Genomic DNA, 121,896 nt, shown 5'->3' with positions numbered 1-121,896 from the left:
ACTGACCTAGTTTTTGACCGCACATGACCCAGTTTCGAACTTGACCTAGATATCATTAAGATGAACATTCTGACCAATTTTCATACAGATCCCATGAAAAATGTGACCTCTAGAGAGGTCACAAGCAAAAGTTTACGCACGGACGACGGATGCTGCGTGATCACAAAAGCTCACACTGTCACTTTGTGACATGTGAGCTAAAAACGACGTCATACTCAAAACTGGATCATTTGGGAAGAGGTGAGCGATTCAGGACCATCATGGTCCTCTTGTTTTTCTTTTTTTGTCTAATTCAATCTAATAGAGACAAAAGCCAATTCTAGAGATTGTTAGAACTGGACATCCTAGACATGCCAAGTTCAGTACATTAAATTGTAAAAGTGAGGGAAAAAATCCTAGTCTAGTAGGAGCTAGTCTGGGACAAATACAAAGTGTGTTTTTCCTTCCGTTGAGAATTAGCCATTCTAGTTACCAAAGTTTTAGGATTAATACAAATGAGTTTTAACAAAAAAAACAATACATCTTGAGTTCACAGTTTTATTTCCTGTAAATATAACATAATTGCAAAAATTTCTTGTTCCAAATCACTATCACAGACAAATTACACACATGCCCTATAACAAATGATCTAACTGTCTTAAAGCAATAAATAAAATATTTGGAGATGTGTTAAAGGAGATATGATGGGACTCCTTTCCCCGAAATCCATATTTATTGCTGCCTAGTTACAATCTAATGGACTTCTGACATTGACTGCATGTTCTGTGCCATACTAAAAAGATACATAACCAAACTTAGACACGTTATGTAATGTAAGGCCCAGAAAGTACATTTTTATAGCAATAGCAGTATGTAACAAAATTCTAGATGGGTTTCTTTACACTGGTTGTAAAGCTATTTGGAAATTTTCTGACAATAGATTTTAATCCTTTTGAAATTCTCCTTGAATTTGTGTTCCACAAGGGGAACAACATCAGTAACTTTGCATTTCAGTAAGACAGATGGTTTTTGGTGGCTGCTAGCTGCCACCAGTGTCAAAAAGAATACTCCGTTTGAAAATCTTGTCAGTTCTTAAGACCATCCTTACAACACAACCAAAAATAGTTCCAAGCTTTCTAGGTAAACAATTATCTACACAGCGTGCATAATTTGAAAAGCTACAATATATTTTTTAATGTAAATTCGTCAGCTAAAATCAATACAAACTGATGTAAACGTTTTAATTAAAACGACAACGTGTATGAATACAAATATGCAAATTTATGGTCACGTGAATAAACAAAGACCTCATGTCACCTGAACTATAGCGATGATATTGATTAGCTATTGCATAGTACTGCCCCAGAGGTCACGTAGCTTATAACGTTGAAAAAGGTAGCTATGTATATAGAAACCTAGCCTGGAAATCCAGACTGACCATTCAAAAATGTTTCCTAACTGCAGTGTCACATGTATAACTTCCGAAATTTAAGGCTTTATTTGATAAAGAACAATGACTTCTGATAGCAATAATCGGCGGCTAAAAATAGAAACGGAATATTAATAGAAAAGTTTCCAAACATTTCCGGTCCATAGACAATACCAGTTTGTACTGCTGATAGCTTTTCCAGCAAGTTGTAATACTTTTCAAATATGTCAGAACCAACTTAAATTTCGTCATAGCTATCAAATTGTAAGATATTATATTAATGCAACCCTAGTGATCTAAGAATGTTACTGAATTTTCGACTGCATTGTCTCGTTTTCGTTTCAAGCACGCAAAAAATATGACCGCATGTTGATTAGGCTATTTATAGAAAATCGATAACATGGTTCATACAGACCTTCCCAAAAAAAATTCAAGTAGTTTTCAAGGAGTTTTCAAGTAGTTTTCCTCCATTTTCACGGACTAAAATGGGTGCAATGTCACTGTTGCTGAGACATGAAATAACCAATTTAAATCCAATGATATCTTTTGTCAAGTAAGTGTTCAGTGATTTTGGCACAGTTTTCACAGTAGGTGGGGGTGGGCGCGGTATTGTCAAGTCGTTATTATTTATATCCTGCGTTGACTCTCTTACATGCTTAGGAGCGAAAGAAGCATATATTGTTTCAGTCGAACTTCTCATGGCAGAGCTGTTTTTATGTTTTTCGCTTTTTGGAAATTATGTGATTTTAATGCACTTTCTCCCATAGCAGCGATGTCGATTATCTTGTCACAAAAAACACAAAGGCATTTTTGTTTTTCGCCTTTGAATTTCCCAATGTTTATAATTGTCATCAGTAAGCCACTTTTGCGAAAAGACATAATTGTACTTTTTAGAACTCGTGTTTTTCTTCCTTCAACTCATCGCAGATAAATTACACAGTGTAAAAATTACTTGAAACAGCATAAAACCCGTAAAGTACAGTACCGTACCGTACTATCGCCGACTCCGTGGCAGGCCCTAATGGCGGTAACGGTTGTTTTTTTCATCGTTTTTTAGTTTATTTTGGTCCGTTTATAATGTGTGTCCGTTTTCACTTTGCACCCGACGAATTTAAGGACTATTTGCCATCTTTTGCAAGTTTTTTCCTAAATTCAAGTAGTTTTCAAGTAGTTTCTGACAGTTACAAAATTCAAGTAGTTTTCAAGGAGTAGGCATCAAATTCAAGGACTTTTCATGGCCTGTGCGAACCATGGATAATCAGCAGTGATATGGATTTCCTCAGGCGTTGATACTGCCAATTAACACTAATTAGCGCAAATTTAGTGAGATGATTTATGAACAGAACAGTACTTTATTGATATAACTTGAACATGTACAGTTCATCGTTATATCAAGAACAAAATATACTAAAACATGCTTACAATACGAGAGTGAACAAAAATGAAAGGACATTCAGTTGAAATTCATTCGATATTGTTTGCAATGTGACCTGCCGTGAGAATCAAAGACATGTATGTTTTCTAAATAATATTCCCTCACGGATAATCTTCCTTCAGCAAATGTACAATATAAGATACTATATGTATGCATAGATACACATGTATTTGGTATAATTTCGTCTGACAAAACACGAATTATCAACGTGGAAACCCACAGGTCGCCCAAGCTGAGAAGTGTTTCAAGCTCGCTTTGACTAAGTGGTGCTACTGTATCACGATTTCATCAACTTGTAAGCCCATGAAAGTGGGCACAGCGATGATACTAATACTTGCCTTTTTGAAAAGGCAATGTGTCAGACTGTAGCAAGTCGTCGGATAACAGATTTGACCAACTTAAAAATTGAATTGTTTCAAGACAGATTCTGCTCACTTCAGCTAAATTCATTCGAGTCGCACCATGAGAAAAACAACATAGTGCATTTGTGACCAGCATGGGCCCAAATCAAACTGCGGATCCATACACCACTCTGGTCAGAATCCTTGCTGTTCGCTAACGCACTATGCTGGTTTTCTCATGGTGCGTCTCAATATATCTGGATACAAATATATGTAAAACGGTTTCGTTTCGCCAGTTACATATTTTCGACTTTTTTCTCGGTCTGACTGAAGTTGTATCATAGCTCAGTGTTTTTTCTTAACAAATGTGGTGCAGGTAATTCGTATACTCTGAGTACAGAGTGCGGTAACTAAAAGTGTGCAGGTATTTAATACCCGCACGCTAATTACCGCACTGTTGGATAGGAAAGTATGCCAGCGTGTCTGGAACAGTAGACAGCGAAGTGTATATTATTGATTTTCTGCTCTAGCATTGGTCATTTTACCTGGGCTTTACACATTTGTAAAGCAAGGATTTTAAGTACTCACTGAACTGCTGTATATGGCAATGTTGAACGCCTACAACTACCATATATGGATGGCTATGATACAAAACAGAAAGAACATTAAAACTCTCGGGTAAACGATTTATACTCGGTGGCTATGCCCCCTCGTACAAATCGTTTACCCTCGAGTTTCAATGCTCTTTCTATTACTTGTAAGTTTGTCTGACTTAATGTCCAGCATTTTTGCCAAGGAGTGATAATTAATGCACCTCTAAAATACACTAGCTGCAGAACTGACATTCTGAGGTGCATCTGTGGTGCATGTTTGTGCTGTTTTCTTTCACAAAAGTCTCATGAAAACCACAGCTATCTGATACGGACTAAATCAGTGTGTATAATAATTCATGACAGACACTGCCCAAAAGCTTTAAAAAGAAATCTTAAAAGCTGAATGATTTGAAGAAAAAGCTTATATTATTTATTCATAGTAAAACATTTTCGATGTAATTTATGTTGTCGTTTTCCTCACAAATAATCAAAACTATTCGTTAAAGACTGAATCAGTGTGTATGTAAACAATGACTGGCAGTGAAAAAGGATTAATTTTGAAACCAAAGCCGAATATTAAAACAAGAGGACCATGATGGTCCTGAATCGCTCACCTCTTCCCATATGACCCAGTTTTGAGTATGACGTCGTTTTTTCTATTATTTGACATAGTGACCTAGTTTTGAACTTGACCTAGGTATTATCAAGATAAAAATTCTGACCAATTTTCATGAAGATCCATTGAAAAATATAGTCTCTAGAGAGGTAACAAGGTTTTTCTATTATTTGACCTATTGACCTAGTTTTCGAAGGTACGTGACCCTGTTTTGAACTTTACCTAGAATATCATCAAGGTGAACATTCTCACTAATTTTCATGAAGATCTCATGAAAAACATGGCCTCTAGAGAGGTCACAAGGTTTTTCTATTTTTAAACCTACTGGCCTAGTTTTTGACCGCACGTGACCCGGTTTCGAAATTGACCTAGATATCATCAAGGTGAACATTCTCACCAATTTTCATGAAGATCCATTGAAAAATATGGCCTCTAGAGAGGTCAAAAGATTTTAATAATTTTAGACCTACTGACCTAGTTTTTTACCGCAGTTGACAAAGTTTCAAACTTGACCTAGATATCATCAAGATGAACATTCAGACCAACTTTCATACAGATCCCATGAAAAATATGGCCTCTACAGAGGTCACAATTTTTTTTTTTATTATTTGACCTACTGACCTAGCTTTTAAGGCACGTGACCCAGTTTCAAACTTGACCTAGATATCATCAAGGTGAACATTCTGACCAATTTTCATGAAGATCCATTCAAAAGTATGGCCTCTAGAGAGGTCACAAGGTTTTTCTATTTTTAGACCTACTGACCTAGTTTTTGATCACAGTTGACGCAGTTTCGAACCTGACCTAGATATCATTAAGATGAACATTCAGACCAATTTTCATACAGATCCCATGAAAAATATGGCCTTTAGAGAGGTCACAAGGTTTTTCTATTATTTGACCTACTGACCTAGTTTTTGAAGGCATGTGACCCACTTTCGAACTTGACCTAGATATCATCAAGATGAACATTCAGACCAACTTTCATACAGATCCCATGAAAAATATGGCCTCTAGAGAGGTCACAAGGTTTTTCTATTATTTGACCTACTGACCTAGTTTTTGATGGCACGTGACCCACTTTCAAACCTGACCTAGATATCATCAAGATAAACATTCTGACCAATTTTCATGAAGATCTCATGAAATATATGGCCTCTAGAGAGATCACAAGGTTTTTCTATTTTTAGACCTACTGACCTAGTTTTTGATCGCACGTGACCCAGTTTCGAAACTGACTTAGATATTATCAAGATGAACATTCAGAGCAACTTTCATACAGATCCCATGAAAAATATGGCCTTTAGAGAGGTCACAAGGTTTTTCTATTATTTGACCTACTGACCTAGTTTTTGATGGCACATGACCCAGTTTCGAACATGACCTAGACATCATCAAGGTTAACGTTCTGACCAATTTTCATGAAGATCTTGTGAAATATATGGCCTCTAGAGAGGTCACAAGGTTTTTCTATTTTTAGACCTATTGACCTAGTTTTTGACGGCACGTGACCCAGTTTCGAACTTGACCTAGATATCATCAAGATGAACATTCTGACCAACTTTCATAAAGATCCCATGAAAAATGTGACCTCTAGAGTGGTCACAAGCAAAAGTTTACGGACGCACGCACACATGGACGACGGACACCGCGCGATCACAAAAGCTCACCTTGTCACTTTGTGACAGGTGAGCTAAAAATACAAAAAAGTTCTTATAGTTTATATTAACAATTCCTCAGTTGTCACTTTCTTTGTAATATTTTAAACATTGATTAGCAGCCACCATCAGCACTTTGAGCGCTTTGATTGTTTTCTCTAATCCACATTTACACCCACTCCAGTATCAATTAAAGATTGACATCCCTTACACATTGGAACTAGTAACTGAAATAGCTTTTGCTATTAGAACACAAGTAAGTATGTCTGGATTTTTTTTCTGTTTAATAACTGGAATATAACTATGAGATAGAAATAAACAATGAGCAATGCACTTGCTTAAAGGTGGTTAATCAGATTTTGGTCAAGTAACCGATTTCTTTGAAACTTCAATATTTGATCATTTACATATATTTGTGTTCACTTAAGGTGCTGGGGGCTTTCCCTGGGGGTATTTTTAAAACCTGATCTTCTTGGCTGCACAAGGGAATTTAAAAACTTGCTTTTTGGTTCAGATTATTTAAATAATTATCATAATCTTTACAAATGAAAATAAAAACCTAGAAATTATTTTGAAATTTAAAAAAATTGGCTTACATATTTCATATCAAAGGGCAATTATTGCAAAATTTTATAAAAATCGATAAAACATACATTTCTACTAGGGGTCTAACTTTATGTAATGGTCCTTTCTTTCCTTGAATAATCTCTAACAGAATATATAAGAAGTGCTAAGCGTCCTCAAATGTTGCTTAAATGTGATTATCAAGCTCCAGATTAGAAATTTATCTTTTATAAAAATTTACTTTCAGTGAAGATTCCCACTCAAAGATCTGTACCAGGAAACTTGGATATTAGGCATCAAAAAATATCTTAATAGAAGCATATATAACAAACAAGCTACACAAACAAAAATAAACAGCTCTCTGTGTAAATACAAATCCTATTTTGCATGCAATGCAATTTTAACATGCAAAAGCACACAACACAAATTCACAAATTTTACACCATCACCAAAAAACACACCATAAAAATAATGGAAGACATAATGCTGGTTATCTGTTAACACACAAACATCATAAAAGTTGCATAAATTTGTTGAAAATAAAATGTCTATATATACCAAATAAAGGCAATGAGAAAATGAGATCAATGCCCTTTAAATGAAAAGGATGATTTAATAGCATGGAATGCAACAATATGGAATCGTATGAAATAAAATCTGTAAAAATTTCTCCAGTTTTCCAGCAAGGTAACATTGCATTCAGCTACATCCAAAAGTACTCATTTTTCAAATTAAGATCTCCCTATTCTTTAAAGATCTATCTCCTTTCCTCATCAAGGTTTCCAACCTGATTCAAGCTTAAGTTCCTTCATACAAACTATGTTTCCAGCAATTCTAGAGAAGTAAACAGCTTTTTTCGCATCCCTATTTCTTAAAAACAAACTTAACAGCAAAGGAGTGGATGTTCTCTGGCTGTAAACATATATACAATGTAAGATTGACTTGAGTGATCAAGGTACCATCAGACAGAGCTAAGTGACCAATCACGTTAAAGCTCTGTCTTCATTCACTGATACTTGAAGTCAAAATTCCATCATAACAATGTTAACGGGTGATTTCATAGTATCTAAGGTCACGCTTTTTTAAATGGGATGAATGCATTCTTCTAAGAAATGAATTTTTCGTAAAAAAGTTGTAGAAATGATTTCAATTGAAAAAGACTATGGAAACTGAAATGTCCTACTTCAATGTGTATGTATATGTTTGGGACTATTTACATATTCTCATAAACACATGAAATGCCTAAAATAATAAAATAATGTTATATTACAATGACTTGCATGTATATCACACATCATTTAGGAAACTACGTCATAAACGATCAGTAATCAGTTATCAAAAATGTGAACAGTCTAACATGGCACAACATTTTATAGGTTAAAGAAAGAATGAAGTCGAGCATTGTATATTCTGCGATAAACAACAGCTGACGTATGACGTGGTGTGAGACCATTATGCCAAATTCACTACCAATCGGATGAATAAAAATCCCCATACTTTTTATCATTGTGTTTTAAGAGCGTGTTAGAATGAAAATAAACAATGCCATCTTGTGGTTTATTGTCCAATGATTTAGATGCTTGAATATCTAACTACTGGGACTAATGCCCCCTGGTTTCAATTCCTGCACATCTGAACTCTGAACCAATGTAATTCACACAATAAACAAGAGGGCCAAGATGGCCCTAGGTCGCTCACCTGAGAAACACACCATAACACAACATATTAAGCAGAGTAAACATGTTTGACCTAGTGATTTCATGGAAAAAAATATTCTGACCAATTGTCATTAAAACTGGAGCAAAAATCTTAAGTATAAGTAAGTATTTTCTTTGATTTGACCTAGTGACCTAGTTTTTGACCCCAGATGACCCATATTCGAATCTGACCTAGATTTCACCAAGGCTATCATTCTGACCAAATTTCATGAAGATCAATTGAAAAATACAGCCTCTATCGCATACACAAGGTTTTTCTTTGATTTGACCTAGTGACCTACTTTTTGACCCAAGATGACCCATTTTCAAATTCAGCCTAGATTTCATTAAGGCTATCATTTTGACTTAATTTCAGGAAGATCAATTGAAAAATGCAGCCTCTATCGCATATACAAGCTTTTCCTTTGATTTGACCTAGTGACCTAGTTTTTGACCCCAGATGACCCATATTCGAACTTGACCTAAATTTTATCAAGGGAATCATTCTGACCAAAATTCATGAAGATTAATTGAAAAATACAGCCTCTATCACATACACAAGGTTTTTCTTTGATTTGACCTAGTGACCTAGTTTTTGACCTCAGATGACCCATTTTCAAATTAGGCCTAGATTTCATCAAGGTTATCATTCTGACCAAAATTCATGAAGATTAATTGAAAAATACAGCCTCTATCGCATACACAAGGTTTTTCTTTTATTTGACCTAGTGACCTACTTTTTGACCCCAGAGGACCCATATTTGAACTTGGCCTAGATTTCATCAAGGTAATCATTGTGACCAAAATTCATGAAGATTAATTGAAAAATACAGCCTCTATCGCATACACAAGGTTTTTCTTTGATTTGACCTAGTGACCTAGTTTTTGACCCCAGATGACCCATTTTCAAACTTGGCCTAGATTTCATCAAGGTAATCATTGTGACCAAAATTCATGAAGATTAATTGAAAAATACAGCCTCTATCGCATACACAAGGTTTTTCTTTGATTTGACCTAGTGACCTAGTTTTTGACCCCAGATGACCCATTTTCGAACTTGGCCTAGATTTCATCAAGGTAATCATTCTGACCAAAATTCATGAAGATGAATTGAAAAATACAGCCTCTATCGCATACACAAGGTTTTTCTTTGATTTGACCTAATGACCTAGTTTTTGACCCCAGATGACCCACTTTCGAACTCAGCCTAGATTTCATCAAGGTTATCATTCTGACCAAATTTCATGAAGATCAGTTGAAAAATACAGCCTCTATTGCATACACAAGCTAAATGTTGACAGACGACAGACAGACGACAGACGACAGACAGACGCCGGACATCGAGCGATCACAAAAACTCACCTGAGCATTGCTCAGGTGAGCTAAAAATGTGAAGGCATCGATTATTTAATAATTAACACATGGAAACCTTCCATGAATTTAAATGAGTATAAGTATCTATATTTTCAAATGTGGAATGAAAATGGCAAATTGTGTACCACTAGTTTTCAAAACACTGTTTCCTTTACATATAATGCAACAGTATATGAATATCACATTGCTCTGAGTGTACAGTTTAAATTGTCGGCCTGACTGAATAAAGAGAAGCAGCATACTGTCAAATCTGTGAGACAATACATATCGGTATATCCCTGGTCAATGATGGGGAGCCAAGGCTGACAGTATCTTAATATTAACAACATTTACTGTCCCATTTACTGTCCCATGAAAACAGTGAAATATTTGTTTTATTACACAGAAAAAGATGTAAGAATTTTTATGCACATAGTTCATATATGAATTGAGAAACTATTTCAGAAAGAAATGAACTACTATATGAATGTCAATGCAAATTGTGAACAACTCCCAGTCAGCTGTCAATGTGTCAGTTTGAAGTATCTTTTTCCTTCAAATAGACCAACAGAAAAAAGACAGGGTTTTTCTATAGAAGAAGCAAGACAACATACTTGACATATGAATTTTGCAATGGCAAAAAAATGAGATATACCGGTAATAAATTAATATTAACTACTGTACAATAAAATACAAAGCGTTATGCAAAATCAATGCTTGAGACACCACCTACAAAACATTTTGAGGAAGGTAATATTTATCTAGATAAAACATTAATGAGGATTGAAAGGTTTCTCTTGTTCTGGCGTTATTTCTGCCACTTCTCCGTGCTCAACTCGTGAGATTCCTTCCTTTAGGAACCTGATATAATGCATAGAACTGGGCTCACTGAATCTAAAAATAGAACAATAAAAATAGTGTTCATAGAAATGGCGCTTGTAAGGTAAAGTAAATTTTTTAGTATTTTGTTTTATATTCATTTATTTTTTAATAGTATTTTTAAGAAGTATTTATCCAGAACTGAATTTGATCGACAATTCATTGTCATATGAAAAAATCTTGCTTAATTATAATAAAACGTGTCACACTGATTTACTTTAACTTCCTAATTCTTACCTATTTTGTACTATAAGACACACAAAAATTGAAGTATTATATGGCAGAAGCATATTTAAATTACTTCAAATTGGCTTATATGCCATACAGAATCCACAGGATGTATAACAAGTTGAATAAAACATGCTTTTGTTATACATGTGTAGACTTATATAGTCTGGGAAGCCGTTGATAATATTTGTGCTTTGTCAGAAGAAATAATACATAATATCTATGCATTAAAGATCCGACTTAATTTGCGCTAATTAGTGTTAATTGGCATTCATCGAGTTTCTGATATTATCAACTGTCAATTTGCAGGTAGAAAAAAGTTAGAAATTGTCAGACTGGATTCCCAGGCTAAGACTTATACAGAGTTCCATATAATGTAGTTTTGTTGACCAGCCTCAAAATCATATTGACCCAGGACATAGTCTGAGGTCATCATTACTTTCAGGCAGGTCATTATCAATACTTATTGACTGAAATTCAAGTCTACAACTTATACGATTTCAATACAGGTTAATGATAACTGAAAATTGAAAATTTTGTAGAAACAAAGAATAATTTACGCTCTTAATTTTTGCTGTCTAATGGGATTCAAAATTTCGCAAAAACCTGTCCATCTGCTGCAATAACCATGGTCCGAGAGCTCACTGACTTTTATTGCAACAATTGAGGCCAAAAGAAGTTTATACATTTTTTGAAACAATATTTCATATCCTGCATGAAAACCCATTTCTTAAGTGTCAAAGCCGTGCCTATCTATATTTTGTTCACTTATGTTTGTGATAGGGGAGGTAAAACTCACTTGTAAAGATATTACGGGTAGGGTGAAGTTTACGCCTACTAGTTTTTTCACTGATTAATTACAGTAACTATCTGATTGTCAGTAAATGTATATATGTCCACCAATGACAGCAATAAGAAATTCATCAAAAAGGACTGAAGGGCAAACTGGATATTCAAGGTCAAAGGTCAGATTTATGTCAAAATCACAAAAATTGGCATATTTGAAATTCATTTTCATTCTTAATAAATAGTTTGTAATCATAAGTCACTCATCTTTATTTATGTAATGTGTGTATATCAGCCGAAATTAAAAATGCAAATTTTATTGCAAAAAGTCAGGGTTAACCCTGATAATTGAAGGTCAAAGTTCATTTTAATGCAAAAATGTGAAAATTATTACCTTAACTTTTTCTAATCTGTTTAATATGTTTTCACATTATTAGCCACTGAAGCTAATTCGTTTTGATGTTTTGATGTTTGTATGTCAGGCAAAGTCAGCAGTGCAAATGTAACCCTAAAAATGCCAAGAGTAAAGCTAATATCAAAGGTCAAATTTGTGTGAAAAATCGCATGAATAGCTTCCTGTTTGAAAAACAACAAATATGTATTAATCATTATAAGTAATTGCTCGTGATTTATTTTAATGTATATATGTCTCACAATGTCAGTAATAAAGATATCGTCTAAAATCAGACAAGTTCAAATGTAATATTAAGGGTCAAAGGTCATTTTCAAGTAAAAGAATGAAAAAATAGCTCTTTAACTTTTCTCTTTGTTAACAATATCTTGTCAATATTAGTCAATGATATCGGTTCATTTTAATGTATAAATGTTAGGCCATGTCTGGTATGCACATATAATTTCAAAACATTCAAGTTCGATCATAATATGAAAGGTCAAAGGTCAAAACGTGAGTAAAATGTTGCAATAATATCACCTATTTGTAATATATTTTTATTGTTTAAAAGTATTTGTTTTGTCATTTCAGTAACTGATCGTTGTTCATTTTACAGTATATATGTCAGACGATGTCATAGAGGAGACAATAAGTCAAGGTCAAACTTGGTATTAAGGGCAGGGGTCATTTTTTGTGTAAAAGATCAAAATGTAGCATACTTACTCATTACTTTGTTAAAAAATAGCTTGTTGTTATTATACACTATTAGAAATTTATTTTAATGTATACATGTCAAGCAAGGTCAGCAATGTAAGTTTTATCCTAAAAAGTCAAAGCCAGCCCTTTTTATCCAAGGTCAAAGGTCAAATTTGTGTGAAAATTCGCAAAAATAGCATGTTTGCAATGATTTTTCTTTATTGTTTTAGGGTATTTTTGTCAACACTAGTAACTGATCATTATTCACTTTAAAGTATATATAACAGGTGATATCATTCTTCCTTAATTAAGAAAAATCAGTCATTGTCAAACCTGACATTAAAGGTCAAAGGAGAGGGTCTTCAAGAAACTTGCCATTATGAAAAAATGGCTTAAGCAAGATGGAGAGCAAATGAAAAAATCCAACGGCAAGTCTACACAGGCACTGTTCGGCCCATAGCAGAGTACGCATACACCTCATGGGTAACTGCTTCCAAAACCAGTACAGATAAACTTGACGAGGTTCGAAATTCAGGCCTGAAGATAATACTCGGAGCAATGAAAACAACTCCAATAAAAGAAATGAAAAAGACATCCAACTTTGAGCCATTAGAGACAAGACGAGAGTACAAAGCTCTTGTGCAGGCAGAGAAGGCAAAGAGACTTCCTTCACATCCACTCCATTCAAAACTCGAGAGCAGAACTAAAAACATACTGAAACGACAAAATCTCAACGATATCGTCAAAGAACTGCAGAAATGAAAACAGCAGCACTGGACACAGAGGCAGAGCCGCTTGTGCCCGAGGAATTGGTTCCTAGACAATGTGCTCCAAAGATCAGATTGGAGGTACCAGGAGTAGAAGAAAAGGGAGAACAACATCAGACCCACCAACAATCTTTTACGCTAGAAATGATCAATGACCGGTATCCAGCACACTCTTGGGTCCAAGCATATACCGATGGATCAGCGGAAAAAGCAGTTCAGAATACTGGAAGTGGTGCCTACGTCAACTTTTCTCTCACTCTCTCATCCAGTCGGCAAGAGATTCTCAGACTTTAGAGCCGAGACGCAAGCCCCCACTTCAGCCACACCCCAACTGTATGAGCGAGGAGAAGATGGACAAAATATTGTTTTCCTGACAAACTCCAAGTGAGCTCTTCAGACTCTCTCAGCAGGTCCATCAGACATCTTAATGAGACAGCTGCTGGAAATGTGGGCATAGCCGGAGATGAAGCTGCGGACAAACTTGCAAAGGAAGCAACCAAGGAAATACAGTTCCAAATCTCCAACTTCATACAGAGAATCTCAGATTCTGCAGAAGAACAGATTTTCGTCAGAATGGAAGAACATAAATGATGGAGGCTACCTGCCAAATCATGACAGTCTGCACAAGCTAATCAGGCACAGCCAAACAACTATCCTCCGTCAGCGCACTTGACACTGTGGCCTGAGAAAACATATGAAGAAGCGGGGTGTTGCAAAGACACCAAAATGCCAGTGCGGATCAGAGGAACAAATACCATTCCACATCCTGCAGAGCGGTTTCTATCTGGAAGAAGTACGCCAGGCAGTTTAGCCCATAGACATCCCAAATGAGACCAAGCTGTGGGGAGATGCCAGCGACATGCAGAAGCGGTGAAATTCACTGCCGCATCTAGTGGCAAAGCAATGCCTTTCTATATTTTGTTCTGGAAATTTGATGTAGGCACCACTTGCAGCATTATGAACTGCTTTTTCCACTGCTCCATCGGTATATGCTTGGATCCAAGAGTGTGCTGGATAGCGGTCATTGATCATTTCTGGCGTAAAAGACTGTTGGTGGGCCTGATGTTGTTTTCCCTTTTCTTCTACTCCTGGTACCTCCAATCTGATCTTTGGAGCACATTGTCTAGGAACCCATTCATCGGGTACAAGCCTTTGTGTCTAGTGCTGCTGCCTTTCCTTTCTGCAGTTTTTTGACGATATCGTTGAGACTCTGTCGTTTCAGTCTGTTCTTAGTTCTGCTCTCGAGTTTTGAGTGGAGTGGACATGATGGTAGTCTCTTTGCTTTCTCTGCCTGCACAAGGGCTTTGTACTCTCGTCTTATCTCTAATGGCTCAAGGTTGGCTGTCTTTTCCATTTTTTCTATTGGAGTTGTTTTCATTGCTTTGAGAATTATCCTCAGGCCTGAATTTTGAACCTTGTCCAGTTTATCTGTACTGGTTTTGGAAGAAGTTACTCATGAGGTGGATGCGTACTACGCTATGGGCCTTACGGTGCCTGTGTAGACTTAACGTAGGATCTATTCATTTGCTCCCCAACTTGTTAAAGCCTTTTTTTTATAATGGCGAGTTTCTTGAAGACCCTCTCCTTTGACCTTTAGTGTTAGGTTTGACCTTGACTAATTTTTCATCATCAAGGAAGAATGATATCATCTGTATATACTTTAAAGTGAATAATGATCAGTTACTAGTGTTGACAAAATACCTAAACCAATGAAGAAAAATCATTTAAAATGCTGTTATTTTGCGAATTTTCACACAAATTTGACCTTTGACCTTGGATAAAAAGGGCTGGCTTTGATTTATTAGGATAAAATCTACATTGCTGACCTTGCTTGACATGTATACATTAAAACAAATTGTTAAAGTGAATTATAACAACAAGCTATTTTTGAAAAAAGTAATGAGTAAGTATGCTACATTTTGATCTTTTACACAAAAATGACACCTGATCTTTAATACCAGGTTTGACCTTGACATATTTTCTCTTCCATGACATTGTCTGACATATATACAGTAAAATGAACAACGATCAGTTACTGAAATGACAAAACAAATAGTTTTAAACAATAAAGATATATTACAAATAGGTGATATTATTGCAACATTTTACTCACTTTTTGACCTTTGACCTTTCATATTATGATTGAACTTGAATGTTTTGAAATTATATGTGCATACCAGACATGGCCTAACATTTATACATTAAAATGAACTGATACCATTGACTAATATCGACAAGATATTGTTAACAAAGAGAAAAGTTAAAGAGCTATTTTTTCATTCTTTTACTTGGAAATGACCTTTGACCCTTAATATTACATTTGAACTTGTCTGATTTTAGACGATATCTTTATTACTGACATTGTGAGACATATATACATTAAAATAAATCACGAGCAATTACTTATAATGATTAATACATATCTGTTATTTTTCAAACAGGAAGCTATTCATGCGATTTTTCACACAAACTTGACCTTTGACCCTTGATATTAGCTTTACTCTTGGCATTTTTAGGGTTACATTTGCACTGCTGACTTTGCCTGACATACAAACATCAAAACATCAAAACGAATTAACTTCAGTGGCTAATAATGTGAAAACATATTAAACAGATTAGAAAAAGTTAAGGTAATTCTTTTCACATTTTTTGCATTAAAATGAACTTTGACCTTCAATTATCAGGGTTAACCTTGACTTTTTGCAATAAAATTTGCATTTCTAATTTTGGCTGATATACACACATTACATAAATAAAGATAAGTGACTTATGATAACAAACTATTTTTTAAGAATAAAAATGAATTTCAAATATGCCAATTTTTGTGATTTTGACATAAATCTGACTTTTGACCTTGAATATCCAGCTTGCCCTTCAGTCCTTTTTGATGAATTTCTTATTGCTGTCATTGGTGGACATATATACATTTACTGACAATCAAATAGTTACTGTAATTAATCAATGAAACAACTGGTAGACAAACTTTACCCTACCCCCTAATATTTTTACAAGTGAGTTTTACCTCCCCTATCACAAACATAAGTGAACAAAATATAGATAGGCACGGCTTTGACACTTAAGAAATGGGTTTTCATGCAGGATATGAAATATTGTTTCCAAAAATGTATAAACTTCTTTTGGCCTCAATTGTTGCAATAAAAGTCCGTGAGCTCTCGGACCACCAGTTATATAGTGTGCAGAATTATGAGAAATTGATCTTTTAGCATGAGCAAAACTGTGTTTTAATTTCAGACTCTTGTTAATGAAGATATAATTGGCACAGGTGGTTTGTCAGAAAACTTCTAAAATGAATATTTACCCAGTCTCGACTATACTTGGCTGTGTATCGAGGAATTCATTTGCATTGATTTTATGAGCAATGGTGCCATTTGGATAAGCTACTGCCATCATAACTGGGAAACTGTAATGCTCCATGAAATGTTTTGCTACTGCGGCGACCTCCGGTTGTGTCGAGTCATCTCTCGATGCCTGTTGAAAGTAAGATAAAAACATTGGGTGAAATGAGATAATAAAAATATCTGCTGGATGGTGATTTGTTGATACAGATGTATATTTAGTCATGTATAAATTAAAAAAAAATTGATGTCATTTAAATTCTTAAACCAGTTTTCTTTATAGATAGTTCTGCAAGTTTGAAAAACCATAAGTAAAGGTGTAATATAGTAGGGTAGAGTATAAGGGTGCACTTATACTTCCTTGCTATTGAGCTAGCTTTTACAGTGACGTGGTAGAGTGTCCACCTTAGGTGGGAGAGGTCCCGAGTTCGATTCCCGGTCAGGGCTGAAGTATTTTCAGTCTGTTATATAATGTCATTTATCTTATAAATGTAGAATAAATCCTGGACCCTGCATACTGAAACGAAAATCACCCTACAAATACATGTCGACCCATGTGTTTTAAAAATGGCAATTTGACTATTTTTCAAAAGATAACATATGAAAACATAAATTTTGATGTGAAAAAAAATTCCAATATCATCTTAAAATCAATTTGAAATTTGCCAATCCATTTTATCATCGGCAAATACGGGTACTAAAAAAGCAAGCCAGGGACCTGTATACATATATAAACAGAACATTTTATTTACAACTTTGAAAAATTTCATTAAAATCTAAATAGCAGAAAGTTTTCTATTTGTGAAAATGTCATAAAACTTTGATTTTCTGATAGATTCCCATTATGAAAGTTTGATTGAGGTCCAAATTTTTCCAATCAGTCTTACAAAATTCAAGGACATAGCTCAAGCACTTTTCATTTGCCCAATGTCCAATTTTCTAAGTTTATCTTGAAGTTTTGCATTTAAACAAATTCTACACTGTAAAACAAACTGATCTAAACATGCAGAACTACCTTAATGGACAAGTACAACCTCAGATGCTCTTGTTGACATGTAACAGCAGAAACATATGACCATGTTTCTGTTAAGAGCATGTACAGTTTTTTTTACCAAAAATTTACAAGTTAAAAAACAAAAGAAATGAAAACAAGGAGCTGCGTTCAATAAAAGCTTGATGCCCCCAGTGGCATCCTTGTCGATACAAAGCAACCCAAGTCCAAAACGAGGTCAAGTTCAAGGTCAAGGTCAAACTGAGGTCAGGTGATGTCTAAAGATGAGGAATGGTCACAGGTTACATCTGTATTAGTATCAAGTCATTCTAGTTAGGGGTATTGATGCTTGACAAAATGGTCCCATTTGGTTAACCTCATAAGGACAGACGGACGGACGAACGGACAGGACAATCACTATATGCCTCCCGCATCAGCAGATGCAGGGGGCATAAAGTACCAAAATTTGAAATATAATGTGTGCGGTTTCCACACACTTTATTCACATCCAATGTTTTTCATTCCCAAACTAAATTGTACTTATCTATAACACTAACCTCAAGATCAACAACCAGGGACCAACCACTGACAAACCTCTCGTCGAGAAGTTTTAAAACGGGCGCACTCTCCAGGGTTACATCCCGGAGGGTACGCCCCGAACCTCAGCAACTCTGATCGTCTAAAGCACCCCATAACAAAATGTGATGTATCAATTTGTCTTCCTTCTTTGCAACTTCCAGAGACTCGGAAAAATTGTAGTACCTCACCTGAATAAAGAATACAAGAATATGCAAGCAAGAGGGTAGCTAGGATTTGAATCAATATACTCGCATACATAACACATCATGGACGCATGAGATTTCGTATTTAATAGCAGGCAGCATATCATCATTAACCCTTAGCCTGCTGGCGGCAAATGATTCTGCCTTTGCGACCAGTGCAGACCAAGATCAGCCTGCACATCCGTGCAGTCTGATCATGGTCTGCACTGTTCGCTATTCAGTCAGTTAATTTTCAGTGAACACCCCTTCGAATAATAAATGGTATTGCACAAATTGAATGATGGACCAGTTCATTTTAGAAATTTAGCAGGCTAAAGGTTAAAACACATTGTTTACAAGCAAACTAAGCAAAACAAGAAAGTAAGACACTGAATAATTAGGAACTTTCCAAAATATTCATATTCACCTTCCTACTTGATTAAAATATGCTATTTAGAAGAAATCACTTTTACATTTTTCACTTAAAAAGTGGATTCATGCTTACAGGGGAATGATGCCACTGCCAAATATGTGTTATTTTAAGCTGTTTCATATATTACTTAATTTTCTTTAATAAAAACGTAAGTATCAAAGGGTAGAATCCATTTTGAAATTCAAAGGGAGGCGCAGGGCAATGCAGTAGAAGCAGAGCATCTGAATTTGGGCTTTCAACTTTGATAGACTAAATGTAGAAAGACACAAAAGTACTTTTTATCACATATTACCTTTTTCTGCTGAAACATCAAAATTCCTTCTTCCTTTGCCTGTTTCAGACTTGTATGTGTATTCAATGTATATACTTGAAACGATATCAACCGTCAAAATGTTATTACACTATTATGTGAAATGGCTTTATGTCACTCCCACAATGTCAAACATGTGATTAAAGTGTTTAAAATGATTTTCAATTTACCTTCTGGAATGGATACATTTCAATCTGCATCGTACGTAAAGCCTCCTCTTCCGGTATTTCCTCTGTCCATGCTATACCGTCCACATCAAACTTTTTATTTGGAATTTTCTCTTCTAAAACAATGTTGCTGCCTGGTACTGACGGTGCTGTTATTTTCAAGGCCATTTCTGGCAAGAAGCCAATATCAACAACCATGCTATTTCCTCCTTCCAACCACTCCATATCTATAAATAGTGAATAATCTATATTAAGCACAGGAAGAAAACATTAAAAACTGTTGTAAAGCAAGGATGTCATGTTGGTCCTAACCTTTCTATCTTTGTTCAACTAAAGTATGCCCAAATTTCATATTTGAAAAAAAAAAATGAAAAATCACTATCCTGTATCTATGTAAACACAACATAATCATTTTGTGTGTACATGTATAAACAGTGTGTGTTATGTTAAAAACAGTATATCCTAAATTAATATATAACTTGCCTATTATATATTCATAATACCACTTAAAAGACTGACTGCTTTTTTTTAAACAAATGACTCTTAGTACATGGCATTTAATTGTGAATCAGGGTTACATACACAATTAGTTTTTATTTTCATCCAAGTTAAATACATTTGATGAGGATTTTTTACACGTAAAGTTATTGTCTCATTATAAAATGAGCCGCGCCATGGGAAAACCAACATAGTGGCTTTGCGACCAGCATGGATCCAATGTTCCAATTCCAATAACAATGTTCGCTTTCAAAGGCTATTGCAATTAGAGAAACTGCTATCGAACAGCATGGATCCTGCCCAGACTGCGCGGATGCGCAGGCTGGTCTGGATCCATGCTGGTCACAAACCCACTATGTTGCTTTTCTTATGGCGCAGCTCAAATATTTTAGTGAAAGATGAACATAGTATATCTTTTATGTTTGAAGTATATCAGGTAAATAAGCAAATACTTTCTCTCGACATAACATTGAAGCAGGTAAGGACTTACCAACATTTAATTTTTTGGTGTTTGGAACATACATATTGAAGTGTATGATATGATTCAGATCTTGTGTTATGATGAGTTTTCCGGTAAACTGTGCTGGTGTGAACCAGAATGGATAATTCGGAAGCTGGTTCAACTGGAACTCTGCATGGATCCTGAAACATTTCATGAGAATAGAAAATGGTTTCTAATTCCATTTCTTAAATGGATCTGACTTCACAGCATTATTTAAAGTGTTTTTATAGAGTACCGGTGTAACAGCCCAGTTTTTCCCCCAGTCAGTTCTTTCCCCGGGGAAAAAACTGACTAGTCAATTCTTTCCCCCGGGGAAAAAACTGACTAGTCAGTTTCTTCCCCCCCTAGTCAGTTTTTTCTCCAGGGGAAAGAATTGACTAGTCAGTTTCTTCCCCCCCTAGTCATTTTTTTCCCCCCTTGGAATAAGTCTTCTGATAGGGAAAGAAACTGACTAGTTAGTCAGATTTTTCCCCAGGGAAAAAAATGACTAGTCAGTTCTTTCCCCCTAGTCAAGTTTTCCCTTCAAGTACTGGATTCTTTCGGTATTGTTATTTGGGATACAAGTGTCTGTTCATTTTCCATTTCAATTTCAGATGAAAACGGTATTGTTTTTCATTTGAATAAACCTATATGTTTCTTTTTTTGTAACATTAATCAATGTTTTTTTGTCAAATCAAATTTTTTAACTTCTGTTTGATTGCCATTGCTATTTAATATCTGTCAGGTGCAGGGAAGAAATTGACCAGTCAGTTCTTTCCCCCTTGCATATACTTGACCTATCAGGTGGGGGAAAAAACTGACCAATCAGTTCTTTCCCCTCAAGCCAGTATTTGACCTGTCAGTTGGGGGAAGAAATTGGCCGGTCGGTTCTTTCCCCCCTGGCCAGTACTTGATCTGTCGGGTGGGGAGAAGAAATTGACTAGTCAGTTCTTTCCCCCCTTGTGTATACTTGACCTATCAGGTGGGGGAAGAAATTGACCAGTCAGTTCTTTCCCCCCTAGCATATATTTCACCTATCAGATGGGGGAAGAAATTGACCAGTCAGTTCTTTCCCCCCTAGCATATAGGTGGGGGAAGAAATTGACTAGTCAGTTCTTTCCCCCATTGCATATACTTCACCTATCAGGTGGGGGAAGAAATTGACCAGTCAGTTCTTTCCCCCCTAGCCAGTACTTGACCTGTCGGGTGGGGAGAAGAAGTTGACTGGTCAGTTCTTTCCCCCCTTGCATATACTTCACCGATCAGGTGGGGGAAGAAATTGACTAGTCAGTTCCTTCCCCCCTTGCATATACTTGACCTATCAGGTGGGGGAAAAATTGACCAGTCAGTTCTTTCCCCCCTAGCATATAGGTGGGGGGAAGAAATTGACTAGTCAGTTATTTCCCCCATTGCATATACTTCACCTATCAGGTGGGGGAAGAAATTGACCAGTCAGTTCTTTCCCCCCTAGCCAGTACTTGACCTGTCGGGTGGGGAGAAGAAGTTGACTGGTCAGTTCTTTCCCCCCTTGCATATACTTCACCGATCAGGTGGGGGAAGAAATTGACTAGTCAGTTCTTTCCCCCCTTGCATATACTTGACCTATCAGGTGGGGGAAAAAATTGACTGGTCAGTTCTTTCCCCCCAAGCCAGAACTTGACCTGTCAGGTGGGGGAAGAAATTGGCCTGTCAGTTCTTTCCCCCCAGCCAGTACTTGACCTGTCGAATGGGGAGAAGAAATTGACCAGTCAGTTCTTTCCCCCCTAGCCACTACTTGCTCTGTTAGGTGGGGTAAGAAATTGACCAGTCAGTTCTTTCCCCCCTAGCATATACTTGACCTATCAGGTGGGGGGAGAAATTGACCAGTCAGTTCTTTCCCCCTAGTATATACTTGACCTATCAGGTGGGGGAAGAAATTGACCGGTCAGTTCTTTCCCCCCTAGCATATACTTGACCTCTCAGGTGGGGGAAGAAATTGACTAGTCAGTTCTTTCCCCCCTTTAATATACTTGACCTATCAGGTGGGGGAAGAAATTGACCAGTCAGTTCTTTGCCCCCTAGCCAGTACTTGACCTGTCGGGTGGGGAGAAGAAATTGACTGGTCGGTTCTTTCCCCCTAGCATATACTTGACCTATCAGGTGAGGGAAGAAACTGACCAGTCAGTTCTTTCCCCCTAGCATATACTTGACCTATCAGGTGGGGGAAGAAATTGGCCAGTCAGTTCTTTCCCCCCAGCCAGTATTTGACCTGTTGGATGGGGAGAAGAAATTGACCAGTCAGATCTTTCCCCCCTAGCATATATTTGACCTATCAGGTGGGGGAAGAAATTGATCGGTCAGAAATTGACCTGTCAGGTGGGGGAAGAAATTGACTAGTCAAGTTCTTTCCTCCCTAGCCAGTACTTGACCTGTCAGGTGGGGGAAGAAATTGACTGGTCAGTTCTTTCCCCCCTAGCCAGAACTTGACCTTTCTGGTGGGAAAAAGAAACTGACCGGTCAGTTCTTTCCCCCCTATCATATACTTGACCTGTCAAGTGGGGAGAAGAAATTGACCAGTCAGATTCTTTCCCCCTAGCATATACTTGACCTATCAGGTGGGGGAAGAAATTGACCGGTCGTTCTTTCCCCCCTAGCACATACTTAACCTGTCAGGTGGGGGAAGAAATTGACTAGTCAGTTCTTTCCCCCCTAGCCAGTACTTGACCTGTCGGGTGGGGAAATGAAATTGACCAGTCAGTTCTTTCCCCTACTAGCCAGTACTTGACCTGTCGGGTGGGGAAATGAAATTGACCGGTTGGTTCTTTCCCCCCTAGCATATACTTGACCGGTCAGAGTGGGGAAGAAATTGGCCGGTCAATTCTTTCCTTCCTAGCCAATATTTGACATGTCGGGTGGGGGGAAGAAATTGAGCAGTCATTTATTTCCCCCCTAGCATATACTTGAACTATCAGGTGGGGGAAGAATTTGACTAGTCAGTTCTTTCCCCCCTAGCCAGTACTTGACCTGTCAGGTGGGGGAAGAAACTGACCGGTCATTTCTTCTCCAGCTAGCCAGTACTTGCTGTTAGGTGGGGAAGAAATTGACCAATCAGTTCTTTCCCCCCCCCAACATATACCTGACCTGTCAGGTGGAGGAAGACATTGACCAGTCAGTTCTTTCCCCCCTAGCATATACTTGACCTGTCAGGTGGGGGAAGAAATTGACCGGTCAATTCTTTCCTCCCTAGCCAATATTTGACTTGTCGGGTGGGGGGAAGAAATTGACTAGTCAGTTCTTTCCCCCCTAGCCAAGACTTGACCTACCAGGTGGGGGAAGCATATACTTGACCTATTGGTTTGGGAGAAGAAATTGACCATTCAGTTCTTTCCCCCCTAACATATACTTGACCTGTCAAGTGGGGGAAGAAATTGACCAGTCAGTTCTTTCACCCCCCTTGCCAGTACTTGCTCTGTTAGGTGGGGAAGAAATTTACCAGTCAGTTCTTCCCCCCCCCCCCCCCCCCCCCCCAGCATATACTTGACGTGTCAGATGGAGGAAGACATTGACCATTCAGTTCTTTTCCCCCTAGCCAATTTCTTCCCCCACCTTAGAGGTCAATTACTGGTTTGGGGAAAAAACTGACCACCCAATTTCTTCCCCTCCTGATAGGTCAAGTACTGCTAGGGCGGAAAGAACTGACCGGTAAATTTCTCCCAACCTAACGGAGCAAGTACTGGCTAGGGGGGAAAAAACTGACCGGTCAATTTCATTTCCCCACCTGACAGAGCAAGTACTGGCTAGGGGGGAAAGAACTGACTGGTCAATTTCTTCTCCCCACCTGACAGGTCAAGTACTGGCTAGAAGGGAAAGGAATGACCGGTCAATTTCTGCCCCCACCTGACAGGTCAAGTAAAAGATAGGGGGGAAAGAACTGACCGGTCAAGTTCTTCTCCCCACCTGACAGAGCAAGTACTGGTTAGGGGGGAAAGAACTGACCGGTCAATTTTTTTCTCTCACCTGACAGGTCAAGTACTGGCTAGGGGGGAAAGAACTGACCGGCCAATTTCTTTCCCCACCTGACAGAGCAAGTACTGGCTAGAGGGGAAAGAACTGATTGGTCAATTTCTTCCCCCACCTGTCAGGTCAAGTACTGGCTAGGGGGGAAATAACTGACCAGTCAATTTCTTCCCCCACCTGACAAGTCAAGTATATGCTAGGGGGGGGAAAGAACTGACCAGTCACTTTCTTCCCCACCTGACAGGTCAAGTATATGCTAGGGGGGAAAGAACTGACTGGTCAATTTCTTCCCCCACCCAACAGGTTTAGTACTGGCTAGGGGTAAAATAACTGGCTAGTCAATTTCTTCCCCCACCTGACAGGTCATGTATATGCTGGGGGAGGGGGGAGAGAACTGACTGGTCACTTTCTTCCCCCACCTAACAGGTCAAGTATATTCTAGGGGGGAAAGAACTGACTGGTAAGTTTCTTCCCCCACCTGACAGGTCAAGTATAGGCTAGGGGGGAAAGAACTGACCAGTCAATTTCTTCTCCCAACCGACAGGTCAAGTACTGGCTAGGGGGGAAAGAGCTGACCAGGCAATTTCTTCCCCCACCTAACAGAGCAAATACTGGCTACAGGGGAAAGGACTGACTGGTCAATTTCTTCCCCCACCTGACAGGTCAAATATATGATAGGGGGGAAAGAACTAACTGGTCAATTTCTTCTCCCTACCTGACAGAGCAATTACTGGCTAGGGGGGAAAGAACTGACCAGTCAATTTTTCCCCCCACCTAACAGAGCAAGTACTGGCTATGGGGGAAAGAACTGACTGGTCAATTTCATTTCCCCACTCAACAGGTCAAGTACTGGCTAGGGGGGAAAGAACTGACAGGTCAATTTCTTCTCTCCACCTGACAGATCAAGTACTGGCTAGGGGGGAAAGAACTGACTGGTCAATTTACCTCCCCCGCCTTACTGGTCAAGTACTGGCTAGGTGGGAAAAGAACTGACCAGCAGTAATTTCTTTACCTTAGAAGAAATTGAAACAGGAAAAAGGCCATCAACTGAGAAAAATTAACAGAAATTATATAATTTCATTTTAATAAAAACATTTCTTTAATTTACACAAAATATGAAACATATTTCTTATTTTATATGAAATTTAAATGAAAACTGACTATCAGAAATAAAAAAAACAGGCTTGTTTAAAGAATAACCAGGAATAACCAGTTCCAATTCACTAACAGGGGAAATAATTGACTAGCCAGAAAAACTGACGAGAGGGGGAAAGAATTGACTAGTTAGTTTTTTCCCCCCATAAGAATGATCAAGAGTAACCAGTTGCAATTGGGAGGAAAAAATTGACTAGGGGGGGAAAGAACTGACCAGTCAGGTTCTTCCTCGGGGAAAAAACTGACTAGTCAGTTCTTTCCCCCGGGGAAAAAACTGACTGGGGAAAAAACTGACCGTTACACCGGTAACCATTCAAATTTGAAGTAAACCTATAGATGTATAATTAGCTTTGGTTCAAAAACCTTAATACTATAAATTTACAATAAGGCACAGTCAGTGATATGGCTTCTAACAGAAATAGGGGTGTCCATGACCGAGTGGTTAAGGTCGCCGACTTCAAATCACTTGTCCTCAGCCATGTGAGTACGAATCTCACATGGGGTGTAGAAATCTTCATGTGAGGAAGCAATCAAGCTGGCTTAAGTAAGGTCAGAAGTTCCACGCAGCTATCTGCCCATGATGACTAAATAAATAAAAAATAAACACATGAACAAAAATCTAGAAAAAAACAAGAAAAGAAAAGTCTGGTATGTTTACCTGAACACAATTTCTATATATTTCTCATTTTTTGCCCTGACCATTGCTACAGAACCCCTAGGTTTGAACCTTGACTGAATAAATGGTCTTGGATGAAATAAGGTCAAGAGTCTATGTAATGTCACATATTGATCCTTGACGAATGGCGGAAAGTAACGATTGCTAGAAATGTCAGATATCATTTTCTGCAAAAATGTCTGTTCATCTTCAACAATGTGATAAACCCTTCCAACTTCAAATGAATGATCTTTCGGTAAGAAAAAATGAAAATGGTGGACAGCGAAGTTGAGAAATTCCAAGTTTCCTCTTTTCCAACTCTTGAGACCATATAAAGGGTCTGGGCTACCAGCCTAGAAAACAGAAAAGAAAAATACATCTTTATTGCAGTATGAATAACAAAAGGTTTGTCTTTATTTCATATAGAGTTGAAACACGATATCTCGAACTTGCTTATCTAAAAAATCTCGAAGACATTTTCAAGTCCTTTTCCAAAAACACATACCAGGTAATACAAAATATCATTTTAAGTGAAATTTTCTATATCTCAAAGGTAAAATCTTGATCCCTTGGAGTTTGAGTTACCGAGTTTCAACGGTATTTATAATATATCATAAGGTAAAAGGCAGGAGAATGTCTTACAGAACTGGGTGGTAAAAGGTGGAAAAAGAAATGAGCCACGCCATGAGAAAACAAACATAGTGCGTTTGCGACCAGCATGGATATCAGACCAGCCTGCGCATCCGCACAGTCTGGTCAGGATCCATGCTGTTCACTTTCAAAGCCTATTGCAATTAGAGAAAACGTTAGCGAACAACATGAATTCTCACCAGACTGCGCGGATGCGCAGGCTGGTCTGGATCCATGCTGGTCGCAAACGCACTATGTTGGTTTTCTCATGGCGCAGCTCAAATGTATACAGCATTCATAGACATGTTCTTTTTAAAAGCTTAGTATTTTTGAGAACATGTTACGTTTATATACTTGTAATATTAAATAACTTCGGTTTATAAGATGTTTCCATGTAATCAAGAAAGAAATTCTTTAGAGAGATGAAACAATACTAATCAATTCACACATTGATCAGGAAATGTAATGAACAGCTGTAAAAACTAGCAATGTGCATGAAATATGACAAGTTAAAAGACAAGAATATTGAACTGTGCAAATATAAGATTCTGATATACCGGTTAGTTGATTAGAAAGCAATAAACTGAAGCTATGTTGCTCTCCTAAGTAAATTTAATAACATTTGTCAGTACCGGTACTTTAATATATCTCTATCAATAGGGCAGACAACCTAATCGAAAATGACTTAGTTCAGGAAAACAAAGTTTCTTATTGAAAATACCGTAAAAAAAGATGCTTTGTGATCTCCATTTTTATCAAACTCTGAGACAATTTCCCATGATTGATAAAGGGAACGAAAATCTATGGAACTGCAGTGCTGAAATTTCACCATAATAATTGTAAGTAAACCACCAGTTTTGATTCTGCTATATGTTATTTATTATTTCTTTGACCTTTCATTTCTTGACTGACAATTTCATTGAACTATCTTTGGTTGGAATTTTACTTAATTTTTCAATGGTAAATTCATTATGAATGTGGCCAAATCCAATAAAGTCATACAACCCATCTGTATTAACAAACAATTTCAAACAATAGATTATATATAAACACAGAGATGTGACAATTGTTAAAGAAAAAACTTTCTTCCAAAACTTTGTCATCTAACTTTTTTACTGGCAAGGAAATATTTGAGCCGCGCCATGAGAAAACCAACATAGTGGCTTTGCGACCAGCATGGCTCCAGACCAGTCTGCGCATCCACGCTTTCAAAGGCTAATGCAATTAGAGAAACCGTTGGCGAACAGCATGGATCCTGACCAGACTGCACGGATGTGCAGGCTGGTCTGGATCCATGCTGTTTGCAAAGCCACTATGTTGGTTTTCTCATGGCGCTGCTCAAATAGCCATTTTCTCAAAACCTTGGCACACTACATTTATAAAATGAATCGAACAATTTTTGCCACAGCCCTGGAAATGTTACCATATTTAACTTAGTTAGATAAAACTATCAAAGATAAAAGTTAACATACTAAAAATCTTCTTCCTTCTTCAAAGCTTTCAAGCTGAAAATAATCATTTTTTCCCTATCATTTAAAAAGTCTCTCAGAAAAGTTAATGGAAAAGTTACTGGGTGTAATTTATGTGTGAAACTGAATATTTAATAACAAAAGAGGCAATAAAGGGCTGCACCTTGATGCAGAATTATTAAATTATTGAATTTGCAAGTATGCTTTAATACATAAAAAAGCAAATTTACTTCTAAGAATTCCAAGTTCTTTATCAAGTAATATGCAACTTTCATAATTGTTTAATACAAAACTGATATAGTTAGATAAACGTGTGTTACTTAAACACACTTTTAATCATCTAGGATATAATGAACTGACTTAGAAAAAAATGGTCTTACTGCATATCTAACTGCAAATTCTATCCAACCCACCTGAAACATCATAAAATGTAAAAGGCATTTAGACGACTACTGACTTTGTACATGTATACTCATTATTCTGAATATATCTCAACAGTATTTTCATCTGTTTTTTTTTAAACAGTATGTGACTGACAGTGTGTTGGTAACTTTAAGCAAAATATGATATTCAGTTATATTCTAACTGCAAAAAAAAAAAAACAATGAAAATTCAATAAAATCATCTTGTTATTAATATATAACAGAGTTTACTTGTCTAAATTTCAATGTAATCTGACATTTTTCTTTGGGATTTAAATGTAAAACCCACAACTAGAGTCAACAAATGATATCCAGTAATGTCAAGCCTTATCTCAATACTGCAAATCTCAAGGGTTCAAATCCTGACTCTATAAGTCATTTCAAATGTAAAAAAAAAAAGATGAAATGTGCAGTACTACTGATACTATTTTTTTACTTAAGCGACTAACAAGGAAGTTGCTGTAACACCCATCATTTTATACATTTCTATAAATAGTAACAAAATTATACACAATCCTGTAACCCATGCATGCACAATAATCCAGAACTGGCATGTCATAATTATGGGGTATAATGAACAAAAGCAACATTCAGGTACCGGTATATAAAAAAAAAACATCTCATTAAACAACAATGACCTGACTTCAGTGGTGATTGGTACTTTTAAAGAGGTTTTATTTTGTGTCCACTATTAATTTTGTCTTGCATCTCCAATTAATTTAATTACATACAATATCTTTTATTTATAACTTTGATGATAAAGGTATTTACACAAGTCAAGTCATCACAGCACAAAACTATTATAAATGCCTTCTATACCATATTATGTTCTCTTATTAATACATTTTGCAAATGGGAGCGATTATTAAGTCCCTCAAAAATTATTTCTGTTAAGTGAATATCAAACTTCTTATCAATTGATTTTAGCAATTATAACACTATCATAATGTTGGTATTCATTTATTATCTAAATTAACTAAAGATAAATAAAATTTTAAAATATCAGGTGGGGGGAGGTGGGGAATATTCAGTACATTCACAATAAGTTTGCATGCAGCAGACAATGTATGTGATACAAACCACTCCAGCTCCCTTGTGTTTGTCCAAGTCTCTCATCATTGATGTAAGCTCTAGGGGTTTGAAACTTGGTACCACTGTAACAACTTCATCAGCCAAGGTTATCACCTGCTCATACTGTACCTCTTGTTCACTGCTTACCTATAAAAACATGATAGTAAATCTGCTAATTTCATGTACAATACTAACATGATGCCCAACTTTTATTCTGTTATCACGTCAATTGTTTTCCTCTATCCCTGTATATTAAGTCTATTTCATGAGACAACATTAAACTAAAGCCAAATATTTTTAAAGCGCAAGATTGTTTCTTGATGAACAAGATTGGGTATACATCATAAGCAGACCTAACAAATATTATTCCTTTGACATGGTATGAACTTGGCCCAAATACCGAGCTATCTTTTTCCCCAAACCACAGGCCTGAGCCTCTTCCCCTATTAGTAAAAAAACCTTCTGATATATGAGTCATGTACATGACCTATAATATTGTTAAAAAATGTAAAACATATCAAAAACAGCTCATTTTTTAAATTGAAAGCCAACTTAACGAATCACAACTATTAATGTCAACAATTAATTCTTGCAATCTCACATTATAAATGCATAGTATTGAAGATCCATGAAAATATCAGTCTTACATTTGGTGGGGCTCCATTTACTAGATGATGGTACATTGGTTCAAACTCGTATATCGAGATATAACCGTCATCGTTGCGATCAAATGCCTTGAACGTCTGGATTCCGGCATCTCCAAGGTTCATTGCAATCTCTTCTGGTATCTCATTCCTTCTTGCATAAAAATAAATCCCTCCAATCAAACATGATATTATGCCAATAAGTACAGAAAATGTCCAAAACATACATTTACAGCAACCCATCCTTTTCTTTTTCGTATTAATTATTTTTTCTTCAAGTTTTTTTTTTTTTGCTGGCTCATCTTCTGATTTCGATAACATGTTTTAACAATAACATTAATTCTCCTTTTAACAGTTTAAAGCCTACGTGCCATTGCACTCATACACCAAAAAATAACCTTTTACTTCCTTCTTTGAGTAGCAGACTGAAAACTGTAGATCTAAATCAATCAATTTTTTGAGTGGTACTTTGTGGGTCTTTTTAACAAATCTATGTTGTAAAACTATAAGTAACTTATCAACTCATAATGAAATCCACTAAAATCACAATTCTAATTGTCAGTGGTGATATTCAATACTGATTTTTTCATCGCTTCATTACTTTTTTTGTGATCGTTCAGTGTCATTTTCTACTTTCGGTTTTGAGAAGAACCGATCATTCGCATTTGTCCTTATTTTTTTTTTAATCATTTAAACTTACAGTTTATCTTATATAAACAACAAAAACGATTTCATTACATCTTTACCGAAATTTTGACTACTCTGATAAAACGAATATAAATTCGATCTTGCGGAAGAAGAGGCCCGTTACAGGGTTTGACTCGTTCTACATCTACATTGAGAGCGTTAAGTGCGCAAGAAATTCATGAAAAGACTTTCAGAGATTTTATATTTAAAGGTTTTAATGTAATTCCACAGAAAGGTGCGAAATCGAGTTGTGAGATGCGCGAGCTATTTCATATAAAACAATAATAGAGTAAAACACGGATCGCTCGAGGACGCAAATTGCTCGAGTTATTCAGGGTTGGACCGCTTGAACAGCTTGAGCAGGCTCGACCCTCGACTCATCGATGCGCAAGCGAGCGGGGTTCCACTTTATCTATTATCTTATTATATAGAAGACATTAGCAACAAATTTGTTAATTAAATAAAATAAATAGCAGACGAATGCACTTAACTAGTAACAGTTAGAGCAACAAGAGGATAACTTTTAAGAGCAAAATTAATGAAACTAAAGGGCAGCAATTGACCAATCCCGACATTATTTTGCTTAGATGGGCTCTGTGTATGTTGGTTAGAAGGAAAGTATCATCGTAGACCTGACTGGCCGTCGCAACATCAGCTGGCTGTTCAGGGGTCTATTAGACAATATTGTACACTTCAAAATATCTTATTAAACGCCTGTAAAGGTACGACGCAGGACCACTTCTGGTATAAGGCGTCGGGGTGGCTGATGGTCGTTGAGAGCTGACTTAAAGCTCTCCGCCGTCTCTGCGCATGCGACACTGTCTTCCAATTTATTCCATTCCTGCATTGCCTTAATAAAAAAAAATGTTTATATTGTTCAAAATTTGCAATGTTCACTTTGTAGCAATTAAATGATTATTACAGAATTTTTCTACAATGTTAGAACTGATACTGTCACTAATGATTTTGGGACGTATTCGTCTTCTGTTTAATACGGGTGTTAAGTAACTATTTTGTCAATTGCCGGCACCATACCCCTAATTAAAAATTTTATTGTTTTGTATTATTTTACACACTGGCCATTGTTTTTACAGACGCGGTGGTTCCAAAAGAAATGTGGAAAAACATTGCCGAACTATCATTGGTAAGTTCTGTAATGATTTTTCCGTATTAACTAGAAACAACAAGTGAGACTGAATTCTACTTGTGTTCGCTTCCAGTGTCCTTAATGTAAATCTCGAGGAAATATGTTTCTATGAACTGGTGGACAGTTACTTTATAATCATTTCCACCAAAAAGTGAAACATAATATCAAGTGATAAAATAGATTTTTGATAAAATAGATTTTTAAAAAAAAGTAATGTCTGAACCGCTTTGAATTTATACTTACCACCTTAATGCTACGAATAATACGTATACCAGTAGTACACTCTAAAGAAGCAGTTTATGTGAAGAGTAAGAGACGAGACAGGTTTCCAATGCTATAGAGATACAGACAGAAAAACCTTGAAACAATGAATATCTAGAATATCAGAAGGCGAAAAAATGACTGTTCTTTCACAACGTCAATCATGTCGTTTAGGGGCGAATTATTCAAATGCACGTGTAAATTTTTAGAGGTATAACTTTGACCAGGAATGATTTGATGTGCTGTGAACGAAGTCCAACGTAAACAAATAAGTTAAAAATATCGTTAGGTTTATATTAAAGAATAAAAAATAAGGTAAACGGTAAGTTTTTCATATTAACACATCCTGGTAGTACAAATCAAGAACTGTTCCGGGCACGTCAAAAAGGACATATTAAGCACGAGCTAATCAAGTTTGTTTCTCTTCGGTAGTAGGGGTCATTTATTGGCCTCTTCAACTAAGAAATTGCTTTCAAGTCACGCAGACTTCCCCTTAAATTGACTTCACGTCAGTGGTTTGTTCCCCTTTATACTAACGAGCCATTTTCCCCAAAACATAACAGGTCCAGACCTATTCCAAATACCAAACCATATGATAAAGCAGCAATTCTAAACAAACAATTTGAATCTGTTTTCTCAAAACCTTAACTAGTCAGTCTTAAACAACTTTATGAATTAAACCTCTTTGAAAGTGACAAATTTCAACAACTTAATAAAATGTCTGACATTGTAGAAGGTGTTTTGAAAATGCTCAAAGATCTAAATCCAAACAAGGCGTCTGGTCCGGATCAGCTGTCGCCAAGATTACTTTAAGAACTTTCTCTCGAAACAGCTCCTTTTCTCACTAAAGTCTTCCAGAACTCACTGAGAACTGGTATAGTTCCAGAGGACTGGAAAACTACTATTGTTGCACCTGTATACAAAAAGGGTCCTAAATATAAAGCCAGCAACTATCGGCCAATTTCTTTGACTTGCATAGCTTCCAAACTAATGGAGCATATCATGGTCTCAAACATCATGCGCCAATTCGACAACAACAATCTTCTCACACCTTTCCAACATGGCTTCCGTTCTAAACATAGCTGTGAGACTCAACTATTATCCTTCACACAGGAAATTTTTGACAATCTCCAATCTGGAAAACAAACAGATCTCATTGTATAATGGATTTCTCGAAAGCTTTCGACAAAGTCGATCATCAACTTCTTCTCTATAAACTTATGAAATTTGGTGTCAACAAAACATCTCTATCCTGGATTCAATCTTTCCTTAGTAATCGTTCTCAATCTGTAGTAGTTGAAGGCTCACACTCTGATTCTTTACCAGTTCTTTCAGGGGTTCCCCAAGGTTCAGTGTTGGGTCCTTATCTCTTCCTTTGTTCATCAATGACCTTCCCGACTCTGTTAAAAGTAGAATACGCTTATTTGCTGATGACACCATCATATATCTCACTATCGACTCATCAGTAGACTCCTACAAACTTCAAGATGATTTGACAAAATTAGAAGAATGGGAACGTAAATGGTCTATGGAATTTAATCATGATAAATGCGAAATCATAAGAATCTCTAAAAAAAGAAAAAATATCATCTTTCCATATAAATTACATAATCAAGAACTAAAAACCACAGAAAATGTTAAATATCTTGGGATTACTATTAGTGATGACTTTAGTTGGAAAAAAAAACATATTGAATTTACAAGCTAGTAACACCCTCAGATTTATAAAAAGAAATGTACAATGTAATAACCGTAATATGAAAGAAACTGCCTACAAAACATTAATTAGAATACTGTAACACCATATGGCATCCATGGCAGAAAAACTTAACATATGAGATACAAAAGGTACAAAGAGCTGCAGCCAGATATGTTATGAATGACTACTCATACCAAAGCAGCGTAACATCAATGCTTGAAACTCTTAAATGGCAGACATTAGAACAAAGAAGAATACATGCATCTTTAATTATGTTGTATAAAATATCACACAACCTCGTCTCTGTAGATCATAACCACCTGACAACCTCTAGAAATTTAAACGTTATCATTCCATCTTCAAGAACACAATATCATATGAACTCCTTTTTCCCCCGCACAGTCAGATACTGGAACACCTTACCTTATAACATAAAGGACAGTGTGAACCTTCAGTGCTTCACATCTGACCTAGACTCGTATATGTACTAATGTCATCATCCTGTTTTTATTTTTAACAAGCTGTATATATTACTGCTCTTACTCTCTTAACAACATGAATATCATGTATCATGTAACATAGCAACATGCATTTAAACAACTGCCCCGACCTCCCAGTTATGATCAGAAATTGATTGTTGGGAGTATATCTCCGTAGATGTAGATGTAGATTTCCCTCCTAGCAAAAACAAGCTGTGACCATTATGTTTCCTAGCTTTATAAATGGCCTGTCATTAGAATTGTGTTCTAAGTTTGTGTTATTCTATGTGACAACTCTACAACAGAATTTGTTAATGATGTACGTAACCTTGTAATAACCTAAGTTTCGAGTATTAAACTACACTATCTGCAACTATGAATGACTGATGTCATCAGCCGAGTGCCTATTTGTCGCACTGCAATTCCTACGTCAGAAAACATCCTTGGGATGGCGAACACTAATGGATGGTATCATGACTGATTCAGTCTTTCTTAATCAGAGAAAGGTGGACGCTCTCTTGATTGCGCCACAGAGGGTTTATAATATAATTATATTTATTTATCAAAATATTGACAAAATTTGGCAGACATGACCTCAAAATGTTTTCTTTTTTTTAAAGTGGTTGAAACATGTTGAAACTGTAGCAAAATTTGTTATACGAACAAGAATATGCTCAGCTTACTACAAAAGACTAAGCCGGGACGGGGGAGGGAAGGAGGCTGACCCCAAGTTTGGGTAGGAAGAATATATCACTCAAAGTTTTCCTGCACTAAATCACTATTTTCACTTGAATTTTTCGGGTTACGTTATAAAAAGATATCGCCGTCGATTCCGACGAACATTTTTGGAAATAAGCGGCAGGGCCTCACTATCAAGGGGCAGAAATATCAAAATTCGCGTTCCTGTGTTCTTTGAGTGCTCTCCCCTTTGCGTCATTGGTATCAGAAGAACTACTTTTCTTCAATTAGCCGGGCACATGTAAAAAAAAGTAGTTCGTACACAACTTTATCATTTTAAATAACAGCTAAACTGATGTTTCAATAGCACTGTCTTATTTTTTGTTATGGAAATTTTCTTTAAAAGTTAAAAATGAAGTTTTTGCCTCAGACATGAAATCACAATCTTTTGTTGCGAGCAATAATATTTCACTAAGTTCAAAGGTCTAAGCCGTGTAGTCAATGAAGCGTTGAGCCGAAATGACAAAAATGTTTGAAGATAAATTGGATTACAAAAGTTCAATAACAGTTTCAGACATATTGTAGTTTTCTCTCATTATGTAGTTTAGGAGTTGTTTTGTATAAGTGTGTAGTGTTTCATTGTTTTCAAATGAAATTTTGGATATAAAACCCCGGGTTATAAAAGCGCATGTGGATTTACTAAGTTTTGAGAGTTTGTTTTCAAATGCGAATTTAGGGAATAAAGAATGGCTAACATTGAGCCAAATTATATGGAATGTCCCCTTGTGATATGGGTAAGATAGACGTGCTAAAGTAAGGCATTGTCATTCTTCATTAATAGAAATAACCTAATTAGATTATAAAATTTTGACATGTTTGAACTGTTGAGGTACGTTTGCCATTTTTGTGAGTCACAAAAATTCCATCCTATCACTGTCAAATTAAATCTTGTATTTTAATTGCCAATAAAATATGTGGTTGTAAACTGTTGTGTTAAGAAATTTAAAGCTTTTTGTAGAGGAATCATTCATACCATTGTGTTCAGAACATGTAGTCTGTGTAACAAACCCTGATTCATGTTAAAATTAATATTGCTCAGCATAAAATTGTAATTGTCCTCTGCCTTTTTCGAAGAGAAATAGAGGGACATAGAAATAGGCTGTGTCCTTCCGTCTGTCGCACTTTGTGTTTGGTCCATAACTTTGACATCCATGAAGGGATTTTGAAATAACTTTGCATAAATGTTCACCATAACGAAACAACATGTCATGCACAAGACCCAGACCCCCAGCTCCAAGGTCAAGGTCACACTTAGAGGTCAAAGGTTAACATGGTCTGGTCCATAACTTGATGTGCCATCCATGAAGGGATTTTGAAAAAACTTCGCATAAATGTTTACCATAATGAGACAATGTGTCATGCTCAAGACCCAGACCCCTAGTTCCAAGGTCAAGGTCACACTTGAAAGTCAAAGGTGTACAAGGTCTGTTATTTGTCTAGTTCATTAAACTCTAACATTCATCAAGGGATTTTAAAATTACTTGGTATAAATGTTCCCAATGAGATGACCTGTCATGCGCAAGACCCAGACCCCTAGCTCCAAGGTCAAGGTCACACTTAGAAGTCAAAGGTTAACATGGTCCATAACGCTGCCATATGTATCAAGGGATTTTAAAATTACTTGGTATAAATGTTAATTTATCATGTGCAACAGTGCAAGACCAAGACCCCTAGCTCCAAGGTGAAGGTCACCTTTGGACATTTTTGGTATTTTTTTGTCTGGTCTGTAACTTTTTAGCTCACCTGTCACATAGTGACAGGGTGAGCTTTCGTGATCACCCTTTGTCTGTCGTCCGTCCGTCCACAATTTCATGTGAACAAGATAGAGACCACATTTTGCAAGCAATTTTGATCAAACTTGTACAAAACATGTATTGGCATGATATCTCAGTTCCTTTCAAAAAACTGGCCAGATCCCATTATGGGTTCTAGAGTTATTGCCCCTTAAAGGGCCAGAATTTGCTATTTTTGTGCGTCAACAATTTCTTGTCTGCATGATAGAGGTTTCATTTATGATTTTATTTTAACTAAACTTGCACACAACTTGTATCACCATAAGATCACGGTTCCTTTCTTGAACTGGCCAGATTCCATTATGGGTTCCAGAGTTATGGCCCCTGAAAGGGCCAAAATTAGCTATTTTGACCTTGTTTGCACAATAGCGGCTTCATTTATGATTTTATTTTAACCAAACTGGCACACAACTTGTATCACTATAAGATCTCAGTTCCTTTCTTGAACTGGCGAGATTCCTTTATGGGTTCCAGAGTGATGGCCCCTGAAAGGGCCAGAATTAGCTATTTTGACCTTGTCTGCATAATAGCAGCTTCATTTATGATTTGAATTCAATCAATCTTGCACAATACTTGTGTCATAATAAGATCTTGGTTCCTTTCTTGAACCAGCCAGATCCCATAATGGGTTCCGGAGTTATGGCCCCTGAAAGGGCCAAAATTAGCTATTTTGACCTTGTCTACACAATAGCAGCTTCATTTATGATTTGATTTTAACTAAACTTAAACACAACTTGTATCACCACAAGATCTTGCTTCCTTTCTTCAACTGGGCAGATTCCATCATGGGTTCCAGAGTTATGGCCCCTTAAATGTCCAAAATTTGCTATTTTGGCTTTTGCAGCCATATAGAGACTTCATTTATAGATTTTTTTTATACAAACTTCGAAAATATCTTCAACAACAATAAATCTTGGATTCCATGACAAATCAGATCCAATCGTAGGTTCCAGAGTTATTTTATATCTGATTACCTCCCCTGATTGTAATCGAAATGGATTTATATCAGTAAGTACTTATAGGACTTATTTGAAATTTCATTATTGTTATTAGTTGGTCTGAGACAATCAGGGTAGATAACTATGGACTGATTTTATGTCAAGTTATCTCCCTTTATTTCAATTTAAAATTGCTATATCTCCATAACTAATGAAGATACTGATCTGAAATTTCATTTGTGTCAACAGATTTATTTGGCAGATCCTTCTTTCGTTCACTTACAGTATGTATTTTTTTTTTAATTACTTCCCTTTTACGTTACTATAAATAGCTTATTTTTAGTAACTTTTTTATTATTGGCCATAGGGAAAAACCGAGACCACTTTTCTGTGGTACAACATAGATGGTACCTCCCAATTTTTAGGTGTATTTTGACATATCTATACCTTGTAAGATTTTTTTTTTCTTTTTGGTTAAATTTCTTCCCTTTCTTGTTCCTGTCTTTTGGACTTAGATATTTTTTCTGAGGACCTTCTTCTCCTCAAGTGCAATGATAACAGGTGAGCCATATAGGGCCATCATGGCCCTCTTGTTTATGCATTGTTGTATATATTAAAATAACTTGGCATAAATATTCGTCATTACAAGACATTGTGTCAAGGTCACAGGCACCCAAGTTAACATTCTTTTTTTTGTTTGTTCATTAAATTACCTCCCTTTTATATGATAAAGTATAATACATGGGTTTTTATATCAGTTTTCCCACTAATTTTAAAATGAAAAAGTATGTTTAAAGTAAAATGATTGGTATTGATAGATATAAAAAAAAGCTATCAACAATTGTAGACCGCTGGTACAAGTTATAACTTAATGGCATATATAAGTAAATGCAGCATTACTGTGGTTTTAAAACATTAGGTTGATATGTAGTGCAGCTCTGCATTGACCAAAAGTTAACTTTTTCTGGTGTGTAATTTAAAAACAAGTTTTTAATACATGCATTCATTTTATGTATTAATTACCTCCCTTTAATACAATAAAATATTTCATTATATTTTTATTTATTTTTCCTTACCATCTTTAAAATACAGACATTTTCAAACTTCATAATGCCTTCATGAATGATATGGTAGTTATGACTTATGTTGCCCTATTATTTAGAAGATGCTGTATTGGCATGCAGCATGTTTTGTGAAAAATGTCCTTAGGTGGTGGATGTTGGTAACTCTGCTACAAATTCTTGAACATTTAAAATGGGAACAATGTTAATAGACTTAAAAAACTGTAAGAGGTTCTCAGGACTTTCCATCAAGGGAAGCAAAATGCACATGTACAGGATGAGTGATTTCATTATACCCCTTCAGAGGAGTTGGTAGTGTTTTACTCATTGTCTTGCCTGCAGTCAGGATGTAAAAGGTCAAGGTTACAGTTTACTTTGAGACTTAAACATTTTTTGTGCATGGTCTACAGTTGTCAAACTTAATAGGATGATTGCCTATGGCCAGTAGATGACCCTGTGTAGTTTTTAGGGTGTCAGTAAGTCAAAGAGCCAGGTCACATTCATTTGCGTCAATAGTGAAAATTGTTTCTGCCCAATAACCTTTTAGCCTACAGCATTCAAAGCTCATAGGGTGCTTGCTTTCTTTTGGTAGGTAGATGATTGCAAAACTTTGTTTGCAGAGTCAGTAGGCCCAAGGTCAAGGCCACATTGACTGTGAGACTGAAAACAGTTTCTGCTAATGTTTAAGGGGTCAGACAGTAGGTCAAGGTCACATTGACCTTCAAACTGAAAACATTTTGCAGTATTAAAATGATTTTTTACATAATGCTTTCCCTTAGACTTAGTAGGATTGTCAGACTTTACGGGAAAACTGCATACAGGTGGTCAGTAGATGATCCTTATTGAATAAGGGACCTGTAGGTTAACTGTCTAAGTCACAGTGATCTTGAGATTGAAAACAGTTTCCGATCAACAAATGTATGGTGCTTAGGCACACAGTGGTTAAACTTAAGAATGATGATTATTTAATTAATTGCTCTTGATCACTAGATGACTCCTACTTTTAAGGGGTCAAAGGTCAAGGTTACTGGGACCTTGACTGAGAACTGTTCCCAATTAATATCTGTTGAATGCTTTGTCTGTGGTCATTAGATGACTAGGTAACTAGAAGACCAAACATTAAATGACCTCCAAACTAATCCGGTATCTGTCTCTGGTGTGATTGTAAAAGACTAAGAAGATGGGGCATACAGTGTTTGAACCATCGCTCAATCACACTGTCTTGTGTACTCAGCTCCGATAGTCAGATGTAATTTGGTATGCAGCATCAACTTGAAGTGGCAAGTGTGGATATTGCTGGGACAATTTATGTTTTGATTGTTTTTGGACTTACTGACACTTACAGACATCTGTGCCCAGTGAATTCAGCTCCTGTTTCCATCCAATTCACATGAAACGAAAGTAGTTTAATTATTTTTACGATAATGTTTTTGAGTAGCTTTGTTAGGAATATACGTCACTATGACATTGTGTCTTACAATTCTGACATCTTTCTGGTTTATTATGGAACAGGATTTTTAACATCATATCTTTTTACTTAACTGCAAAGTTTGTTTTTGAAACATTCACATAATTTTTTACATACATATATACACAACATAATACATGTAGATCTTTTTATTTATATTTTAAGGTGGACACATTTAGACCATCAGGCTCCCCCAGATTACAGTACAGTGATCTGTACAATGGTGTCTTCCTTGCAGATGTTATGCAAAAAATGTAAGTATATTGCTGTTACGGCAATGCCGTACAATGAGAAAGATTATGTATTTACGTATAAATATATAGTATACTGAACTGCGGCTATGTAATATTCTTTATCTGTACTTTGTTTTGAACATTGATTGGTACTAAACTGACCATAATAGGTGATTGACATCCACTTATATAACATGACAAGATAACATAGATAGCTCTAAGTGATTCATACTGATTCAATCCCCAGGTGGGACAATTATCAAATTACCTTTTCTTTCATATTGCCCTCATTTGGGTATATCTCAATTACACAGCTGATAGGCTGGTACTCCTTATTTATTCAGACTAAAGACATTTTACTGATTTATAGCTTATAGTGGTCATTTTGATTTTTTTTTGTTTGATTTTTTTCCTGCATCTTTATGTCAGAGTTTTATCAGTCCCTCGCCTTTGCTCTAAATAGTATACTGCCCCTTCTGTCAGTTTTAGTTATTGTACCTTCAAGTTTATTTATGCTAAACTAAATAGTTTATTTGGGGTAACTAGCCGATTTATTATCTTAAGTACCCTAAAAGTGACAATTGTAGTCCTATATTGAACTTTCAATTGAATTACAACAGTTCCTGTCATAAAACTAAATTCTTTCACATTGCACATGTTGTTAGGCTGTCCAGACTTATTGACAATAAAGTCACAGATTGCTTACAGAAATTTTTCTTTCATTAATCATGTTAATAGAGTTTTATTGTAAATTCTATTCTAGAGCATCACAAGATGAAGCTATTGCTGTTCTTAACACTGTCAGACCCATTTATGTGTCAGATCTTTGGAAAAATGCCTGCAAGGACTTTTTTTTTGTTCTTTAAATTTAGTGTGCTTATAGTACTTGAAATATTTCCCATTGAATATACAATAATAACACTTGCCCTACCATAATCCCTTTTACAGCTGTATGAAGAAAAATCTCTGTACAAATTGTGAACTACAAAATCCGTTAATAATCAGTTTACAGTGGCAAATCTCTTGGTATTTGACATTGTATTGTGTAATGGAACGGCCAGTTTTGGTACAAACAATGGTCTCTGACTCGCCATCTATATAGGCTTGGTGCTTGTATAGCACACGTTTTAATATTTGGTGTTATCTGAAGATTTAAGAAATACTTGAGCAAGATAAGAATAGCTATGCAAATATTGTTATATTTACCCGAGAAATAATGCAAAGATCGTAAAAAGATAATTTGGAATGTATGTAAAGGAACATGTAAAATTTATCTATATGCTGTCAGATTGAATAAGATTTGAATTGTGTTCGGATAAGATCAAAATGAGATCAAAGAACTCTGATATAGATTATTTGCCGTTGTTGCGGGATGCATCATTTCCGAATACATTGCGGCTACGCTCTTCCTGTCAATATTATCTAAATTGATCAGCGGCAGAAGAATTGTCTGTACAGACTACATTTCCTGTTTATTTCAATGTTTGCAATACAGTATGAATGTATAGTCAATATGTTACCATTGAAGTCTGAAGAAAGCATTTCAGCACAGATATATGGATTAAGCCTACATTATGCAAAATGTACATCAACAATAGGAAATGTAAGATACTGATGCTTTTGATCTTGGACATTGCTAGGATTACAGGCAAAGGACATCACCCTTGTGATTCTAAATTATTTGTTTTAAAACCATTTCTGTTGGCACTTGATAAACATACAAACAGCAAATTTGTAATTCGTCTAAGTGTGCTTTCATAGAATTTTAGAATGACCCATCCTTTATGCCTTTTGTATTTCTAGTTTGGTGAGTACCTTGGGGTACATGTATGTGCTCTTAAAATTCTTGATGGATTCCCAAAGCATTTGAATTGCATACCAAAGTTATGCTGATACATGTTCATGTATTTTCCTTGTTGTGCAGGAGTAATTGGTACCATAACACTTGTAGAACCAAAACATCACTAATTAATCGACACTCGGGCTAATTAACCAGCTATTTTGGGAGGACACCTATATACACAATACCTTAATTATAATTGATCCCCAATCAGTGAGCTGATCTTCTATCTTAAATCTGATTACAATGTCTATCACAACAGGTACTCTGTGTTGGAGGTACAACATCAAAAGCTATAGGTCACTGTAGCTGATGAGACTTGACACCAATTGTCAGTGCAACCTGAAAATTATAGTGCTTCAATCAAACTGCAAGTGTGTCATAGTTATTGTTATCTATATTAGTCTGTAGTGAGACATCTTTTGGCACACTGCTTCAAGCGTTGATATGAAAAAGGATCATCCTGTTTCAATTGTTTCCTGAATAAGACTGAATTATTTTCTAACTTAACAGTATTATGTAGAGATTCAGTACATAAATCCAATTAAAAAAGGTACATTTACTCTGTATTTATTAAATCATATATTTTTTATTATGTTTTACAATTGCAAAATGCAGATCTAGTATACCAAGTCATGCACAAGATGCAGTATGCCCCGGACCAGTGCAAGACTTAACATTTTTAGATATCGTTCCAAACCCTATTATCTTTTATATGAAATATTATAAGAACAGATTTTTGAAATTCAGATATCAATTAATCAAAGACTCCTGTCTTGTTAGTATGGATGAATATTGAATTACCGCCAGGCTGGTAGGAAACAAGCTCAAACTAGCTGAGGAATACCAACTCATTTCAGTTGGTTGTATTCTTATTCATTTTATTTTTGAATGACTGACCTAGTCATATTAATAGAAAAAGAATGTTACACGTTATTCTTGATGTTTACATCGAAATCTTTTGATCATGTTGATACTTATTGATTTTTGGGGTATGGTTGATAAATATTTTCTGTGATATTTAAGGTCGGGTGCAGTGGCATTATGCGTCACTGTGTGTTTTAAAATTTTGTTCCATCTTCGTAATATATTAAATAAATACTGTGTTAAGTAGATCAAAGACTTGTGTTTATAAATCAGTGCTCTATAATATTTTATCGAGATCGTTTTCAAGTATATTTTTTTGAAGAACACAGTTATTAACGTCACCGTTTGATTTATACATTGAAAAAATATTGTAAAATGTCTGATCAGATTAAGAAGCCGTTGATCAGGATTAAAAAATTAAGATTAAAGTTCTATATTAAGGAAATAGTAATAGGAATATGTTGCTTGAAACTCAGTCAATGTTTTTGGTGTATGAAGTGGAGAATGTTAATATTTTACGTAAGACTTGATATGAAAGGCTGATCTGGCCTGTAGTAATTGTTCCTTTGCTTGATTAAACAAAATTGATTAGTGGTTTGTTCACAATGTTTTTTATGGATTTTACTTTCAACAGTCCAATGTCTAGAATTTATTGGGGCATTCAATCACAAATCTACGTAAACCTGATACATATTTTTTACAAAGAATTAAATGTAAGATTTCAGTGTGCACTTTACCCTCATTTTCATTTGTTTTGCATACCTTTTCTTTTCTGTTTTAAATTCTTAGAGTGGTCTTAATTGAGAACAATCAGACATTCCTCAATGCATTTGTACAAATATTGAAATCTTAAATGGGGCACGCTTAATACCACAATGTTTTTGTTTTGTTTTTCTGAAAAAAAAAACATAACTTTTCGTCAAAGCATGCCTAGACCAATAACATTTTAAGGTTACATCCTTTTAAAAAGATTCTGGGATTAATTAATATTCATAGGGGACTATTTTTTTGTGAGTGTGTCAGTCAACATAGTTGTCTCAGCAAACATAGAAAATTCATATTAAATTTATCTTTTCCTAGTATTTGAAATCCACAAATTTAAGCGCCCCCCCCCTCAACCCCCCCCCCCACCACACACACACACACACATACACACACCAGGCCCTGAAGTAGCTGTTTAGGCCAAACCACAAACTTTTATGGAAACCAGTCTAAATGATTTCACAGTATTCTTTGATTATTGAACAGTAACAGTGGAAATTTTCAATTTTAAAGATTGACACAATTGGAATATACTCCAGTAATTATTGAGCTAGATTCAACAGTGTATAGAAACAATATATAATTGATTCCTGCAGGACTTCCTGTAGACAAGGGCAACCTCCAAGAGTTGCTCAATAATCAGTAGAGAAATCATTATGCTCTGCAAACAAGATTGCTTTTATTTCATTATATTAAAAGCATTTTTTTTCTATCACTTTCGTGTTGCTTGGCACCTATTGGTGGTTGCAGCAGGCTGCGTTTCATAAAAATTTAACAGAATGAAATTAAAGCAGCTCCTTCTGGATATTTCCCGCTCAATATTTTATGTTGAAATGTCAAATTTTTAAAAAAAAATCATGTACATGTAAAGTATCATTCTATAAATAATCAAACATCATTCTAAAAGTGGAGCACAATCTGCTTCAAATGGCCACTTCAAGTTTTATGGACCATGTAATTAGAACACTTTTCAAGCATATGATGAGCTCCTATAACAGCAATAAATGGGTAAGTTCTACTTGTTGAGGCTTATCCTTTGTCTATAAAACTGTCAAGAGCCATCTTGATGTCTGCAGCAACAATTGATTAATAAATGAAAGTTATGTCTTTCTGTTCAAAAATGGAAGATGAAAGTGGAATCCACCTACAGAAATCCAGTTGCAGTTATAATTTCCTTAAAGGAATATATTGCTTTATTCAGTTAATAGGAATATAATTATTTTATGATTGTCCGGTGATTGATTAAACACGCTAATATTCAGATTTTGATTGCACAACATTTGAAATTTGAGGAATTCTAATTCGAATCCAGATCCATCAACAGAAGCTGGGAATGTTGTTAAAGTATGAAAGTTAAAAAAAATGCCTAGAGTTTAGTAAACACTTTACCAAGTAAAAAATGCTGCAAGTTTGAACCCTTCAAATTTTCTGATGAGGCTGAATTTGGTCTTTCGTCATTCCTCCTTTCCTTCTGATTGCGAGTTATTTTCTGGGAATGATATGTAACCTGAAATTTTGAGCCTTTAATCATACAAAACAAACTACAGAGATTAAAATTCAACAAATATGAGCCACTGTTCCCTGTCTTCATTTGCTGATCTGCCTTTTATGCACACTATAAGTTGATTCGCCCCCATTGCAGGTTTGTTAACTATTGCTTGTAATGAAATACTCCAAGACACAAACCATGCCAATAATGATGGTCAGTGAGGTGTTTTATGAGTTAATTGTTGAGGCCAGTTCCATTTGCTATCTATGTTTGATTGACAGGAGCATGGAAAACATGTAGCATCAACTCCCAGGAGGTATTCACCTAGAACAAATTACTTAAAAATATTGCCAGCCATTGTTGCACCTGTAATTAACACACAAATGTCAGAAATATTTCCTTCAGTGCAGCATTTTTGTAACTCACTCCTACAGATCTCTGCTCTCTTTATCCATTTCTGATTTTTGTTGAGTCTTTGGTTGTTCACACAAGAGTCCAGTTCTTTTAGGTTTCTTTGAAAGCAATGTTTGATTGTCACTTTTGAGGAGTCTCTGATTTCTGTTTTTGAAGTCTTTGTTTATGTAGAAAATAATAGTTTCCTTCCAACTATTAAGGCAGGTCCATCTCCACAATCTTAATTTTACTCAATACTAAAATTTGAACTTCCTTGCAATGGCAAAGGAGGTGCAGGACTTGCATATTTTTATTCTGTAAAGTGGTCCAATAATAACTTCTCTTTTAAAATAGCTGGATGCCCAATGAAGTCATACCAAAATTTAAAAAAAAACTGCAACACTTACCTGAACCAGACTGTTCATTGTAAAAGGTTCATATATTTGTATTCTTTTCCATTATATTCCACAGAAGTTTAACGTAAATGCATATTTATATTTCAGTGATCCTCGGCCTGCCTACCAGAATGTGATCAAAACTGTGCGGGATGTTAACATTCGTATGCAGAACTGGGACATCTTGCTCAAAAACATCAAGGCTTATTATTCGGTATGTAATTTGAAGAACAAATAAATGATAAATACAAATGAAGTGTTTTATCATGCAAAAACTGCAGTAAATTTGCTGGAATTGTTTTGTTTTAAATTAGATGCATCGTATTTCGTATTAGGATTTAATGAATTAAACAGTGAAATTAAAGGTCTATTACTAAAACCCGAACGAGTATTATATGAAATCCAGAGTTTGTAGCTGAGACTTCCTATTTACTGAAAATATGGCCCACTGCATTGGTTCTGACCAAATAGTCATGAATATGTTCAAGAATAACTAACAAATAAACAAAAAATGTTGCCTATGTCAAACCGAAAGTATGCTTTCCGACTGCTTACGAACCCGTTGAGCATCTTCGGGCTTTTTCAGAAGAATCCTCCGAAACGAGGCTATAATTTATAAATAGATGCAAAATATATCATATGCCCAATTGATAAGGTGATTTTTACAAACTTAGCACATGGAATTCAACAATTTTGTAACTCACAAAAACTTCATGAAAATCATTCTTATAATACAGGTAATATACAGCTTTCATAAGGACAATTCAGGCCCTTCCCGAATAAAAGTGTTTTTACAACTTCGTCTGTAAACTTTTTCAGTTAATCTCTTTTCAGTATAATTTTAAGAATATAAATGAGTAACTGTCTTACACTGCAGAAACAAAGTATGATTGAAATTTACCTAAATACACTTATTTATGTACACATGGCTACATTAATTTAATAAGATTTTAGACATTAAACACATTGTCTTGGCCTAATATATGTCACTGTCAATTTTAAATTTAAATTTTGTACATCTCATATTTTTCCTGCAAGTTGTGCATAATTACCATCATGGAAATACAATTATTTTGTTGCGCGTCTTAAATGGATATTCGTTTGAAACAATTTTAAAATCACGTGATCCCGAAGAATTTCCAACCGATTACGGAAAAGCGATAAACACGAAAGTAGGACAAAATGACCCCCCGTGTCAGTCTAAGAAAATACAGAAACAATCAAACAATCATTTGTTTCTCTGTACATGTGTTGATTTCAGGGGAATATTGCACGGCTATCGTAATGTTTAGTACTATATTTTAAAATGTGTAGTCTTTTTTTAAGATTTATGTCTATTCATTTGTCTTTATTTTGCACCTTTAAAGGAAAATATGAAATCTGTTGAAGAAAACCTGATTAGGACAATAATATCAACAGTTGCATAGAAAACAATGACTATCTTCCATATATGGTTTTATTATGGTCGCAATGTGACAAATTTTTTATGGCTTTGTGCAAGAATCGTTTTAAAACGTTAGAAGTTATTGCCAAACGAATTCAAAAGTCAGCAAAATTTAATTCAAACTAGATTTAAAGGTGGAGACATTCTTTCACTTGATTAAGGCCTTAGTTTGTAAAACTTTTTTATTGATTTCACTGAGGCATAGGTAATGTATAGTAATGACGAAATAACAATAGAACATTTAAAATACCAATTTAAAAACTTGTGCCAATATTTCAAGTATTGCAAGGTCATTATATTTGGCCCAGAAATACTTGTTTTAAACTTGCCGATAAGGTAGCGGTAATTAGTATTATTGTAACTGAATAGGTCTAAGGGCACTTACTATGATTTTAAAGCTTTGATAGCGTGCATGCCAAGAATTTTATTGTTATTTACTACCGTTTGTTTTGTTAAAAGAATTGATTAGCTTATGTGACCGACAATTGAAAAAAGGATTCATTTGACTGTTGACAAAAATATGTGCAATTTAGCAATTAGACTTACTTGCTTAACCTATTGAAACAAAAAAATTTAAACAAATTAATATGTAAAGTTACAGTCTGAATTTGTTAAGATTTGGCATAGACTAAGCTTTGGCAGGTGCAGCCCTTGAAAAATGTAACTGTTTAGTGGAGAGTGTCAGTAGAAATCTGTTAAAATATAACATTATGCCAGTTTGGACTTTGGGCTCAATATTAATGTCCCTAAAGAGAGACAGAATTTACTGGATCCCTTTGATGTGTCGTCTCAACAAGTCTGGGAGATTCCAATGAACTTGACTTGCCTAGCAGATTTTAACATATATCTTGTAGAGATTTTAAAAGCCTTTTTAGTACAGCTTATCTCAATAGGAAAACTTCTGTTACTCAAAATTCATAGAAGTGCAGTAATATTATCGACTCATGTTAAGTGTTGTATCATTTAAGCGTTTATTTATTTGTTGAATGTTAAGCACATGTTCAATTTTGTCCCTTCTGTTCAAAATCAATATTTTAGCTCAGGTCAAATATTGAAATAGATAATTAACAAAAGGTAGAAAACTGAAAGGATTGATACACTAGGTTTTCTGTTTATTTAAAGCAGAAAATGAAATAGCTTGTTTCAGCATGCATTTGAGAATATAAAATTTGCCGGCAAAACTAATAATAGCAGACTCTACTGACGTTATTATAGCTATATGTCGCAAAACACTGCAAAATCTAGGAAGTTTTCTAAGGTAGTTGACCCATAATAATAAACAACAATTTTTGTTCATTTAAGTTTCTTCCATGTCGCAGGATGAGAAAAATGTGCAGTCAGTCTAGGGCTCAAACCACCGAACCCTCACAGGGACAACCGACTGAGCTAACAGGTTTCTTGACACATATTTTACCCAGATGTAATAACTAAGTTCGTCTCATGACATTCCTCACCACTATATTGTATTTCATCTTCAAATTTCTAATCGGACAGAGAACAAGGTGAACATGATCTCGGAGTTTATACTGTCACCATCCCATGTTGGGCCCCAAATGTCACAGGATGAAAAAAATGTGCAGTCAGTCCTGGGCTTGAACAAGGGACTCATCATTGACAGGGCTAGTGCTGTACCAACTTAGCTAAACAGCTGCCAGACACATTATGTGATTAAGTCCTATACTGAATTTCTATGTTTGGCACTAAATGTGACAGGATGATAAAAATGTGCAGTCAGTCCGGAACTTCTGCTCTACTGATGGAGGTAACTGGCTGTCTGACACGTTTAAGAGTATCTGCAAGACAAACTGACATTCTGCATTTTGCAGTGACTTATGTTGGTCCACTTCTTTAAAAGAAGCATTGTGTTGAACAAAGTTAATAACAAAGTCCATAACCTCAGCTGCTGAAATAAAATAGCCTCATATATCAACTCAGCTAATAACAATAGAACCTATGGTGACAAAGTTATTTTGTAAGTTAATGGCTTTAATGATAAATTTATTTAGTTTTTATTGCCTACAACATTTCCACTTGTGACTCATAAATCAAGATTTTCATTAGGAGCTTGAGAAAAAGCTGAATCACACAGGGCTTATAAAAAGTAACAGTGAAGTGCAGGACTGTAGGGCAAGAGGGTTTGAGGTACAGGGTTTGAATCATAAAGGGAGTAGAACTTGACCAAAGTCTGCACAATCTTTCACTGTTGTGGGTGCTGGTCAAGACAGTGAGTTTACTAGAGTCAGAGTTGTAATGACTTTTTTCTACATTGGCTGTGTAATATTTTTATACATTATAAAAACTGGCACTGACTTGAAGTAAGGTTATTTTGACACTCATATATTATCTGATCCAAAGTGCTCTTCAATGAAAAGGAATATGATTTCAAAATAATTGCATTCCAAATTAATCATTATGAACATGTACTTGACATATCTAGATGTAGATATAGATCAAGAAGCAATAATCCGGGGCTGTTCAATACATCAGTTTCCACTGGCCATGAAATGAAGAAAAAGTCTGCCTGTTTTCAAGGTTTCTGATCAAAGAGCAGAAAAAAAACTTTGGCACAAGTAGATAAAAATCAATAGGGGTAGAAAATCTCAGTGAATTTAAATAGCTGCATGATAAATTTGATAGACTGTGACATTTTGTTTGTTTAGATATGTCAGCTGATGCATAATTTATGAGGCTATCATATTGCTAACAATTTGCATTATTTACATTGTACTGACTTCGTGCTTGTAGGGGTCATCTTTTGAAGCTAGTTATATGAGACAGTGATAGGAACATTATGATTTGGCAAACCCATATTCAATGTTGTCTGAAAGCTTTGTGTAGAGATAGTACCTAAGTTTTTCAAATCATAGGTTTGAAGTTAAAAAGCTTTGAAATGAAGACAAATGTCCATATATTTCTCAAAAACAGAAATATAGACAATATTTTAACCAGAAGTGCGGAGTTATGAGCATTTAATATTTTCATGATAACGAAAATTTTGTGATCAAGGACATGTAACTCTTCTTGAACATGGAGAGCATAAACATCAAAGGGACATAATATAGTCAATATTTTCTAATTGGGTGCATTTGATTTAACATTCAACTTTGATCTGGATTGCTAAATACTGATCCATAATACTGTATGCTAAAAATTTAGAACATCTGGAACAGTCTATTAACAGAAAAACTATGCTTAAGCAGAATCTAAATAGTTAAGCTCTAACTGGGACTCGAACCCAGGACCTCTCACACCTAAGGCAGACACTCTACCACTTCCCTATAACAGCAGTCACTAATAGCTATGCAGTTTAATTGCTGGATTACATTGCGTGAACTGGAACAATAATCGGTGAACTCCGGATTATCGGCGTATTCGCTTTGTTACCTAACGGCATTTTTTGTGTAAAGAAAAAATATAATCTAATGCTGCCAACGTCATAATTGGTCAAATCTGCCCAAATTTCTCAGACGTGTTGTTCGGAGTATGAGCTTACTAACTGGCAGTACCAGTGAAATATTACTTACACTGAATATTTTATAGTTGCCCTTTTTGCAGCTGCCGAACGGCAAAGACGATAAGATTTGTCCAAATATAAGTAATTATTTTACCAGTTTTGAGAGAATTTCAATTAATGGGAAATTACAGTTACAAACTAAATGCCTTTCTGCAACACATGGAGTCATTAGCATTCACTGTCAATCAGTATTATGACTAAGATCGACTGTCATTCATTCATTTCAAAGTTTCATAGACAAAGTCCGTTGTTTACATTTTTATCGTAACCGGTGCACTTGTAAAAATCACTTTAGTTTGAAAAATCAAAGTATGCGAAGAGCTATGGTACGGTCTCTACTTTGTGGTCATCCAGTCTGAGGTGGATGGTGTAAAAATTTGCATTTGAATTTTCAATAATGTTTAATGACATGTATAGATCCACATATGCTTTTCCATTGTCTCAAACTGTTTGCATATCCCCCATTCCTGAAGTTAGCAATTTCATCCCTAATCCCAGAAGTAATGCCAAACAAATGGGGATTTGGTGTTGGGGTGAGCTGGTGGTGTCATGTAAACTTGGTACACTTTTGTCACATTTTTAGCACACTTTGGCTCTAAAACTTTATTGCAGAATCTGATGTCCTTTCTCTGTTCTGTTATTAAAGATTCCAGTCTAGCTTGCTGACATTTATGGAGACACAGCATAAAATATGCAACATGCTTTTCTTTCCCTAAGCCATTTAATTTGACACAGCGTGACAGAGAAAGGGGATTTTATCAGGAGCATATATCTTGCTTTTATTGCTTTTGTTGCAGAAACATGCATAAACATTCTGTAATTTAATTGGCTACTTAACATTTTGTAATTGAGACAATTTCAACTTTTTGATGAAATTTCCCTGGTTTTATTGCTTTTATCAGTCTGACGGCTGGAAGCACCTGCATTTCTCTACATTTCTTCTTACATCGACAGCTTTTTTTTCAATTGCAATTGTCCTGATAACATTGATATCATTGTATTTCATCTCTTTCATATCAGGACTTTGATTTTGGAGGAAAATATACTGGGTATCACATGTTACTCATATAAGATTAATATAAATGCTGAGCTGTGATTATTTTTCATTATTTGAGTTCTTCAGTGAAAATTTTGGATGAAAATGAAATTTGTTTGATGAAACATTTTAAGGCCAGTCCGTACCTGCAATGCAATGTTTTCTTGTTAAATCTAGGCTAAGTTCTTTTGATCTTGATTTAGTACAATTCTCTTTAGTGTAACAAATAATCAAATAACTTTCAGTTACTGTATTAAACCCTTTCCTAATTGTGAAATAATTTAAAGTACCTAAACAGCCATCACATTATAAGAACAGGCAATAATATTATGGAAAATATTATCAGATATTTGGTAAACAAGTTGTAATAAGAAATATTCAGATAATCGTCAGATGAAACGTCAGTCAAATGGAATTTTAATTCAAGTCCATTTTATTTCATCAAAGGATATTGAAAATTACTTTTACTACATTCGGGTACATATTATTGAACTCTACAATTTAAATTGAGCAGTATTTTGAGATGTCTAGTGCAGAGCAAGGAGCAGTAATTTTGTAGCGACAGCTTCATTTAGAACTAAATGCTGTGTACTGGTACCTGACATTTTGTGACAAGCACATTTTAATTGGTTTGTGTATTGATCAGAAGGTCGGAGATTACTGGGGATTATGGGATTTATCTCCATAAGCCAGATCTAAATCTGTCCTGGCACAGTGCCAGACAAGATCTAATCAGTCAATGATGATTAGCTACAAATAGATCACACTTAACAATTAAAATGCTTTTGTTAAATGATTCTCAATACTTATCCATTTTGCAAGTTTCAGTTGACAGAGACCGCTTGTACATTATGTTGAAAAAGTCCATATGATATGCTAACAGAGCAAAATAAATGCACAACCGAAGAAGAGGACGATATGTCCAAGTACTGTCAAACCAGTCTCTGGAAAGCCAAAATGTTGTCATTGTAGGTGGTTTAAAGGTCCCATGCAAACTCAAATCCCAGTGGTCTCTGTTCACAGGTGGTCCTTTTCACAGGTTTAATACTAGTTTTAAGCATGGAATTTCCAGCAGTTGCAGTGTAGTAAGTGTGTGAATGCCAGGGGTTGTAATGTAGTAAGTGTGCAGCTGTCCATGATTTTACAATTGTTTTTGGCAAGGTTTCTTAGTTACTGCCTCCATCTGTTGGTGATAAATTATGTTATTTGAATGCTTCTTTGGCTAATACAATTCCCAAATATTGTCATGGTCTCAAAGAATAATAATGTCCCCTCTCTGTATTGAATAGTGGAGGTATTCCTCTGTCTGCTCTGTAAATACAAATGCTTTATGTCAACAAACATTTTGAAAACATTTCCTGATGTGAAGAACCTCTTGGTATAAAAGATGTTGTAAATGTTTGCACACACCAGCTGACAGGCTCCCACCAGTTTTCTTAGCGCAATTAAAAAGTGCTAAAAAATAAGATCAATTTAAGGACGTTTGATGGTGGGATTCTACATGTGTTTTTATGCTTCACCGGTTGATTGTTGTTTTTTATGTTGTTAGAGACACTCTTTCGGTATGCTCCCCGATTTGGAAAGTACATTTGTTTATCTACATGCTTCTATTTGTTTGTTATCACTGGATCAAGTTTAGGCTAATGCATTAACTCTATCTGGAAAATAAACAAAAATAAGCTTAAACCTGTATTGATCTATTTTACATAGCTTTTCAAAATATACAAAAACATGTTTAGCAGTCATTAAAATATTTTCTGCATACTTGTGTTATCTATAGACCTGTTGAGCTTTATCTGTATTCAGATTGAACCGTCTTCAACCTGCCAAGACCTGCAGATATCGGCCCTCCATCTTTAGCATTTTGGTGAAATCTGAACACAATTTTCCTTTCAACACTATCATTATTTATGAATAAATAGTTACAAGGTGGACATTTATGAATTTAATTGGGAGGGAGTTGTTGATAATAAATGTACATTTTTGTTCATTTTTATGGAAATTAATTATGCATTAATGAAATGCCCTGCACTATATTTGTCCTCTGGACATCTTTAAAGTCTTAAACTGCAGTATGAAATGCACCCTATTTGTATCAGATTATGTGACATTTGTAGGTATGAAAAAAGGCCACTGTAATCTTTTTCATTTTAGACGGGAGATCAAATTTCCGCTGGTGAAATGTATGATTGTTAATGTGAAATGAATCATAATAGACCTATTCGACAAAATGCAACTTTCTTACCTAAAGTTCAATTAGTTAGAGATCTACCCCCTGGCTTCATCAACTAAATGATTGTCCTGGTTCATTTAGCAAATCTGATTTTGACATTTCATCATAGAAAGTGATGGAGAAAAAGACAGTGATGGAGACTGTATCATTGAATGTCTATAATGAAGGGATTTGGTCACACCAAGTATAGCCAGAAGGGTGATATCGGCTCAGTAGAAAAATCCACTCATCCACTCATAGATATAGAAAAAAAATGGCTGTGTGAGTTGAGCTTGTAGTAGTTTTCATCCTGCTGCACGAGTGCCATTTTGACCAAAATTATAGTAAAAACAGAGCACCCAGAGCATCTCCAAAACTGAAAACATAAGTAGTTTATAAAATCAGTCCCGTTCTGTTATGTTACAGCATTATGATCGCATTAGCCAGGCGCCCGATAGTTCAAGGCAAGATTCGTATTTGTTCCGTTTTCAGTGGACTTTGTGGATGCTGTAAGCTGCTTGTCCTGCAGAACGACTTGCTCATATTAAAACAATTTGTCAAGTGTCTGGTCGCACAGCAGTTAGAACAAAGTTTTATATGATCGGAGTTCATCGTAAACAGCTTTTTAAGGCTTGGTTATTATGAGAGGTGTTGGTTCAGTAAAGGTGACTGTGTCAGAGCAGTTTGCATGGTATGTACAAAAGAGAAGACACAAAAATGCAATGGTAAGCTGTGGTCCTCAAATAAGACAGAAATCGGCAATGATATACAGAACAGAACAGTTAAAACCATTCGAGTTCCCTTGGGAAAAAAGAAGCCTGTTTTTGTTTCAAAGTAATTTTATCTCATTATGTTAAAGGGTGACAATTTTATTGTAAGTAAAATTATAAGTAAAGAGAGTAATCATGGAAAGAAAGACATCTCTTGAAAGTAAATCACAGGTGTTAGGTAGCTCATTTGGACAGATTGTAATTATTGAATTTGGAAATTCTGGTCAGGTCTCGTTTACTGGTGTCGGGCCAAATATAAGAGGACATTAGTTTTAATGTAGATATTTATTCCCTCTTTCAAAAAAAGATGTGTATACTGTTTTGCTCATATTCACTGCTCCGTCCACTGGTCTGTTGATCAGTTTCCAATCAAAAGCTAAACAACACTTGGGTATAAAATGGAGAAACATCACAGCAGGATTGCATGTGGTCATTAGATGACCCCTACTGCTTTAGCGGTCATAATATGTCAAAGGTCAAGGACAGTGACCTTGGACTTCCAATCAGTAACTGGAGAATTGGCTTAGAACTCATAGGATGACAGCCAGTGGTCAGTAGATGACCCTTATTATTTTTGGGCACAGTGTGTGAAAGGTCAAGGTCACATTGATCTTGAAGCTAAATAATTTGCCAAATGTCTTAATAGGTCCACAACCTTTACATTTTTTCTGCTGTTTCCACAGTACCTCAGACATTTAGAAGTTAGAAACATAACTACCAGTATCTGTATAGAGCTGCATTAAGTATTTTCTTTTGCTTTAAAAATTCAACATAAGACTTGCATCAGATTTTGAACAATATTTTATGAAAATTGTTTTCATTGGAGCAAACTATTATCAGTTAAGCAGCAATACATGTTTTTATATCAGTAAAATGATTTTAGGAAAATCTGCTATTTAGCTTGGCAATAAATGACATTAACTTTGCTTCAACAGTGAGTGAATATAAAAGTTTTTCTATAAAACGCTTCAAAGGTCATTAAGTACATAATTCAGTGATTTATTAAAATACATAATGTGGTATTATTTATATAAACCTTGAGAAATATTAATCTTTACTCAGTTAACCTTCGTACAGCAATATTTACCCAAAAATTGAATATAACTTCAATTTTCAAGATATATACACTGTATTATCATTCATCATTATGTTTAAAGTTTACTTTTGTTATACATATTCAGTGTTGAAGGTTTCCTATCTTTTCAAATTTCTGTATCAGATTTAAGGGGAATTGTTCACTTTGAATCACTTATTGTACATTTCTGACAAGTTTATCAATCGAAGTGACGTAAATATTTTGACTCGAAGTCTCTTATTGAATAAGTGTGAGAAAATATTTTAGCTCACTCCATAGCACTATCTACTTATAACTCCAGGATTTTACATGTTTCTTCCAAACTGAGTTTCATCATAATTCAAATGCTTGCTGTACGCTTGTACTCCAGATGCAAACCTGTTGAAAGTATAGGAATTGATTAGATAAGAAAATGACTTTGGTAGTATTGTTTCTTTCTCTTAAGACAGATCACATACTGGTATTCAATGAAATTATGAGCCTTATGTACTTTCTGAAAGTTTTTGATTTTTTGTTTTCATTGCACTATGTTGATACGGATGTTGGAAGGAAAGTCAATTTAAATTAGATCTTGAACCCAGGGGGAGGGATTGGGGGGGGGGGGGGGGAGGTAAACAAAAGTTTTTACAGATTTACATATTACTAAGTTTTCTACTAGTCAATTGCCAAAAACTTTCAAAATTCTTTCTAAGACAGGGCATTGCCAAACAACCTTCTGGTGGGCATATAAAAGAAAGTCCTAAATCTGAAATGCAAGTGTTTGATTTAATTGTATGCATTTCTGTGCCTATTTTCTGTATGTTTTTTCTGTGCCTACCTAAGAAAGCACAAGTGTATACTTTTCCATTGTGGGACTGACATTTTTCTGTAGTCATGCACGTATATAATACAACGGGTTCTTTCATGATAGATTCGTCTCCAATTTCATCACTGCAAACTGATTTTTACGATAACAAATTTACTTAATCCTTTATTTGGACTGATTTCGGCTTTGTAAATGAAATAAATTAAAAATATCGGAAAAATATTTGAAATCGGGTCATTTCTCGTAGTGTGATGATGTGTAAGCAAGCGTAAGAACTTAGTGATATTACGATCTTCAAAAGAATGATTCTATTTGAGGTGATCAGTACTTAATTCTTTGCTTTGAAGACATTACGATAATATCAGACAATTTAATAGCTAAAATGAAATCATTATTAATTTTTATGATGGGTACCCGAGAAAAGAAAATAGTTCCTTTTACAAAGTCGTACTATCTTCTTTTTTGTGCAATTGAAAGACATCATGATATAATTGGTGCAGATTATCTCGCATTTTCTGTTTTTTTTCGTTGGAATTTTAATTTGAACTATCTTTCAGAATTTCTTTTTTTGCAATAATTTGATATGCTGATATGGTAAAAAAATGAACATTATGTAAATTATGCTGTTACCTAACCACAAGAATAATTGCTAAAATGTATAAAAACAGCAAAATGGTAGGAATTATTTTACAAATAAGTGAGAAAAAAAATTGTCAATAGTAAAAAACTTTGGTTGTATACTGACAAAGGAACAAAGACAGAAGGTTCTTTCTCAGAACAAAAAGATATGCTCAGTGGCCTCAGAAGTTGAACAATTCTTGCACAGAGAACTAATTAATGTTTAGTACCTTAGATTGATGGACCATTTTGTATCATGAATATCATGTTTTGTTGGAGTCTGTGAATCATTTAGCCAGTCAGTCTTGTATGAAGTCAGTCAGTCAGTCATCACATTAGCTAGTCATGAAGTCAGTCATTTAGTTGTGTAGTCAGTGAAATAGTCATTAAGTATGTCAGTCAGTTGTGTAGTCAGTCAGTCAGCACAAAGTCAATCAGTTATGTAGTCAACTGGTCAGTTATTAAGTCAGTCATTCAGTTGTGTAGTCAGTTAGTCATGGAGTCAGTCGATCAGTTGTGTAGTCAGTCAGTCATGAAGTCAGTCAATCAGTTGTGTAGTCAGTTAGTCATAAAGTCAGTCAATTAGTTGTGTGGTCAGTTAGTCACAAAGTCGGGCAATCAGTTGTGTAGCCAGTTAATCAAGAAGTCAGTCAATCAGTTGTGTAGTCAGTTAGTCATGAAGTCAGTCATTCAGTTCCCCTATGAAAAAGGTTCATGAACTTCATGAATTTATTCATGAACAAATTCATGAAATAGTTCATGAATAAATATTCATGAGAGTCAAAATTTATGTTTCATGAATTAAAAATAATACATGAACAAGTTCATGAATATTGAAATTCATGAAACATAAATTTTGATTCTCATGAATATTTATTCATGAATTTTAATTCATGAAGAAGTTCACGAATATCGAAATTCATGAAACATAAATTTTGATTTTCATGAATTTTAATTCATGAAACATAAATTTTGATTTTCATGAATTTTTATTCATGAACTATTTCAGGGTCGTGAAAACTTGTGACATTATAAAAGGATTTTATAGTTTTTAAAATGAACGATTTATGACAACCCCAAAATTACTTACTTGATATTCAGTATACTCATGTTCCTTTTAAACCATTCCTAACTGTAGTATGATAAATATTTCCTTCTTATTTGCTGCACAAACTTCTCAAAAATTGCTGAATCACATGTGCAAAAAATTTCCCAGCATGCAACAAAATAATGGAAACTGATCATGTGACATTATGAATTCAATGTTCATGAACATCACGAACAGTTCATGAACTTATTCTTTATTGTAAAAGGTAATAAACCAAAGTTTTCTGTTTAATGAATGAACAGTTCAGAAACTCACAACTGATTTCAAGATCTGGTACTGAACTAGAAAAAGGTTTTGAATTTTAGTACTTTTAATGAACCTGTGTTCATGAACAATTTTGGTTCTTAGTCTAATACCAACAGTAACTGTTCAGGAACTGGTAAAGTTCTGTAAGTTATTGAACTTTTGCAGTTTTTGAAACAATGGTCAAGAACCATCATTGTTCTAGAACCACAGTCTAAGAACTGTTATGTTGGTTCAGGAACAGTTCTTTAAGTTCTTCAGAAGTTCTTGAATGTTCAAGAACTTAATACTAGTTCTAGAAAATCTTTTACAGGGGAAAACCATAACCCTGTAGTTCCTGAATCACAATTTCAATCATCTGAATTTCATTTTCAAGTTCAGGAATTTCTTAAATCATTTAATGGATTTTCTGAAATGTTCATGAACTACATTTACAAGTTTATGAAATGAAAGTAATATTCTTGAACTTGAGACTTCATGAATTTAAGTAAGTAAACTTTTCCTTGTAAGTCATGAACTTTTTTGATAATTCATGAAATGATTCATGAATTCTTGCAAATTCATGAATAAATTCATGAAGTTCATGAACCTATTTCACAGGGGTTGTGAAGTCAGTTAGTCATGAAGTCAGTCAATCAGTTATGTAGTCAGTTAGTCATGAAGTCAGTCAGTCAGTTGTGTAGTCAGTAAGTCACAAAGTCGGTCAATGAGTTTAGTCAGTTTGTCACGAAGTCAGTCAATCAGTTGTTTAGTCAAGTTAGTCAGTCATGTAGTCTATCAGTCATAAATATAGTCAGTCTCTCTTTTACTAGAGAGTTGGTAATCTCAATAGCCATGTAGTTACAAAGTTAGTCATCTTATTACTTGATTATGTAATAAGTCAGTTGTGTAGAGTCAGTCTGTTAACAATGTTATGTAGTCAGTCAGATAGTCAGTTAGTTAATCATGTAGTCAGTCAGTCATGTAGTCAATCACATAGTTCTCTAGCCAGTTAATCATGTAGTCAGTTGTATTGTCAGTCATGTAGTTGTGTAGTCATTCAGTCATGCAGTCAGTGAGTTAGTCATATAGTCAGTCAGTCAGTCATTCAGCATTTTCAGTTTATGCTGGTTTCTATTTTCAGGATGTTTTACAACAGCTACTCATTGTCAAGTTGCCTAACTACCAGCTGATCTGCCGGGAACCAGAAAAAGGTGACTAAACCTTGTACATCAATTTTGAAAATACCATTTCCGACTGAAACATAATCATTTAGTTTTTAATGAATATCTCAAAAGTGCTGTAAAGTTTTCTCTTTTCCCAACCAAGAGTTCAAAACACAATTATAATTTTTTATGTAAGTTAAATATGACAAAACAGATGTTGTGAAGCATCAAATACAAAATTATTTTTTAAAGTAAAATCTGTTGGAACAATGTTAGAAAAAGGCATATTTTAACATAACCTTTTATAGCTTCATCAGAATGGGCAACGTCATAAGCACCTTTAGAAAGTTTTGACAGCATTTTTTTTATCAAAAGAAATTTTAAGAATAGTTCAAATTCTTGTACCTTAATATTAATATGCAGTTTCCTAAATATGAAAGCCGTTTTTTTTACAAAGATGTTATTGATATGCATCAGTAATTGAATTTTATTAAAAATCCTTTAAGTATAAATTGATTCAACTAAACATAATAAAGAAATTTCAGGTTATAATAAAAGAAAAATCATAGTTTGAAAGAACAGTCAATAGAAAATAAGAGATATGTTAATTATGTTACTTTTGTAAATACTGTCGTTTTTCACAATATTCAGTTATACTAGAATCTATATCCTTTTGAAACTTTTATGTTTTATTGCACATATTTATGATAAACCACTTATTACACCCTGCTTGCTCTTTTATGAAAAGAAAACAAATTAATAAAATTAGAAAATTATGTTTTAATCTCCTTTTGAAGTAATCTTATTGTGTTTTATTAGGCTTTCTTTATGTTTATTTTCTGTTCGAATTTAGATAGCTTAACTTAGTAGATTCGGGCAAAAAAGAAAAAGAAAATTGGTTCGCTTGAATTTCAGTTTAGTACTTTTAAAAGTAAATTATTCTTTAATTGTCTATCTGGCAGAATTCTTACAATCAAGGTCAGTATCATAAATGAAATTTGATACTTGTCTGACATTGGAATACAACCTTGAAAAGTTTATTTGAACCATGCATTGTTTAAAAGGATTCACTTGTAGCAATTCAGCCATGACGGACGTCCCGCCAAGTCTTTGTTAAGTTCCTCTATTCTCTTGTAATTAATGGTTTCTGATAGAATGCATTAGCAACAGCATGAAGTTTGTACATTGTCCAGTATGATCAGAAATCAATATCCAGCTCTTAACTTGATCAATTTAAATATTGAACATGCTAGAATGTGAGGACAATCGGTGTCAGATTTCTGCTGGACTCCATTTGCCAGATGTCATAGGGTCATTATGTGTATGAGTTAACACCACAAATATTTCTTGGTAAATGAATCTGATTTTTGTCCAAGAAAGTCTGCCCCTTTAGCTAGAAAATAGTTTTATCTTTATGAAAGACTTACTATTTTATATACTTGAGATTTGTAAAAATAATGTTGGAGATAATTTGTGCATTAATTGCATGATTAATCAGTAAATACTTATTATGCCCCCCTTCGAAGAAGGAGGGGTATATTGTTTTGCAGATTTCGGTTTGTCGGTATGTAGACCAATCCGTTTCCAGATGATAACTCATGAGAACACTTGGGCCTAGGATCATGAAAGTTGATAGGGAGGTTGGTCGTCACCAGCAGATGACCCCTATTGATTTTGAGATCAGTATGTCAAAGGTCAAGGTCATAGTGACCCAGAACATTTAAACAGTTTCCGGATGATAACTCAAAAAAAAAAAAAAATGGTTTCCGGATGATAACTCAAGAATGCATGGGCATAGGATCGTGAAAGTTGATAGGGAGGTTGGTCATCTACAGTAGATGACCCCTATTGATTTTGAGATCAGTAGGTCAAAGGTCAAGATCACAGTGACCAGGAACAGTAAAACAGTTTCTGGATGATATTTCAAGAACGCTTAGGCCTAGGATCAGGAAAATTGATGGGGAGGTTGGTCATGATGAGCAAATGACCCCTATTTATTTTGAGGTCATTAGTTCAAAGTTCAGGGTCACATTGGCCAGGAACAGTTGAACGGTTTTCGGACAATAACTCAAGAACGCTTGGGCATAGGATCATGAAAGTTGATAGAGAGGTTAATCATGACCAGCAGATGACCCCTAACGATTTTGAGGTCAGTAGGTCAAAGGTCAAGGTTACAGTGACCTAGAACAGTTAAACCGTTTCCAGACGATTACTTGAGAACGCTTGAGCCTAGGATCACGAAACTTGATAGGGAGATTGCTTATGACCAGTAGATGACCCCTTTAGATTTTGAGGTCAGCAGGCCAAAGGGCAAGGTCACATTGACCTGGAACAGTTAAACCCTTTCCGGACAATAACTTGAGAATGCTTGGGCCTAGGATCACGAAACTTAATAGGGAGGTTGATCATGACCAGCAGATGACACCTGTTGATTTTGAGGTCAGTAGGTCAAAGGTCAAGGTCACATTGCACCAGAACAGTAGAAATTTTGTTTACAGTGAGCAAATAAGTTTTGTTTCTTGTGCAATTACTGAATGCATCAAGGGGGGCATTTTATGTTCTACGAGCTCTTGTTATTGATAATTGTCGGTGGTCATTTATTGCAGATAATCATTCAATGTTGTAATCACTCATTGCTGATATTTAGTTTTTGTCGATGATCAGTTATTGCCAGTAAACAAGTTATTACACAGTAATTAGTTATTGCTCATACTCCGTTATTGCATTATAATCGCTTTTATTGTCCGTTATTGGTTTTTGAAAGATAATCACTTATTGTTCATAATCGGTTTCTTTAAGATAATCATTTACTGCTCATAATAAGTTTCTACAAGATAATCACTTATTGCTCATAATTGGTTTCTGCAAGATAATCTCTTGTTGTCCGTAATTGGTTTCTACAAGATAATCACTTATTGCTCATAATTGGTTTCTGCAAGATAATCACTTATTGTCCATAATTGGTTTCTACAAGATAATCACTTATTGCTCATAATTGGTTTCTGCAAGATAATCACTTATTGCCCATAATTGGTTTCTGCAAGATAATCACTTATTGCCTGTAATTGGTTTCTGCAAGATAATCACTTATTGCCCATAATTGGTGTCCACAAGATAATCACTTATTGCCCATAATTGGTTTCTGCAAGATAATCACTTATTGCCCATAATTGGTTTCCACAAGATAATAACTTATTGCCCATAATTGGTTTCTGCAAGATAACCACTTATTGCCCATAATTGGTTCCTGCAAGATAATCAGTTAATGCCCATAACTGGTTTCTGCAAGATAATCACTTATTGCCCGTAACTTTTTTCTGCAAGATAACCACTTATTGCTCATAATCGGTTTCTGCAAGATAATCACTTACTGCTCATAATTAGTTACTGAAGAATCTTAAATATTTTTTGAGGACTAATTTTCATGGATTTCTTGTATGCATCAGTATGCTATTTATCTTATTTTTAAAGTATGAAATCCACATATTCATGCCCCTTTTGACAAAACCACAAAATTTAATGCCCACAAAATTTAATGCTTTAACAGTGGTGGAGGACAATTGGTTATTGCATGATTTTCAGTTATTGCCCATAATGGATAATTGCCAGACATTCAGTAATTGACCAAAATCAGTTATTGCATATTTTGTTTATTTATTATTATTTAGTCTCATCCATTTCCATTTAGCTTACATGTATATATAATTCACATGTACACCAATTGTTAAAATGGCAAGATAGTTATTGCACCTGAGAAGATTTATGAGGCTAAAATACCACTAGATGTACATTCAAAAGTAAATGATGAGTCAGTTTTGTGTGACCCTCTTTATTAAGGACAGGTTTTTGGCATTTCAGTTATTTTATGATTAATATGTAGTCATGACCAGTAATCTGTATAGCTACTTATTATCCTTGATTGGTCTTTATAATTTTAATAAAGTATGGAAGTTGGTAAATATCATGAACTTCTGAACATCAGTATCAAAGGTTAATACCCATGAATGATTACAATATTTATCAAAATGCTAATAAATCATATGAGCCACACCATGAGAAAACCAACATAGTGCATTTGCGACCAGCATGGATCCAGACCAGCCTGCGCATCCGTGCAGTCTGGCCAGGATCCATGCTGTTCGCTTTCAAAGCCTATTGCAATGAGAGAAAACATTAGCGAACAACATGGATCCTGACCAGATTGCGCGGATGCACAGGCTAGTCTGGATCCATGCTGGTCACAAAGGCACTATGTTGGTATCCTCATGGTGTGGCTCATATATACTATTACCCCAGAATTGACCTTAGTCCTATAATGCATGCTTCTGGTGGTTATTGTCTAATATATTTTAGCAAGAAGGTTGGGGCTCTGGAGATTGTATTCCATCATTTTATAACTGAAAATGTTCAGTCCGTTATGAAAGTAGAAAATATTCTGTTTAAAGTGTGGAAGGAATTTTAATTGGCTGATTAATTTGGTTTCTTAGATTATCTGAACATATCTTGATCTATTTGTAAACATGTCAGACAAGCTTTTACCATGTCATTGTAGCTTGTACATTATTGATCACTTACAACCATTACATGTGGAAACATTGAACTGTTTGATGAATAATAAATGAAAACATTCATTGTCACAAAGCATGCAGTGAGCGATTGCAGACCTGTAAAATTGAGTTAATTTCATTTGTATATAATGAAAACTATATTTAAATGGAATATGCAAAAGTTGAGATAAATTACTGATTTGCAAGCTGATTGATTCATGAAATGAGAGAGCTTGAAAAGTTGTGAAACTGTCAGCAACTTAGCAGTAAGGACAGGCCCCTCACTACTGCAGGTACAAGCCCTATTGAAAACCTTATACTTATCACACTGTCACACTTAACATTACTTTGATAGTTTATTTGTCTGTCTGAAACCTTTTGTGTTTCAACTGTAATTTATAGACATTACAACGGATTGCAATGAAATTTTACATAAATGGTGAGATAGATCTTGCTAGAATGGATTATAGGCACTATCCCTGACACTGATGTTCCAAAACGATCCATGTGTGTTTTCGCAATGCACTGTATGAGAGAGACATCTAGCTGGCAGATCTAACCTCTGTGCTCACTGCCAATTTATGTACTGTTTGAGTCGGAAATCTCCTTCGCATGTGTGCACATTTTAAGATCTATGTGCACACATAAAAGTATGTGTACGTTTATAAATATATATGTGCATGTATACATTTTGGTATGTACATGTGTAAATATGTAATAGCATGCACAAATAAATTTGCATATAAATAACTATGTGCACTTGAAGTTATGAGTGCACTTGTAAAATTTTATGTGGACATATATATTTGCCCAAAATACTTGTAAATACACCATCACATGTGTATAATGTAAATGCACATCCATACATGTGTGCATGTGTCAAAACTAAAAGTATGTGTGCACTTATATCATTATGTATGTGTGCATATATTAGTGAGCACTTACATATATGATATGCATACACCTACAAAATTAGAATTGCATGGGGCAAATATATATCATTATGCTTTTTAATATGTGCATGTATATTTTGACTGCTGGTCCAAATGATACACCATAGCAGTGCCTAGAAGGGAACCTATGGACTTCTTTAATCTCAGTAAAGCAAGGAAAGTAGCCATGTCACTTATACTCCAGGAAATAAAAGTTTTTCTATTTGAAGCTAAACCCTTGATGCCCCACTGTTGACAAAGTATTGTCATTTAAAAATGGAGCTTTTTAGTTTCTTTAAATTACTTCAGTATTTTCATATGCATTCTGTAGTTAAATCTTCAGCATTGAGAGACAAGAATTTATTAAAATGACATGTCCTCAGACAATTCAATGTGTCCCCATGTCAATATATGGACAAAGTGATTATCTTTCATGTTAAATTAATACAATCATACATATTAAGTAGAAGGCATACTGTGCTCTTGTAAGTTATTAATAAATGAATAATTAACAGATTATGAGAACAGCTCTTCTTGCTCCCAGTATGGGAGATGGTAATTACCAGACAAAATATATAATTCACAGATTACAAAATTAATATACAGGGTGATTAGCTTGTGTGAGATTATATGTGATTATGTGAAACAGAAATAGAGTGATTAGTATCTCCATAATGGACTGATGGACAGAGTAATTAGTTGATGTGTCCATTAATGTTTTCTTAATTGATTGTTTTTGGGAGAGGTGTGACTGGCATCCAGAGAACGTGATCCAAGTTAGTCAATACTGGCATTGGTCAGATGTGCAGTAACTATAATATTGGATTTTGTTCTTTGTCAAATTCAGGTTGTAAAGCTAAGATTGATCCAGCAACAGCATCCTTCCTTAATAATACTTGTGCTGAAAGTTTCAGATGCCCTTAAACAAAAAGTGTTGTATGCTTGTTGCTACATTATAAATGTTGCTAACATCTGTAAATATAAGCAATAAATTTCTGTAGCAGCTGCAAAGATTTTCAATCTGTCTGATCAGTTTCTGATGTATATGGAGCATTTAGGTGTGCATAAATTTCAATATTAAAACTCGGAAATATTTAATTGAATGTTTACAGCAGTATGTTTCATTGATGAAATAATTAAAATCTACAACAATCCATTATATTTTGTCTATTTCAGATGCAAGTTTCAATGAGCTTAAGAAGGTATTACTGCTCGTACTGGGCTGTGCTGTACAATGTGAGCTTAAGGAAGATTTTATCAAGGTCATCATGGATCTGGAGGTCAACGTACAACAGGAGATTGTTGAGAGCATCAAACAGGTAAGCTTTATTCTCGGTCGTGGGTTCGAGCCATTACAACTCACTGGCATAGAAGCAAGTTGGGCAGGTACGGGAATGATCCAAAAGGCCTACCAATATTTTGCCTTCCCCCAGCAGAGTAATTCTGCCCCACTCCATGCATTGTCAAAGGTATCTTTAATATTTGTAGGCTGATAAGCACCCTATAACTGAATTTTCAGTAATGCTTCTCAAACCTTTCCCTCTTCATAGTTCAGGCAGCAACACTTTTCAAGTGTTGGGGATTTGTATAAAAAGGCAGTTGAGATAAAAACCCTTTAGTTACGAGAAACCACTTTTCATTCTGATTGGAATTGCAGTCCATTTATAGCAAATATACAAAAAAAGATTTTTGAATAAAGTTCTACGTTTCTATAATTTAGTCTATTTTCCTAAAATAAATCTGCTAAAAATGGATAAGAGTAGGTAATATTACAATTAATTATGTAAAAACGTCTGGAGTTTGCATTACTGCAGTTCAGTCTAGTGCATGACATAATTGTTTAAAGTTCAAAAAAAAAACAGATTAGTCGATTTCTTCTGTAAGAAAACACTTTATTGCAGAGACAAACTTTAAAGATTACCACTTTTGGAAATTGAATTAAAGAGAATGTAAAAGGAACTTTATAAAAGAAGAAATACATATTTGCACTAGTACGACAAAGGCCAGAATACTTTGGAAGATTAAATGACAAATGTTTTGTCATATAAATATCTCTGTTTTTGTTAGTCATTAATTACTGAGTATTTGATATTCATTGATAGCAATTTAAGCATAATATACACAAATAAATATAAGTTTAAAATTTTAATTGCATGAAAGTTGTATCGATAAGCGCGAATTCATTAAACATGCCCTGTTTTTGCTTTTCACTCGCTTTTCAATGCTCTAGTACCAGTTCTTTTAAATTTATAATGACTGGTCCCCTGATACAATGCATTGTGGGAGATTTTCAATCTGATTTGAGGAGATAATCAGGATTGGAACATCTTTGGGCTAAAATTATTTCACATTTTTAGAATACTTTCTGTTAAACTGTTGAATAATTGAATTTCATACAAGTTCAGTCTGTTTTATACATGTAATTCAGGACTTGGGACAAATTGTATGAGATTTTTTCTTTATAGCATTTTCAGTAATTTTTAAGGATTTATATGAATAATCGTAATTGAATTAATTTTATTTTGTATAATATTATAGTTTTATTGATTATAGCAGAATAACTGATGCAAATATCTATCTGGAAATTTGTTACATTGTTAAAAACATGTTTGTTATTTTTGCAGACAAATTTTATTAGACTGTATATTATGGATAGATTGTTTGAATTTTAGATTACAGATGACACTGAGTCTATACTGCCGACAGAGTGTACAGACGTTGACAAACTGTTTGGGCATCTGCTACATCTGATCAAGGAGAGGGACGACTATGCAGAGGTAAGCTTATAGCTATCAGTTCAGGTTCAGAGGTTATTAAGCTAAGATTTGGAGATCAGTCTCAAAATCCAGTATGTGATTGGTAGATTTTGAGCTCAGTATCGAAATGGACCAATGACAAAGCTGGGTTATGTGTCTTAGTCTTCATACTCAGTTCTATAACCTTGAACCAGTTTCTGTTTTAGCCTTGTAGAAATTTTGTAGTGGCAGCTGAGTGGTTAAGTATTTTCCCCTTCACTCCTATCTTTTCAAGTCTTGCAAGTGTTGAATTCCTTAATGTGTAGGAATCTTCGGTACTATATTTGCTATAAAAGAACCAGTTTTACAAGAAGCCTACAGTTCACTGTACATAAAGAGCTCTAAATGTGACTGAAGCTAAATACAATTGTAATGCTATTGAAATAAAGAAATGATTCCATCATCTTATGGGTTTTGGGTCTAAATGTTTTCACATTCACCTCTTCCTTTTGTAATGCACCACCTTTTTTGAATACTTAAAAGATATATTTGTACCCCCCAACAACAAAGTTGTAAAGGGGGGTATACTGGTTTCAGGTTGTCTGTCCATCCGTCTGTCTGTCTGTCCGTAGACACAATCTTGTGCGCACAATCTCTCCTCATCCCCTTGACACAATTTAATGGAACTTCACACAAGTGATCAGTAACAACAGTAGTTGTGCATGGGGCATGTTAGGTTCTTTCAGAAAAAAAAAACTTGCAGAGTTATGGGACTTTGTTTTTTGTTACTATACTATTATACATAGACACAATCTTGTGTGCACCATCTCTCCTCATTCACTTGACACAATTTAATGAAACTTCACACAAGTGATCATTAACAACAGTAGTTGTGCATGGGGCATGTTAGGTTCTTTCAGAAAAAAAACTTGCAGAGTTATGGGACTTTGTTTTTTTTTACTATACTATATACATAGACACAATCTTGTGCACACCATCTCTCCTCATCCACTTGACACAGTTTAATGAAACTTCACACAAGTGATCAGTAACAACAATAGTTGTGCATGGGTCATGTTAGGTTCTTTCAGAAAAAAAAAAAAACTTGCAGAGTAACAGGATTTTGTTTTTTGTTACTAAACTATATACATACATGTAGACTCAATCTTGTGCGCACCATCTCTCATCATCCCCTTGACACAATTTAATGAAACTTCACACAAGTGTTCAGTAACAACAGTAGTTGTGCATGGGGCATGTTAGGTTCTTTCAACTACAAAAATTGCAGAGTTATGGGACTTTGTTTCTTGTTAACATACTATGTACATACAGTCTGCATATGCAGTCTTGTGCGCGCCTAATCTTCCGAACTCTTGCACACAATTTAATGAAACTTCACACCAGTGATCAGTACCAACCCTAGTTGTGCATGGTGCATGTTACGTTCTTTTAGATAAATATTCTGCATAGTTATGGGACTTTGTTTTTTGTTACTAAACTGTATACATACAGTCTAAATACATACAGTCAACATAATTATGCAATCTTGTGTGCATCAAATTGCAATGTTCTGTCAGTGCATGCGGGGGGTACATTCATCACCTTTAGTGATAGCTCTAGTTAGACATGGAATCCAAGAATTATCCATTTACATTTTCATTTTATATAACATTGTAGGTGATGTGTGACCTAGCCCAGGAAAAAGAGTTCTACCAGGCACAGGCGGAGGGCAAGACATTACCATCGACGCCGTCGGGAAGTCCAGACAAACATCATATTGTGATTGAACTTACCGACTGTAAAGCTCGCATCAGGAAACTTAAACAAGAATTGTACGTATAATTACAGGAAACTGTTGCCACATACGCATTATGTAGAAAAATGTATATGAAATGGTTAGTTTTGTAAAAAAATATGATGTTTATTTTTGCACCTGTGAAATATTCAAGGAAAAAAAGTCTGCTTTATATGTTAATGTAACAACACAGTTTGTCACTACAATATGTAATAAAATGGTAAAAATAAGTTAAATTATGGTAATATGATGTTTATAATGGCACATGCAAAAGAATCTAAGAATCTAGGAAAACAAAAGTGATTTGTATGTAAATATGTATAGCAAGGTAACATGTACAATACATAATAAGATATTTCATATGCTGCATATGAACAAAGGAAAAAGAACACAAAATATATTTTTAAGAAAACATCCTACAGTGCAACCTTTTGAGCAAACACTAGTAGTCTACAGATATGTTATTTAAAGAGTTTGAAGCTCTCAAGAGGTTAATTTTGTAGGAATTTTGTATAATTGGGAATGAAAATGTTTGTCTTTGTAGAGAGATGTTTTCTTTACAGAGGATTCATTTCCGGAGGTTATATTTTATAGTATTATAGAGATATGAAAAAGTATAGCTGAATTGTAAAGATAGTTAAAATCTGACTGAATTACTTAAGCAGGTTTTTTTTTTCCCTTCATAATAGGCCCCTTCCCCACAGAAAATTTCTTTTAAATCATGCAGTTTTCCCCAAAAATTGACTTTTCATCAGGGTTTTTTATTCCCCTTTGCCCAAATACCGAGCTATTTTTCCCCCAAATCACAGGCCTGGGTCCCTTCCCCTCCTGTTAAAAAAAACCCCTAACTTAAAAGATCACTTGCCAGTGATCATGTCATGTTGGTAGGCAAAGATATGGGGAGGATTTGAACTTGTATTTTGCATTGAGCAGCTGATACCTTACCTGCTAGGCCATTTTTATCTTCTTGAAAACATTACTGGTTGTATATTTTACAGAGATGAGAAACAGGAGCAGTTGTCCGACTCCAGAGATGAATGTGAAGATTATAAAGCCAATCTGACCAAGCTACGCAATGAGGTAACTATATTAACGTTTCTGTCTGAATTATGTCTAATTTAGAACAACACGGTCAGTGTTTCCTCGGTATTGTTTCAAAGGCATGTTGCAGTTTGATGATAAATGCACTCAATGAATTTAAGAAATACTTAAAACAGCATTTTGTCATTTTATTGCTGTTTGAATAAAGATTTACTGTCATTTTACCACCATATAAATTATATTGAGGAAATGAGATGATGATAGGAATATAAAAATGGATTTAAAAAAAGTAATGGCATATTACAATAGCCTGTTCAGTAGAAAGACATGATACACTGGACATGGCTTAAATCAACTCTTAACTGGTACCTACATGTCTGAGGGATGAATACCAAGTGGCCCTTGTTATGTTCTGCAATTTTGTAGTGGTGCAATATAAGAGAGAAAAATCTTGCAAGGGATAAAAAGTTGACTTGAATAGTTGAAATCAATAATATTTGTAAGGTACTAATTTTTGTGTATTTCATGGTTGTATCAATCAATGTAATATAAACCAAAGAACAAAGGAACTTCCCAGTGATTATAATTATATTTAAAATTTGAAACCCACAAATTTGTATCCGCAGGAAATAGCCATATTTGCCAACACCACAAAGTTTAATGTCCATGAAATTAAATGATTTCACAGTATGTACAGCTGTATTGTAAAATGCATATTTTATATTTGCAAAATATGTTCAAAGAGTAAAATATTCAGATAATTTTATAAGGAAAGTACACGTTTGCAACACATGACAAATTAGGTTACATACATTATACAACAGGATTTTATTTTGTTAGGAACTAAACATTTTGATAATACATAAATAACAGTGTTAAATTCACTTTAATAATGCATCTGTTTTGTACAAGCTTGATACCATCTCTGCAACATCCCATGATGATTGTGTTATTTCATACCTTATGTGTGCACATCTGCAAACTGAAGTGATATAAAATATACCCTTAAGGACACTTGCTGCAGTTTCTTGTATGAGAGATGGGGCAAAAATTTGCAATAATAGAATTTGTTCAAACTTTGTGTATGAACACAGTTTCATGTTAGAAACAGAAAAATGCAAAGGTAATCGTAGGTGCTTGTTTAGGAGTTATCTGCTCTTAAACCTGGATTTTTTTTTTAATTTGCATATTCAAGGGCAGATAACTCCTGAACAAGCATGGTGACCTTCGTTTTTAGCTCGACTATTCGAAGAATAGTCTAGCTATTCTACTCACCCTGGCGTCGGCGTCACACCTTGGTTAAGTTTTTGCATGCAAGTACATACAGCCATCAATTAAAGGCATATAGCTTTGAAACTTATTTTTCTTTTTCTAGGTCAATTACCAACCTCTCTGGGTCAAGTCCCATAACTCTGACATGTATTTTGAGCAAATTATGCCCCCTTTTGGACTTAGAAAATTTTGGTTAAAGTTTTACATGCAAGTTACTATCTCCAAAACTAATGCAGATATTGATTTGAAACTTCACATGTGTCTTCGGGGTTATAAAACTAGTTGATAGCAGCAAGTCCCATAACTCTGACTTTCATTTTGGCCAAATTATGCCCCCTTTTGGACTTAGAAAATTCTGGTTAAAGTTTTGCATGCAAGTACATACAGCTATTTCTAAAAGGCATATAGATTTGAAACTTACTTTTTCTTTTTCTAGATCAATTACCAACCTCACTGGGTCAAGACCCATAACTCTGACATGTTTTTTTGAGCAAATTATGCCCCCTTTTAGACTTAGAAAATTTTGGTTAAAGTTTTACATGCAAGTTATTATTTCCAAAACTAATGCAGATATTGATTTGAAACTTCACATGTGTCTTTGGGGTTATAAAACTAGTTGATAGCAGCAAGTCCCATAACTCTGACCTTCATTTTGGCCAAATTATGCCCCCTTTTGGACTTAGCGAATTCTGGTTAAAGTTTTGCATGCAAGTACATACAGCTATTTCTAAAAGGCATATAGATTTGAAACTTATTTTTTCTTTTTCTAGAGCAATTACTAACCTCACTGGATCAAGTCCCATAACTCTGGCATGTATTTTGGGCAAATTATGCCCCCTTTTGGACTTAAAACTCTTTTGATATTTAACCTTTTTGGGTAATATTTTCCTGCTTCTGGGACAACATTTCGAATAGTCGAGCTTGGCTGTCTTATGGACAGCTCTTGTTTTTCATAATTCTGTTTCTAACATGGCACTGTGTTCATATACAAAGTTTGAACAAATTCTAATACTGGGTAATTTTTTACCCAAAACTGCAGCATACATCCTTAAATTATTGTAAACATATGGCACAATAGATTCTTCATTTTGTTTGTCTTTTGTTTGTATTTTAATTAATGACATTGTGTTCTACATAAAATTCAGACCTAGTTGGATCTAGCACATATTGGGAAAGCATAATTAAGTAACTAAGTGAAAGTAAGTTTTTATCATATTGAGGGAATTTGAGGCTTTTTTGCCAAGCAGGTTTGGCCAGTGGCTGAAATTGGAGATTGTTTTCTGCTGCCACTGTCTTAATGCTGGGGAAGAATTTTATTCTAACTGTTGATTTTTGTTAATTTTTACAGAATGTAGAATTACTGAAGGATGCAAGATCAGCTAGGGCGCTAAGAGATGAGCTAGATATACTCAGGGAAAAGGTAACTTCTGTGCTTATTTTAATAGATTTTTAGCCCACCATCATCAGATGGTGGGCTATTCAAATCACTCTGCGTCCGTGGTCCGTCGTCCTTCCGTCCGTCCGTCAGTCCGTCCGTCCTTCCGTCCGTTAACAATTTCTCGTTATCGCATCTCCTCAGAAACTACCTGGGAGATTTTGACCAAACTTTGTCAGAATGATGTATTGGTACCCTAGTTGTGTCCCCCTGAAAATCAGACTGGTTCAACAATTTTTTAGTAAGTTATGGCCCTTTGTTTATTTCTATAATTTACATAGATTTATATAGGGAAAAACTTTGAAAATCTTCTTGTCCAAAACCAGAGCCTAGGGCTTTGATATTTGGTATGAAGCATCATCTAGTGGTCCTCTACCAAGATGATTCAAAATATTTCCTTGGAGTCTAATATGGCCCCGCCCCGGGGGTCACATGGTTTATATAGACTTATATAGGGAAAAACTTTGAAAAACCTCTTGTTCAAAACCACAGGGCCTAGGGCTTTGATATTTTGTATATGACATCATCTAGTGGTCTTCTACTAAGATTGTTCAAATTATCCCCCTAGGGTCAAATATGGCTCCGCCCCGGGGGTCACATGGTTTACATAGACTTACATAGGGAAAAACGTTGAAAATCTTCTTGTCCAAACCACAAAGCCTAGGGCTTTGGCATTTGTAATGTAGCATCATCTAGTGGTTCTCTACCAAGTTTGTTCAAATTATCCCCCTAGGTTCAAATATGGCCCCGCCCTCGGGTGTCACATGGTTCATATAGACTTACATAGGGAAAAGATTTTAAAATCTTCTTGTCAATAACCTACAACATTCAAATTTGGACCACATGTATGGTTTTGAGTGGCAAGATGAACCTTGACATGAGTTGACCTTGATTTTGACCTAGTGACCTACTTTCACATTTCTGTAGCTACAGCCTTCAAATTTGGACCACTTGCATAGTTTTGTGCACTGAAAAAAACTTTGACCTTGACTTTGACCTAGTGACCTACTTTCACATTTTTGAAGGTACAGGCTTCAAATTTGGACCACATGCATAGTTTTGTGTTCTGAATTGGAATTTGACCTTGATTTTGACCTACTGACCTACTTTCACATTTCTCAAGCTACAGCCTTCAAATTTGGACCACATGCATATTTTTGTGTACCAAAACAAACTTTGACCTTTACATTGACCTAGTGACCTACTTTCACATTTTTAAGGTACAGGCTTCAAATTTGGAACACATGCATAGTTCTGTGTTCCGAAATAAAATTTGACCTTGATTTTGACCTAGCGACCTACTTTCACATTTCTCGAGCTACAGCCTTCAAATGTGGACCACATGCATAGTTTTGTGTACCGAAATGAACTTTGACCTTAAGATTGACCTAGTGACCTACTTTCACATTTCTGTAGCTACAGGCTTCAAATTTAGACCACATGCATAGGATTGTGTACCGAAACAAACTTTGACCTTGACATTGACCTAGTGACCTACTTCCACATTTTTGAAGGTACAGGCTTTAAATTTGGACCACATGCATAAATTTGTGTTCTGAAGTGTAATTTGACCTTGATTTTGACCTAGTGACCTACTTTCATATTTCGTCCTTGAAATTGATCTAGTGACCTACTTTCACATTTCTCAAGCTACAGCTTTCGAATTTGGACCACATGCAAAGTGTTGTGTGCGGAAATGAAATTTGACCTTGAGCTAGTTAGTAAGTCTTGAAATTTGGAACACTCAAAAATGGCACATTGGTGGGCGCCAAGATCACTCTATGATCTCTTGTTGGTATTTGCTTGCCTTTTTATGTCTCAAAAGTGAGGCATAGAGCTTTACTGTCACATTATCCATGTTTGTTTTTCTGCCCATTTCTGCATCTAAAACACTGTTATCTCTGTCTTAACTTTCAAATGATTGAGGGTTCTAATGACACAAATATTAAGCATGATAAGAATATGTGTGAAGCACAAGAGTCAGGTATGTATTTCCAAGGTCAGGGTCACTAACAAGGGCACTTCACTCCGAGAGCTTTGTCACATACTAGTGACATCTTCTTTGAGATTGAAGTGACCTACTTTGTTTAGACGGCTTAAATGGAGGAAGTATTGTGAAAATGATTGTTTTGTTTCATATCAAGGCAGTGTAATCTAGATTGTAATTTATTTCCCTATAATCCTGTGTGACATGTTGCAGGGTAATAAAATAAAGCTTAACATATCCGTAGATTATGTAGGGGAAAAGCAACATTGTCTTTACAAAAAGATTAAATTCCTTTTCTTTTGTTAAGTGGGGACTGCTTTCAAGGCAATCTAAGTTTCTCTCCCTGCCCCACCCAAGCACTTTTTTTTTAAATTGGCCGATACATAAATGCATTTTTCAATAACTGAAGAATACTTACCTCCAAATTAAATCAAGTGATATTCATTCAATTTGATATTTGACTGTTTGTTACTGGTGAACATTTTGTTATATTGTACATCATATTTCGAAATATTTGTCAGTTAGGTGATTGAAGAAACTCGTTTTCTTTGATTTAAAGGTGGTCAATCACATTTAAACAACATTTAATGACATTTTTTACTTTTTGTATATTCTGGCAGAGAATTATTTAAGGAACAAAAAGACCGATCACATAGAGTTAGATTCCTATTTGAAATGTATATTTTATTATTTTTATAAAATTTTGTAATTACTCCCCTTTAATATGAAAGTATATAAAAAGCTGGGTATTTCTTTTTATTTCGATACTATGTCTAGTTTTACATTTGCATTTGATAGACATATCAACTATTGAACAATCTGAACCAAAATGCAAGTTTTAAAGCTGTTTGTAGCTTCTGAATTCATTTATTTCCAATCTATCTTGGTTGCGCAACCAAGATAGGCAAAGGGAGGTAATAATAATTTTTCAAACTTGCGTTTCTAATGAATTCCATCGAAATACATAATTTTTTAATGCAAATATTTTACAAATATATTACAATATGTCTAATATTTATACATTTCCTTAGGCAAAGTATGTTTATCAAATTTATACTTATGATAAAATAACTCTATCTTGGTTGGGCAACCAGGATAGGAAAATGAAATTTTAAAAATACCTCCAGTGAAAATCTAATTTGTATTAAGTGTTAAGTGAACATAAATGAGTGTAAATGATCAGATGCTTAAGTTTCGAACAAATCCGTTACATGGCCAAAATCTGATTATCCACCTTTAAGAAAGGAAGCTCAAAGTAATGTTATACAGTACAACCTCTCCAGAGCGGCCCTCTCTTAAGCAAAAACCTCTCTATAACAACATCATCAAAATTTTCCTAAGCTGAGATTGACTATCAAATTAACCTCTTCAGAACAATAACCTCTACATAACAGTCAATATTTGTATATTCCAAAGGGTGTTGCTCTACAGAGGTTGCATTGTACATACTTTTTTCTCAGAAATTTGCTACAATAGGCAACCTCAGTATTCTTAGTACAAACAAGTCAGTTTGTTTTGTTTCTAGGTGAGCAGAGTGAACAACTATGAGGCTGAGATTCTGAAATACAAGGAGAAACTGAATGAGATGGAGTTCTACAAGGCTAGAGTTGAGGTAAAATTATTTTTCTAACAGACATGGTGGCCCCACGGGCGAGGCGAATGATCTCCTTAATAATATAATAAAAGATATTGTTTCTGAAATCATTCATTCTCCACCTCTGATTCTTGTGGGGAAGTTGGCAGTTACTTGCGGAAAACAAGTTAGTTCTGGTACAAAATCCAGGAACACTGGTTAGGTTAATTGCCCGCCATTACATAACTGAAATACTATTGAAAAACCGTGTTAAACCCAAAAATAAACATAGAATTTCAGTCATCTGTTTTGGCCTTGCTGATTTGTGTGTTTATGTATTTAGACTGTGAAGTGTAAGAACAGATATACCATAAGATACACTGCCAGAGTTTGGTAACTTTTTTGACATAATAAAAATGCATCCCAAATCTAATGGATTCCAGAAATAAATTTTTAGTATAAGGGAGGTAATCCAAAAAAGCTTAAATCATGGTGATAAAAATTGAGTTACTTACCTTATATGAAATGCTACATTGTAGGAGTTGCGTGAAGACAATGCAATACTGATAGAAAACAAAGGGATGCTTGAGGAGCAGTTGTCCAGTTCACATAAACGTATTGAGACTGTGTTACAGCTGGAGAAAGAGCTCGTCAAATACCGTCAACAGATTGAGGAAATGTCTTCCGTATGTATACTTTTGGAGTTTGTTAATACAGTAGAAAGAAGTTAGCCAGTTATAGTATGATTATGGAACAGCTTAAACATAAATTGTTAAACTTTACCTTTATGTATGATTAAATTTTGCAATGAAATTTAAGAGTTTAGGAAATGCATTTTTGACTTATATACAATATTATCATTTTGGATAGCCAGAACTGTCCTCAAACACAAAATTCTGCTGACAAAATAATTTCATACCCCACCCACCACCAGATTTCATCACAAAAAGGAACAAGACTTACATTGCCTCTTAACAACATGAAATAGAAAAGCAGTCTAAAGGTTATTTTTTTATATGATTTATATGACAAAATTATAAACAAGATGATTGCAGTAGAAAGAAAGTATGATAAACAGCTCCAAGTGCACAAGGAAAGATAACATTTCCTCAAGTTTGTTTTATAAATGTATATATTGTTATGCCCACCTTCAAAGAAGAGAGGGTGCATTGATCTGCCCATGTCATTTGTCCGGCAGTCGGTAGACACTTCGGTTTTCAGTCCATAACTGAAGAATGTTTTGGTCTGCAATTGTTTTACTTCATAGGATGATTGCCTAAGCCAGTGTGTTAACCCAACATTTTTAAGGTTAGTAGGTGAAAGGGTCTAGGGTATGGTGACCTTCAGACTGAGAATGATTTCTGCTCATTAACTGAAGAAGACTTAGACTATCAGTGGTCAAACTTCTCAGGATGATTGCCTGTGGTCCGTAGATGACCCCTATTGTATTAGGGTCTGTAGTAGGCTCCGTGATTTTGCAGGTTAGTAGGTCAAAGGTCAAGGTCACAGAATGAAAATGGTTTCAACTCAATAACTGAAGAAGGCTTTGGCTTGTCATTATTAGAATTCATAGAATGATTGCCTATGCTCAGAAGATGATACCTGTTTGTTTTGGTGTCAGGAAGTCAAAGGTCAAAGAAACCGGAAACAGTTTCTGTTCAGTAGCTTTCAAACTTAATAGGGTGGATGCCTATGGTCAGTAGATGACCCATTTTGTTTTTGGGGTTAGTAGATCATAGATCTAGGTCACTGCAACCTTGAGAGAATTGTCTGTGGTTAGTAGATGACCTGTTAGAAGTGACCTTAAAACTGAAAACAATTTCTGATTAATAGATGGAAAAGGTTTGAACTTATGGCTGCCAGAATCAGCAATTACCTCGGACAGGCCATCATGGGGGGTGGGGGGTGCATATGTAATTTACAACAGCTCTTGTTTCATAATCATTTCATATAGTTTTAACTTTCAATTTCTGTATCTTGCAGGAGCGTGATGCAGATCGTGAACGTATCCGAAGTCTTGTGGAAGAGAACGCCCAGTTACAGTTCCATAAGAAAGTCAGTATGAACGAGAGTTCCAGTCTCGAACAAGAAATGCAAGCCGCAAAAGCTAAAATTGCAGGTAGGTTTAGTTTTTGTCTGTTCAATGCTCATAATGTTTTCCTTTAAGGATTAAGTTTTTGTGCATGTAGACTGGTATAAACCATATTGGGACTTCTTACTCATGAATGTAAATATTTTTATATACATGTGAAAAGACAATGTTTTGAGTTTTATGATTATGGAACACTGTACACACTGGTTTTTCCCTGCAAGAGTTATGAGAGAGAACAGAAAATACTTTACTAACAACCAATAATAAATTTGTATAAACTGTACTTGAAAATCTTTCAGTAAAGATATTCATCCACTTTCTTTGCTCATTCTGAGTAATTATTTTCTATACATATATAGGAGTTGGAGGCGCAATATCAGATCAGCTTAAAGAAACAACTAATGCCAAAATTCTTAGGCTAGAACTAGAAAACCAGCATCTGCTAAGGAAGATAGAAGACATGCGAGAAAGTTCGCTCATTGAGAACACAACATTGAACCTACAGCTGGAGAAAGAGAACCAGAGACTGTCAAAGAAAATGGAGAAAATGCAACAAGAGAACAAAGAAGTGTTACAAAAGTGTTACGATTTTGAGGAGAAGTCTCGAGAACTGTCTCGTGAAAAAGAGCAATTTGTTCAAACGTTGGAATACACTAAAGAAAGTGCTGAAAGACAGATAAGGGATTTGGAACAACAAAATGAAGATTTGTCTCAAACAATGGAAGTGATTCGGACTAGAAATGAACAGACAAATGATACAAAGTTGAAAGATTTGGAGAGAGAAAATAAAAGATTGCATGATACAATATCAGCAAAGAATCAGCATTTAACTAAAGTTGAGTTCAATAATAGACAATTGCAAAAAACGTATAATAAAGTGCATGAAAATCTTGAGAAAATGACTGAAGTGGAGACTGAAAAAGAAAATTTGGAAAGAGAAAATATGGAGTTAAAACATAGATTACAAGCTCAGGAATTAACTTGTGATAAGGTAGATAAAATTGAACAGGATTTTTCAGATGTTCAAATTGAAAATCAGAAGTTGCAAAAGAAAATCCAAACCTTACAAAACACTATTCAAAAGAAAGAAAAATTGGAGCAGGATCATATTAATTTGACAGTAGAAAACCAAAAACTGCAAAGGATGTTGGATAACTTCAAACATTCCTCTTCAAAAGTTCCTGAACTTGAAAATGAAATAAGTTTGTTAAAGAAAGAGTTGCAACAACAGCAAAGAGTGATAGAATCTAAGAAAACACAGGGTGTAAAACTAGAGAAAATGGAATTAGATCTCATGGATTTAGATAATGAAAATATGAAACTGCAAAGACAGTTAGAGATAACAACAAATAGAGTGCAACAGTTAGAAAAAGACAACACTGAATTAGAATCTGAAAATGAAAAATTGCAAGAAAAGATTGAATCATCAAAGTTTTCGCATAAGCGAATGTCTGAACTTGAAAAAGTAAATTCAGAATTGGAAAAGGAATGTATGAAATGTCAGAAGGAAAATTCTCAGTTAACAAAGGAAAACAAGAGGAATAAAGTGACTCTTGAAGCTCGTGAAAATGCTATAGATGAATTAACTACAAAATATTCTATGTTGGAATTAAGTCATAAAGAGTTAAAGAGAACAGTTGCGAGAGAGAAAGATTTAGGTGTCCAAAGTAAAGAAATTGAAAAGGAACATAAGGAATTAATTCAGAATTTACAAGTGGAGAAACAGACAATATCCTCGCTAAGAACGGTAAGTTACTTGAACCTGCTTCTAACCCCGATAAAATCTTTAAAGCCTGTGGCATCTTCTTTAGGGTAATTTTCAGTATACTTTATATTTTATATTTAATGCTAAATGTTTATTTCAAAAGTAATTTCATTTATTTGGATGGTTTGTTGTCCTACACCCAAGGTTATAAAACTTGAGTTTTAGATATAAGTCTCAAAACTCCATCATCTGATTGGCTGATTCTATGCTTTGTCTTGAAATTGACCGATGATAAGGCTGCAATATAAAACAGAATCCCTTTAGAACTCATTTTGGAACTTTGTTTGAAAATCAATCTCTGATTGCTTCAGTGTCATTAGTAAGATCAGATGCTGGACTTTGTGGACTGGTCACTGAAAACAACTTTATAACTTGGGAACGTGTGTCAAAGGTTAGAAGGCTCACATTTTGTGACCAGTCTAAGACTGCAACCTTGCCATTGCTTGTTCCTAAACTACCAGTCAGATACTGGACTTTACAGACTGGTCTCCAAAATCATTTTATTACTTGGGAGCTACATCTATAAAAATTACCCAGTAGAGTGCTTTTAAAAGACTTGCAAACCCTATTTTTGAGTGTGCATACTCCATTTTGTTCCTTTTGAAGAAGTTGTTGGGTCCTTGTAGTACTAAAAAGAACAAGTACTGTTAGAAATTCATGAACACAGTTTATTCTTCTCATTATAGGAAATAGGTCTGGGTTCAGATAGGGGGTGGAGTGAAATGTTTTAATGTCAAGCCAGTATAAAAGTAAGAAAATATTGACAATTTCTAAAGTTTATAAAGCTGTTAGATGGATATTGATGTTGTGTTTCAGGATTTGGTGAATGAAAAGATAAAGACTCAGGAGCTGGAGAATGAGCTGGATAAGCTACATCAGGACCTGGAGAGAGTGGGCATTAAATCAGACCAACTACTAGATACATCACATTCCAATGATGACAGGTATGTATTTATAGGATGGGAAAACAACTTACACTTTCTCCTTCCTCATTTCCTGTAGGGTATGGTTTCTTTTCTCTGTGTTTAAATGTTGTTATCTGGTTGTACAAGATGGAGAGGCATCATGTATCTTTGAGTATGTAGACAAGTGCCTTTCCAACAATATGTAGTCACATACATATTGGACCAAGATTAGACAGTGCCCCAGACACCACCCACTCCACCCCACACACACACACACCACCACCACCCCACACATGTTAGCTTAGTATGTCGATAGGACTCTCAGGTGTGATCTGGCGTGGCAAATGTTCTATGTGAAGATTTCATAGAAACAATAAGTCTGATGAAGTTGCCAGTCACTTAAGGAGAACAAATCGTTACTGGCTCAGAAACCTGGAACTATATTTAGGTACCGTTGAAAAGAAACTGTTGAAACCAAATCAAAGAGACAAAATAGAACTAGGCATCATTATAGGTCATACATTTGTCACTTTGTATGTAGTCTTTTAGCAATGTTGATTTTTTAATAGCACAATCATAGTAAATTTAAATGTTAAATCTGTATAGTACATTTTTTTAGAAAATTTCTGATTTCATCAAATCAGTGGGTAGTGATATATTAATAATAATAATTCATTGTCAGTGTATTGAATACAAATGAATGCCAAAATATTTAAAAAAATGAATCTTTTAATGAGACAGTCTGATATGTAATAAGTTGTTATTGGTCTCCTATTTATCATACCCAAGATTTATTGAACTGTCAATAGCAAATTGATGTTATATAAAAACTTCCACACGTAACCATGCTGTACAAAAAGGCTCCACCCACTTGATTTAAGGTTTTAAAAAACAAAACCGCAAACTGGCACCAGAAGTATTCCATAATTATGAACATACTTGACGTTTGACAAGTACAATTTTACCTTTCAATAATAGGTCATTATTATAGTGTTGCCTTATACAATAAACTTTTTCATGGCTTTCTTTAACTTAGATTGTCATCAGGAATATACCATAAATGAAACAATTTTCACATTTTCCCTATAACCATACCTTGACTTTTAAACAAAATAGAACCGTGTTATCAGATTTTGAAAATAATACCTGCCATCCAGTGGCGATCATTGATCGAATGATTTGATATTAAATATAATAAGTAGCTGTGTAAATGTACGTGTTACTGGACCAAAGTTTTTGCTCTTGCCATTCATCCACACTATCTTACATAACTATTTGAAATGTTTATAATTAAGAAAAGTGCTAGTGAAAGAAATATTTTTCGCTCAATTAATTTTGAATTAAATATAAGGAATAAAATGTGAGAAAATTGGTACAGGGCAATTAATACAGTCACTGTGTGTTGTCACTGGTTAGAATTTATTTATTTTGGAAAAAAATATGAAATTATTGCAAAGATTTTTTTATTATTTAATGTAAAAAAAAAAGGATACAAGTGTGAAATGGTGGACATGCATTTGTGGTTTCTAAACAGTTATATTAATGCTCTGTGCATGATATTTGATTAATATTTGATCATATTTTATTTATGGAATTGTATTAGATGCCTCGTGGATTTTGATATTTCATTTATGAACTATTACATAATAGTGTTGTGATCTTGTATAATGCATAATTCACCTTCATGTTAAGGCATTGTTTGCATAATGATGATCAAAACTCACGGGTTTCAGTTAGATAAAATAATGATACAGTTTTATGGTTTATGCAAATGACCTATGTAGTCTGCCATTTTTCTACTATTTCAATGATTATGTAAATAAATTAAACACAAATTATTAATTCACTGAAATTTGTAATCCTGTTTTAAGTCTGGCGGCATAACTTCATAAAATTAACACTATTATCATATACAAATATTTGATGATGTATTTTCTTAAATTATACAATTGTTCTAAGGGCAGGTCATTAAAATCATGTCATCTGACCTGAATTTTTTCCACAGATAAATATTCTTCAGAGAAGTTAATACCGGTACATTTAATTAAAGGTCCCTGTAATGTGTGTATTCTTGCAAAGGAAAACAGTTAGTTTCAAGAACTTAAATATTCTGTTTAGTTAATTAAAAAAAAAAACAAAAACAATTTTGACATATTTTATATCAAAATATGAAAATTTTAGAATATTTTTAAAACAGCACCTTTTTTCAAATTCTATAATATTTAAAACAGCTAGGGCCATGTTTTACACATCTTCTTGACTTGTTTTTGAAAACAGAACAACAAAAAATCTATTTCAGTTATGATTGCCATATTAATTAAAACTAAATTGATTAACCAATATTTTGTAAGTTAATGATCATTCTAGTATTGCAGAAAATTTGTAAGGAAATTGTTCATTTAAAATATTCATGAAATATAAGTGGCAGTGTACTTAATTGATTGGTTTCAGCTCAGTTTTTAAAAGATATCTGGACCCAAGTTTCATATTGCATGCAATATGGATTCTTCTACTGCAGCTAAAACTATACTTTCTTTGAAGCCTGGGAAAACTTTATTGGAATCAATAAGAAATTATTGCCCTTTATTCAAATTACCAATTACCGCTTTTACCTCTTTTAAAAATATGCATAAGCAAATTGATGTAACGTTTACATACCTGTTAAAATAAGGATAAGTTCAAGTGAAATATACAACTGCGGAGACATATGTTAAACAAACTTGTTGATCTAGCGGTGACTTACATTGTTCCTGCGATGAAAAGAATTTCTTAAGGAAACGTTTGATAACAGACTACTTGAAACAGAAACGACTGAAAATTGAAATTCTAATTGTTAAGTAAACAAAACTGGTTCAGTACTACACTGATAATTCTTCCTCGGGTTGTTATTTCTTTTCCTGCTTTTCGAACAAAAATAACATGATTATGGGAACTAAATAATATGTAGTTTGCTTTTTTTTTTCTTGAACTTTTAAGTTTACTTGTTAAAGTAGGAACGGTCGCAATTACTTTGAATGTTTTTTTTTTTCAAGTTGTTAAAGGATAATAGAGAATAAAAATAATTGGGACTTGAATTTCACACGCAAAATTACTTGAGGCAGATGATTCATATTTTTAATTTAAAGATTTTAGAAGTATTTGAAATTGGAGAATTTCTTTTTTTAAAGAGTTAATAGATTTTGAAAAACTTGTTACAACTGATTTTAATACCTTATTTGTACTCCGGTTGTTTGATACATTTTAATGTTTAAGAAACATTTGAATAAAAACTTGGCAGGAGTATGTAGATTTGATTGGCATATTTCTTTAACATACTGATAGTTTTATATGAATAGAAGACATGGGAAAGTGAAAATTGGGCTCAAATTGGATACACGGATAAATGATTTGACATCTTTATCTTTATGTAAAGTTAAAAGACTGAGAAAACGTGATTTGATTAAAGGCTTGGATAGTTGCACTGGTAACATAGAAAGTGAAACATCAAATCATGAAATCAGATATTTCATAGGAGAATATAAAAACAGTTTGGTGTAAAAAGAAATAACTTGAAACATGAAGGAGGGTGACTTGAAATTGTTTGTGGATAATTTCTGTACTCGCTGTGTGGTCGAGTACAATGTGTTGGAAAAATTACGTCAGAAATCGGATGAACAAAAGTTCAAAGTGGAAACTTATTTGTAAGTAAAGTGTTCATAGTCTTAGTATGATTTATGTCTTTTCTGCTGCGTTCAATGAGGGGCAGAAGAAACTGAAAAATACCTTTTTACAGGGCTCAACAACTTCTTTGAAAGCGAATTCGTCGCCTTAATTCCAGAAGCATATAAGTTCATTTTTGACAAAATGGAGTTTTTAGTATCGTTGGATTTGTCTCCAAACGCTCTACAACATGCACTAACTATAATGCGTGAAGCTCTAACATGAAGAGAGGAAATTGCTGTGCCACAAATGTCTGACTCACCCATTTTATTTTCAGTCAGATCTTTAAACACGTTTTTCTCAAAACTAAATAAATGGCTGGAATTAAGGTGACGAATTGTGCCCTGCAGGACTACCTGCTTAGAATTTTCATTTGTCCTTCTGCAGTTTGTACATGTCCTTCAAATCACTAAGGAAATACAAGGCAAACCATTTTATTAACAGCATCTATTTTAAAGTCTGTTGGAAACATACCAGAATCTTGTCTTTGACTATAAAGCACAAGGCTAATGTGATCATAGTGTGGCATCGTAAAAGACCAAAACAGATTTTATAGTTGTGAACGATTAATAAAGTTTCGTTTTCAACTTTCGACTTTTTTCATTGATTTGGTAAAAACTAAAGCTTGTAATTTTCCTGATGGATGAGCGCTACAGCAAATTCCGCTTGCCCTGAGTCGCTCATATTTACAAGAAAACGAGATAATTTATCAGGCCCTGTTTGTCCCAGATGCATGTGGCGGATCTTCTGCGGAAGGAGAAAGAGTCTGTCTGTGAAATTATATAGATAGGTTCACCTAATGATAAAAAAACTGATACAAATACCGGAAGTTAAATGATAGTAAAAAATATATATTTAACAGTTTATGTTGTTTAATTTCAGTCGCTTCAAGGCCCTAGAATCATTGATGGAGGACACGCTGAATAAATCTCTATCAATCAAAGAGGACAAGATTCATGCACTGGACAGTCGACTTGAGGAGTCGAAGAATCGTAACCTTAAACTGCAAGAAGAGCTGCGTATAACACGACGAGAATGCGAGTCTCTGAAACAGAGAATGGAGGAAGAATCTCTCGGGAAAGAAAGAGAAAGGTAATAGATTTAGGTTAAGGACCTGTATTAATCAGTACTCACAGTCTGAAAAATAGACTTGCACTTAAAATGCCAAATATTTAAATTTCCATAAACTTCACATGTGTAACGGGGTCTTAAGATCATGTTAAGATGACTTCAGTATATATTTACTGTTTGAACCACCTTTTGCTAAACAAGGTTTTACCTTGAATTCTCTTTAAATGTAGGACAATACCATTTCTTTTGTGCCATTCTTGAGATCTTTGAAGGAGGTATTAAATAGTAACTTTAAATTTTCAAAATATTATTTTATAGTTTTTGATTCTTTATCAAAACAACAACAAAAAATTCTTGTAGGATATTTTCCGTAATAAAATTCAGCTACTTTGGACACAAAAAAGTGATAAAATTTGAATTATGGCTGTATTTGCTGATGGACTTAGTTAGCATAAAAGCAACAATTCCATGTAACAAAGAAAAAAAAAGGAGTAAAATTTTGAACCAAAGAAAATACATCTTTTGGCATGAAATTGACCTTATTCAAGATATCCTTAAAATTCAGGAATTTCAAACTACACACCCCCCTACTCCCTTGAATTTTAGAATGATGAATAACTTAATCTTGATCTTGAATATTAAAGCAGAAATTCACAAAGAAAAAATCCTGTTACTGATTAGGTGAATCATACAGTAAGTTAAGGTCATGTGTACCAGTAACTGGCTCTCGTGACAAAGGACAAGTTTGCTTACTTGTAGAACAGCTGGTATTGTATATCTGGTTTGACTTTTCAAATGTTATGGGATTGCAGGCTGAAAAATATGCCATTGATGTAGAAGTTATTCAGCATGTATTTATATTGCCTGATTCAGTAAAAGATATATGAAAGGTTGCCTCCAGCCTTTACTCCTCAATGTTTAAAAGTCTGAAAGTATGATTTAAGAATACCAAATATTCAATTTGGCATTTCTTTATTCATAGCTAAGGAAAGTTTGCTACATGGAATGCACGTTCATGCAAAGTTTCATTTCTTAATGACAGATCAAAAGAAAATTTAGCATTTTATAGTCTAAGTTTCAAACTTTAAACATTGATGATTATGGGCATTGGTCAGTAGAATGTATGAAAATTCTGGCCACATAGTTAAACAGATAATGCTTAATTAGTATAAGTCTTGTTGTATAATATATTTTCTAAATGAGATTTACATTTCAGACAAGAATCACGTCTAGTTAAGAACAGTCCATTTATGAAGAACAGTGGGTTCATGAGTCAAGACCAGAATCAGACCAATCATTTGGTTAAACTGGAAAGAAATGTAAGCTGAATTATTTTAAATATTATGTATATTTCTTTTGAGTAACATATACTGATTTGCAACTGCCATGCAAGTAAAATGCTTGCTATTAAATGGTACATGTTGATTGATTTATTTACCTGGACTTAATGTTGCAACAGAACAATTTTTGTGGTAACTTTCCAGGCTTTGATGGTGGAGGAAGAAACCAGGTGCCTCTTAATACATGATTTTAGGCAAGGGTGGGCACATAGATAGAACCATTGACATTCTGTAAGACATCTGGCTTCTTCACATGAAAGAATTGTACACTGCAAGTGAGATTTCAAACTTAAGCAGTTGCCTGCAAGTGATTTAAAGTCTGCAGCCTTAACTGCTAGGCAATGGAAGCCCTGTTGTTTCACTGAAACTGTTTTTATATAGATGAACACTTTTTTTAGCTCACCTGTGAGTTATTGTGATCGCTCGATGTCTGGCGTCTGTCGTCTGTCTGTCGTCTGTCAACATTTAGCTGTGTATGCGATAGAGGCTGTATTTTTCAGCTGATCTCCATGAAATTTTGTCAGAATGATAACCTTGATGAAATCTAGGCTGAGTTCGAAAATGGGTTATCTTGGGTCAAAAACTAGGTCACTAGGTCAAATCAAAGAAAAACCTTGTGTATGCGATAGAGGCTGTATTTTTCAATGGACCTTCATCAATTTTGGTCAGAATGATTACCTTGATGAAATCTAGGCCAAATTCAAAAATGGGTCATCTGGGGTCAAAAACTAGGTCACTAGGTCAAATCTAAGAAAAACCTTGTGTATGCAATAGAGGCTGTATTTTTCAACTGATCTTCATGAAATTTTGTCAGAATGATTACCTTGATAAAATCTAGGCCGAGTTCGAAAATGGGTCATCTGGGTTCAAAAACTAGGTCACTAGGTCAAGTCAAAGAAAAATCTTGTGTATGCGATAGAGGCTGTATTTTTCAATTGACCTTCATGAAATTTTGTCAGAATGATAACCTTGATAAAATCTAGGCCGAGTTCGAAAATGGGTCATCTGGGGTCAATTACTAGGTCACTAGGTCAAATCAAAGAAAAACATTGTGTATGCGATAGAGGCTGTATTTTTCAATTGATCTTCATGAATTATGGTCAGAATGATTGCCTTGATGAAATCTAGGCCAGTTACAAATATGGGTCATCTGGGATCAAAAACTAGGTCACTAGGTCAAATCAAAGAAAAACCTTGTGTATGCAATAGGGGCTGCATTTTACACCGGGTCTTCATGAAATTTGATCAGAATGTTTGTCTGGATGAAATCTAGGTCTAGTTCAAATATGGGTCATCTAGGGTCAAAAACTAGGTCACCCGGTCAAATTAAAGAAAAACCTTGTGTACGCAATAGGAGCTGCATTTTACACTGGATATACATAAAATCTAGTCAAAATGATTGCCTTAATAAAATCTAGGTCAAGTTAGAATATGGGTCATCTGTTTTAAAAACTAGGTCACTAGGCCAAATCAAAGAAAAATCTTGTGTATGCGATAGAGACTGTATTTTTCAATTGATCTTCATGAAATTTGGTCAGAATGATAGCCTGGATGAAATTAAGGTCAAGTTTGAATACGGGTCATCTGGGATCAAAAACTAGGTGGCTAGGACAAATCAAAGAAAAACATTTTGTATGCGATAGAGGCTGTATTTTCCAATTGAGGTTCATGAAATTTAGTCAGAATGATTGCCTTGATCAAATCTAGGTCAAGTTTGAATGTAGGTTACCTTGACTTAAAAACTAGGTCACTAGGTCAAATTGAACAAAATACTTGTTTACACTTCAAGAGACCACATTTTTGGTCCAATCTTAATGAAAATTGGTCAGAATATTTGTTTCCATGAAATCACTGTGTCAAACATGTTTACACTGTTATGGTGTGTTTCTCAGGTGAGCGACCTAGGGCCATCTTGGTATATTTTAAATTTTACAGTTAAGTGCTTGTATTTGGTAAAAAGAAAGATAAATTGAAAATGCTGGTATTATGATGACTTGTCACAACATTCAACACAGTTCTGACCTCAAATCCACTGGACTAAGTCAGTTTTGTTGTCTAGGTATCCATTTGTGCCAAAACTAACGCTTGTAAGACAGTTGTATCTTAGGTGTTCCTCCACTATCTTTGCTAGAAAGTGAGTTTACCATTACTCTACATATAACTGTGAAACAAGTAAATGTGTCCAAACATCATGAAGCATGAAATAAAAATAAACAATAACAAAATACATTTTCTTATAGAATGCCAGTCTGCAGGTTGAGAATGACAATCTGAAGTCACAGAACAACAGTCTCAATGAACAAATCAAGAAACTGGAATCCCAGAATTCACAGCTTCAATCCCATAATGCATCAGGCCAGAGTGAGAGAGGCTCACTGCAGTCCCAGAATGCCAAGCTCCAAGTTGAAAATGCTACATTCAAAGCGCAGTGTGATTCTTTAAAAGCTCAGAACTCGTCCTTACAGGGGCAAATGTCCGTTTTGGAGAGAGACCACAAAAAACTTAACCAGTTGTATCAGGATCTACAAAGTGCTCGCGATTTGCTTATACAAGATCACGAAACACTGCAAAAAATTCACGAACAGTCCACATCAGAGTACGAGGCTTTAATATCAGAGCATGGTTCACTTAAATCCATTCATAAAACTGTCAAAAATGAAAATAGAGACTTACAACAGCAATTAAACAATTTATTGCATGTTAAAGATGATGATAGTAAAGTAAGGGACTGGTTAATTCGGGAACGTGAACAGTTGCAGTCAGAGAAGAAATCTCTAGGAAATCTTCAGCTAAATTACAACAAACTTAGGGACGAACATGATAGATTGTTAAATGAATATGATAAATTAAAAGGTGCTCATAGTGCAATGGACAAAAATCATCGGGATGTTGTTTATGAAAATAAACAGTTAAAGACAGATTATAACAACCTCCAGCAAGACTGTTCAGAATATAAGGAGAAATTAAAGTCGATTGAGGTAGACTTGAACTACGTTGCAAATAAGCATGATGTAAGTACACTCTGAATTTGCCTTTATGTCGCTTTAAAGGGATATACAGGTGAATTAATGGATAGAAAATCCTTCAACTGATTACAATATTTTTACTGACATGAGTAGTTAAAAATTTAATAGTGTGCGTAGGTAATTTTCATAATATTCTCACCTCACCTATAATACCATATTCCACGTTTCTTTACAATAGACAAAGTAAGATCATTTAAGTTTGATAGTCAGATTCTGGATTGAAGGATTTGTCTCATGTTTTTTGAAACTTCACATATACTGGTCCAGTGCCTAAATCCGGACAGTGCTTAATAATTCGGACACCATTAAAACAAGCTTTACGGTCGTGATTTTTTACTGGAATGAACATGATCGACGCAGACGAAAGCTTTGATGACCAGTTGTCAACAACAGTGTGTGAATGTAAGTATTTCCCGAGAAAATTACCTTCAAATATCCGCACCGCTAAAAGTAAACATTGTGTGTTGCGGGGGATGACGTCATACAGCGCACGCCCGTTATTTGAGGTGCGACGAGGTACTAATTTAATGAGAAAACAATTATTCCTGTTGCAGACGACTCTTTTTCTAAGTTGATAAAAACTGATGTAAAACATGTTCTACATTTCTGTACTACCCTCAGTATTTATATAACAAATTTAACCGATTTCTGTTATATAATGATTAATTCAATAGAGAAGAAAATGCCAGCATTTTGCAGACAAGGGAAGCAATTTATAATATAAAATCGACGCGGCGTCTTTATAGTGTATAGTTGGGTCAAAGAGTATAACAACATCAACAGAATCTGCATGTGTGTAAACATTAATTTTCGCTAAGATAGATTTTATTGCGTATTATATTATTGTTATATTTGGCATATATACATTAAATTAGAAACTAGTCCACATGATCACGTGATTAACAGGTAATAAAACTTCAATCGAACGGAGATGTCTGTATACAAAATTTACAGGACTGAATCTGACTGCTTTGTTTCAAACAAAGTCGTGTTCATTTTTATTTTTTGGAGCACTGATTCATTGCATTTCATACCGAAATAGTGTCCGAATATTTAAGCACTCTGAAGGTCGATTTTGACAGCTTTTACTGGCCCACTTCGGATGACTTTTTTATGATGAAATCAGCAATATACGATTTTGTTGTTTTGCATAGGGATTTATAAAGAACCTAAAATTATACATTTGAAATGTGATGCACGTGCGGTTTCGGAATGCAAAGTTATGGTCATAAAACCAACAAAAGTGTCCGGATTTAGGCACTGGACCAGTAGTGATGATTACAGCAATGTTTAGTTTGATAAAAAAAGCTTTTCCTGCTTCCTTTAATTGACTCATGGGTCTCTTTCAGGAAAAGAATCCTTAATATACCTTTAATGTAGTTAACCTGCATTGACAGTTGACTCATGCAATTATGTACCGGTATCTTTGTAACCTTTTTCAGCATTTCTAACCTTTACCCTGCTTAATTTCTGAAATGGAATGGCCCTTCATTCAATTTGAGCAGTACCATTTATTATTCGTAAGGGTGTTCAATAATTTACTGACTGAATAGCGAACAGTGCACTGGTCACAAAAGTAGAATCACTTGCCGCCAGCAGCCGAAAGGCTAATGGTAAATGTTACGTAACCCTTGAGGGCCATGAGTTTCCGTTTAGATTGAGACAGCTGATGTTGTCATTGGGGTCGCTGATATTGTCTTTGGGGTCCATTACCCATCATTTTGATGGGTAGTTTTAGTAATTAGATACTAATTGGCAACAAGTTATTCTGTCCAAATTTTGGTAAAGGGTAGGTTGTATAAGGCCTCAGGTGCTTAAATATTTTACATGTATGTTGTTCTTGCATTGCCAAGTGATAGCATTGACGTTTTATCTGACACGGAAGAATTTGGATAATCAAGTTATTTCTGTGAATAAAGTTCAGTCCAACAATCTGAATATTAGTACCATAAACATCACATTTTAACTCATTCAGTGTATTTCAGTTTTCAGAGGGAACACATGCATATAAAACATGTTAGAATAAAAGATAGGCTGTACTTGCTCTTTATTAAGTTAAAAGTCCCATGGACCTTATTTCTAATTTATCATTGTAATTTTGTATTGAGAAAAAGAAAACACTGATGTTAGTTATGATGGGTAACCATAGTTACGTACCGGTAATTGAATTTCAGAGTTTATATGAGATGCATCAGAAGACATTAGAAGACAAGGAGCAACTGATGAATCAAGTGGAGCTGTTGATTGGGAAGAACCAGGACCTGCTTGATTATGTTCTTAATAATAAAGACCAGATGGCTGGACAGGAAAAATCATACATGTAAGTTGATGTACATTTCCTACCAGTCTATGTAAGGGATGATTCAGGGATAGTGGTATCAATAAAAATGGACTTCTGCAAAATTTTGTTTTAAGATGTATCAGAAATCATTATTTATTGCATCATCACAAACCAATTGCTTATGTCTTCACTGCAGTTTGGGGAAAAGTTTATAACGATTTTATGCCAGTTATGGCACTTCAACCTCAACTTGTACCAAAAGCATTAAATAGAACTTCAGAGATTAAGGCTTGCCATATTTTCAAAACTTTGGTAAAAATGAGAAAGATATTTATGTATGTTTTATAGTGACGGTTATAAAATATGACAGTGGCATTTGATAGATAAATACATAGATAATTGTTTTTAGCTCACCTGTCACAAAGTGACAAGGTGAGCTTTTGTGATCGCGCAGCGTCCGTCGTGCGTGCGTGCGTGCATCCATGCGTAAACTTTTGCTTGTGACCACTCTAGAGGTCACATTTTTCATGATACCTTTATGAAAGTTGGTCAGAATGTTCATCTTGATGATATCAAGTTCGAAACTGGGTCAGGTGCGGTCAAAAACTAGGTCAGTAGGTCTAAACATAGAAAAACCTTGTGACCTCTCTAGAGGCCATACCTTTCAATGGATCTTCATGAAAATTGGTCAGAATGTTCAACTTGATTTCTAGGTCAGGTTCGAAACTGGGTCACGTGCCATCAAATACTAGGTCAGTAGGTCAAATAATAAAAAAACCTTGTGACCTCTCTAGAGGCCGTATTTATCATGGGATCTGTATGAAAATTGGTCTGAATGTTCATCTTGATGATATCTAGGCCAAGTTCGGACCTGGGTCAGTTCTGTCAAAAACTAGGTCAGTAGGTCTAAAAATAGAAAAACCTTGTGACCTCTCTAGAGGCCATACTTTTCAATGGATCTTCATGAAAATTGGTCAGAATGTTCACCTTGATGATATCTAGGTCAGGTTCGAAACTGGGTCACGTGCCTTCAAAAACTAGGTCAGTAGGTCAGATAATAAAAAAACCTTGTGACCTCTCTAGAGGCCATATTTTTCATGGGATCTGTATGAAAATTAGTCTGAATGTTCATCTTGATGATATCTAGGTCAAGTTCGAAACTGGGTCAGTTCTGTCAAAAACTAAGTCAGTAGGTCTAAAAATAGAAAAACCTTGTGACCTCTCTAGAGGCCATACTTTTCAATGGATCTTCATGAAAATTGGTCAGAATGTTCACCTTGATGATATCTAGGTCAGGTTCGAAACTGGGTCACGTGCCTTCAAAAACTAGGTCAGTAGGTCAAATAATAAAAAAAACCTTGTGACCTCTCTTGAGGCCATATTTTTCATGGGATCTGTATGAAATTTGTCTGAATGTTCATCTTGATGATATCTAGATCAAGTTTGAAACTTGGTCAACTGCGTTTAAAAACTAGGTCAGTAGATCTAAAAATAGAAAAACCTTGTGACCTCTCTAGAGGCCATACTTTTGAATTGATCTTCATGAAAATTGGTCAGAATGTTTAACTTGATGATATCTAGGTCGTGTTCGAAACTGGGTCACGTGCCATGAAAAACTAGGTCAGTAGGTCAAATAATAGAAAAACCTTTTGACCTCTCTAGAGGACACATTTTTCATGGGATCTGTATGAAAGTTGGTCAGAATGTTCACCTCGATGATATATAGGTCAAGTTTGAAACTGGGTCAACTGCAGTTAAAAACTAGGTCAGTAGGTCTAAAAATAGGAAAACCTTGTGACCTCTCTAGAGGCCATACTTTTGAATTGATCGTCATGAAAATTGGTCAGAATGTTTAACTTGATGATATCTAGGTCGTGTTCGAAACTGGGTCACGTGCCATGAAAAACTAGATCAGTAGGTCAAGTAATAAAAAAAAACTTGTGACCTCTCTAGAGGCCATATTTTTCATGGGATCTGTATGAAGTTATTCTACATGTTCATCTTGATGATATATAGGTCAAGTTTGAAACTGGGTCAACTGCGGTTAAGAACTAGGTCAGTAGGTCTAAAAATAGGAAAACCTTGTGACCTCTCTAGAGGCCATACTTTTGAATGGATCTTCATGGAAATTGGTCAGAATGATTAACTTGATGATATCTAGGTCAAGTTTGAAACTGGGTCAACTGCGTTTAAAAACTAGATCAGTAGGTCAAGTAATAAAAAAAACCTTGTGACCTCTCTAGAGGCCATATTTTTCATGGGATCTGTATGAAGTATTCTACATGTTCATCTTGATGATATCTAGGTCAAGTTCGAAACTGGGTCAACTGCGTTTAAAAACTAGGTGAGTAGGTCTAAAAATAAAAAACCTTTTGACCTCTCTAGAGGCCATATTTTTCAGTGGATCTTCATGAAAATTGGTCTTTTTTAGCTCATCTGATTTTTTGAAAAAAAATGATGAGTTATTGTCATCACTTGAGCGGTTGTCGGCGTCGGCGTCTGCGTCGGCGTTGCCTGGTTAAGTTTTATGTTTAGGTCAGCTTTTCTCCTAAACTATCAAAGCTATTGCTTTGAAACTTGGAATACTTGTTCACCATCATAAGCTGACCCTGTATAGCAAGAAACATAACTCCATCTTGCTTTTTGCAAGATTTATGGCCCCTTTTGTACTTAGAAAATATCAGATTTCTTGGTTAAGTTTTATGTTTAGGTCAACTTTTCTCCTAAACTATCAAAGCTATTGCTTTGAAACTTGGAATACTTGTTCACCATCATAAGCAGACCCTGTACATCAAGAAACATAACTCCATCTTACTTTTTGCAAGAATTATTGCCCCTTTTGGACTTAGAAAATCAGTTTTCTTGGTTAAGTTTTATGTTTAGGTCAGCTTTTATCCTAAACTATCAAAGCTATTCCTTTAAAACTTGCAACACTTGTTCACCATCATAAGCTGACCCTGTACAGCAAGAAACATAACTCCATCCTGCTTTTTGCAAGATTTATGGCCCCTTTTGGACTTAGAAAATATCAGATTTCTTGGTTAAGTTTTATGTTTAGGTCAACTTTTTCTCTTAAACTATCGAAGCTATTGCTTTAAAACTTGCAACTCTTGTTCACCATCATAAGCTGACCCTGTACAGCAAGCAACATAACTCCATCCTGCTTTTTGCAATAATTATTGCCCTTTTTGGACTTAGAAAAATCATTTTCTTGGTTGAATATTATGTTTAAGTCAACTTTTCTCATAAACTATCAAAGCTATTGCTTTAAAACTTGCAACAGTTTTTCACCATCATAAGTGGACACTGTACATCAAGAAACATAACTCTATCCTGCTTTTTGCAAGAGTGATGGCCCTTTTTAGACTTAGAAAATCATGGATAGGACAATATTTCTATTATACAAAAAAAATCAGATGAGCGTCAGCACCCGCAAGGCGGTGCTCTTGTTTAACCTTGATGATATCTAGGTCAAGATCGAAACTGGGTCACTTTTGGTCAAAAACTAGGTCAGTAGGTATAAAAAAAAAAATCCTTGTGACCTCTCTAGAGGCCATATTTTTCATGAGATCTTCATGAAAATTGGTGAGAATGTTCATCTTGATGATATCTAGGTCATCAAGTTCAAAACTGGGTCACGTGCCTTCAAAAACTAGGTCATTAGGTCAAATAATAGAAAAACCTTGTGACCTCTCTTGAGGCCATATTTTTCAATGGATCTTTATGAAAATTGGTCAGAATTTTTATCTTGATGATATCTAGGTCAAGCATAAAACTGGGTCACATGAGCTCAAAAACTAGGTCACTATGTCAAATAATAGAAAAAACGACGTCATACTGAGTTCAAAACTGGGTCATGTGGGACCAGGTGAGCGATTCAGGACCATCATGGTCCTCTTGTTTATGTTAAATGACTCCTTAGGGGAAAATTTAATTTGTTAATGTTTTAACTGTTAATGTTTTAAAATTTGCAGGGAACAGTTAGCAGATTTACGTAGACAGAAGGAAAGACTTGAGGAGAAAATCATGGAGCATTACAAGAATAGAGATAAACAGAAGAAGAACAAAAGTTTTGGTGCCATGCTACTGCAAAAAGTTAGAGGAGGACTTAAGGTACTAGTCCTTTATATATCATGCCTGGCTGATATATAGCTATATAGAGAGAAATTTAGACTATCTGTCTAGTGGTTATCCTGGACATGATTGATTCTGCCTTTGCGACCAGTGTAGATCTTTATCAACTTGCACATAAGTGCAGTCTGATCATGATCTGCACTGTTCGCTATTCAGTCAGTATCTTTTTGGTAATCACCCCTTTTAACAGTCATTGGTACTGTCCAAATTGAAAGATGGACAAGTTCATTATAGAAATTTAGCAGGGTGATGGTTAAGATTAAGCTGTAGTCTCTACAACTTCCTAGTGGTCTAGTGGTTAAGATGTCATCTGCTCGCCCCATCGGGGCCACAACCATGCCTTCTCATATGACATCAGTGAGAGTTTTGTTCAAATAAGCTTCAGAATTTCAACACAATTGTGCTAAAATAAATTAGTTAAGTAAAACAAACTCTTAGTCAGGGCATATGCTTAATTAATGATTTTACTAATATGGCTTTTTATCATCAACTTTTGTTTAATAAGGAGAAGTTGAGTCACTTGTGGAAAACAATTTAGAACTGATAACAATGATCTTTTCTTTTTTGAGTTATTAAAACACAGGATAAAAACTATTGTTAATCAAAAGTACAAACTATTGCATTGAAAAATCCACAAATTTCTCTAAAATATGTCAAAGCTGTCTGGAGGTTACAGAGAAGATAGCAGGAGTTAAAAATGCATATTGAACCTTCCACTAAAGTGCTTAAAAAGATGCTAGATTTGGTATCAAAGAAACAAACCGAATTTTACTTTCAGAGGAGCAAGTCCAGACCAAACCTGCATGAAGGTAGCCCAGACAATTCCTCCTTGGGTTCTGGTTCATTTGCTGAACCAGATGGAGAATTTTCCAAGAAATCGGGTAAGAGGTTTCAGTTATGATCAATAATGTATTCCATATCATAGTTATGTTAGATTGCCATTTTAGCTAGATGTGTAATAAACAATTGTAATTAATGTAAATTCCCTAGTGATGAAATTTCTTAAGTAAGAAAAGATTTTGTAGAAGTGAGAGAAATTTTATTTAGCTAGTAAATTGAACAGAATGAAGCCATATTTGAAAGATTTACTGGAGATGTAAATAAAATGGACACAGTATGAATTGATCACATAGTGTTTTAAAGGAAAACAATTTTATAGACTTCTAAAGAAATAAAGGTTATAATTGCATGGCACAATGTATACTTTGTATAAATTCCACAAAACAGTAAAAACAAAAATTAGCTGCTTTAGTAACATTACATTATGTATCTATGCCGACAAGAAGTATGACTGACTGACCTATTTGACAGAATGTCACCATGCATGCTAACATTGCACTGTATACCTTATTAAAACATCTCCCTTAATGTGATACTTAGCCAGCTGCACTGTTTGAATTTTAAGCACTTTGCATGTTGAGACTCTTAGTCAGTTTTACATTTGAGTCGCACCATGAGAAAACCGCCATAGTGCATTTGCGACAGGCATGGATCCAGACCAGCCTGCACATCCGTGCAGTCTGGTCAGAATCCATGCTGTTCGCTTTCAAAGCCTATTGCAATTAGAGAAACCGTTTGCGAACAGCATGGATCCTGACCAGACTGCGCGGATGCGCAGGCTGGTCTGGATCCATGCTGGTCGCAAATGCACTATGTTGACTTTCTCATGGCGCGACTCATTTTGATAAGTTGATTTAGATAAGCCTGCTGTTTCTAAAGTCAACTGCACAAAGCATGGCAGTATGTTGATCAATAACACTAAGCAAACTTGGAATATGAAGAAAATTTTCAGATCTGCACTAAAGTTTGACATGTCTAGTTAGTTACTGCATAAAAAGCATAAAAAACCTTTAGGTTCAATATCCCAACATGTCTGGCACTGTTGTATTGTGGGGTTTGCATATTTTTTCAGGAAGTTCAGATTACATTATATTGTGGGCTTTGAGAATTTACAGGAAGTTCAAATTACATTGCATTGTTGTATTGTTGTAAAGCAAACTTCTGCCGTTCAATACTCTGATAAAGTGAAAACATTATAGATTACTCATCTTTGATTTGCATTCAGGGAAAGCACAAGCACATAATAGGTTTGCACAAAATTGATAGTTGGCTATTTGCAGCTTTCTGCTATTGAAGTACACAGGGCTCCAGATAAGATGCGTATTAGCGTAAATTACGCTTTGAAATAATGCATATACGCATGTCTGATATTTTTTAAGCATATAAAAAACGTATATGAAATTACAGAAACGCACACAATTAGTTTTTACTAGCATAAACAAAATCTGCATCATCTGGATGCTTTAGCACGGTAGGCATTCTCCCACATTGAACGCACACACCATTGAATGGTACTCAATAGACCTAGGTTAAACTTTATTATACACTCAATGCGTGCGTAAATTAAATAGTTGGGAACCGGATTTATCAACCCTCAAAAGTTATATTGACCTCGCCTTTGGCTCGGTGAGTATAACTTTTTTTGGGTTGATAATTGTATATTGACGTTACGGTAGTGTATTTTAAAGCAGCGTCGATTTAATAGCTTTATAATAGCTAGAAGCCTCTTTTGTTCAGAAATACACCAAGGTGCACACTTGTCATATAAGTTAATAAAGCAAGAAAGTAAAGTTGCATTTTATTAAAAAATTGGATGGCTTTGTTTAATGTCTAGTATGTTCTTGTTATGTAAAACACCTGTCATTTACCACTGCAATCACTTCTCACTGAACTTTAATCATGGCTTTTACTGATGCATAATCCATGGCTTTTACTGGAACTTTAACCACAGCTTTTACAGGCACTTTAACCACGGCTTTGCTAATTGAATACTTTCTCAGTGTAGGACCTCTTGCACTGTAAAAAATATGTTTGCCATCACCTTTAGCTCATCATCAGCTGAATAGGGGTTTAAGGTTACAAATGCCTAAAATCCTGAAAACCTGGATTGAATTTTTAAAAATCTCAAAGTTTATTGTTTCTGTTAAGCGCTATTTAAGATTCTGACTGGTACTTTAAAAGATTGGCAATGGAAATGACAACTTATGTGTATTGTGTATTTGCATGTTTCTGGGTATTGTATTGGTGTAATGTATTTGTATTGTATATAACTATAATATCCACCTGTGTTATGCATGTCCTTCCCTGCACTAGTTACAAACTGATTGTTTGGTCTTCATTTAAATTTCTGAGACAGATATTATCTTTAAATAGCCTTTAAACATGAACTTTGTAAATTCCAGTCTTAAATGTCTGGATATGTTTGAAAATTTTGATATTTGAAAAATAAACTTTGATGAAGATCAACCAATCAGAAACAAGATTACGGCTTTAGATGACAAAATTTACATGCAAAGGGACTGTACTTCTGCACTGGAATTTGTTAATGTTCAGATATGTAAGGATCACTATATTGCACTGAATAATGTTACTAAATTGCCAAGTTACTAACACAGAGTTTGTTTGTTGATCTAATATGGCACATTTCTCCTTCCCCAACCAACACAGACAAAAGACGGTATCGTCGACGACGTGGCAGTAATGCTGGTTTCCTTGGTGACAGCGATAGTCCAAAATTATCAAAACAAAATCGAGGGCTCGCAAAATCCACTACCGCCCTAAATACGAGCCCTAGTATGGATAGACATAGTTTATCTCAATCCGAGTTACGAGGTAAAACAACTGAAATTCACTTTAAAAGTTACTAATTAACTTCTTTTCTTTTGCTTAATACTACCACCGTGTGAAAGTAAAATGTTTGATATAAAAATAATATTAACAATGTCTTTTTTACGCGACTTAAAATAGGAACAAAATTCTTATATTTGAACTGTTCCTTTAGGAATAATTCACAAAATTCTATTCTGTAGTTTATACATTATGTCAGAATTTGATGAAATTGAATATGTTTTTTTTTGATTATTGATTCAATTGGCAAACTTAAGGTAGTGTACAACTCGATGTTTCAAAAAACGTTTTCATGTTATTACAGTGTTTTCACCAGGTATGCCACTAGATTTTACCTCATTGAAATTTGGTTATGAATTCAGTTTCTTTGTTGGCTTATATTTTACAGGCAAATGTGAAATTTCAGATAAAAATTTTATTGCCTCATTTTATTGCTACTTAGTTTCTTCTGTATCTTGTTTGGTAACAGCTTAAAATAATTTTTGTTTTCCAGCTTTTAACCTCTAATATTTTGTAGTGATCCTCACCTTTTGTTGTTTTTTAATTATCTCCCTTGTTTAGGTGCGCGGTCTACAGAAGATTTACTTAGTGATACTCTACGTAGTCATGGAGACAGTGTCTCCCTTAGCAACTCTACTTTCACGCTTCTCCCAGGTAACGCTTCTAGCTATATTATGAGTTGTCGGCAATTTTCGCTTCCCGCTAGGTCGTAGATTTCAACCTGTTTCTTTTTCAGCGATAAGTTGTAGACTTATTTTCAACCATTTTAACTTTCATATTAGATTATCCAGTTAACACTTTCCTTTTTGATTATATAAATAGGGCAAGATTAGAAAACGAAAAATTTCTTAGACTTTCTGTTTGTAGAACTGTTCGGTCTGAAAAAAAAAAAATTCCATTATGATGTGGTCTGCAGTTTGTGGATTTTACAAGAGTGCTCTTAAATATCCTGCTTTTGAATCATTAAGCAGCTGAGTGCAGTGTTTGTGTCTTCACTTCTACAGAGTAAACATTAAAACAGATGATTTTCAATTGGTAATTTTCATAAGACTTAATTTTGCATAGTAATAAAAAAAAACCTTCATTGAAGAAATCATACAGTTGAATAATCTCTTTGTTTTATAATAACAATCAAAGGTTATATATTAAATTAGTTAGTGAATGAAAATGTTTGGATAAACAAATAATTAAGATATATGTGTTCTATTTTTGATCTGAAATGATGAATTAATTGATCTTTATTGAAAATGTAAGAATGCACAATATTTTCAAATTCATGCTTTGGGCCTCCGTAGCAGAGTGGTACAGGTCCCCGACTTCAAATCAACTGCACCTAACTGTTTCACTTGATTTGAGCTGTGCCATGAGAAAATCAACATAGTGGGTTTGCGACCAGCATGGATCCAGACCAGCCTGCGCATCCGCGCAGTCTGGTCAGGCTCCATGCTGTTCGCTTTTAAAGCCTATTGGAATTGAAGAAACTGTTAGCGAACAGCATGGATCCTGACCAGACTGCGCGGATGTGCAGGCTGGTCTGGATCCATGCTGGTCGCACACCCACTATGTTGGTTTTCTCATGGCATGGCTCATTTGTAGAATTCTTACAATGTCATGTAAGGAAGACATCCAGATGGCTTGCCTAAGGTCGTTGGTTCTACCAAGGTGTCGACTCGTCCCTGTAATAATGCTTTGAGATCAAGGCACTTTGGGTCATCTTGCACCATGAAAAGCTTGAAAGTTGCAATATGACCTATAATTGTGTTGGTTTTTTTGGTAAATGCAACAAAATCAAAGTCATGTTGTTCAAAAGTAGTATGTTTGAAGCTTAAAATTTGATAGTGATAAAGAAAATAATTTGTAAAATGGGTGCAAAATATCAAGTTGTCAATGATCAACCTCAGATTAAAATAGCAATTTAATTTAACACAAAATTCAGTTATCATATTTCAGGAAAAGATCATTTTCAGTTTCCAAAACTAGAGGTCATTATAGAAAACTGTTAGAGTTCAAAATTAGTCATATTGTTGATTTGTATTTGTTCCAAGAACATTTTTTTTCTCACATTAAAGAAAAAACAACTGGCATTTTCAATCTGCAGTGTATACTTGCCGAGTGTAGGAAACCAAAATATCCATGTAAACTTGTATTTGCATTATCATAAATAGTCTCTAATCACTGAATTAAAAAAACCAATGTTTGTGCAATATACAGCATGAGTATTTGTGCAAGTACTAGTCAGTCACTGAATAGATAATGCACACAAGGCAAGTATTGAATGTAAATTCTGTTAATAGCAGTAGCATTCCTAAAAAAGACAAAACGCACTGCAATAACCACAACTTGTCGAAGAAAGAACACTGGTGAAGATCAACAACTGAAAATGTGGATCATTCAGCCCAAAATTTTGATTCACAAGTTCATAAAGTATCAGCTCACTATTAAAATTGTTCACCATCATTTCACAGGTTTACAAGCTTAAATTCAAACTCTGACCATGTTCTGTGTATCAGTTTTACTCATTTCCCATGAATATATGTGTACATTCCTGAAGGTTTGATTAACATCTTTAATAGTTGTTTACTACTTCATTAAAATCATTCATTAAAAATAGTTCTTGAGGTATACTAACATATAGTAAATAGTGTACAAATACCCAAAATGGGATTAGATTTAAGAAAAAATTCATATAAACTGAGTATTTCTACGTTCCAGGTATGGGTCGGCCAGCCAGTGATGATGAAGGTGGTTTTAAGTCAAGCAATCGTATCACCTCGCCATCAGAGTATCTCACATTAGAGGAGTTTCTTGCAGAGGGTGTTGATGGAAAAACTTCACCTAAACCAAAGGTAAAAGTAAAACTTTACACAACTAAGTCTATTTCAGAATACCAATTTGTGAAGGGTCCATGACTAGAGCAGACTTTGTTTGTTGTAGTATTAAAGTAGGTCAATACAATATGCTCAAGTCAGTTATCATATCAACTCAGAATTTTTATGCTCTTATTAGAATGTCTTGATACTAATGCAGATGTAACCTGTGACCATTCCTCATCTTCAGACATCACCTGACCTCAGTTTGACCTTGACCTTGACCTCATTTTGGACTTAGGTGCAAAATCTATCGACAAGGATGCCACTGGGGGCATCAAGCGTTTATTGAACGCATCTCCTTGTTGAATATCAAAACAAGCAGAGGGGCCTCCGTGGTTAAGGTGGCTGACTCTAACTCACTTAACCATTACCGATGTAGGATATTACCTGGTAGTCCTTTCGGTATTATGTTATATGTTTTCTCATATAGATATTGTTGAATCATAACTGAATATGGTGTTTGTTTTCAGAGGAAGATAGAGCTGAAGGCTGATGACACGGAGTCTCGTAGTAGTGAGAACTCAGATGGCAGTGCCCGCCGTCGGCGTCCAGCACCATTACCACCAACTCATAATCGCAACCACATAGGTTCAATACCTGATGTTGCTGTGGTGTCTCAACCAGATCTCAGTTTATCTAGAATGTCTCGCGTATCTACGGGTAGCAGCAGTAGTAGCCAGGATGTCCGTCCAGAGTCTAGTGCGTTTACACAGGTCTTATCACCGTCATATCATATGCAGCCAAACAATACATCTACACCAGCCAAACCTATCAATTCATATAGAACTAAATCGTATGAAGATACGAACAATACCTCAGCATTTTCACGCGTGTCTGTTCCAGATGATCGGAGAAATAATTCAGGTTATGAACATAATAATTCACATTCACAGCAACTTAAACCTGATATGTCGGATTCTCCCCATTATAAAAGTGGTCGTGAGATGACCTCTGACCGTGATAATAGACTTACTCCAGATGCTCGTCTGGAAATGTTGACCCATGCAGGTGCAGGAGGCAGTGCCTTCTCACCAGCATCCTCACAAAGTGGCCAGTCTCCTCATTCCAGTTATTCTAGTCCAGGTGATCAAAGGTCAAGATCACATGATGGTGATATGTCAGTTAGGTCAGGTCAAGGACCTTCACCTAGCTGGAGAGGTCAGCAAGGTCAACCACCAAGCTCGGGTCAGCGTCCAGTGAAGGCGACACATCCAGGTTACCCACCACGCAGTCATTCCCCAGGTAGAATGTCCCAGCATCAGTACGATGATAGAAATTCCACACCCCAATCTTCAACACCTCCAAGGAAAGGAAATATTCTCGTCTCTAGGCAAGGTCCAAGACCTTACGGTACTCCAAGAAATGTTGTTAGAGCGAGACCAGCCAGTGCCTTTGGTGCCCCTGTGAACAGTTCATTCCAAAGTGATCAATCGGTAAATTCACCGATGAACAATTCTAGACCAAATAGACTAGACCTGAACAACTCCATATCAAATCAAAGTCATAGTGATATTCGTGGTTCATATGATGATTCATACAATAACGGACCTACTAGTGCTCATACAAATGGACCAGTTCATAAAACGAGTGTAAGTCACCGCTCCAATCCGAGCAGAATGGAACGACCCAAATCAGTTCCGCCGACCATGTTTAATCAACAGGGGAGCAGTGACTCTGATTCTAGTTATAACATTGAGTACCAGCAAAATCATGTAGGTAATAAAGGTACTCCCCCTGTGCCCCCTCCCCGTAAAACTAAAGATATCTTAACAAGCGGACGGTACAGTATTCTCCGAGAACCATCTTCACCAACCAAACCAATGTCTGGCAATGCTAATCGAGGTCATTGGAACGGCAGTCCAGGAGGGACACAAGTTCCACGGGGTCAGACTCCAACATCGCAGAGATCAGGCCCACCTTCAACAAAGTCATCAAACAGTAAGCCACCCCCTCCCAAACCCATGAATTCAGAAGACGGGGAACACAAAGAAAACTCAATCTGGTACGAATATGGTTGTGTTTGATACATGTAATAGATAAATTTTGTTTGCCTTCTTGTATATGCTTTATAGGCAAAGAATAAATAGATACTTCTTAGCATAATGCTTTCAGAAAAGAAGCTTTAGATTTACATAATTTCTAAAATGATCTGTTTACAGATATTTATTTGGCTTTATGTAACATTGTGTTATTTAAATTTTTGTGCATTTAGTTTAACCTTTAGCCTGCTGGCAGCAAGTAATTCTGCCTTTGTGACCAGTGTAAACCAAGATCAGTCTGCACATCCATGCAGGCTGATCATGGTCTGCACTGTTCGCTATTCAGTCAGTAAATTTTCAGTGAACACTGTTTTGATAAACAAGTGGTACTGCCCAAATTGAATGACGGACCAAGTCATTTTAAAAATTTAGCAGGGTAAAGGTTAATTTCTTACTTTAAAGAGATCTGTGATGACTGTTTATAGTACATTCCTGTTCAGATATTTATTTTTAAATTATTGAAGGATCTCGGATATAAATTTTGTAACATTCTGATTGAAATCCAGACCCCAGGTTTCCATTGTCATAAATCGTGATTTCACAAAAATTATGTGGTAAGAAATTTACCATTTTGAGGGATAACATACTAGAAGGCATGCGTATATTAAAGGAAGAAAATGAAAGCATTTTTGACCATTGCATTTTGACATAGAGATTTATTAAACTTTGTTCCTCATTATGCATGGTTTTTGAAGCATGACGTATACCATATTTATTTTGCTAGAATGACTACTAACAATATCATATATCACAGTATGTTTGAATCCCGTCCTTGAGCACAGCAACTAAATATCTACCGTATATTTCCTACTTAAATGCCCCACATATACATGTGATTACTGTGTTCTTGAATTTTTGCCAGATTGTTATTTGACAAGAAAAATGCAATAGGATTAGTATATTTCTTTATTTGATGTATTTCAGCAGTACATTTTGGGGTGTGGTGGGGGTGGGGAATAGTTATCTTCATCAAATCTCTAAAACTGGCATAAGTGGATAAATAATTTGATAGATTTTATTTGAAAGATTCAACACCTGGCATTAATTCTTCTGTTCGGAGTGAATGTGAATTTTTCTTCGTTCTCATTTGATCATAATGTGTTGCAGTCTACATCTATCATTTGTTTGTCGTTTTGTTTTCATGTTGTGATGTTTGCATTGTCAGCATGTTTGTGATAATTATTATTTAAGCGGTTTTTGTGCTCTATCTTATATGCAATAAAATGTTTACCTTTGTTTACGACCAACAGTAGCCTCTTAATGTCTTGAATATGAAATACCCCATTATAATATGTTACCAGCTTATATGCGCCCAGAATTATACGTTACATTGTTTCTTTGTATAATTATTATATGGTATTTCTTATATTCATATTAAAGGCGAGCAAAGCGAGTTACTTTTGATATAGAGGGCCTTCCAGAATCTCCTATACTCTAAGCTTAGAGCTGCTGAGCTTTTAGTCTGCTTTAACCATGTGAGGTACAAAACTGCAAGTTTTTGTAGAACGACCAATAACCAGGGCATTGTTTCTATACATACATTTGATTTTTTTTTTTTCAATGTTTTGAAAAAAAGGGGGTTTGGCTCATCACGGGACACATTATAAAGTATACTTTGAATTTTTTAGTAAGCACAAAATTTTAATGTAGATTTAATAATGTTGAAAGACAAAATATTTGATGGTGTTTATTTTGACTTACTTTCAATATAATGCCCTGTGATATTGGTTGTAGATAGATAAACAATATTCACTGCCCATATAAACATGGTTGACCTATGTTTGTGTGTCCAGACCCTACTGTGTGTCTGTATCTGGTCTCGGATTGTAGCCATAGTCTGCTTGAGCTTGAATGTCTTTATGGGTGGGACATAAAATTAGTTTTCCAAGTTAGAGAGAATGATAAAGTTTCCATTAGTGAGAGTAGGCTTACATTTCAGTTTGTCATCACATTCCATTAATTATGTTTCCATATTTTACATTCATGTGGCAGTTCTTTGTTCATTTGGGTAATTTCTGTTCATTTAAGAAGGTTTTGCACCATTCATTATCAGTATCATCATCATCACTTATCCATATTGAAATCTGACTGTTAATTAGGTTTTTCAATTTTAAGCATTATCTTCTTGCATTTAAAATACATAATAAAACTTTATGCACTCTGCAGTTGGAGAACAGAGATGAATCTGTAAGTGGGTGGGGTAATGGCTCAGGGACACCTTGTGTGATCTTTACTTACATGTGTACAATGTATCAGGGCCACACCTGCTCTAAAATGTCTATCCTCCAGTTGAAATTCAAATTTACATATTTTGATTAAGTTACTTTTAGGAATACATGTAGAGATACAAGTCATAAGTCTAAAAGAATTCCTGTCTGAATCACAAACTTCAGAATTCACAACCTGGAGAGTAGATGTATGGTTTAGGTATATATTTGTTCTGGGGAGTTTTAGTTGGTATCAGTATGTATGTGTGACAAAAATACTTTGTTTATAATGCATCATCAAACTTTATTTTCAGCTATATGTCATAAACAAGGTTCAAACTTGAGTAGATTTTATATGTAAATGGGCTTTGGCATATATTTGATTTTGTTGTTTAATATAACAACATGTCTTACTTTAAAAGAGACCAAGTGTTTAGCCTTTAGCCTGCTGGTGGCAAGTGGTCTTGCCATTGCTACCAGTTCAGACCAAGATCAACCTGTACTTCCGTGCAGGCTGATCATGGGCTGTACTGTTTGCTGTTCAGCCAGTAAATTTTCAGTGAACACCCCTTTGGAAAAGAAGTAGTACTACCCAAATTGAATGATGAACCAGTCCATTTTGAAATTTAGCAGGGTAAAGGTTAGTGTTGCTGACTTTGAATCCCTTGTCCCTTACCACTGTAGATTCTGACATCCTGAAGGGATGTCGAATTCCTTATTATTAGGGAGTCAGCAGCTGGCATACAGGATGTTATAGGTTCTACCCAGGTGCATGCCAATGTACAAATTTTGCACCAGAAGTCTACCCTCCTCCTTTAAAGCTAGAATTCTGTGTTGGTATGACTTGAACCTAGTAAAAACAAAAATGTCCTACTTAAACACTGATCAATGTTCATTGACAAACATGTATGGCCTCAGTATCGAAAAATCGGTTTAATTACTGAGAACCTTGTTTATGACAGTCGAAGTTCTTTCAAACATCTGTATGATAACCTAACTGAGTGTTTTATTTTTTCACCATTTCAAGCATATACACCTCTAGTATTGAAGTATAACCTCCACCCCCCAGGTGAAGGCAAGGATCTCAGGTGTGAAACCCATATTGTATTGTATAGTCACTGGTTTCCGCAGGCTTTATTATAGCTTTGGGATTTGGTTTACATTTGGTTACACCTCTGCCTTAGTTAACGCTAGTAGTTACTGAACTGGTCTTTCTAACGGATTGTACTTTTTTTTTAGAACTTTCTTTTGATAAAATGAACTTTAACACTCTATGATTTTAAAAAAAGTAAACATTTACAGTCAGGGCCCACGCTGTCGTTCGCCACTCGAGCCATTTGGCGAATCTGCGATGAAAGTGGCGAAGAAAAATCGTGAGTGGCGAAAATGAAAAAATGTTAGTAATTTGGACCACCATTTTGTTTCAGACGTTCTAAATCGTAACCTCCGAGAAATTATGTTAAAAAACAGTTGACTAGTTCCGATAATTTTACCTTATAAAATTAAGTTATTTCGGGATAGTACTACCCAGTCTGCGTTTACTTTACATATAACAATGTGTAATAAACATCTTGACATGCGAGAAGATGCAATTTGCAATCAATTAGCAACCGATTATCGGGTTAAAATAATCTTTTTGCTTTGTTGTCATTACGGCAGATTAATTAAATGATTGATGCCTTGAATTTCCATGATCAAATAATTAATAAATAAATCGGCAAAATAATGAATGGTTTGATGAATTTTTTAACGATGTCGTCACCGTCAGACAGTATCTTAGTCACAGGCACGGGTCCAGTGTATTTTTTGTTTAATATAAAAATCCGTTTTTTCACACAAATATACTTTTTATATGTTAGTCAAATGAAAAAAAAAATGATGACAAAAAATTCGGTCACAATATCATACACGACACTGCGACCGGATTTTTGTCATCTTTTTTTTTTCATTTGACTAACATAGAAAGCATATTTGTGTGAAAAAAGGTTTTTTTTATATATTAATGAAAAAAAAAATACACTGGACCCTTGTCTGTGATCTTAGTAAGTAATTAGTAAAGGTGTTTGCCAACTTTTTTGAATGTCTTTAGAAGTTAGGAATGGATTTGAAATGTAATCCTGTATCAGGGTAGATTTCTCGGAAGCACAGAGCACCAAAAACACAGCCCCCGGGCCATGCATTTACATAGTAGGCCCACAACAAAAAGAAGCTGTAATGGAAAAATATTTCAGACAGGTTGCTTCAAACATCCAACAACATTTTAAAATAAAAAACTTGCTTTAGAGGTATACCCACTTTCATTCAAAAGTCCCCCTATATAGCTAGAATATCACCATTTGCTTATGGGAAGTAACAAAAATTTTCAACGTGCCGCGGAAAGGGAAACCTCTCCAGCACCCTCCCTACCGTTCCCGAGAAAAAAGGTGGCTCCAACTTTTTTCAGCCCAGTGTGGGCCCTGTACAGGGTAGGTTTACCTGATCTCAAAAAGAATGCATATTAACCATGATAGAGACCAGTTCAGAAACGTTTGACCACCGTATATATATAGATCATTGGTAGAAGCTATTTCAGTTTGTTTGTGACACAGATACACACGGTGTTACAGGTTTGATAATAAAAATGAAGAATATCTAATATAAGCTAATAAATATTTAAAAATAATTTCCATTTTCAGACATTTTATTTTTATGTTAACAAAATACTTCATATCCTATAGAGATAGGAATTGAATATATTTTGTCTAATCAGAACTTGCCACCTTTAGAAGTCTATTGTAGCCATCTTCTTTCATTATAGATGAATTTCTTCTCTAGTAGTCTACAAGGTAAAATTTCAGTATCATAATATCATATAATTTAATAATGTTTCTATATATTTTTGGAGGATTGCAGCCACATATAAAGTAGAAATGCAGTAGAGAAGAACATAATGCCAAAACAGCTTTTGTATTGTGCATATCTTTAGTAAAAAGTAAATCCACTATCGAATAGACCACATGTAGCACCAGATTTGATTTTGCTTTAGTCGTGCAAATTGTAGAATCTGATGTTGTTTTTTCAATTGAAATTTTGTATATTTATTTTCAAGATTATGTAAATGAGATCATTTTGGACTGATTCAAGAAATCTCTTCCATTTTCCAAATTGTATCCTACATTTACCATATATAACCAGCTACTTGTAAATTCTTACCATTTCCATTGTAACCAACTTAACCACCTTCAAGAATTGAAAATTCATTCTGAGTGTATTTATTAATAATTACTATATATATTACTTGCATTCATAGTTACATCTGTATGGAGCCAGCATGTTGCTACATAATGACTTGATACATTTTTTGCGTAACTTCACTTTTAAGTAAATAGCACTTTTGAAGTCATATGTTTTGATTTTATTTACTTGTTTTGCACTTTTAATGAGTGTTGTTCATAGCTTGTTAAGTTTTGCGTACTTTTATCTTTTTCTCACATTTATTATTCTTTTTTTCCCCCTTTTATTATTGATTAATTGCTTAATTTAAGTAACATTTCCCATTAGTCATAGATTTTGACCTATGGATGTCACAGATTTTGACCTTTGTATGAACACTGTTTTATAGGTGTAGTCTTTTCTCTTTTCGACAGGAACGCGACACGACTCTAAAGGTGGCCAGTTCTGCTTGACTAGTGCATGGAAGGCTTGGGATTTGTTATTGTCTCCCCTTACAGGATCCCTGCGTAGTGCATGGAGCGAAAAATGTTGTCTCGTCTACAAGAAGTAACATTCTGAAAACGCCTAACAATTTCTTAGCTGTAGCTTTGGTTTTGGTGTTGTACACGTACGAAAACCTTTCAATATTTTTAAGACGTGCATGCATGTATTGCTTGTCAGTGAAAGAGTTACGGTGTAGAGATCTGTAAGATATATAGTATATATATATATATATTTATATGGTATAGGGACATTGCATTAAAAGGGTTGATTGAAAGGGCCAGGCTTGACAGGAACCAGCAGTTACTTCATATATAAATAGATCAGTAGACGCTAGAAAATGTGTTCAAAATTGAGTTTTATGAACTGTACTGGGTTTTACACTGTTCCATCCGTCCTCTGCTTCTGTTAATATTGTTTAGATCTTTGTAGAACATTTTCATATTTCTGTTGTAATTGGATAAGCTGTGTGCTGATTTTCTGTTCGTAATTGATTGTCCTGAGAACTTGTTTTTAAAGTATGAAATTGTTTCATCAATTTTTTTTTCATGGACATATTTATCAGATTCCAACACACTATTTAGTCCCCTTATATACTTTTATCACCTGCACAAATAATAACTTAATATAGTTAAACCTGTATTAAGTAGCCAGCTAGTGGTGTGACATACTCTGTCTGCTTAAGACACATTGAAGTTAAAACAAGAAGACAGAGCCACACCATGAGAAAACCAACATAGTGCATTTGCGACCAGCATGGATCCAGACCAGCCTTCGCATCAGGATCCATGCTGTTTGCTTTCAAAGTCTATTGTAATTAGAGAAGCTGTTAGTGAACAGCATGGATCCTGACCAGACAGCACAGATGCACAGGCTGGTCTGGATCCATGCTGGTCGCAAATGCACTATGTTGGTTTTCTCATGGTGCGGCTTGAGTTAATTTAGGAGGTTAGCTGACTGGCTGTTTGAAGCAAGTAGCTGCTTAATACAGGTTGCTTTGAAGCTGGGTTCAACTCTTTAAGAGTTGTTAAAAAAATAACCTAAAACAAATAAATGAAAATGCGAAATTAATTATGTGTGAGTTATATTTATAAGGTATTGATCAGAATTCAGCATGCGTATGAAGCCTGTGAACTGTAATGAGTTGTATTGTTATTTAATCAAATTAATTATAAAAGCTTACTAACATATTGCTTAAAATATTACCATGTAACTTAACACATGCAACATATTCACATTAAAAGAACTGCATATTAAGTTTATCAAACCAAAGAGCTATAAAAATAAATAGGTCGGCAATGAAAGGCATATAGAGCAAATCTCGCCAACATCCCGTGACAACTGAACGAGATCTCGTTTACCAGAAGTGACGCGTTCTCCACGCGCCATTTTGTATGCGAAAGCAATTATTCATCGGTAAATTAATTATCACTGTATGACCATGTTTCATTTGATGGTAAAAAACGTGTACTTTGTGTCTTAAGACTATTTCACATTAAACTTATGTTGTTTAGAAGCTAACACGTATTTTAAATGTAGTTTTAAAGGTACAAATTGTAACTCCATGCTCGCCGACGTTTGTTTTTACTAAGATAACGCCGATTCACGCTCGGATGCGAGATTACAGCCAGTTGCCATTCTGTGTATTTTATACTTCTTTGATCAAACTATATGCATATTCTGTGGAAGATAATTAAAAAAAAATAATATCTTATTTATCTCACTGACTGAAACTCTGTCTCTTGGCCAATTCTTAAGCATTTTGACCAGTATTTGAAAGTCTTGAAGTTCCGCAAGTTTTGGAAAATTACCTGTGCTCTTTGTTATGTATATTTATCTGTTGTGAATATACACAGTTTGTCAGTAACTTTTGTGCATTTTGCATTTTTTGTTTTCTTTCTTTTGTTTTATTTTGGTGCTTAGATATTGTCTGTAAATTTGTTTGTTACGTTTATTTTATTGTTTTGGACATTTTGAAGACTGTTCTTTTTTCTGTATGTTACTTACAATTACCTCAGATCTTTTTACCAATATTCAATTTTTGTGGGACAGTATCATGAATTTGTAAAGCTTTCTAGTTACAGTTAAAAGTGAAAAATTTCAGTTTCTCTATTTACACAGACTTTGGTATCGGTGGTTATCTTGACTTTTAGATGTAACAAAGGGAGTGAACAACAGTATTTGATGTTTGACAATACCCATGTAGAATGTCATTTCAGATGTGTCCCAGGTGTACTTTTCCTATTGAATAACTGTTTTTGGGAAATTGCTGCAGAATTTTATTTGTCAGAAATACCAAAGACCACATTTTTCAGAAGTTTTGACAAACTTTGAGACAAATTTTTTCCCACCAGAAAGTGTGCAAGTCCCAACAAATGTGACAAGAAATGCAGTGTAACGAAAACAGGGATATTTCAAGCTATTTATTGTATATTTACAACATTCCTTAAAAAATATCATTCTTTCGTGACATACCTTTTATAGAAATCTGTTGTGAAGTAGCTATTTCGTGTGAAAACAATTCTGTCTGATATTTTGTTGCATGTAATGTTGTGTCTTGATGAAAAGCTTGCATTTATTATGAGGAACAAGGTTTAATATAATGGCTTTTGGACATATTTGTTATATTTATATACCTTAATATATATCAGCAGCTACCGTATTTATTATTTTTATCATATTTTGTCAGTGTAGCTTGTATGCAATTCCTTAATATGTATTAAATTTAAATGAACGAAATAAAATGTAGTGGGGTTTCATCTTGGTTTGTAACTTTTGAAACAGATATTTTCAATTTGTATATAACATTATTGTTTTCCTTTGTTCATTAGCTCATGGGTATATTTATTCATTTGAATTGCGATTTACAAATATGTTAATTAAATAACATATTATTTATGAAGGCTAATTTCTGCCATCTCGTTCTGGCCTGTTGGCACGTTTGAATGGCGTGAATACGTCTGAACAACAGATAGTGTGCTAGTATGACAAATTGAATGCTGAATAGAAAAATGTCATAAATCCTTATTTAATACGGATTATGAGTTTTCCATTCAACCCTCGAAAGGAGATATTTGTTGTTCTGGCACACGCGTCAGCAAGCCGAATCAAGTAAATGTCGCCAGAATGAGGTGGCAGTTACCAGCCAACATGCATTATTACTTTATTGTATACATTGTATTATGTGATTTTCATATTGAGATCAATGTGCCTTTGAACAATTTTCTACATAATTTATACATTAGTTTTGATAAACTAGCTTTTACATAGTGTAAAAATGGCCTTACTGTTAGGGTAGTCTGAGAACTTGCAGCTTGTGTCATTGCAATTAAATACATGGTAATAAATATCTTCATTTGTACATAACCAGGATATAAGAAATTGCAGGCATTTATATAATGAATTTATAGTGCTAAAAAGTTAAAACTGGTTAAGTACAGTTGCTCAGGTAGTTGTTTGTACCTTGATGAGTATATTTAAACATCGTAATAGTTTTGTGGATTTTTTCTTCAAATCTTAGGAGAATCTGTCACAAAAATGTGTACAAAAATGGGTTGTACTCTGATACACATACAGAGTTACAGCTTTTTTTGCACTCCATTCTATGGCATTAGAAATGGCCATCTTCAAAAATGCTGTGATGATCTTTAATCAGTAACATTAAATCTCCTGTGTTACAGGGTGCCTTATTACAGTTTAGCTCAAATAGAATTCATAAATGCATTTGAAGATATAAATTTTCATAAATTATTATTGTAGTAATAATAAAAAAAACATTTGGCCAATTTAACACACTCGTAATGGTGTGTCTTAATATATTATTAATATGTATTTGATACCCTTGCAGTTAACCTTCGATCATTGATACTGTTAAGCCTTAGAAATGACTTTTGAGCATTTAAGTTGATATTTTGGATCTCGGCCATAATTCTCACTAATTTCCGTCCAATGAAATGTTGTCTCTCTTGTTTTGCAAAACATTCCACACAGTTCAACCAAAAGTTGTATTTTACAATACCACTAAATTTCTTGGTGAACAGCATTATGCTTGTCTTATCTCATTTAAGAATCGTACCGTTTTTCTGTGGAAGGTTGTATATTCAAACTTTTTTTCTGAGAAATACAAATTTCCAGTTTTTGGAAAAGTTTATAATGATTATATAAGATACTTCTTTTGGTTGGTCACTGTACATGAAATATCATGATTCATTTTGAGTGTGTACCTGTCCTGCAATTCTTAGCTGTGATGAAGAAGAGTTTGACATGTATATAGTTCAAAAACAAACATTGTACATGATCATGAGCTGATTTCTGTGATTTATATAATAATGTTGTACTTTAGTTATGATTTTTGAATGTACAGCCAGTACATATTATTAAAACAGATAATATAATTACTTGCATTTTGTTTTGTTTCTTGACCCTTATTATGTCTCCTACCACACAGTGGTGTGGGAGACAAAAGAAAATGTTTGAAAAAACATGATTTTCATGGAATATGCACTTCTTTTATTTTGTAAAATAAGACGGTGATATTCCTTTTCTAAAATCAAATTAGTGCATGTTGCAGTTGTATAGAAACTATATTATATACGTTCAAAGAAGGGGTGTTTTGTGTTACTTTGTGAATCTTGGTTAGACCATTTTGTTCTCGGTCAATAACTAGAGAACATTGTCAAATTTAAATGGTCTGTACATGACCCCTATTGATTTTTGTTTCGTAATAACATTGAGACTACAAGTGGTTTCCTCTTGATCACTAAAGAATTCTTTAACCTACAGTAATCGTATTTATAGGATGATTGTGTTCATAAGATGGCCTTTATTGTTTTGAGGATTCCACACAATTATTGAATAACACAGGCCCACTGACTTCATACTCCGTAGGATATTTGTCTGTTTGTAGTCCTTAGATGACGTCTGTTGCGTTAGGTGTCATAAGGTCAAGGGTCAATGTCGCATTGTTTTTCAACTCTAATCACGCTTGTACCTACTGTCTTCAAACTTCAAAGGATAATTACTGTTGTCAGTCGATGACCTATAATATTTTTGGGCTGAGTAAGTCAAGGTCATTGACCTTGACCTTGAGATTGAAAGTAGTTTGTCACTTACAACTGGAGAACGCTTTGTTCTGCGGCGGCCAAAATTCATGTGATACTCGGTTATGGTCAGTAGATGCCCCCAATTGATTTGAGGGTCTAAGGTCAAGGTCAAAGCTGCCTCGAAACATAAAAGTGTTTCGAATCAATATCTGAGTAATACTGGACCTACGGCTGTAAGACTTCATAGGACAGTTGCATGTGGTCAGAAAATGGCCCCTATTGTTTTGAGGTCATAACGTCAGCGTTCTTGACACACGTCAAACTTTATAGGACGATTGCCCATAGTTAATAAATTGCACCTGTAGTTTTTTAGGGTCATTAGGTCAAGGTCAGGGTCAACGTACACTTGCATATTCAGAAACCTCCAACAGGTCACCAAGAGGGTCATATGTGTTTACCTTCCTTTGCATGTAAGTGTACGAAATATTACTTCTTTTTAAAAGTTCATTTAAGACTTTGATTCTAAATCCTCTTATATCTGTTCCATTCAATCGTCATCTTGGACTCTCTTCCTGAAAAAGAAATGGATTTCCGCAATAGCTTTAAAGGAACACACCTTTTAAGTGACTAGAGAATTTATAAGAGTTCAATCAATGACTATTGCATAGTTTCCTAGGATTTACTAAGCTTTGCAAAAATGAATATTCATCTATGAAAAGTTAATGATGTCTTTGAAATGTCATTTTACATCGAGTTACTACAATTTCTAAAACATAACAGCTATATAATTCACAGTTACAATACATTAACATGATCCCGAAAGCTGGAGAAATTTTCACATCTTCGAATTCTACAGTTCCATCTGTACTGTCACTGCTGATTGCTGTAGCTCCAAAATTCATTTTCGCATACTCCTGCAACGATATCGCTACTGCTTCCACTGCTGATTGCTGTAGCTCCATCATTACCAACATTATCTTAGTCTTTAACTCTATCACCACTTCCCTTCTCGCTGACTACGTAACGCATCTACTTGTACGGACCAAGTTCCATTCGGTAATGGGACTCACAGTTCCCAACACGTACAAAAACTGGGATTGAAGACACTCTCTCAACAACCATTTTTGGTCTGTCTGGCTCTTGCTTTTTACGCGTCCTAATATTTAAAAAAAAAAACTCGTGGAGTGTCAATGAACTTGCCCTCGCTGCATTCGCCTACACACATTGGGATAATTATATTGGTGGTCATTCAGATGCTAAAATTTAAAGATGGTGAATCAGTTTGGTCAAGTAAGGACTTGATGGAATTTTTAAGATATGATAGCTTACAGTGTTCATTTGACGAGTATAGACGTATGATTTTCATTCGGAACATGCTATATAAGTTTGATTTTCCTACCCTGGTTGCCAAACCAAGGTAGAGTTATTTTAGCATAAGTGTAAATTTGATAAACATATTTTTCCTCAGGAATGATATAAATTAAAGACCTATTATATTATAATTCTTAAAGATTCGCATTCAAAATTATATATTTAGCTGAAATTCACCAGAAATAAAAGTTAAAATTATATTATTATTTCCTCCCTTTGAATACTAAAATCGATTCCAAAGAAGAACATACTCATTTAAAACTTGCCTTTTGGTTCAACTTGTTGAAATATCCCATTATCAAATGCGTATGTAAAACTAGAGATACTCTTAGATAGCGTTAATTACTGAAAACGCAGCCGTTGCTATTTATGTTATTGCAAAGCCTTTTGCAGAAATATGCCGTTCTTGGTAATCTTCTTTGAAGTCTGTAGTCCTAGTCTATATAAATTATAAATGAATTCTGTTCATTGTGTGATGTCAATGCCCAGAGCATGGATAAAAGTAGTCATTGTGAGAGCAGGGTGGAAAATGATTTATTACACGCTTTTCCGCGAGTTAATCGAAATATCAGAGTGAAACATATCAAATATATTTTTTCTCTGGTAAGAAACTATAAACTTCGAAAATTTAGTCAAAACACGAAATAAAAAGAAAAATCTATCTTTCTGTTTATTTTACATTTCCACTCGTGACTAGGCCACTCGTGAAAATATTGCATCTAAAGATATTTCAATCTTCCACTGAAACAAACAATATCCTCTAAATATTACCACTAGCTAAACACGTCAATATTATACATTTATTAAAGAAAATTGTTAAACGATTTCCTGCTTTAATTTTCATTTACGAATTTGTATGTAAGATCATATTGAACTGAATTCTTTCCCATTGTCTTCCTAATTCTAAACTCATCTATTTCCGTACTTTCTAAATCTGCAACTATCTTACTCATCTTCCCGTAACACAAGGTAGATCACTGAAAATATTAAATTGTCTGGAGTGAATTAAACTGGAAAAAGCTTAAATCATGTATATATTTATCGTGTAACAGTATGTATGCTCTTTCTGAGCTTAAAGAAACGTGTATTCCGCTCGTGAAAGCTATGCAGATATTTGGCCGGTGTAACATTAAAAACTGACCCCGTTGAAAATTGACCCAGTTGATCAAAATTTGATGTTGAAATGTTGTCTGGGTCAATACTCAACGTTGAAAAAGGACCCATGGGATGTTACACCGGCTGTAACGAATATCGAATGTCGGTAAAAAATGTGACACTGTTGTATAATATGTAATGTAAATCTACGGATTTCCAGTTACGAATTTACTTTGCTAACGTAGGCCCGTGACGTTATCATGGTTTTATCAAACGTGGAACGCTAGATCACAGTCTGCCTGGTCTACTTTTGGTGACTCCCACGAATCTAATAAGTATTAACGCGCCAGTGCGACCAGTGAGATATTTTCGTTCTGGGCGCCAGCACGAAAAGTAAAGAATTTGTTCTTTGGCGTTTTGACTCTCCCCTCCACCCACTCCCCTCATCAACATACCAACGTACTAAAAATGTCGTTTTGGCGCCACTGCTAGATCGACAAATATCTAGGCTTATTTATCGTATTGGCACACACATTTTCCATACCCCCTCCAAGCGCGCTAACACGCCAGCATGAAGCACACAGTGAAATTTGCGTGTTGGCGCACCAATACAACAAATAAAGTATTTGTCATTCTGGTGGGTAGCTGACGTGTGTGGGGATGAAAAAAACGACAATTGTGAAGTCGGTGGGGTGTCAAACGCCCAAATGTCGCATTTGTTGTCCTGGTGCGCTAATTGTCGTTCTGGAGAGCGCCAACATCTCACAACGAGATGTCAGAAATCAGCTACCGTAATTATGCGGAAGTTGATTTAAAAGAAAAAGGTTCATAGCGAAATTTATAAACAGAAGCTAAATTTCAGAACTGTTGGTAGTTAATATGGACTCAACATGTAATGAGCGGTTTTGTGCGGTGTGTGTGTGTGTGTGTGTGTGTTTTGGGTTTTTTTGTAATTGCACGCTATGAATTTGTATGACATGGCTTACAGTACGCCATTTCCAACGCTCGCGTTTCAAGAAGCACATAGGCCAAAACATTTTTGAATACAAACATAAGAATGAAATATTTACCATATATAGCCGTTGTGTTTTAAATCCACGTCAGTGTATGATAAACAAGAGGGCCATGATGGCCCTAAATAGCTCACCTGAGTCCCATTGCTTAAGTTTCATTATGATAGTTGTGTAAATTTATTTTGAAATCAGGCCAGTGGTTTGTAAGATTATCAAAGTTTTCTATACAGATATATAGGGGAAACCAGTGCTGTCCACTTGGGGGCCATATTGTGTAATTAAAAGAATTTAGTAAAGGGTCTCTTAAGGAACATTTGTGACCAGTGGTTTAGCTTTTGACTGTATTTTCTTCAATTTTGAAAATTACTGCCTGTTACAGTCATATGGTCTGTATTTCATAGTGGTGCATATTATGACAACTTCTTCAAAAACTTATTTTGGTACATGACCTTAATCAAATGCAATCTTCAGAAAATCAACACTCAAGTTATGGCAAAAGAGTCAGTTTAATATAATGTTCTTTTTTTTTCTCATTATGGTAGGGTGACTTCGGCCAAGAAAGCCCACTATTTCTAGGG

General features: G+C 35.0%; 2 protein-coding genes across 12 annotated transcripts; one reads left to right on the top strand and one right to left on the bottom strand.

The window, feature by feature from the left end:
• Window positions 1-523: 523 nt before the first annotated feature.
• Window positions 524-31,144, bottom strand: LOC123541327 (selenoprotein N-like). Of its 2 annotated transcripts, XM_045326752.2 has the most exons (10): window positions 30,455-31,144; window positions 29,817-29,954; window positions 28,695-28,727; window positions 28,318-28,350; window positions 26,219-26,568; window positions 20,419-20,570; window positions 19,434-19,657; window positions 18,317-18,526; window positions 16,732-16,901; window positions 524-10,559 (listed from the first exon to the last, which is right to left on the bottom strand). In XM_045326752.2, the coding sequence occupies exons 1-10, from the start codon at window positions 30,770-30,772 to the stop codon at window positions 10,439-10,441; spliced, it is 1,749 nt and encodes a 582-aa protein (XP_045182687.2). In that variant the 5' UTR covers window positions 30,773-31,144; the 3' UTR covers window positions 524-10,438. The 2 variants fall into 2 exon arrangements, with proteins under 2 accessions (XP_045182687.2, XP_045182694.2); XM_045326759.2 differs by lacking the exons at window positions 28,318-28,350; window positions 28,695-28,727 and having other exon boundaries at window positions 30,455-31,139.
• A 4,751-nt stretch (window positions 31,145-35,895) lies between these two features.
• LOC123541339 (girdin-like) lies at window positions 35,896-117,194 on the top strand. Of its 10 annotated transcripts, none has more exons than XR_008371145.1 (26): window positions 35,896-36,196; window positions 40,888-40,976; window positions 46,810-46,915; window positions 60,650-60,719; window positions 67,327-67,469; window positions 68,823-68,927; window positions 70,563-70,717; window positions 71,679-71,760; window positions 74,342-74,413; window positions 77,941-78,027; window positions 78,528-78,674; window positions 79,972-80,107; window positions 80,440-81,827; window positions 82,662-82,789; window positions 87,332-87,541; window positions 88,737-88,839; window positions 91,101-91,871; window positions 94,061-94,206; window positions 98,142-98,280; window positions 99,080-99,182; window positions 101,809-101,973; window positions 102,550-102,642; window positions 104,701-104,834; window positions 105,329-106,860; window positions 108,278-110,192; window positions 112,731-117,194. XR_008371145.1 is itself a non-coding variant. In XM_053544654.1 (26 exons), the coding sequence occupies exons 1-25, from the start codon at window positions 36,149-36,151 to the stop codon at window positions 110,157-110,159; spliced, it is 6,180 nt and encodes a 2,059-aa protein (XP_053400629.1). In that variant the 5' UTR covers window positions 35,896-36,148; the 3' UTR covers window positions 110,160-110,192; window positions 112,731-117,194. The 10 variants fall into 10 exon arrangements, 9 of the variants coding, with proteins under 9 accessions (XP_053400629.1, XP_053400624.1, XP_053400639.1 ...); XM_053544654.1 differs by having other exon boundaries at window positions 110,132-110,192; XM_053544649.1 differs by having other exon boundaries at window positions 109,064-109,084.
• The last annotated feature ends 4,702 nt before the right edge of the window (window positions 117,195-121,896 follow it).

Source organism: Mercenaria mercenaria, chromosome 1, assembly GCF_021730395.1.
Source record: "Mercenaria mercenaria strain notata chromosome 1, MADL_Memer_1, whole genome shotgun sequence".
In the NCBI taxonomy this organism is placed as follows: Eukaryota; Metazoa; Mollusca; class Bivalvia; order Venerida; family Veneridae; genus Mercenaria; species Mercenaria mercenaria.
The sequence above is the reverse complement of the archived record's forward strand: the minus strand, read 5'-3'. Positions and strand labels throughout refer to the sequence as shown.

Coding starts and splice junctions, on each gene's coding strand:
- LOC123541339 (XM_053544644.1), top strand. CDS start 36,149: ATGGCTAACATTGAGCCAAATTATATGGAATGTCCCCTTGTGATATGG. Junction 91,872..94,060: donor ACGTTGCAAATAAGCATGAT/GTAAGTACACTC, acceptor ATTGAATTTCAG/AGTTTATATGAGATGCATCA. Junction 99,183..101,808: donor AGAATTTTCCAAGAAATCGG/GTAAGAGGTTTC, acceptor CAACCAACACAG/ACAAAAGACGGTATCGTCGA.